Consider the following 144,179-nt stretch of genomic DNA (forward strand, 5'->3'; position numbering starts at 1 on the left):
GGGGCAAGCACAATATCTGTAATTTGGCTTCAAAATAACTCATAATAATTAATTTTACATTTCATTAAAGAAAATAAAGTATTATTTAGCTTCTTTTTTATTCAGATACTGACCCTTTCTTTCATTGTTAAAAACTTGCAAATATATTTGTAAAAAAAAATTTAAAAAAAAATGTTGTTCTTATTTTCTTTTACTGACTATCAATATATCGCTAATATTTGAGCCTATTTTTTATGAGACTCTTGAGATTTAATTGCATTGAGATATAATTTTAGAAAAAAATATGATTATATTTTATTCTAGGTTGTAGTATATAGATAGAAACCTAAATTGCGCCAGAATGGTGTGTCATTCTAAATGAACAAATGCATGTTCTTATCGTGGAATCTATATTAAATGAATGTTGAAAGAAAAACTTTTATAAAAGAATTTCTTTTAGAAATCTAGAATAATAAATAAAAAATATTCGATGTTTTCTCCAAAAATAGATTTTTTAGCGTAGTTCCCTACCTAAAATATTTGTTAAGTAAGGATTGCAACAACGAGCAAAGGGGTTTTGAATTCGGGAAGAATAAGTGCGCGTGCTCAACAAAAATTTACTATAGATCGGGCACGAAAAATATAGAGTGCTGAAAAGATACAATGTTGTTGTTTCTTAAGAAGGCTGGAGAAAATATTTTCTAAATTGATGTATAAACCTACTATTTTATGTAAGATATGAAAAAATATTCTTATGAAAAATGGACTGCTTAAATATTAGATCCCCATGTATTTATTTTTCAATATATATTTAGGCTTAAAAACCAATGCATTTTATTAAAAAACAATTAGATCTTGAATATGAATATATAAACGATACATTCCCGATTACATAGTTATAATATTGAATGAACATTCTGAAGATAAGTTGTAATTTATTTATTTAACAAATTGCATACTTGGGTAAACTCTTTTATTGTAGCTAAAAAGCTATCAAACCACAAATATTTATTTATTTTTGTCATCAACTGCAGTCAGCAATATTTATTTAGTGTAATAATTGTAGCCTGATGAATTAGATTGCAAAAGAAAACAGATATTTTACTGTTAATAATAATGTTACTGTTAAATAAATTTAATTTACAATTATACAATTTACTTACTTGAGCGATTTATAATGAATTCGCATAATGTGGCTACAGTAAAATAACTCTTTTTAGTATGTATATTCACAAGAGTGTCAAAAGAAAAGAGTGTTTTATTGAATTTAGTTTAACTATTAACTAGATTTTAGTCAGACTATTCTCATAGTGAAATGAATAAAATAAATTTATCAGTTCGTTACTGAGGAAGTAATAATTATATAAATAAGATGACGATAACTTTTAGAACTTGAATTTGAATGATGAATTATGGAAAACAACTCCATCGTCTTATTCATGAATAATATAGGAGCATCAATTTCTCTAATAATTCCACTGGAGGTAATCGAAGCGATGAAACCTATTTTTTTCCATAATCTATGATAAAGATTAGTCAGGAAAAATGTGACATCTTATTCATTGAACATCTTATTGATTATTCTACTAAATTTAGTATACACTAAATGCTGAATGAACATTATGACATTTAAACAAAATTATTGAGAATTTGGACTCGTCGACAACCATTCACATTGAATTCTTAGTCGACCGATCAAAATTTTTTGACAAAATAGGACATAGCTTATGTTTTATTCACATGTCGTTTTGTCTGTTATATTGCCAAAAGTAGTGCAAATTAAAAGCTTGGTGAACAACATTTGAATCAAATGTCTGAAAATCAGTGGATAGAGCCTTCGACATTCATCACATTCAGTTCATAGTCGGTCGCCTAAAAGTTGCCGGCAGAATGCGATATCTTATTCACTATATATTATCTAGTGTAAATTGTAATTGCAATTGTGTAAATTGTAATTGCAATTGTGTAAATTGTAAATAGTGTATATATGTATCTTATATAATATCTAGTGTAAATTATAAGCTAAATGAGCGACATTTCAATCAAATGTCTGAAAATCTGCAGATTTAATGTCTTTGGGATTCACCGCTTTGAGTTCATAGTTGGCCGACCAAACATTGCCAGCAAAATGAGAATATCACCTTGTCGATATCTTATTTACTTGTTACCTTGTCGGTTATATTACCAAAAGTAGTACAAATTATAAGCTTAATGGACGACATTTGAATCTGAAAATCTGCGAACTTAACATCTTCGACATCAATTGCATTCAATTCGGTCTATCAAAATTTATCTTCGAAATACGGTATATCATTGGCCTACCGCTCTATTGATTATTTTGCCGAATATAGTCAAATTACTTTAACCGTTACTTGGGAGACTTCGGCTGTTTCCAATATATTAACTAAGGTGGATTTTAAATAATCATATTCGATAATGCGCTACTCTCTACAACCGTCCTAAAATGGTGAACACTTTTACCGACGAAACTCTCAACTTCTCGCCGACGGGGGGGGGGGCAAGAGGCTGCCGACAGGGGGGCAATTGCCCCCCTGCTACCGCCGCCTCTGTGTGAGACACTCAGAAGACTACGCAGGTCCATCAAGAACAAAAGACCGGGGCTACTCACGGAGAGTATGGTTCTGCTCCATGATAACGCGCGTCCACGCGTCTCCAGGGTCACACATGCCGAAATGGCCAAGATCCAGTGGGAGCAGCTCGACTATCCGCTCTACAGTTCGGACATGTCGCCCTGCGATTTTCATGTGTTTAGTCCCCTGAAAAAACATCTGAAAGAGAAGCGCTTCAACTCGGACGGCGAGCTTAAGGACGCTGTGGAGGACTAGGTCTCGTCACATTCACAGGAATTCTGGGAACAAGGAATCCTTCGGCTCGTTAATCAATGGGATCGTTGTGCTCAGGCCTATAGTGTATACTTTGAATAAATTCTTCCTTTATACCACAGTGTCGTTTTGTACCTTTTCATTTGATCACCCCTTGCATGTAGAATTGTGCTGATACAGAACTTGCTTCATAAATTATGCGAAATCTGCCACTACCTGCGCTGTTGTAGAATATTCCATCAATAGCATTATGTTTCCATATAAGCATCTGATGCAGATACGAAACTTACATCATAATAAAATCACATCTACACTATTTTTATTTTTTATCATATTTTTATACTGTTAACATTTCCAGATCGCCTCCCTTTGTTTCTCTTCATTAAAAGAAACTATTTTATCGTGCTCTCTTTTTAAAAATTGTACAATAATTATTTTAATTTTACTTTTGTGGACTCATATAAATATGTCCACCAAAATTAACTGCTAATAAGTTATATATGTATAGTATGTCTGCCCATATGTCTGTGAACACGATAGTAAAAAATCTCCTTGAATTATACAGATGAAATTTGTGTATAGTCTCTATTACAAATAGTAGATTTCTATCAAATTTTGAACTAAATCCATTGACATGAAGTCTGTCTCGTTGTCAGAATACAATTTGTGGACACAATAATTACAAAATGTAAATAGCTATAGGAATAAAATTTGGTAAAATCCTAGATGGGCCCACCTCTTTACTACTTATTTGAAATCTCGCCAAGTTGACTACTAATTGAATATTTGTTATTATTATTATTTTTCAATTAAAAAACGATACTTGAATGCCAGAAATAATAATAAATATAATAAAAAATAAATATAATAAATAAATAAAAATAAAATAAATATAATAAAAAATAAATATAATAAATAAATAAAAATAAAATAAATATAATAAAAAATAAATATAATAAATAAAGAAAAATAAAATAAAAATAATAAAAAATAAATATAATAAATAAAGAAAAATAAAATAAATATAATAAAAAATAAAAAAAATCGGTCTAGGTTGCCACATTGGCGACGTTATTGCCACTCGTTTGGCGAGAATTCAAAAAGACACCAAGAGGTGGGCTATGCTGGGATCCACCCTAAAATTTGGTGCACAGATTTAACTTCTAAAGTGAAGATAAGGAAATTTGAATCCGTGAAAGTGTTGACCACTTCTTGTTCTGTACTTATGCACACATGTAAAAACGATAACTTAAAAAACGCAACGGCTTAGAAAAACGCAATTTATAATTTCATCTTAAAATTAAAACTATAGTCCTGCGTCAAATTTTAATTTCAATCTTTTGAAAAAAAGAAGTATTCACAATGTTTATTTAGCTTTCTTCATTATACTACAGGGGCCCCAGTGGCCTGGTGATAAAGTCTCGGCTTGGGAGCCGTAGGGTTTCAGGTTCGAGACCCGATTCCACCGAAGAACCGTCGGGTAAGAGGGTCTGTTGTACGCTAAATCCGTCATGCCAAACGTCCTCCCGCTGGTGTGGTGTGGCGTAGAGAGGGGGGTGCCAGCTCAGGTGTCGTCCTCGTCATCTGGCCGCGGTTCAAAATGACGAAGTCCGTCCCAAAATAGCCCTAGTGTTGCTTTACAACGGGACGTTAATATAAATAAACTTCATTATACTGCGCACCACAAAATTCTCATACTGTATGTCTTAAAATAAAAATCTGAGCACATATGGTGTTCACGATCTTGTCATAGATCTATGTTCAATTCAGTTCAGTTATAATAACGTCAGTTTTAAAGCAACACTAGGGCTAATTTGAGACGGACTTCATAATTTTGAACCGCGCCAAATGATGAGAACGACACTCAGTTCCGAAGATTTATCGTGCACCAGACACGCTTACACGACGGTTCTTCGGTTTAATCGGGTCTCGGACATGAAACTCTGCCGAAGAAGAGACCGTACCACCAGACCTAAGCGGCCATCCAAGACCCAAGATTATGTGGGAGAATGACACCTTTATCAGAAAGTATAGTAATAAGCTTCGGGAAAACTACTCCATTTGGTTAAATTAAAGTTTCTTTACTTTTTTTTTTAATTAAAGAAAGAAAAACAAAAATTATATATTTATTAAAAATGTTTTTAAAAAATTTTGTTCCTTTCTATTATAAGCTATTGTTTAAACATTGTCAGGTTATCCAATTCCGGACATAAAGATCGAAAGAAATCAAGGAATCATTGAAAAAATATTTTTTTTTTATTTAAAGTTTACAGTAAAAAATAAAAATGAAGGGAAACAAAGTACTGTATCTTTGTTTTTATCTTTTCGATTATTTATGAATGTATTCCAAGATATATACGTAAACAAGAAACCTAATCAATCCATAGCGAATATATAGATTTTTAAATATATATATTTATATATAAGTTCTAATTAACCCTTTCCAAGGCCATGGGAAGTATGCTTCCCACCAAATTAATCAATCTTTGCATGAAGTTATGTAGGTTGGTATTAGTTCTGACAAATTTTTCAATAGGACAGAAACTTAGATGCTTCAGTTCCTTATGTCACACAAAATGACGTGCTTTGATTTGTTACTTAATTATTAAACAAATTAACCAATTAATCAAATTAAATTTATTTAATAAGTTAAATGAATCACTTTTCTTAAGCTAATCTCAATCCTAGAAATATTTTAATATATTGTGACTAGAAAAAAAAATGGCATTTTAAAGTGTTAAACAATGTTCTAAAAATAATTCTCCTATTTTGTATTGCACTGATTTCACTGTATCCTTAAGTTCCGAGTTGCATAGGCTCCTATTTTTCACACGGAATCAAATTTCTGCATCGAGAATTTCTTTTCTATAGCTCTCTAAGTTCAGAATACTTTCTCACTGTCTCTATTTCCTACTTTCTGCCCTCTAATTTGTAAGGTATAACATGCTCAATTTTCATTCAAAGAATAAGCGACAATAAAAGATGCACCAGGCTACATCGCAATACAAGAGCAAAAAAAAAAAAAAAAAAAAAAACTGCAATTTTTCAATTTAGTGATTTTATTATGAGATTTTGATAGGGATTTATTTGACACATGTCAACTCAGGAAAGGGAATCTTAGGTATCTTTAAAACAATGTTGTAAGCATTAGGGATTTTTATCCCATTACTCAAAGAAAGAGAAAAGGCCGACATCATCAGTTTTCTGGAACACATGTAGAATTAAATAAAAAAGTTGTGAATTGGAGCAGGAAATAGAATGAAGTTAATATGGACTAAAAACTAAGAAATTAGTAATTTAAAAAAATAAAATATTGATTAAGAGATAAAATCATCATTACAGAGACACACACACACACATATATATAAATTAAATGCATCAAATAACCTGTAGAAATTTCCTTTTAATTATATAAGGATATTGGACGATACAGTTGAAAACTCAAATAAGTTTAATTTACGTTACTTTCTTGTAATCAATAGTTTACTAAGAAGGGGCCTCAAAATATTTCACTACCTGCTGCCTCATACTGTCAAAATCAGCCACTGAGCAAGATAATTCAGAAGTATTACAAGCAACACTGATAAAATTTGTCAAATACTATATATATATAATTTTATCAAATTTTCAATCAAATGCATTAACGGGAAGTCTGTTCCTGTAAATTTAAAGAATAGATAGATAAAATCCAGCATGTTTATATCATCAAAATCCTACATCTACATATGTAAGTTTGAATCAAATTCATCTACCAGTTGATTATCAGCTGATCAATCTATTTTGGAACATATGAACATGGAATATCAGAAATACAATAAAATAAGAAAATGAATTCTGAATTGTGGCATTAAAATATGAGTTCTGCATCAAATTTTGATCCTAATCAGACAAGGGAGACATCAGAGCTGGTGTGAAATATATCACATTGGGAAAGTATATTAGAAAGTTGAAAGAAAGGGAGGTACATCTATTCATTAAAATTGATATTTTGCATGAAATGTGATGGTTTAACAGTGCATGTAACAGTCTTCTAATAAAAAGAACAAATAAAACTATAAAAATGGTAAGTTATAAAAATATTTTTATTTCCAGTATAAACATATAATTAAACTATATAAACAGTTCATAGTACAACATATTATAAACATTTTAAAGGATTCAAATACATATATTCCATTCTAGTTTTCACCTTTATTAGGCATAACAAGGAAGAAAATACATAACCATGCAAACATAGGTAGAAAAATACAAATAATATATGGGAATATTAAATACATAATTGCAGGTATTACAATTCATACTACTTTGAATAGGCAAACTTTTACATATTTTATCTTTAATGAACAATGTAAAAATAATGAGCAATTCATTAAAAATTTAAAAATAAAAATTCCTATTAAAAGATGAATTAAAAATCTAAGCATGTAATTATTTCAAGTAAAATACATAAATTTCAAACTCAGATGAAAAGAATTCCCATTCCAAACATGTGCATTTTACGAGCCATTTACTCATTGGAATTATACTATTTTTCATTAAAAAAAAAACAAATGCCTTTTTTTTTCTTAAACATGCTAGAACATGCATTATTTAACAAAATGAGCACATAAATGCACATGTTTATTAAAAGAAGCATGATATGTTTTTAAAAGAATATCTCAAAATATTAGAAAGACCACAATAAAAACTACATAAATTGAATAAATAGCTTGAGTGGTTTCATAACATTAAAATAGTAAGACTACAGTTTAATATATATACACAATAAATACTTTTACATCTGAAGTCTAATTCAATAAAATGATTTAATATAAGTTCAAACAATAGGAGTATTTTTTTTCTTTCTTTTTGCTTTTATCAAATGAAAACTAAAAAGTATACAAAAGTATATTAAAACTAATTTTAACTGCATGCATAAATTTGCAGTAACTCATCAAAGAAAGAATGTCCTTTTTTTTGTTTTTTTCCATTTCCATTTGATTATCATTATGACACAAACTATCAATAGAATTTATTTGACAATTTCATTATTTTGAGCCATTGTTAAATTGATTATGGTGATATCAGAGACTTTCCAAGTTTACAAAGCATCATATGGAAAAATTAGCACATACATTTAGCAAAAACATTATAAAATAATGTCAGTAGCAAATTTTAAAACAAACTTCACAATATATGTGGAAAAACATTTTAAAAATCTTTTTTATATCAACAATATTTTTTCTAATATTAAAAACATTTTAAAAATTTGTCCTAGTTAGATGCTGAAAAGTATCTACTGCATTACGACATACATAATTTATAGTTTTTATAACAATCATTTTAACATTTCTTTTCAATATTATTATATATTCTAGAAGTGAAATTATTCTCAAAACAGAAAACAAATTTTAAATTAATTTAACAACTTCCAGAATGTATTTAATTAAGATGTTAATTACTAATGATTTTCACTCATAATGGAAAATAATTCCAAAACCATTCAAACCCTTAAAAAGAGTATTAATAAATTTCAATTATATGTTAAGACTTTATGCCAGTGCTTGGTACTAAAGGCAAAAAAATGGAAATTCTGCCTTCATAAATATAAACATACAGTTCTCATAAGAGAACTGTTGATGGGGGAACTTAAGCTTAAAACATAACAGAATTTCAATAATTCCTAAACATTTAGCAACATCAAATAATTTATTTCTTATATCAAAGCAAATTGAAACTGATATATATCTTTCAAATTAAATTAACTGCAATTCATAATTTTAGTACAAATTCTAAAATCAATAGACTTAAAAACAATACACATAATTGGCTAGCTTTAAGTTCCCACCATACACATATATCATTTGAAAACGAATCAATTCGTTTTTCAAATGCTTGCATTAATGCAAAAATTATATATTAAACAATGGTGTTTAATATACTTGTTAAGACAGTCGGTGTTTGGAAAAAACCTGAACAATCATCAGTAGGGTCTAAAAACGCCATCTGGTGATCAATGACAAACTTAGTTTCTCTGTCAGCTTTCAATCCTTCAGTTTCTTTAAATGAAGCATCTTCATACATAATTTTGATCTCACCTAAAATTACAAAAGAGTGAAAAAAGTAAGCCATAACTTTATAAAGCAAGTCTAACACTGAAAAAAAAATAAAAATAATATAAAACACTTTTTATAATACTATGTGGAGGGAGATTGAAAGATAATAAAATCTGAATTGAAAATTCAAATATTTATTACATACTGATACACTGCATATACATAGTACAAACACAGAAATGAAGTTCAACATTAAAGGATTTCTATAGTTAAATAAAGATTTAATTTATATGCATTGATTTCACAGCAATTAAGTTCCCAAAAAGAAATAATATGGAATGCACAATCCTGTATATAATGATCACAATTTATGATCAAATATTATGTATTTTATAGTGATTAATTATTTGACTTTTCTACCAAAAGAATTACCATTCACCTTAATAAAGTTTTATCTCATTTCATTTTTGATAATTTTGATCAAAATTATTATTAAAAAATCATACTCATTGGAATGTGTGTGCGTGTGTATGTGTGTGTTTTAAACTTTTGTAAAATACAAAAAAAAAAAAAAAAAAAAAATCTTGAAATGCAAATTTAATTATTATCTGTATTTTATATTAAATTAACTCTAAACATAACTAAGCAGAATAATAATCATAATTTTGGTTAGATTTATGAAAAAAAAATTTTTCAGCACAAAAAAAAATCATTAACCTTTGTTTACCAATAAATATTAAGATATAAATAGATTAATGCAAATAAACGAATTATAATTAAAGCACTTATTTCCATTGGTCAGAATGACCTAATGTCTGACCTTAAGGTTTTCTTTTCATAGTGTTATAAGCAAGACTGCTTTATTCAAACATAGCATTGTTTTCTTATAATTTCCTTTGCAAATTAAAGAATTCAAAAATTCAACATCTTCACAATTTTACTCATAATATCATCCTTCAAAAAATATTATGCATTGTATTTGTATGACAAGCAAAAATTCCTGACTAAGAGAATTTAAAAATTTTAAAAAATAATACATAAACTTCTTTACTAAATTTTAAATCAGCAATAAATTTTTGCAGCAGTGATCCTTGAATATGAACAAATGTAAAAATTTAGGGAAAGCTTTACATTTTCATACATATCTTAAAAGAACATGATTCATATATAATAATAACTTTCAAGTTTGAATATTTTAGAATAGTGTGAAATAGCAATGCAAATGAAATAAAAACAAAAGATTAAAATTAAAAAGGAAAATTTTCTACATACTTTGTGATGAAGAAATCTGCTCGGGAATATTTTCTTCATAAGCCATAGAAAGATGAGGATTAACAGCTGAAATATTTTCCACTTGTTTGTTGTTCAACTCTTCATTTAAGATATCTTGACATTCCATAGGCAGTTCACCTATACTTTGCATTTTTGAAGCGTGAATGTGAAGGTTATTCTTATTTGCAGTTGAAACATTGGGATTTAAAGCTGCAATACCTTTTATGAATAAATCATTTAAATCTTCATCGGATATGTTTGTTACTTGTAAAAAATTCCATCTTTTTATTGAATCATTTTCAGACAGATAATCCTCTTTTAAAGTTGGACTGCTTAACTCAGGATTCTCAGAACAGAAATCCATTAAATTCATAATATCAGATAAGATGTTTTCCTCTAAGGATTGTGATAACTCATTGCCACATGAATTGCCACCATTATTTAATGGATCTGTAGAATTATCTTTTAATGGTGAATCTCCGCCTCTGCCGTTACTGGATTCTACTGATGATAAGGTACCCTTCAATTCAACAGTATAGCTTGCTTCCAAAGAATTAAAAGCTTGAGATAATTTATTATCCCTTGAAATAATCAAATTATCATTCAGTGGCTCCATAGAATTACCACTTGATGGTGAATCTACTCCACTGCCATATCCTGATTCTACTGATGGTACAGAGTTATCAATATGAGGAACTTCTTTTTTAACTTCATTTTGTTTCTTAAGTTCCTTCATCAGTCCTTTTCTCTCTGTAACAAAATACAATAAGCATATTATCTGTAAGATTAAACACCAATTTAAAACATAATATTTTAATTTTAAAAATCTTAATCTTGTATTATATCAATTTTTGAAAAAATATTTTATTGTCAAACTTCTCAATTCTAAGAAGAATTAGTCTTCTGCAAAGAAGATTGAATTGCTATGGCTACATATCTTCCATGTGTCAAACAGGCATTTTTGCATGTTTAATTTCAAAGTGAATTTTTTTAAAATGTTGTATAATATTCCAAATTATATAAGTGCAGTATTTTTTCCCTCAATTTTGTAGCTTTGAATAAAATTTAAGAAGTACCCTTTATATTCTTCAATAGTTCATTTCTAAGAATTAAAATTCATTAACAGAAAATAATTTACTGCTTAAAATGTTGTAAAAATAAATAATGTAAATAAACTTGAAACTATAATTCTTCCAAATAAATTTTTACTTTTATCAGATATCTCTTTAAAAATATTGTTTTATTGTTAAGTCTCTTAAGATAAAATGTAAGAATTATAATAATCAATAAAATAATAACACTAAAAAATGATAAATTCAATGATTGCCCGAAAACAACGGTAAAAAAAATATTTAAAAAGAATTTAAAAGAAATCACTAATCAATATATAAACACTTGACGTGAGTGATTTTTAAAACTTAGAAATTTACCAGTGTTACATTTATAAATTGCAATTACAAATTAAACCTTTCAACGCCTGCTCACAAGTCATAGTAAGATATCTAACCAAGTCAGATAATATGATCTGACTAGATATAATATCTAATCAGATAAAAAGAAAAAATAGAGTCAATAAATATAAATATTAAGTTAGAAATTAATCTCTGAATTTTATGTTGATAAGCACGGGATTGACAGAATTCTTTGCAATATATGTATACATAACAATAAACAACAAAAATATCTTAGACAAAGAACAAACATACTTTTTTTTAAAAATTAAAAACAAATATAATTAATTCAATACAAACAATTATAATAAAATATTAGAAATATTACCTTTGGTTTCAGTATTACTTAAGATTCTGTAAGTTATCTTTCCACGACTGCTGGCAACTTTTTCAAAATAATCAGATTTTTTCAAAGAAGCTATAAGAGCTTGTTTTGCAATTGTATAATCTTTAGATCCAAAAACATACTCATCATCTTTCAATTCATACCAATCCTGAAATAAATAAATACTTAAATTTTCTAAATACAAAAATATAACATATGGGAAAAATTGAGCAATTGTTGTTAACTTGGGCAAGTTTAAATTTTTAAAAAATTAAACATTGTTTTGTGACACTGGTCAAAAACATCTTTAATTTAAATATATCACTTCTTTAAAAGAATTATTATAGTATGAAAAGTCATATGTCACAAATTTCATTCATTTGAAATCCATCTTCTTCATATTGAATGTCAAGCCATCATGGCGAGACAGGAAAATGTTATTGATGATTTACATCTGTTAATGATATGAAAGAGTACCGATTAGTAGATTTCACCAAAATAAAATTTTAATATATAATCTTTTGCATAGTGTGAAACCTGTAAATGCAAATTTATATCCTGAATTCAGTGAGACGAGCGTATTTTTCCATTTAGTTACTTGTTTTCACTGAAGAGTAAATTTTACTGTAAAGTATCATTCTTTGTATTCATATGAGCCACTAAATGCCTGCTACCATAACAAGTACAGAAAATTTATATTCGAAAATTTGGGAAAAAAAAGTTTATGTTCAAAGAAGTAACATGATATTAAATGCATTTTTTGTTCACGGCCAACCTAACATAAAAGCGCTGATATAAGTTACTAGTTTAACATGACCAAATAATAGTTGTCTCAGAACAAGTAAAATGCAGAGGAGTATTGGTTCATTAGGAAGGTTGATTATGTTATATTTCAGAAATTTTGTTTAGATGTAATTTCCATGATCCTATCAAACTGCCTGATAATTGAGCTATATTATTTTAATTGTCATAGTAAAGTTTTGTTTATTAACATTAAGTATTCATTAAGTTACTGTACATTAAGTATTCATTATTATAAATATCTTAGACTCGTGAAATTAATTTTTCTTCCAATTTCCAACAGATGGAAATATTTATAATTTGTTACTGAAAATTTAATTAATTATTTAATTTAATGGTAATTATATTCCAAAAATATTAGTGAATTTTCCTCAATATTTCGAAAGAGTAAAAAATTTAAAAACTCTCACAGAATGAAAAATGGATTACAAAATTCCACACAAACATGAAACAAATGATAAAAATATACATATGAAAGATTTGCTTACTTTAAAAAGCTGCTCATCCTCCTTATTTAACTTTCTAGTTTTGTGAGGCAAATTTATGCTGAATATGAACTTCGATTCATCCACAAAAAACAAATTTTGGTACTTCTTCTTAATCAAACCATCTTGCAAGAAATGCAATAATCGAGAACCCTTGCGTCCCATCTGCAATAATAAGTTTATAAGACAATGCTAAATAATATACTTCATTTCAAATATTCATCAAATTTTAATTAATCTAGAACAATATATATTTGAAATTAATTTCTCTCCTTCCAAGTAGATTAAAATTAGAATGATTAAATAAATTCATATGTCAAATTAATGTGTTTCAATTAATCATGGAATAGCAAGGAATATTTATGCTTATATTCTGCATTCATATGCCATATAATCTTAATTAAAAAACATATTAAATTACTTAAAACTTGAAGGACAAATATCAGATGAAATTGCATGAAATAAAAATTAGTAATAATTTTTTCTTACTGTATCATATAAAATTAATGTTTTAACTATTTAAATGCTTTCTTAAAATAGTTGATTATCTATAATATCAACAATTAATTATAAAACAATAAAAAATCATACCTTCTAGCAGAATCAATGATATGCAAGTGTTCGCAGTAGCAGTTTCAACTACTTATTCAGAGCAATCTTTTGGTAATTATAATTTTAAATTTTTTGCTGTAATAGAAAAATGACAGATACATTAAATGCAGTAAGTAAATTTTGTATTTATTAACCTAAGTATCAAAAATAATAAACAGTAACACTTTTGAGCTTTCCAGGAATATTTAAAATTTGTAATCAGTATACTTTTTCTGTATCGGTAGTATAAGCTTTTCTTTATCATGGCAGTGAGGCTTAATTGGCTAATGTCTTAAGATGACATTTGCTTTGTTACATTAAATAAAAATTTACCTACAAATTTTTTGGAATGGTGTGGAATAGTTCTTTTTACCATAAAACCAAAAAAAACTTGTTTGGCTAATCTGTCTGTACTACAATGACTTAAAATAATCAATAAATTAATTGATAGATTCAAATTTTTAGTTGCACAAAAAATGTACTATTAAAAATATGCATTTTATGATAAAGTACCAAATTTCAGTATTTAGTAAATAATTAACTTTAAATTCAAGGTTAAACTATCAGCTGGTCATTGATTTAAAGAAATAATTTGAAATTCTCCATGTAAATAATATACATGATCAATTAGGGATGAAATCAAATATGAATGGTAAAATGCAAACATTATTTTTTTTTTTTTCATTCAAGATAAAAAATTTCACATTTCAAAAGAATTTGAATATATATATATAACAAATAATTAGTATATTTGATTAGCTAATTTTTTTTATTTCAATAATAATATATTCTAAGAGTAATTATGCTAGCATGACCCCAAATAAATACTTGGAAACTCTTAATGATAACTTATTGTATATTAGCACCATTATTGAACTTTTTAGAACTCATTGTGTAAACAAAGTAGTGTCCAATATTTCAGCTAGTTAATGAGATCCATTAAAAGAATAATCCATAATATCCATTTACTTGAAATGTGTAACTTACCAATACAACTGACACATGTTTCTGATTTTGTAAAATGTTAAGAAATAAACATGTTATACAAACATGGATATTTCTTAAATATATAGTCACTTCAAGCCAAACTCAGACACCAAAGAAAAGATACTAATACAAGCAGAATTTTTAAATCAAAAATGATAAGAAACATAGTTAAATAAATTTCCAATAGTATATTTATTGCAATTATAAAAACAAATAAAAAAATTATAAATCAATTCATTTTAACCAGAAATTATGATCAAAACAAAACAAAGCAAAAAATAATGCAGAATTCAAACTCGGGTAAATGAAAACAATTTTGGAAACTAGTTAATATTTCCAATAAATTAATATTTTGTATGCAAGCCCTTGTTTTTTTATAACCATTTTAAGACATTCAGGCATATATTGCATCAATTTTTCACAAAAATTACGTTCAATATTTTGCCATTCCAGCAATACTCTTTTCAATTCATCTTTATTGGAAATGACGTGCTCTCTGACTTTTTTCTCAAGGTATTTCCATGACTTTTCAATGGGATTTATATCAAGGCTTTGGGATGGTGTGTCCATAGCGTGAGGACAATTATATAAGAGCCAGGAGCGCATCCAATAAGCTTTATGTTTCAGATCATTATCCTAATAAAATCACCAGTCATTGCCAAGAGAAAGTTTCTGCACACATGGGGCAAATTTTTTCTTTAAAATGTCGAAGTATACATTCTGATCCATTCTCCTATCTATAAAATACAGGGTTCCTGGGCCAGTAGTTGAAAGTGATGCCCCAGATCATTACTGATCCGCCGCCATCTTTCATAGTTACTTTCAAATTTTTTGTGTGCAATTCCTTGTTTGATTTTCTCCCGATATAAGGCTTGTCAATGGATTCAAAAATGTCAAATTTGCTCTCATCAGTAAATAAGACAAGGCCTTGTTTTCTCACTCCTTTCAAATTTAAATCCCTGTTTTGGCAAATTTAAGTCTTGGATCTGATTTCACCTATTTATGAGACTTTTGTCTTCTTTTCTCCCCGCCTTATAGAGCACATTTATTATCACTGATAGGCTGACTTTCTTTTACTAATTCCTTTTCAACAATAATAGCTAGCTTTTCTATATTAAGAAAACCATTATTTACTTTCCTTTTTCTTATTAAAGATTGCAGATCCGCTTCAGTGAAAGTCTTATTTTGGACTGTCTTAGGCTTATTTACCATATGATTATTGGTTTTGAAGCGTTTTATGATGTCATGAACCACTGAATTACTTTTGTCTACAAACTCTGATATTTTTGGTGCAGACTTTCCATCTTCAGCATACTTAACAACCAATTTTCTTACCTCAAGGCTCATTTGGCCCCTTTGCCTTGACATTTTAATTAAATTAATGTTTACTTTAATGAATTACTTTAATAAATGAAAAAAAAAACACTATTGGGAAATCCCTTTGAACAACTAGAATGGTAACCATATTATTAGCAGTAATTTTTACCTAGAGTGAGTTGCAATTATTTTGTACTGAATTGTGAGATATCCGAGTTTCGTTTACAGGTTCTTTTTCACAAATTTTACTTTTATTTCTAAAATGTTAATTACAATTTATGAATTGGTGCTATTTGGTTCTGTTTTCAGCTGTACAATAAATTCACTGCTAAAAAATCATTTAGCATTTTTCTAATTCATTTTAATTAAAATATTTTGGCAGAACAAGTTTTTTCCTAAGTTTCTGAGTTTGGTTTGTAGTGACTGTATGCATATTTTATTCTAGCCAATGTATTTGTTAGATTGGATAAAATGTATATGATAATAATTACCAAATATAACTAGCTAATCAGAATGCTTTATTATTCTTGTGCAAGAATAATTAAAATAATACTTTTATTTTCAATTACTTTTACTGTTATAATCAAATTTTTATCATTCTTCTATTGTGATGAGATGCAGTAAATGAAAGATGATTGACATGTCTAAGTTAATCATATTAAATTAACCACTTTCAGCATAATACATATACATTAATGTTATTATGTCAGTTATGTTAACCATTTTTGATAAAATACATTTTACAATAACAATAATAATTGCATAATAAACCATTCAGATTGGTTAGCTATGCTTACAACCAGATGAAATTAACTGGCAAAACTACTCCAGTTGTTTAGAATGGGAATTTTGCCATATTTTTTAATTTGCAATATCTCCTGAAAATGGAAGCAGAAGGGCAGACGGCCCTTGATAACATATCTAAAGGTCACGAGCTGTCGTATAAAATACGTAAAATCAATACAGTAAATATTTTATTTATTAGTAGTGAGGAGATACCTGCTGAGGGTTGCTTTCACAGAGATTAGAGTTAAATAGTATTTTTGAAATTTTCTGGAAAGCAGTTTGTGTTTGTAGTATTATTGGTATACTTAAGTGTAGTATTATTGGCAGCAGAGCATTATTGGTGTGCTTAATGTAATTAAATTTTGCATTAAATAAAAATTTGCAAAATTTATATAATGGTTATGGGATAGGTTCTTTGCTTTTGCTAATTATTTTAAATTTAATGATTTATTTTATAAATCACCTTAATATACATAGTGGGTAAATTTTTAAAGGGCACAAATAATAGATAAAAAAATATGTCATATTACAAATAATATCTGGGAGGCCAAACTTCACTCAGCAGTTTTTTTTTTTTTGGCAAAATTGTGTGTGTAAGGGGGGGGGGTCAAGAAAATATTTAGATATGAATCATATACAGATTATGTATATTATAAATACAAATGAATATTTTTCAATCTTTTCTCATTTCACATCAATCAGCGCCATCTCACAAAATTTTGTGGTACCAGTAGGTTATAATCCTAAGGCAACAATGCATGTACTACAAAAATTTATGGGATGGTACTATATGAAATTGTTAAAATGAGAGCAAGCAGAAAAAGGCTCTAATTCTTATTGTAAAAAATTGTTTTTATTTTTTTATTTTTGTAAAATCATGTTTTTTCAGGAAAGACACCTATGTAGATAAACTTAAAAAGCAAAATCTTATCTAAATATAAAAGTTGATCCAAAGCATTAGAGCCGTTTCCGAGATACACAAAATTAATTTATATAAACACAAGAATTGCTTGTTTAAAGATATAAGATAAGCAAAATCTAATTGAATTGCAAATGTGAGATCAAACACGAGAAAAATACATGGGAGTCCAAAGCCCTAACCACTACTTTATCTCTGATACGCTTATGCAGGTCATGTATAGCCAGCCGCATGTCAATATTTATTTATTAAAAAAAATGTTGTTTGTTTGTGTGTGTGTTTGCGATCAAGTGTGTTTTTTCAGGAAAGACACCTATATAGATAAACTTAAAAGCAAAACCTTAACTGAATATGCAATTTGATCCAAATCGTTACAGTTGTTTCTAAAATATACAATATATATATATACAAGAATTGTTTGGTTAAAGTTATAAGATACTAGCATTCATTATTAAAAAAGTTTAGTGAGTTTAAAAATTGCAATTATATGAATTAAATGCAATAAAATACAAGCTAAAATAGGTAAAAAAATTAAACATTTAAATAGTAAGCAAATTTAGAATAAATAAATATTTGCATTACCTATAATAATTTATTTTCTACAAACATCTTGGTACTTGGTTATAATAAACTAAGAAAAATATATTTATTCTAAAAACTATACAGTTTTAAAACCTTATGGCATCAGTTTTAAAAACTTGATATAATTAAGAAATAGAATAGAAAACTAAATGATTGTAATTAAAATTTAAATTCCTTTTGAAATTGCAAGTCTATTACAAGCTTAAATTTGAATTCAAAAGATTTGTCTATTCTTTTAAATTTGACAAAGTAAAAACTTAAGCAGCAAATAAATTTTTACTTTAATCAACAAGAAAATTTATAAAGAAATATGAAAATGATAAATCCAGATAAGTGATAAGAAGATTTTTTTGGAAAAAAATTATATATATTATGTAATTTTCAGGATGAAACTAATTATTCAAAAACTAGAAAACAAAGAAATGTTGCACATAAGTATTAAAAATTTGCTACAAAGACACAAAAAAATATTTCTTTGTCACCCCATCAGAATGGTTTGGATGTAATAAAACAGAACGACATTCTATTCTTCAAAATGCAACATAAAATTTAATAGCTCTAATTTCGTACGTTATTTTACATTAAGAAAATTTGTTTTTGCTTATGATTACAATTTTTTGACAAATTATTTAATTAAAACTTTTATTGATGTTGTCTTAAATATATCCTATTTAAATTAACATTCATGATATCACAAATTTTTTCATCAAAATTGAGCATGTAAAAAGTTTTTTGTATAACCTTACATAAAACGTAGATTTCGGATGATGAACGATAGTCGAATAGTTTGGATGAAGCAAATATTTGAATATCTTAAAAATATTTAAGAATCATTTAAGGCAGGATCAAAGCAATTATTCTATTAAAATGAAGTAATATTTTTAAGTATAAATTATGAACAAATAACACCGAGAGCAAAAACTTACCCGGCTCAAAGTACGCATCAAACTCCAAAAGAAATTTCAAATAAACGGGACTTTCCGGGTCCACATGATATATATATATGCTGCGGTTTCGGTTCATATAGATTGTAGCCCAAGTTGAAATTGAAGTATATTTTTACTAACTTTTGGTATAATTTAGGTGTTGCCAGTATTCTTTGATTTAAATAGTTAAATATCACGGTTACTTCGTTTACGTTTGAAAATAACTTAGGCAGTCCATTAACGATTAAACACATGGTTTCTAAATACATAAGAGAGCGTGGTTGATTAACTTTCTGAAGTTTGTGCTCACCTATAAATCTTTTATTTCCATTTGTTCACAATTTTTTTATTTTTCAAAATACTTTTTGGAAAGAACTATTTTTATGTTTTTTTTTAAAGGAAAAACTTGAAAGAGCACTAGGTTGCAGGTAAGTAGGAGAGTTGTAAGCCGAACGCATTTTTTCACTTTCGTTAGTAAGAGAGATACACTGAAACCAAATTATCAAAAGACTCAAATTAAATAAATACGTATATCACTTTTTCTTTCGACGCGAGATATACCGACACCTCTGTTGCTATTAGCGATAAGCGAGGACCGAACTCGCAACCTCTGGGTTAGTAGCCGAGTAACATGACCACAAGACAAAAGAAATTTCTCATGTCTCGTAGCTGTTATCTGACTTATAAAGCGTCACCACGCCTCCAATAGATCACAGGTTATTAATATACGAAAAAAAAATCGTGGCAAGCTGAAAGGCAAAGGTAGATTCTTTTTAATCTAAGTTATTCTCTTCAAATTCCACCTTCTTTAAACTAACAACGGAAATGGACTTCCTGAAACATTCTCGCATACCTTCCAATTAATTTTCTTTGCTTTTCAAAGTAATGGACCTTGGGTAAGACACTGACAGGACGATCACTATCGCGGTGCACGGTAGTTACAAAGCATAGATCTTTTGCATGAATCTACCATTTTTTACAGAATCTATTTTGAAAATAAATGTTGTGGGCTCCTCCGATAGATAGGATCTTATCTATCAGAAGTGCCGATTGTAGTCACGAGACAATATACCGAATTTTATTGATTTAAGTCATTGTGCTTATGAATAATCGCATTTACATGCGTCATAGAATACGGACCGACAGATGGGCAACAGCTTGACAGATTTGGTTCAAACTTGTGCAAAATTTGATAAGAATCTATATTTTAGATGGGGATAACAGCCATTGTAGCTATAAATCCCAATAACCTACGTCTTTCAAGTTTCTATATTTTAGATTCCATACCTATGTACTAATTTTATTTACACAGCTGTTTGCGTTCAGTAAGTACTCACCTTATTTGTACTGAAGCAGCAGGAGAGATTGTCTTTCTTAGAAAGGATTTTACTCAAAATTTGATTGACATCTATAAATTTGATGAAAAGACCGTGCATGAAATTCCATTTGTCTACCTCAAATCATTTTTGAATTATCTTTGTCACAGACAAACTGACTGATTGATAGACAGTCAATATGCCAAAAATATGTTTTTAGATCCGAAACGAAGAAATTCCCCACAATCACGAATTTAAACTATTTGACGATTACAAATTGTTATTTACAATACCTTCTCGATACTCCTAATATGATAAATTAACCGTCGGGAGTGACCAAAGCTTCTTCCCATATTCTCATTAATAAAGGTGTCATCCCAAAGATTGCCTTGGTATACAAAGAAACCTATGGCTTAAATTTAGATTTTTACTGACTCTGTTGGGTGATTTTTTTTCTTCTTTTGGCCATTAATTCCTCACAACTTTTAATAGTATCCGAAAATCTACACTACAGATTTTTATTCTGTGCATCGAATTTCATCTATCTAGCTCTCTTCGTTTTGAAGTTATACTGTTAAATTTTATTTGAATAGCTGGATTGACAAACTTCCACAGAAATTTTGCCCAAAATTGGATTTAAAAAAAATCTACAAATTTGGGGTAAAGGCCATATGCCAAATTTAATTCTGTTAGCTCAAAACGTTTTTGAGTTATGCTTCTCACAGACAGAAATTTTCCAAAAATGTATTTTTTGAACATAGGGAAATCTAAAACATTTTCTTCTTTCTTTGGAGATTCTTCAAACTCTCGTGATTATTAACAATACCTTCTCTGTAGCTTCGTATACAAAAAGTAAAAAGGAAATATTACATAATGAAACAACCATGGGTAATGTTTTTATTGCTAACGAACAATTAAGTATTTATTGCAAAATAAAGTCAAATATTATATAAATTATGTACAAATCTGAGATTGTTGCAAAGTTTATATTATTGAAAATATTTGAAGATTTTAGCAAATGCCAATTATTTGTATTAGTCGGCAAGAACTGAAATTTTATCTCTGCTTTATAAACCTATTTGAAGAAATTAAGTATTGTTTGCAAATATTCTACTTTCCATTAAATGCAAACATAAGCATTTTATGATGGAAAGTAAGAATTTATCGTTTGACTTTTCATTTATATTGGAGGAAAAAATCGTCTCCTTAGTTAATATTGGAACTAAAATCTTATCTGTTGAGCATTTGAATATTTCATTTACAATTATTAATTGGTATAAAGGAAAGCTACCCCCAGTTTTTAAAATATAATTTGTATTCTTCGGCATTTGTGTAGGCAAACTTTAGGCTTAGCAGCTTGTACTTAAATTTAAAATTTCACCTCTTTCCACCTAGTGTAGAAGATTAGAGGAAAATTCAAATCAAGCAAATGCATTGAAGATAGTTTATTATTATTATTATTGAAATTGGACGAACTATTGTTCCATTTTTATGAACTTCTGCACTGGAAGCTTTTCAACAGCTGCAAATGCTTAGAAGTTACGAGATAAAAATTTATTTTCAATTCCTAACTCCAATTATCTCTTAAATCTGTGCATGACATAGTTCAAAAATCTTCACCCTCCCTTAAGAAACCTTCTGTCACCCTTTAAGAAATTAGAAGATATAAAGGAAGGGTTGTAAACAATAAGATTCCTTACAACACTAACAAAAGATTTAACTTTGACTTCAAGCTTGCCAACAGGAATTTCTTTACAAGCGGTATAAGCTCTAACATACACTGTATGTACTATGAGTAGATACAAATTAGTGTTCTTTTTCAATAAGCCAAAGATCTGAAGTAAAAAAACTAGAATTGTTTCTTCTAAAATAAGGTAAACTTTACCAGTAAATAAAAATCTACAGAACAATACTTCACTTATAATTAATATAGAAAAAAACAAAACAAGTACATTTTTTGAATATGGAATTTATTCAAATTTTTCAGTTTAAAACAGCACATACACAAAATATGTATTGTCAACAGACACAGACACTTAAATATGTAGTTACAAGTATGTAGCAGACAAATATAACTAATCATTCTCATCATTTTATAGACAACATAGAAATTCAAACACTTACACAATCTTTTTTTTTACACATTTAACACATTACCCTGTTGTTTAGCTCATTGGGACATTAAGTAAACTACTTTGAAAATAAAAATTGTTCAAGCTCAAACAGCACCAGTTAACATATAATTATTAATGCACTAACACTAATTACTATTTTAATAATTTTTTTATTCGTATTTATTAATTAAAAATTTTTTATTGATGCATATGATCATCATCAAATTCAAAATTATTTAAAGAAAATAGAACTTAATGTAAACTTGACTAACAATTGGAATTTTTTTTTTTCTCTTACGGCATTTAGATTATAAATTGTTAAATTTTATAATTACAGAAGCAATACAGTTTAAAACAGCAGATATGGAAAATATGTAGCGTCAATAGATTAAATATGTATAATAGTAACAAAATGTGTATAACAACTTCAATTTGTATAACAGTTATAAGTAGGTAGCAGACAAATATTAACTAATGATTCTCATCACTTTATAGACAAAAACATTAAAAATTTAAAACAATTTTTAAACATTTAACACATTACACAGTTGTTTAGTTCTTTACAACATTAAGAAGTCTACATGAAACTTACTTTCCTAATACAAATTGTTCAAGCTCACATTGTACAACATTAAGCAGTCTACATGGAACTTATTTTTCTAATACAAATAATACAAATTGTTCAAGCTCGAACAATATTAGTTAACATATAACTATTAATGAGCTAACACTAATTACTACTTTAATAAAACCATTTATTTGCATTCTTTAATTACAATTTTTTTTATTGATGCAAATTATCACGATCAAATTCCAAAATATTTAAAGAGATCACAAATGTAAAATCTCTTAAAAGAGAACTCTGTTAAGAATTGCAATATATATTTTTTCTGTTATGGTAATAGAATATAAATTGTATTCAATTTTATACTTACACAAGAAGTACATTTTTTGAATATGGAATTATTCAAATTTTTGAGTTTAAAGCAGCATATACAGAAAATATGTACTGTCAACAAATACAGACACTTAAACATGTATAAAAGTTCTAAGTAGGTAGTAGACAAATATAACTAATCATTCTCATCACTGTATAGACAACAAAGAAACTCAAACATTAACCAAAATACAAAACAATTTTTAAACATTTAACATATTGCACAGTCGTTTAGTACTTAGCAACATTAAGTAGTCTACATGAAAATAACTTCCCGAATAACAACAATAAAATACAAATTGTTCAAGCACGAATTATATTAGTTAACATATAACTATTAAGGAGCTGATACTAATTACAATTTTTTTTTATTGATGTTAATTATCATGATTATAGAATATAAATATCATATTTAAAGAAAATTACAAATGTAAAAGCACTTAAATGAGAGCTCGGCTGGCAATTGCAATTTTTTTCCCCTTTTGCAACAATAGAATACAAATTGTGTTGAATTTTATAGTCTTAAATGCCTATAAATAAACAGCAGATCAAAGGTCAGACCCATCTCTATTAAAGTAAGAATATATAAGAGTAAAAATTCCTTTGCAATACGAAATAGTTCAATACATTTACAATAAATTATGAAATTTCATCACGCAAAATTTTTAAGTACTTGCATTATAAGCAAGTTTTACATCACATATGAAATTTCTATTTAGAAACAATGTTAGGAACCTTTTTCAAGTTTCTCATAAAAATAAACATATTTTTATAACACATTTAATACTATATCAACAGACAATCATGAAGAAAATAATTCAAAAATCAATATTATAAATGACACAAGGTGAAAACTGTTTTTTCTTCTTCCAACTCGAAAGCTATATAAATGTCAAATTTCTTGAAAATTCAAATTTAAATAAAACAATAGATTGCCAATAAGAATACTATAGAAGTGATTATATCTATTTTAAAAGAAAATAATTTAGTATCTACACTAATATAAAAGCAAGAGACACATGGAAAAAAAATGAAATGGAGAGAATAATAATAAAATTGTAAATGGTAGAATGAAAAAAATGTAAAAATTGTTAAAATGAGAAAATAAAAACACACAGTACATGAAAATGAAATTTGACAATTACTCAAATATTAAATAAAGTTTTTCTCCTAAAACAAAACAATGACTTTTGATAATTAATTCCATATTTGTTTGGCATAATTATGATTTGATACTATAGCAAGTATTTGTTCACAAAAATATATAACTTTTTTAATCTGAAATATTTTAATTTTTCACTGTATTTAAATTGTTAAGTAACAGTTCAGAAAAAAAAAAAAGAAGAAAAAAAAGTATATTTCTTTCATGTTTCAAAACATTTCAAATGCTCAGATAATTTAGAGTATCACAAGCATTATCTTTGGAGCTTCAACGACATATAAATTGAACTTTTGCCATTATTATAAATTATTTCTTTATTTAAATTTCAGCTCAACACAGAATTTTAGAATTACTATTTGACAAATTACAAAAAATGTGTTACAGTTAATTTATCATTAAACCGTTTTTAAAATAGGAGATAAGTATAAACTATTAGCTTCTAAGAACAAAAGTTGAGCTAATACCTATTTTCAATTTAAAAAAAATCTCACTCATTTTATTTGGTAATTTTCGGACTAGAATAATAATAGGATATATATATATACCTGCCAACTGATTTTTTTGATTGACAGTTAAGCTACTAAATGAAAACAAAGATTTAGACTTTAAAAAAATTATAAAGAAAGCACTTTCATATGACTAGGCGAAAAAAAAGCTTTCAAGAATAAAAGAAAACAGATCTTTATTCCATAGATGAGGAAACAGATTCTCATTTATTTAAATAAGATATTAAAATAAAAGGGAGGTGATACTCATTAGAAGCAATTATTGCTATTAAGAAACATGTTTATTCATTGAATTAAGAAAATGAAAGAATTTCATTTCAGTAATCATATTCAATATCAATAGTAATTCACTTTAAAAAATTGCTATTATCATGTTGAAAAAGAAATTTACTAGTTTCATTAACAGACTTAATAAACAGGCAAGCAGGGACATATCTATGCACAAATATTGACAATAATAACTATATAACATTGCTAACATTTTAAATAAATAATAATAATAATAAAAAAAGTCAATATGTCTAAACATGTTCTTAACTAGTAAATATATATTTTAAACCTTGTACTATTTATATAGTACAAAACAATTTTAACATTTAGCAGCACATAAATTTAATAAACATTGTCTAACTTCATTTAAATTTTGATTTACAGCCTTTTGCAACACCTATTAAGAACAAAATTTTCTTAATACTTCAATGACAATGAAACTATGACTATTATTATGTTAAAGTAAAAAATAGTACATTGAAACATGAGTAAAATAAAAAAAAAAATGAGTAAATATTCAAATTGCACATTTTTTGGCACAACTTTTAAATTTAATTTTCTTATTATTTTTTTTCATTGTTAAGTAGAAAGTTAAAATTTCAGCTTTAAATACAAATTACCAAAAAGCTATGTACTAGAAGGGTAAGACGGTTAACTGAAACATCTAATAAAATATATAAATACAGTTTCATTATGCATTTTAATTCAAAATCAATGTATTTAATGTGAAAATTCAGTACTTAATTTTCAATTGAATTTCCTCATACTTATCTGGATCTTTCAATATATTTACCAATTATTCAGTAACAGTTAATTTTTTTAAAAATCTGCATCCAAAACACAGATTTCTGACATTGAATGCTTTGATAAAATCAATCATTAAAGCTCATTTACTTCATTATCACTCATAATAACATTATAAATGAAATGTAGAGTATGTGCGCTTGATAATCGACACAGCATAACAACTTACTTTTCAAAAAACTCTCGACCATTTTTTACGAATAACATGAAAAATGTATATAATAGATACAAAGGTAAAATCACAGCTAACAGAACATCAGAAGTATCTTTGGTCTAAAATTTTGCAATAAAATAAAATAAACACTGATTGCGATTTCTTAGGATTTTCAAGAAAAGTCTGGAATTTTAAAAATTAAAATATAGAGAAACATAACATTTAATAATACACAAACAGTAACAAGAAATCACAGCTTTAAATATAATTATACAACAAAAAAGTTCACTTGCTCAGTGCGATATGCTTCAGGATTTTCTCACAAGATCTATTTGGCCCATGAAGAAATGGGTTTATTAGAAATCACAGCATCAAAAAACTCATCCATGACAACAATGTCTTTTAATCTTTCAATGGAATACCTAGTTCCTTGTACAGTCAATCTCATGAAGTTATTCCCTTCACTCCCAGCAACAATACGGAAATCAATATTTTTCAATTTTGTTTGCTGCTTCAAGTATTCTTTGACACCATCTATTTGCTGTACCACCTTCTTGCTGAACTTTAAATTGGTTACATTACCTTTTTCAAACAGGGGAAGCTGAAGAGTGTCAATTATATTGTCTTGACTTTTATAGAAGACTGTATTGGCATATTCACCTTCTACATTTGCCACTCCAAGGTACTGAGGGTTGTAAGTGCATGCTAATTTGATAAGTGTCACCCAAGCCAGCAAACCCAATTCTTGTCTAATATCAGACAGCTGGTTCTCAGGATTTTGAATACCAATGCTGGCTACATGCAAAATTGTCTCAATTACATTGTGAGCAGGAGAAATCGCTCGTTTAATTTTCATGATACGTTTCAGTGTCTCTATGTATGTGGAATCTCTAGTTGCAATATCCATTGTTATGGCAGAAAATTCTTTATCAATGCATTTCTCAATTTTTTTAATATCAGGGTCTGAAAAATATTCCCTCTGAGACTTGATCCATTTAGCAAGTATTGTACAGGCAACATCAAGAACGGATAGACGATTTTCATGTATTACCTCTGTATCAGCATCAGCATCAAGCATTGTAAAGTGTTTTGAGACTGCTTTATCTATAGTTTCTTCCAAGAGGGATTTGGAGGCTATATTTGATGACTGATTTAGGAGCTCATTTCTTTTTTTTAATTCCACCAAGACATCTGAAACAGCCCAAGGCATTCCAAAGAAATGAGAACCTGTCTTTTCAGTTTTGCTGTAAGTCACCATGTACCATGCACTAGCCTTCTGCAGCATTTCATCGGTATATATCCCATCATGTGGCTTTCCACCAAATTCTTCAAAAAACTTCTTCTGTAAATCTCGAAAAATCCACTGTGATTCAAACTCAATAAGTGCCATGATGTTACCAAGGTCATGCCTATTTTCATAATACTTTGGTGGATTGATTAGGGCTCCAGCTAAAAACTGGCCTTCATTTTCAAAGTTATACGTTTTCAGAAAAAAATCTATTTTATCACAGTACCTTTTATAAATTCTTATAGCTGACTTCTTATACTTTTTATCCCATTTTTCATGTATTAGGGCATTGTCCAACTTATAATCTATTTCATTTCGCTCAGTGTCCAAACCTAATTCTAATCTCTTGCAACTGCGAAAGAGGATACCAAGGGCATTAGGTGATAAATATGTCTTCTTTTCATCAAGTTTTTGCATAAAGTCAGGATACCTGTACGGCCGGTCTTTAGGGTTTCTTGCAACTGCTTTTCCCGACTTAGCAAAATCTAATGCAAGGGAGTATTGTTTGGCAAGGCGAATACATAAATCACTGAAAATACCTTGCTTAATTTGATCTGCCCACACTAAATGTGCAGTTGCAATGAGACCAACTTTATCATTGAATATGTAATTACACAGGTGGTCCAATTCATCTGCTATCTAAAAATATATAAAAAAATTATTGTTTAAGATTTATTAATTTAAAATAAAAGTATATATTTTTATTTTTGCTTAAAATGAAGATGAATGCATATTTGGGTGCATGTGTGTGTTGGCTTTCTACAGGTTAAATTGTCAGAGCTAGAGATACCAAACTTGGCACAGATATATTTTGGAGGGTGGACACTTGTATTTGGAGTAATTTTTTTTTTAATTAAAAATTTTGGCAAATTTCCAAGACAACTTCTTAAAATGATACAAGTACAAAAAATAATTTTTACCCAATTTTAAAATTTAAAAAATTGTTTCAATTACCTGATTTTTTGCTATAAAATTTTCTCTATATTTAATCAATTTTTTTATATATTTTTCAACAAACATTTAAGAATTTTGAATTAATATTAAATGTATATAGAACAATTATTATCAATATTAATATAAAAAAATGCTGAAATGTGCAAAATAGTGAAATTGCCCTTTTGTTCATAGTACAAATCATTATCGGCAAATCAGATTTCAGGAAAGTAATTGACATATTTATATAATTCTAAAAAAATCTATAAAAGATTTAAATTTATTTTTAAGACATCATCAACATGAAGAAGAATGCTAAATTTTACAATATTTTAGGTAGAATCAAGCTATATTATTGAAAAGGTAGAAAAAAACATTTAAAAATAAAATCCATTTCTTACGAATTTTTAAGGGAACTAACAGAAAATAACGCATAATTAATATTAAAAAATGGCAGGAATTAAAGTGAATGTTAAATGCATTTTGCAAAAGAAGCTTTTAACAGAACAGTAAACTAGCAAATCCAAAGGTAGTTAGTAAGAAAATAAATTTGGATATAGTTTTAAAACAACGTCTTTCAAACAATTCATTATTTTTAGAAATTTACAATTATCGCATATTTATGTGCAACCTTATTAAGAAACATACCAATCATGAGGAAACCAATAAGCATTTTATATGCATTCTTATATACAGGATGTCTACAATGCTCAAATAACTCATTTTTAAAGTGTTAGCTTAGCTATATGCTTTTACTTGCAAAATTTGTTCTAAATGGCATAGAGAACTATAATTCATGTTTTTTGTGTCAACAGATACATTGCTGAAAAAATTACAAATAAATTTTCATTCATCTTCTAGTCTATTACATCATATTTAATAAAATATTCTTGGCACAATAACAAAGAAAATTCCACTGCTTTGTGAATAATCTCAGTATGAAGCTCTGAATATCAATATTTAGAACATTTCAATGGCCACCCCGAGAAGGATCTAGCAATGAGCAATTTTTTTACAAAGTGGTCATTGTTGGCCTAAAATAAAACCAAACAGTGATATTTTCAGATGTTACAACAACTACATTATTGGTATGAAAAACATGCAAAAATGCACTTATAAAAATTTTCAAAATTCCTTTTCATTTGACTTTGCAAAATAAAATAAATAAAGAGGTCAATGGGGGGGGGGGGTTACAATTTTTATTAGTAGCACAAACATAACTTAGGAATTCAAAAGTAGATTTCTATTGCAAAAAGTAGATTTTTATTGTCCCATTAACCAGCAAAAATAAAAGTTTTTAATTATTTAAATTTCACTGCATCTTTTCAACAAAGTGAAGAGCATCGATCTGAATTCTAAATAAATAATAGAAAAAAAGATATTAAAATAATTTAAAACACTTTAAAAATACACTTTCATCACCGCAATAAAAAAAAAGACAACAATTTTTTTTATTTTAATTATTTTCTAATCTTTATTCTTTTATTTTCAATTCATTATTATAAATATTACAAACTCATAAATTCAAAATTTTTAAAATTCAATACTAGAAGATGCTACTGATACAAAATAAAATTTTAGTTAACTTATTAATTAATAATTAGATTCTGGAAATATCATTAGAATGAATTTTCATACAGAATATACAATTTCAAAATCTATAAAGGAGTGAAAAGCTGATTACAATTTTCTATCATTCTGAACATTACACTTACCATGACAGGCCTGTCAAGTTCTTTAGCTTTGTCCTTGACAGCATAGTGCATAGGAGGATAGTTCTCACCATCAAAAATCAATTCTTTAATCCACATTACATGATACTCATCACCATCCAAATCAGAACCTATTTTATTCGAAAGAATAAATAAAATTAATTTTTGTGAAATTCTATTTTACAGATATTTAAATTACCATTTCTATGCAAGGAGAATGCTCCAAATACTTTTAGATAATAGAGAGTTGAAAAAAAAATTATTTTATAATTAAATAAGGATTAACTTGTAAGAGGAAAGTTACTCCTGTAAAGTAGAAAGACAGAAACTTAATAATAACAAAAAAAAAGATAAAATTTTAATAAATAATGGAATTTTTTTTAAAAAAAACTGAACAAAAAATATTTGATTGAAAAATGAGAATCAACTGAACAACTTCATCACAGTAATTATAAATATAGCTTATACACCTAAAAACAATAAAAGTTACAAATTTGAAGTGAATTAAGTTACACAACAAGATTCTCACATTTTGCTATAACACAGCAATGTAAATTTCTGTGAAACAAGAATTAACTACGTATCTTCCTTACTTTAAAAAAAAAAAAAAAATACAGAAATACCAAATATATAAGATATCCATTTTAATTGTGGTCTAATTTCTAAAATGAAAGAGTTAAACAAATATTTACAAGCTATAAAATGCTTTAAATAATTTTAAAAAATTATATTTTATATTTGTTCCACAAAAATTTACAGCTGAAAAATTATGAAGCCTACAATTTTATACATATTATTTCAATCATATTTGTTGTTTTTAGTAAAATATCGTTGACAAGCAAACATTTAAATAAAGGAGGGGAGGAGCACTTTTTTTCAATGGCTAACTGCATTATGACACTTTGAATATTCATTTAGATGATTTCAATGTCACTTGAAAGAAGATTGTCCAACAAGCAGATGCCTTGAGGAAGTCGTAGCTATTTATAGGTTTAAAAATAATGAAATCTTAAGTATCATAACTAAATGAAATTTGGATGCAAAACAATGAAATTTTTTGTTAAACTATTTTGTTTATTTACTCACTAGTTGCCTTTGGCAACCAGCTGGCCATCAAATTGTTATATATCAAAACCATTTTTTTTTATATATATATTTCCTATTCATTGCAAACATAAACATTCCTAATGAAGACCAGTTTCATGACATCATAGTACTATTAAAAATGTAATAGTACTATAAAATATTTTCTTCTTTCTTGGAATTGCAAATTCATCTTGTAACCTACATAGATATTAAACAGAATTTATCTTTCTCAGCTTTCATCAATGAAAAAAAAATTTAAGAAAAAATTCCAGTAAATAAATATTTGATTAAACAACAAAAACAGTTTAAATTCTAAGTCAACAATTTAGTGCATTGTTACATTAAAAATTGCCAAAAACAACAACAAATTTGCAGAAGTATTAAACTGATAAAATTAAAAATACAATTCTTTGAATTTTAAGACATTTGTGAAAACCATTTTTGTATATTAGTATTTTCAGAAATTAATGCAGAAAAACCTCAAAATTCAACTTCATTTCAAATTAAATAAAAAAATTGTTCTGATATGCTCATTTTCAACTCCCAAGTTATAAATTGTGCCAATTTTAATAGCTATAGGATAAATAGTCAGACGTGTAGAGAGCTAATGCATATACATTCCTCTTTATTACTAGAATAGATTAGATGCAAAATTTACTTCATAAATATTTTGAAAACAAATAATAGCACAAAAATAAATTTAGCTCTTCTACAACCAAAGTTGATCAACATAAAAAGTCAAGAATGCTTTATTAAATATGACTAATAAGACCAAGGAACTCGCATTTTCATTTCATATATAAAAATTTAGTACCAGTCAGTTTTAATGTTGACCAAAAAGTGTAAATAAAACATTTCTCCAAAAATATACTCAAATGCATATATCTATAATAAATATGTGCACAAATATAGACCAAATCACGTACAACTAGGGATTGCAATACCAGTATACCGGGATACCGAATACCGGTATTTTGAGCCATTTGCACAATTTTGTAATACCGGTATTCACAAGTTTAAATACCGGTTTTTCGGTATTTACTAGAAATTTTTAAAATTGTCCACTATATATGTTCAGGGATCGCCAACATAGCAATCGTTTTTGTTTTTATGTCTCCCTAACGGGCGAAATTCATTAGCTAATTCATGGCTTAATTAATTGCTTAAATCTAAATGAGCGAAACATGGATTATCCCTGAAAGAAAATATTGTATCCATAACGACTGATGGAGCAACAATTATGAAAAGAGTTGGAAAGTTGATTGGTGAAAATCAGCAGTTGTGCTATGCACATGGTATTCAATTAGGAGTAATAGATATATTATACCAATAAATAAAGAACAGAAGAATCCAAATACTGCGGATATATAAAATGCGGATTCGAACTTTGAAGAGAATAAGAGTGAGAGTGATATTGACAATGAAGATAATGGCAATGTAATTGTTGAAGAAGTTATTGCTAATGAGGATGAAATATTTACCTATCAAGAATTGCTTACTATAATTTATAAAGTTCGAAAAATTGTTAAGTTATTTAAACGTTCCCCTATTAAAAAAAGGATATATTACTAAAATATATACTAACTGAAAATAAAACAGAATATATGTTAATATTAGATTCTAAAACACGTTGGAACAGTTTACTCCTAATGATGGAACGATTTTTGAAACTGAGAAATCCAATCCAAAAAGCAATCATCGACTTAAACCTGTAAATTAATTTTTCAGATAGTGAATTCGACTTAATATCCAGAACTATATCAGTTTTACTTCCATTAAAACTGACTATTGAAGCATTATGTCGGAGAGATTCTAATTTATTAACAGCTAATGCAACAATAAATTTCATGTTGCAGTTACTAAAAGAACAGCACACATCACTATCTAAAGAATTATATATTACATTGAAAAATCGCACAGAAGAAAGGCATACCGAAACAGAAAATGTCTTATGGTATTTAAATAATTATAATGACTTTAAAAATGAAAATGAAAAAGAAAAGAAAATAGCCAATTCAAATCTGATTAAGTTTAGAGTAAATTTTCTTAAAACTTTTTACCCACAAACCTATCCACATTCAGAATTCGGTTCAATTATCGAAGATTATGATGTCACTACCGTCGATAGTGAAAAGGAATTGTCTTTTGAAAAAAAATTACAATTAGCGATAAATAAAAAAAAAAATTCAACGAACCAAAATACAATACAGAAATCAGCTATATCCAAAACCATCCGACGAGAAATCGATTTATTTGAAGAGGAGGGATTTAGAGGTAAATACTTGAAAAAAATATATCGTGTATTAACAGTACCACCAGCTAGCGGAGATGCCGAAAGAGCGTTTTCGACAGCTAGTAATTTTTACACAAAATTACTTTTCAGGCTTAATGACAGTACAATGGATGCATTATGTTTTTTAAGATCACATTTCAAAAATTTGTAATAGTACTACAGATTGAATAATGATATTTACACTTTTTTTTGCGATTTAAATAAATAAGACGTTCTTTTACTTTTTTGTGATTATATACTGTTATAATTTATAAGTTACAAATTATTTTTTGTAATATTTACACTCTCTAACAAAACTGGCAAATAAAACAAAGAAACACCTGTGTTTTCTTTCTTTTTCTAAAATTTCTAATACCGGTATTAAAACCGGTATCCCGGTATTAAGATTTGAAAAATACCGAATACCGGTATTGAAATTTTGGTCCGGTATTGCAATCCCTACGTACAACATCACTAAATCGGCAAACTGGCAAAATTTTTTCTTGCCGCTTTTTGGTCACCATTACAACCAACAAGTAACAAAAATTTAAATTTCTTAATTCCTTTAATTAATTTATTGACTAAAATTATTATTTACAGTGTTTGAAATATTTTTTCATTTGGAAGTTAGTGTCTATTTACAGTGTTTGAAATATTTTTTCATTTGGAAGTTAGTGTCTATCTTGTATGGTTTTAAAGTTGGCTACTAAACTACAAATTAGAATAGGTACTATTTAGATTAATGTACAGCATTCTGAATAAAGATTTTGTGGACTCTCACATGGCAAGAAATATTATAAAATACTAATCCAAGGAAAAAAAAAAAAAGTAAATTTTTATTGGGAAACGCCTTGGTATGAACAAAGAATGTGTGAAAGAAAAAAAATTTCCAGTCTCAGTAGAATACTGAATATGCTTATATTTTATTACAATACTCAAGTTAAAAGGACGGGTTTTGTTAAGAGTATTTCTGATATCCAGAATTTGTCCCCATTTATTTTCCAGAAATATGATATAATTTTCTTTTAGTTACCTGCCATCTCATCTGGATGTGGCCGTGGCCCTTTAGCAGGAAAAACAATGCAATCTTTAATGTGCAGCAAACTTTTTACATACACAGCTTCAAATTTTCGAACATCGCCAGGATGCATGCATGGGTTCTTTGTCACAACTACTGTTCCTAAAATTTAAAAACAAATAAATAAATTATATCCAATTCAGAAATTTTAATAAGATTCCAAAATAAAAAATATGCTTTTCATGCAAATAAAACATTAAAAAAATCAATTACAGCATTAAGTATGCAAATTGTTCTTTTAAATATTAGTTATATATCTTTTAAATTATAGAAAAAAAAAGAAAAAAAAAAAGAATTTTATAAAGTCATAGAAAAACTGCAAAAAATTATATCTTAAGATATTTAAATCTTATATTTTAAAATGGTCCATATGCAAAAACTTCAATAAAAGAAAATAGAATGAAATGCGTATTAAAGATGATGTACAAATCTCCAACATTTTAAAAGAAAAAAAAAATCCCATAGACATAAAAAGAGATGACAAAAATTGATTAGAGTTGTTAATACTACAGCTTCTTTATAACTGAAATTCATCAGAAGACATATATCAAGAGAAACAATGTAAAGAAATAATTAAACTGCAAGAATGGAATGTTGGTAAAAAGAATATTTTAATAAAGAAATCAAATATTATTCAGAATACTTTTCATCATAATTATTACAAAGGTGTCCTGCTTCAATAACAATTCAATACAATCAATGAAATAAAGCTAATTATTTATGCATTGTTAAAATTGGTATAAAAATTGTATGTTGCACTATTTAATTGCAGATTTGTTTTCATTTAATTTGCAACAATCCTGTAAAATTGTTCTGATTTTTTTTGGACTTACAATTCTGAGAAGTTTGTAAATAAAACTGTAAAATTATAAAACAATCTTTAAAATATTACATTTTCAGAAAACATATCAGTAAATATTTTTTTTTTTGCTCAAAATAATCATATATTAATTAGTTCCTCAACATTTGAGAATAACATAACTTGGTGGTCTTTTTATACCATGCAGAAATGTTTTTAATCACTTGGTATAGCACAGGAAACATTTCTCAAACAAAGAAATTTTTGTGTACGAGAACACTATATATAGAGAGAGAAAGATAAAATGGTATACACTCGAAGAAGAAAAAAATAATATAGCAACAATACATATGTAATGATGTCTCTTAATTTAATTTTCCTACAGGGTGCATAGTGTAAAACTGCTGCAAAAATTAAGTATTTTTAAGCACCTTAGCCAAAAAAAATTAAGCACCTTTGCATAGGTACTCATATATAAACCGCATATTTTTTAAGGATAAGATTTTTTTCTACTTTATAATAATACATTACATAGTTTTCAATGAAAATTGATTTAAAAAATTAATTTGAAATGCTTATTATTCACATTTTAATATCTATTTTCGTAATTGCACAACACCTTTCATTGTAAAATTATGCCTTTTTAATTTTGACAAAAACATAAAAATGAAAAAAACTATCAATAACAAAAAAATTGATTCAACTTTTATAAGATTAATAATAAAGATCTGTGATCTTTTTCAATATTTATTAAAATTAATAAGTTACCAATTCTTTCAGATAGATAAAATATTTCTGAAAATGCCGGTATCGATGTAGAAGTATAGCATGATTCAAAATTTTGTATTTGATTTTTATGTAGGCAACAACAAATAAGATTCAACATGACTGGGTTGGAAACAGCAAATTTCTTCCTGCTCTAACTCATTCTGTTTAATAATTTTCTTTGTGATCTTATAAAATTAAGAACTAAAATATTCCTATGGCTATCAACGTACAATTGGCAAAACAGTCATGAAATTGATAATAGAACAATGCCATGTTCTAAATGAGTTTTTTTTTAGATAATTTTTTTAATAAATAATAACAGCAACATTCCCAAATGATCCGACTAAACAGAAATTGTCAAACTGCCTCTTACTTCTAAAGTTTAATAAAAACCTTCCTTGAACCTTTAACGTTCCCAACATTTAATGAAAACACCTGCATTTTAACCTATAAAGAAAAATTCTTACTTAAAAAAAAGTTCTGCAGTTAGAAACAGAACGAAAATAAATCATAGGGAATGTCTACTAAACACTTTCTCACATAATGCCAGACAATGTCTTGCATGTGATTTTGTACAAAAGTTACAAAATATTAACCTAAGGCATGAATAAAACATTTAAACCGATTTTGTGATGTGATCCTTGGCAAGTGTTTTGGTGATTAATCCCTGACATGCGGTGGAAAGTACCCGAAAAGCAAATTTGGTTTTAGACGCATTCTTTTTAATTGATTAAAACAAAAATTTAACTCAAAAGTACACTTTCAGTCACAAAATTACATATCAAACTTAATATTTAAGGCAATGCATTTTTGAGTTATCGCGTTTACATGTTTCTGAAAGTACAGACCGACAGACGATGAACCTCTTAATGATTTGGCTCAAACTTTGACAGATGTCTGTATTATAGATGTTAAATATGTATACCGAATTTTATCTATCTAGCTCTCTTCGTTTTGTAGTTATCATTCGAACAGCCAGACAGATAAACAGTCATCCTTTAAATGGATGCTCAAAATTTAATAAGAATCTGCAAATTAGGTGTAAAGGTCGTATACTAAATTTCATCATTCTAACTGAAAGTGTTTTTGTGTTATCTTTCTCACAGAGAGAGAGACATTTCCAAAAAGGCGTTCTTCGAATTCAAGGAGGTTTGAAACATGGAAGATTTGTCAAAATCTCGAATATTTCTTTATATTTCGTATACGACTAAGTAAAAATGCAAGTAGAGCATTTAATATATAAATAAATATATATATTTAAGGCGGCATGAGACAACATATTGCACAGCTTCAAAATTTAACAAAACTCATAAATAAAGAATTTTATTCAATGAATTTCCTTAAAATTTTCCAAGTTTAAATAAAAGCAAAGAAAGTGTTTTTCTTTCTTTTATCTCAATTTTAACACCCACAGAATAAAGTGATTCAACAAAGCAATGATATTATTTTGTTTTTCATTATAATAAGCAACAGGAATGATCTTCTCAAAACTTTCTCACAAACTCTCTAATAAACTTGTCATGCTAGAGAACGCCTTACATGGCTTTCCCATACAATAGTTACGAAATATTAACTTTTGGCATGAATTTAACTTTATCACTGAATCTATTGTGCCATGAGCTAATGGTATCCAAATATCGAATTTCTATTTTGGATACATTTTTCTCATGTTTGGAACAAAGACTTAACACAAAATTGCATTTGTAGTCACAAAATCTCATCTGCATCATCTCATAGAAATCTTGATGAAAGACTGCATATCAAATTTCAGTTGTCTAGCTCAAAGATTATTTTTTTTTTTTTTTAAAGATATTTTTGTTACAGGCATACATTTTCCAAAAATGTGTATTTCGAGCTCGGGGAGGTCTAAAACGTGGAAATTTGTCAAAATCTCGAGTTATTTTTTTTTTTTTTTTTTTTTTTTTTTTTGCGATTACTATAATTTCTATAAATTATATATATGTATAAACTGTGTCCCAAACTAATTTCTCAAAAATTGTTAAAACTAAAGAAAAAAATTCATTCATTCAAATAAAGCTTTTATAACTGAAATGCTATTTTTGTAACTTTTAAAACGGCGTTAAAATAATTTTTGTGAGATAATGTGCTTTCATGCTATGATGAAAATACGTCAAAACACTATATTAACTTCAAAACACTAAATTAAACTTCGAATTAAAAGATTGAGAAATCCCTTCTTAGTGTGCCTATACTGCCAGCAAAATAACTTCCTGAATTTAATGCTCCTAACTTCAATGCTGTGCGTTTCTGAGGACAAACCTTTATATATTAAAAGAGGCGTCATTAATAAAAATCCTATAAGAATTATAAAAAGAAAGAAAAAATCGTTATAAAATGATAGAATTTAAGCCCTAAAAAATAATAATATCTCGAAGAATTTTTTTTAATTTAAAATTTTTAAGTACCAGATCCAGCTTCCCCCCCCCCTGTTCAAAACTAAAATTTGACAAGATTGGCCCAACAAATAAAATTTTTCAAATGGATGGGGATATTAAAAAAACACCATGAAAGATATCAGGATCACTGAAAATTTATGATTTCAAGTTAAAATTTTATACTAGATTTTACACGATTGACTATCGTAATTACATATCACAATTAATTACAATTCAATGTAGTGCAATTGAATACCTGTAACATGTCATTCAAGTGATTGCTCCAAAACAACATATTAATGAGAATGATGATAGAATATATAAGCGTTTTTAGAGCAGCTTCTCTCATGTTCAATATATATTTTTAATGCACCAAATTTATCTCTCAGTGTTCTTATTTTACATTAATCGGAGCAACTTGCATTTTCTTCTTTAACAAAACATTAAAGTTTAAATACTTACTTACCAGGCTTAGCTTTAAAAAAGTTCATCAACATCTAAAACATGAAAAATTGAAGTTCGTATGTTTTTCAAATCGCATAAAATATGACACAGTACGTATCTCTTACTGTCCTTTCCGGATAACTATTCTAGTATTTTAATAAATGGCAATGTAAATTGTTGAAAAAAAAGGAAGCAAAAAAAAAAAAAAAAAAAAAGAAAGAAAAAGAAAAGAAAAGGAATCATTGAGCGTTATCTTAATATTTACTGGATCTCCTGGATTCCTTCTGCGAATTCGTCCCTTCTGTTTTCTTTTATGGTACATCCGGTAAACAAGCCTTTAAGATCATGATTTCGAATTACATAATCAACTTATGAGGGAAAATGACAAAATGAAAAACTTTGTTTTTCATGAGAAAATTAAGCACTTTTTAAGGATCTTTTCTCAAAATTAAGCACTTTTAAGGTGCTTAAAAATGGTTTTGAAATTTAAGCACTTTTCATGACGCTATGCACCCTGTTCCTAATTTTATCTTAAATTATTAGCCCATGTTACTTTATTCTAGAATTTTCTCTTATTTCCTGATTGAAATCCCAATTATTTCCAACAGGCACTCTAAAAAAAACTGCTGATGTTTTTTTTTTTTCTCATGCCATGAGCGAAAGGATAAAAATCGTTAACACCTTATCCTTTCAAAGATATCCAAGATTCCCTTTCCTAAGTTAACAAGTGACACTAAGTTCCTTATCAGAGTCACTTAGTAAAAATCACCAAACGAAAAATTTTCTCTTACTGCTCTTGTATTGTGATGTAGAAGAATACATCACCTTATTGCTTCCCTTGTATAGAAAATCATGCCCGCTATGATAAAAATAAATTGAAGTTTATTTCAAAAGTGTCATTTATTTGGCCACATAACTGTTAAAATTATGCTATGTATATATAACAATGTAAATAACATATAAAGTTTAAACTGTAGGTAAACCAGAGTAAAGAAGAAAAGTGCTTAAAGTATGTATGAAAGAAGGGTTTAGAAAAAAATTTAAGACAAACACACACACTAATTTTGTTTAATTATTTGCAATTTTGAACCCATTTTAAACAACAACATCCAATCTGTATAAATATGCACTTACCAACATTTATATACTCTGTTTCACCCTAACTTGGCAGTATTGTAAAAGGTAGAAAATGTGATGCTCCGCGTTGGGAAAGAGTTCCCCATCAATTCCGACTTTAAAATAGTTAAAATGCGCGGAAATTTATCAAATAATATCATAAATTACAGAAATCCTTTTTTGATCAATATGTATTTAAAATTATTCTCAAGTTACAAGTGATTATCTGTTAAGTATTTTGTAAATAAAGCGAACGAATAAAACTAAAAGATTGACATAATGAATTCCACTTTGGCTAGAACCGGTCTTCAAGGTCAAATATTTGGCGCGCTTTTTTACGTTTCCGCCAACTTTGCTTCATTCGCTTCGCAACCATTATTATCATTACTCGTACTATTCTATTCTCGCTTTTTTACCAGCTGATATATTTGATACTGTTAATCACATTAGTAGTTATTAGTTTTGATTATTGAATATTTATTCAATTCGTCATTTCTATTCACTTCTAAAATATCTGAAAAATAGAAAGTGTTATTACCGACTAAGCTGTGCACACCTTCAAGACGAGTGAAACCAACAAAAAGTGAAGCATTTATTCTCGACTCCGAGAAAACCCTCAAGATTCTATCAATCAAATCGTCGATAAAGTTTCACACCTTACAGTTGTTTCGCAATGAACAGTTTTCTTTTTGAAAAAAATAAAATAAAGGCATCCAGTCCTTTAAGTACCCCTGGAAAGAAGCGACCTGGCTCAGTAGGTAAACATTCAGGTCTTGTAAAATATGATGATTTTACATTATCCTATATTTGACGAAAAATACATGCATTTTTTTCGTAGAAATGAGATCCCAACATTAGATAAAGTTTTAAAAGATGTGAACGATGATACAGATATCTTTTCGAAAAACATTAGCCGAACTACGCTTTACAGAATATTGAAAGATTAGGATTTTCTTTTGAGAAACGATGAAACGAAATGAAATAACATTAATGATTTATTAAAATAATGTATCAATAATATTGAAAAAATAATGAAAATAAGGAAACAATTAATTCTCCGAAAAAGTGATAATATAATAAAGTAAATAGATATTTACTATTTGGCGAAAAATTTGCGAGATAAAGTTTCGCCAGCGATCTGCATTTCTAGTAACTTTATACTTTAAAGTAACCCAGTTCCCCTGACAACGACTGCGATTCGGCTAGCCTAGAATATACACTACTGCCAAGTTAGGGTGAAACAGAGTAGTATGTACACTCTATATAGCTGTACACTCAGCATTATTTCTCAATTGTATTACTTAACCCTATTGGTACAACTAGATAATACGAAATGCAAATTTCTCATTGAAAATGATGTACGAGAATAAGTCAAAAAGTATAGAGACTTTTGTAATTTTCTTCCCAAGGCTTGGTAACACTGCTGGTATTCAGTGCCGAATTGGTGTAGTTGGCAACACTTCTATGTAACATGTCATTCTTATTCCCATGTTAGTTGTTCGTGTGTAATAGACCATTAAATATGGCAGCTCCATTGTCGATCTGCACCAAGGAAGAAATGTGGGCAGTGATTCGCATTTTGATTGCAGAAGGTGTTAACCCTGGGGAAATTTTTCATAAAATGCAAGCACAGTATGGTGACAGCTGTTTATCACGAAGCCAGATCTACAAGTAGATAGCACTTCAAACAGGGAAGAACTTCTTTATGTGATAACGAAAGATCGGACAAGCCACCAACGTCAACCATTCTGGACAATTTGAAAGTCGTTGAAGGTATTGTGATAAAAACAGATGAACCAAAGTAGACGAAATTGTCAATACTTTACATATCAGTAGTCAGTATATTCCACAAAATAACACTAGCCCATATTCTGCTCAACAGACAGGCCAAAACAATAAAGGAATTGAGATTCCAAATGCTGGAACACCCACCATACAGTCCAGATTTGGCTTCAAGTGATTTTCATATGTTTGGATCACTAAAGGAAGCGCTAAGAGGAAGAATATTTGCAACCGATGTAGAAGTCATTGATGTAGTGCAAAATTGGTTACAGATACAACAGAAAAACTTTTTTTTCCTCAATGAAATAAAAAAAAAAACTTATAAAACATTGAAGTCTAGGGTGGTTATGTAGAAAAAAAAGGCATGTTTCAGTTTTCTATCATTAAAATAAATGCACTTTTTCTCAAAAGTCCCTTTACTTTTTGACTCTCCCTCGTACCTACAAATAGATGTAGGATATATGAAGAAGCAGATTTAGACATTTCAGATAGTGTATATCAAAAATTCTTCTTTTAATAATTAGCTAGCCTATTTAGTTTCAAAATTCAACACATTTTTAATTTAATCAATAGGCAAACATGTTTTAATACTTTTATTTTTTTTATTTTTACTAACTTTCTAAAATACATGTGTTTTGATTTATTTAAATTTCTAATATATATTTAACTGGAAAAAAGTATTAAAATAATAAAATTCTTCAAAAATTAACCATAATTATTAAAGATAGAGCATTTTTTTCTAAAATGTTAAAAATATTTCATTAAATATGACTAATAGAAGTGGTGAGCAATTAAAAATTTAAATTATGAAAATTTTTTCAAATATCTCAAACAACATAAAATATCATTTATCATTCTTTATTTCATCATTTAAAGCATTTCTTAAAAAACTGGATTTGTACATATCTCTAATGGTTAGATCGGAATTAAACTAGACAGTCCATACATTTCTCAAACAAGTTGGGAAAAAAAACAACAAAAAAAACTTTATAACTGTAGATTTTATGCACGGATTTATAAAGGAATTTCCAGCTCACCTTCAATGATAATAGGTTTATTTGTTTCTGAGTCAAAAACTTCATAATTGCATATTCTATGTCTGAATTTGAAACGGAAATTCCTACTTACCTTCAATAACAATAAGTTCATCTGTTTCCCAGCCAAAAAAATTTATAATTGTAGACTTAATATCTGAATTTGTCAAAGGAACTTTCAACTTACCTTCAACAACAACAGACTGATCTATTTCCCAGCCCAAAACCTTACAATTGTAAATTCAATGTTTGAATTTGTTAAAGAACCTTTCGACTTACCTTCAACAACAATAGGTTGATTTGTTTCCCAGTCACTGTATTGCACAAATACCTGCCCATATTCCAAAGTAAATGTGTCATCAACTACACCAAACATATTTCGACCTTTGTCGACAGGAATTTCAATATTAGCCTTATTTTTAAGCAGTTCTGAAAAAAAGAAAAGAGAAATTTAATATCAAAGCAAAAGAGTACAACAAAAATAACAAATTTTATAGTAAATAATTAAAGAAGAAATGAAACATTCTTATTGCAGTTGGCATTAATTTGGAGATGGTTTATTCTATGAATGGAATGTCTCCAGAAATACAGTAAAGAGGATAAAACTATTTTTCGAAAATATATTTTTTTGCTTTTCTTCCCATACAAAATTTAAGAATTTAGTTAATTTTATATTTAAATTTTAAAAATATGTAGTATAAATAATAGCAATTATCTGACAATTTTATTTAAAATTAACTTTAAAATGTTTGCATTTTATTTTGATATTTTAAACGACTTTATTTTATAATTTAAGGTATAAATTTTCTAAGAAATTTAATCACTGCATTATTAAAGATTAAAAATATAGAGAACAGAAGAAAATTTATTACATAAAAGAATAATACTAAAACCATAATTTAAGTAAAAAGAAAACAGTATTTATTAGCATTCCTACTTATAACTGCCAATAAGAAGAGTCTTACTGGTTCTCTTAATAATAAAATTCAGTTAATGTCATGATTGTTAATATTTCCAATTCACACACCGAAGTTCATCAAATGATTTCTATCTCTTAAATTCAATATGAAAATAACAGAGTATAAGCAAAACAAAATGAGGGAAAATAAACAATAAAATAAAATTACAATAGTAATAAAAAGAGATAGTTCATATATAAACATAACAAAATTATAGCACTCCTATCATTTTTAGTTTATTAGCTTGCTTCCTAATAACTTAATCTTTGATGCAGTAGGTAATTTCAACACTAATCTAAAGCATTATGTGAGTTTTCAGTAAAAGAAAAAAATTTATGAGAGTAAGAATTTCTTCAAAGCCTGCATTTTAGCCCAATCACTATTTAATTCCATTCGGCATGTACAATAATAAGGAGCAGCTTTCTTGTCAATAATAATAAAATCTTAGAAATGATGCTTCAATTATTTTTCAGTGTAATACATTTTTTTTCTAAGTCCAACATTACAAAAAATTATAATAAATAATTCCAGTAAACAAAATCAATAAAAAATCTTGCATTATAAAATTTTTCTTTTAAACAAAATATAAAAATAATTACTTACATTTGTATTTATATCTTAATAAATTATTATTAATATCATATACCCTGATTTTTTAAATTTTTTAATCATATTTAAATCACTGGAAAAATAGCAGAGAAAAAGTTAGTTTGAGCATAGATTTTTAATTAAAAATCAGTAACTTCTCAGTTATAAGTTCCTTGCTAAAAACTCATTTATAACTAATCAAAAATGTAATAAAATTTTTTATTAAATAATTATTATGAAAATTCATGCAGAAATGCAACGCAATGTAAAATCTTAACTTAAATGAACCCAAAAGCCACAATGCATGATCAATCAATGATAACAATATATAGGGGTTAGTTATAGTCTAGTACCTAATTTCTAAACCTTTAGAGAGAACCTACTTCCAACAATATACAGTACACTCCCGATTATCCGCGGAATTGGGTGGCGTGGCCACCGCGGATAACAAAAATCGCGGATAATCCGAAAAAAGCTAAAAACGGGTATAGAAAAAGAGAAAACAGTCATTCCAACTTTGAAAAATCGTTTTATGTACAATAAAACGTAAAATAAACAGCAGGAAATGTTTCACTAAGGATTAATATTTTAGTATATCACTCAAAAGTAACCTAAAATGCATTTTGTTAATGAAAACAGAAAAGTGCTTTGTACTAACGAGAGGCGTCAAGGATACACAGAAAAATTAATACATATGTACTGTTTTAATACTGTAATGTATTATGTAATTACAAAAGCATAACTGTAAAACTACACCATTTGGAAAAAATCAGTCATTTGTGTTTGCTTCTTGCTTTGGAAGCATTTTCTCTTTGCTTGGAAGCAAAAAAAAAAAAAAAACTTAGTGCGACAGGCGCGGATAATCGGGAGTCTACTGTATATAAATGATGCTATGAATTATATTTTAAGTTGTTTAAGTCAACAATGTGCAATATATTGCTGAAAAAATTGATGGAACCTAAATTTTTATAAAAATTCTAGGTTATATTTATTTTTAGAGAAAAATTAAATTTAAATGAAAAATTTGAATATCATTATTTTAGATTATTTCAATGACTGCCATAAGGAAGACCATCCAATCACTAATTCTAAAAGGTTACCACTGATTGGTTTAAAATAAAGACATTTGCATCATAAATAAAGACATTTGCATCATCAGTTTTATTCACAGAGGAGTAGAGCTTGCGAGTTTAAAATGTTAACCAAAGATATTTCCTTGAATATAAGTAGCAAAACTTTTCTTTTTTTTTTCATTACAGTATACCAATAATGCATAAAAATTTAGATCTTCTAATTTTGTCAGCAGTATATTGATTGAATCAAATGACATAAACATGATTTGGATCACATGAAGCTTTTATTATCCAAATAACTTTTTTCATCCACATTTATAAGTCTATTTCTAACCATTTAGAATTTAAGTATTAGGACATAAATAAAACCAATCCCTATATATTTTCTTATAAACAACTGAAAAATTTTAAACGCCAGGAGATTGTCAAATGAAATTTTACTAAGAATGCAAGGAAAAAAAACCTGATAATAGCAAAGCAATTTAAAAGAAATTTTCCAACAAGAAAAAATTTAATATATCTGTTTTTACAATGAAATCATGGAAAATTTCTTTAAAGATTATGAGACAATAATAATTTGCAGTGTAATTTCACAGAAATCAAATTATATATTCACGTATATTTTTATAAGGCTTCATTTTCTATTCATTATATATTTTCTTTTTTTTTGCTACAAATATTCTTTACTTAAAAGGAATAATAATGTATAAGCATATAAATCTGTGCAAAAAGTGAACACAATTATATAGAGTCTTATATTTTCAAGATCAAGTTTTATTAGATCTGGATATTAATGATTCTGGAACTGATTATAACTATTGTTTATCACAGTAGATTGCTTTCCAGAGTATTAAGATTTGAAAAGTTAACTTCTTATCACTTTAAAATATTAACTTATATGAGTATATTTAGTCTTCCTTTAAATTTAAATTAAATCTGTTGCTTAAAAACTCAGGAAAGTAAATTCCTTTTTATCTCAATAAACTATAATTAATAAGAAGGGGGAAGAAACAATCAAATAAAAAAGTAAATCATATTATTTTTCAAAATTAATTTCTCAAGAAGTTAAAAAAGATGAGAGGAACTAAGGATTTTCTAAAGATAACAGTTTGATACACTTATGTAATATTAAACCCGATTAATCATTTTAAACAATTAAATCCTACAAAAATTAGAAAATAAATATTATTTAATATTTACAAAAATGTTTTCTAATTGACTATTTTAATATATGGGATACCATTTCCATATAATTACTGCAAATTCTAGATTTATATTATATCAACTGCTAAGAATTCAGTGGATTTTGAATATACTTTAGATCAAATATAAATGAAAAAAAAAACATCTCATTAGTACTGAAAGATAAAACTTAGCTATACTTGAGTAACAATTTTTGAAAATAAATATTTTGCATTTCCATTTAGGGCGAATCAAAATGAATGACCTAATTTCAAAATTTTACTACGCTAAACACCTTTCAGGAAGTAATATATTCAAATCTTCAGATAGCAAACATAAAAAATATTCAATATGTAATCCTCTTGTTATATTGCAGATATGAAATATGCAATACATAATAGATATTTAGAATTAATCTACAAATTTCTATAAAAAGAAACTATACAAAATACAATTTAGGGTGATGAGGTAATAATTCTTTATCCGTGAGCTAAGCAACCAAAACACCAATGTTAATTAGATAATGCCTCCATGACCATTATAGAATTAAAAATTCATTTACTGCTGATATTAATAGTATTGATAGAGACATTCTTCAGAGAGACTGACTAAAATATTAAAGATTTGATGTTACAATAAGGATACATATTAATAATAATGCTGTAGTTTACATTTAAAATTTGAACACACAGCATTTTGAAGAACATATCTTTCAAATAATCATGGGATTTCAAAACTCCATTACTGAAATATGAAACAAAAGTAGGTAAAAAAGTCCTACTACTTCTAACGAATAAGGAGAATAGCTTTACTGTGCATGAATTATCACGAAACATACATTCTTGAGTTTACTGGTAATGGTATCCTGTGACACAATATACTTTATGAATCTACATAGCTAAAAACTGTCGTGTAACAAGCATCATTCCTATGATGCCAGAAATACTGCACAGATTCTGGAAATGCATTATTCTTTACTATGAAAGTGATGGCATATAGATGGATCATTATGGAATATATGTCAGAATGTATGTTACATGGTAAATGCAATCATATAGAGAAGGGCAGTTTATTTCTTTTTTGTAAGTGTGGTTATGAAGGTTAATAGGATTTCATGGACAACTATTGACTGTGAATTAATGCATTGAAATCAGGCTATTCATTTTGATTCACTCAATACACACATTCAAAAAAAGTAAAACGGATTACATACCTATCTGCTTTTGGAACAAAGAGTAAATCATGGAACGAAAAAGTGGATCTTCAGTGAAATGAATTCCAGCCCTGCGCATGCTCAAAAAGTCAAAACGAAGTAAAGAGTGACAATTGAGAAATTCATACGCTTCAAATTCATGGAACATACTGCAGATATGTTTCTGGATCATCTCTTTCTGAAGTTTAAGAAATACTTCTTTGCTTATACCTAACTGTTCTAAAATGGTAATGAAGGGACGATTCAGGAAACAAGATCCTGTAAATAAAAGAGAGAAAAAAAATTTATGCAATTTTTTAGTAACCTTATTAAGTTTCTGCAAAACCTAAATAAGGAAGACAGAAATTTATTTTATTTCAACCTGTACGGCAGTCATAACCACCTAAGAATAAATATACCACTGACTAGGTCATAATCATTTTGGATAGTTGAAAACTCAAGTAATAGACAAAATTTCAAATCTTTTCTTTCGGCAGGGTCTCCAAAACTGTTTATTGAAATTATAATATTACACATATACACATTTTAATAAATTCTTATTAATTTTGAAATTTATTACATACATTTTCTTAATATTTTCATGAGAGAAATAGTAAAAATTACTCATTTTTGCTGCTCTTTTACATCTCCAACAATGATTATTAAAGGGTCTACTCAAAAAAATATTTTCCTCTGTTCAATAAGGTGAGATATTTTACCATACTTACAGTGGAATTTCCTCACACTCGTAAGCAACTGCATAAGAATGGCACTATGTTTGTGTGTGTGTATATTTTTATTTCCTTTGCAAACTTGCACTTTATATTTTATATTAACAAACATGACATTTATTTGGGTGGCTGGCCCGGGAAAAATTTTTCAAGCCTTCATTATGTGAAAATCAAAAGTAAAGCTAACTGCGATACCTTTTCATTAAAAATTCAATTATTTCATTACAAATGCAGTTTGATTTTCTTGTACTAACTTGATTATCAAAGACTATAATTTACAGAAACCCAAGTAAATAAGGTTCTAATGTAAAATTAAAAATTACATATTATATAATACTTAAAAAAAATATTGGATGGATAACAGTTTTTAAAATGCCTTTACAAGTATGAGAGGTTCCTCCTATTAACCACTTAATAGTTTATTTTTATATGACATAATTAGAAGAATTTTTGTATTACATAATATTTGAAGCATACTGTGTTTTTGATTCAACTAAAATTCCACAAAACATTTATCAAGCTAATGGATGTCAATCAATTCTTATATCAAATTATAGCATATTTAGATATTTAAATTTCATTAACAAGTTTCAAAATACAATAGTTTGATGAACATATGATGTACAGGCAAATCAGCTATGTTGTTAAATTGGAATTTCTTTTTTAAAAAACTACCTTTTAATATCGAATATTACATTCTATTTTTTAACAAAAGATTTTCAAATTATTTTCAGATTGCACTGCAAATCAACATTAGTGGATAAAAATATATGAAACATGCATTGAAAATGAACTTGGCACTAATTTTATAATTCTAATAAAACAATACTTTTAACATCCATCCAATTCCAAAATTTTTAATAATTTGACTTGACAAATATATCTTTGTCAAGTGAAAGAGTTAAATTTTTATAAATGTAAAAAAAAAAGATAAAAGTAAAACAAAATGAGAATAATTACCTTTCAAAGAAAACCTATTATGAATATACAATACTGAATTGCATTAAAAAATTCCTTCTAAAGTCATGCATCTTTTTGTGATCAAGCAAGAGTAAAGAAAAATTACATAATATATTTTTGAAAAAAACCTACATAGTTCCCTAAAATGATTTTTCATAACTTAGAAATTTCAAATTGGGCATTTGTGAATCACTTACTATAAAATGATAAGCAATTCAAAATCAACATTATTCCAATAATTCCACAACAAATGAAATGAAAACTTTGACTAGGCATTTTCACTTCTCAGGTAAAAAAGCATCGACATTTTATTTCACTATTAATTAGTTTAACCTATTACTGCACAATATTCTATTTATAAGACAGTCGCATTTCACTTTTATGATTAAACAGAAAGCATTACATTCCATCTATTTTTTTTATATATTTACTTTCTCTTATTTATTCCCAAACTTCTGAATATTTTTTTTTTTACCTGCCTTATAATAACTATAAGGCAAATTTGCAAATCAAAGTGTCATCATTCTAATTTTTTTTGTATTATTTATTTTTGAGATAATATTGCAAGGAATTGCCAAGTTTAAATATATTTTGATATATATCTATTAAAAAAATAAAATGTTTTAATACCTTTACACCATTTTTTGAAGAGCTTTCTAAAAAAAGAAATATAGTACATTCCTGAGCATCTGGTCTAATGTGGCGGAAGGGTAGGCTTGATAACAAACCAGCCGGATAGGTCAGAGTTCTTTGAACTCATTCTTTGACCACCAATAGACAAAGCTTTGAATACCAGAAGACAAAGTTTTTATGATAGATCACATTGTTATAATACATATTTTCTCGCTCACGCAGAATATGAATTTATGAATACTGTGCAGTTATAATCAGAAGTAGTGACTGCAACTGAGGTCTGCTACACAATGAACAATAAGCAAAATGTTGCTCTTTTCCTTCGCAACTCGTGTTTGCGCACGACACACATGAAAATCGCATCAGACACCTGCCTCTAATGCCTTGGCGATGTTGCCAATGCAAACGCCTTGCCTCGCTCTTTTAATTATGATGAAAGAAAATTAGGTTGGATAGTACAAAAGCTGGATAGTTCCGAATCTCTGGAGTGTAAAGCTCTCTCAGCTTATACAAAAATTGACTTATTTTGAAATATATGATTAAAATATGAGGGGAAAGTTAATTTTACGTCACAATTATTTTAATGTTGATATTTTAAAGAAATTTACTGAAATCTACACTTCAAATGAAAAATATTAAAGGGTTAAAGTAGTTTCTTTTCTAATTAGGCACTATATTTTAATATTTCTATAACAGTAATTGACAATGCAAATAAATTAAAGAGAATAACTTGATAGGTATCAATTATAAAGAAAAGCCACAGGAAAAAAAAAGAAAAAGAATGAAATTACGCATACTTACGTTTCTCACTAAATTTCAGAATTTCCAAAGAGTCATTATCCGAATCAAATTTCTTCATACTTTTGCGAAATTTAATAACTTTCCCTTCAAGTGTAGGATCAACAACCAGCATACCTTTGCAGCCTGCATACCGGATTTGCATAGCTGATGGTCTTTGATCAAGTACATCTAACTCTTTGTACACCTGAAAGAAGTAATTGAAAACTTTGATTTTTTTTTTTAAATATATACTATATGCTATTCTTAGCTAATTCAAAAATAAAAAAAAATTAATTTTTTTTTAAAACTAATAAATAACTGGTTATTCTGTAACTATTAGTCTAATAATAATCTAATAATAATCTGTTAGCTTTATTTGTGAACCAATTCAGACTAAATTCAAAGTTTAATCTTGACACAATAAAGGAGTCCACTTTGCAGGTTTTCATTTCCTAAAATAAATAATGGAAGAGATTCTGCCTCAACAAGCAGAAAATTAAAAATTCATGAATAACTGAATGAAATTATTTTTTAAAAAATTTATAATAGAATATTTTAAATCATAAATAAATTCTGGTAAAAAGGTGGCTTGGTATGAAGGATACCATTTAATAAATTTGGAACCCAAGCATGTTGGTTTGGACAGACTAAACTACTAAATATTTCAGGTAATTTTGTCTTTACCTTTAGATGGATATCATATCCAGCAGTCATTCCCTCATAAATTATAGCTCCAGCACAACAAAGGCCCATGTATTTTCAGCCATGATGCTTGTCAACTCACATGCTATATGGACAGTGGTGTATTAGGTGATGTAAACACAAATATAAAAGTTAAAGGATCAACAAAATTTGGCTTGCATGATCAAAGAACCTATCCTGCCTTGAAAATTTTTTCTAAAAGAGCATTCATAGATCCTATAAATCAAAACCATTCCCCAAATGATAATGTTGCATTTATCAGTAGTAGTCATAGTTAACATGTCAGGAATCTTTTAAAATCGAATCATGCCTTGATGCCATTTACCAATGACAATCAAGGATCTGGTATAGTCATGCAAATTCATACATTATGCAAAAATTATTAAAAAATTTTTCTTTACTTTTTCTAAAAACTCTTCATACATTTTTGGCACATTATTATATCTAAAATCTAGTATTGCTGTATAATGCAAAATCATATTTGAAACCCACAGTTTAACCTCTTAAACACTTAACTGAAAAATCTAAAACAGGAACAAAATATTGTATAAGGTCCTGTATAATTGTAATGGAAAAAAGAAAAAAAAATGTAATGCAGTTATTGTAATTTTTCTTTATATATAGGATTGAAATTGAATAGCTTAAGCAGCTCTTTGATTTTACAGTTAAATAAATAAAATATTTTCCACATAATTAAATTACTTAATGAAAAATTATTCCATTAAGATGTTATGTTTTCATAAAAAATTATGAAAGTATTCTTATTTATAGAAAATTTAAATATTCAATCATTTACCTCATCAGCAAGCTCAGGTGATATTCTACCAATGCCATCAGAAAAATTATAGCGGTCAACGTTCTCAGTTGGATTTTCCTCAACTTTGTCCTCTACTTCAACATCTTCATTATCTGGCTCTACTTGGAGAAACTTTTTCTGTTTTTGTTCATAAATTGTAAGAAATTCAGTGATGACACCTCCTTCAATGTCATCATCCGGATTTTTTACATTAGTCCAATCTTGTGGGACTCGAATATGTCCCATAGACTGGGAGAATGTTTGTCCCATACGAGCCATATACTTTGGCACCAGGCGGATTTTCTCTAATGACCCAAACTGTTTTCTTAAGTCCTCAGATGTCCTGCCTTTACTATCTTGAGCATAAAACCACAAACCATGACCTTTCAACTGACTAGTTGAACTCCCAACATATTTGTATTTGCGTTTACCTATACTGAATCCTTTAAGCAAAGTACTTCTGTAATAAGTATCGAAAAAATTACGCTGACGTTCCATGGAATCAGTACCAAAAGCTTTGACAGAAAAATGAATGAGGTCTATATTCACATCCTTAATTGATAGTCTCAAAGAGTAATCAAATTCACAATCTCGTAAAGCTCGACTTTTTAAAGTTGGTTGAGGTGGTAACAGAACAACATGAGTTGGTGTAAGAATAGCTCGTTTAATTAAAAGCAAATGGCTTTGATTCCTAGAAAAAAAATCATCAATAACTGTTTTAGGTTCTTCTTTTTTAAAACAATCATACAAATATTTCAGAGATTCCATAAACATTACTACATTTCTTTTAATAATAGAATCATAAATCTGATAAAGTGCACGACTTAATGCAGTAGGATTTTCTTTACTTTTTTCTTGCACAAATAATTTGGCAAGGTCACTTTCTTTCCTAAAGACAAGTTGATCATTTATTTCAAAACTGTGAGTCAGGATGCACTGTAAAGCATAAAAACACTCAAACTCTTCTTTTTTCCTCTTTTCTTCTGCTTCTTTATCTTCTTTTTTCTGCTTCTTTTCATTTGCATTAGATTTTGAATTTGGGAAAAATGTTAATGTTACAGGAGGAATTGAGCTCTTAATAACAGAGACTGGAGCAAAAAAGAGTTGAATGCTTTTGCAGTAGGCTATTATTTGAAATAAAAAATCATAATCTTCTCTCTTAAGATCAAGTTTTAGAACAGTATTCATAGAGAATTCTTTTTTCAGATGAGGACAACCATCATAGAGATCAACAGCTCTGAACCAAGAAGTGGTATAGTCAATTTCATAGAAAGGTATACAATCTTTCTCTTCACTATCATGGATCATAGAATACATTAATGGTGGCAGCAACAATCGGAAATATAACGTTAAATCCTCACTTTTCGAAATTATAATGGAATAAATAGATGAATATTGCAGTTCAAATTTATACCAATTATGTGTGGTTTTATTACGTCTTTTAATGGGACAATCTTTGCCCACTAAAAAATACAAAATGAGTTTCTTATAATCATGTAATAATAAAAGCTTAACTTGAGTTATTTTATATTTATCTTTTTCGACAGAAACCTTACTGTCAAAACGTTCACAAAACTTATTTAGTCCAACAAAATTACCAAGTGAAAATTTTACAGCATCAATAGTATTAGCTTCAGTTAAAAGATTATCTTCAATAGTAAAAGGAACAGAAGTAGATCTCAAGTATACTTCCGACTCAAGATGGCCATATTTGGTAGAATAAAACAGGCTTACAAATCGTCTAAAATCAACTTCTGGATTCTTTTCCAAGTCAATTGAACATAAGACATGAAAAAGACATTCTAGATGAAACAATGAATATTCATTTTTACTTTTTTTCTCATTTTCTTGATTGTTAGATTCAGCAAATTCAACCCTTTTCTTACAATCTTTTATAAAAATTGGAAATCCGCAATATTCAGATAGATCTCTTTTTAATTTTAACAAAGGTCCAGAAGGTTTCAGAGAATTTTCCCCTGATCTAGCATCAACAATCGTATTCACTTCTAAAGAATCTTCTCTATTGAGTAGCCATAGGAATTCCAAGTTCAAGATCTGGTTAGCCATCATCTACAAAAATAAAGATATGAGTGTGCTTTATCATGCATGAAGTAAGAAAAAAAATCAGTAGGTCTCTAAAAAATATAAAAATGTTACATAAGGAAAAAATACATATGCATAAATTTTATATAAGGAGAAAAAAAAATAGATTTAAAAACTCAAACAGCTATAAATATTACAGTAATATTTACACCATACTAATTATTAATGTTTAAACATAAATACTGCTAGCAAAAAACATGACAACTTGTTATCTGATATGATAAACTGCTTCTTCAGTGTAAGGAATGTAATGAAACAATCTGTTGCATTTTTTTAACCTTATGTTCATTTGTCATATTAGCAAAAATTAGTCTTGAGCTTTTTAAATTTTATATCATGCAAATAAGAATCAAAAAATCTACTGTCATCATAAAAGGATTTTTTGATTTAAAAATTCAAATAATCTGAAATGGACAGTGTCAAAGGAATGGAAAGTCAAAGAAGAAAATATTAGTATCATATAACTGTAAATAAAACATTTACTATATAAAAATATTGTATATATATTACATATTGTCAAAAAATAATATGCCATATTTACAAATATTATTAATGAAAAATAATGTTCTTGATTTTCAATGCAACCAGTTCCAATATGTCAGGCTTTTTCTACATAAGTTAGTTTTAAGTGTAATTGGGTCTTATTTTTATTTTAATTAACAGCATTGTTAAAAGTCCAGTTGTGCAAAGACAGGGAAGCATTATATATATTTCCTTTTACTTTATCAGAAATATATTTATATTCATCTCTTCCTTTAACCAATAATTGCAAGCAACATACATACAAATACACACGGAGAAAAAAGTTTAAAACAAAATGTTAAGGCAAACATTCATTGAAAATCATATAAATGTTTGTTATAAAAATAGAATATAATGTTCCATTAAATTAACATAGATCATACCTTGAAATAGGAAATAAAGTACATTTTATTTAGAACTGAATAAAACATCTCTTACTTATATTATTCTAAAAATGTAAAGAATTATATCAGCTATATTTAAAGGAAATTCTTCACATTTTAAGAAGTAAAAAATTGGTATGAAAAATTACTCATATGAATGAAGTAACAATATAAACTATGATTACAGTAATATGTACAACATGCTGTATAACTCAATTAATATTAATAGCTTTTTACTTCTACTGAATTCTGTATTTTTAACTGAAAAGAACAGTTTATTTGAAATAGCTAGATGATAGTATATAAGAAACTTTTCTCAGTTCTTTCATCTTTTTTTAGACTAAACGTATTTCTGTTTTTATTAATAACTTTCATGAAATAATAATGCTAAAATAATAGTTTTATGGAATTCATACAGGAACTAGAAAAATATAGAAACTGATTATGTTATCTATTATTTTATTTAAAACTTTTATGGAATTTATACAGGAACTAGAAAAATATAGTTATTGATTATGTTATCTATTATTTTATTTAAAAGTTTCATAAAAATCTAAAAAAAATTCCTCATACTTTTTTCCAATATCTCTGATATCAAATATGATACAACTAATATAGAGAATCATTGAGCAGATGAAACCAGAGAAAATATTAATTAGTTATACATGATGACAAAATTTATTTTCAATTTTTGCATTTATAATTTCAATAAGTATATATGGAAAAAATGATAGATTACAAATAGAATAAATATTAAGAGAAAAAGGAATACTTGAAAACTTTGTGTTTTAATTTTTAAAAAATCTAACATTCTGTTAATGATTAATTCTCTAATTTTTTTACATAATAAACACCTAGCATAGTTTAATAAATATCCAATTTTTTTAACATAAGTACCTAACTAATATAGAATGACTGCCAAAATACATAGGCACCTTAAAATTTTATTGAAATAATACACAATTACTAAAATTTTGCATTTTTACAATAATTTTTTTTTTCATAATATATTTATTCTACTTTTAAAAAATTTCAGATTATTTTCATTGGATAGTAAAACTTTCATCAGAAAATCCATTATTAAAAACAATCAAAATAAAATTCACATCAATATTTAAATGAAATTGCTACAAATCAGTATATATTGTAAAGTTTTTGTAATTTAAAACTTTATAAAATATTATTGAACATCTTCAGGCATATTGAATTGTACAGACATAGGATTCACTAATTTCTCTACAATCTCAGATTCTGCTGTCCCACATTATGTACCATTTTAATTTATTTTCCTACAATGTTTTTATACTCTAACCTCAGATTTTTTTCTAAACGTGTACATAGTTATGATATTTGGATTCGTTATTTTGGAACTTTAGAAAGTTATAGATATTACACGTAAATGATAATTATTCAGTAAACATTGTTACAATGGGGAGAAAAAAAAGAAATTATAAATTATTTTTAGTTGGCTTTTAAAATGCTTAAATGAATAAAATGATGTATTATTCTATAAATAAACAAAAAATGATGGCAATTTGTTGTCAAAAAATGATGCTGTATAAAGATGCTCCCATTTTTATATCTTGCAGTTTTTAGTTCTCATGATTAAAGCTTTCGCTTTTCTTCAGCATACCATTCCACACTTGCTCAATGGAACTAAAAACATTAAATTTATGTCTATATTGATTTCAATAAAATGCTGGTTTATTAATCAAATAGGATGATTTTAGCAATTTATTAATATTTTGATTTGCCACTTGTTTTGGTGAAAAGCAAGCAAATTTTTAAAGCCATCACTACAGACAAGCAAATATAAAGAGTTACAAAAATGTACATCTTGTAAAGATTTAGAAAGTAAAATATTGATGCTAATTTCAATAATGAATTTAATGAAAAGAATTTAGGCATCCAAAAGATTGTGTATAGTTTATTTATCATTTTGTATAGTTATTTGCCTTCCACTTCTTATTAAAAAATTATATCAATCAAAATCAAATGCTAATCATAGGAAAAATACTTTGAGCAAATTTAATAAAAACAATTAAAAAATTTTTTAATTTAATCATCAAAAAATTAAAAAAAAATTTCTTCTATTTCATGAATTTTTTTTCTATTTTCTGAATTCTTTAAATTTATTGTCATAAAATTTATGGAATTTTGAAAACAATGTTCCCTCGCATTCCTCATTAGGGAATAGCCACAAGCAAGGCATTAAAATAATAAAACAATGTATTGTCAGTGAAGACAGGCAAGTGCATTAAATATCATAACACTCACATATAGAGCAGAATTATGAAATAGGTAATTGCAGCAGGGTCACATAATTTTGGAGATTCACGGTTCAAATTCTATGCAGATTTTTGAAAATTATTAAATTTTGTGCTTTCATTTAATTATAAAAAGACATTTTATCAAGTTTATTAAAATTAAATTCAAATATTGTTTTGTGTTTTAATTTTTGAATATTATTCTAGTAGCATTTTTAAATAATTATCATTTGCAAGTTTTATGTTGTGTTATTTTATAATTCGAAAAAAAAATGTAGCACTTTATAATTTTATAAAATGTCTGATTCTAATACTAAATATTATTTAGATTATGTTAAAAAAATATTGGCTATTTCTTTAAAACTATTTTGTTTAAATTTTAACAGTATAATTTTTTAACATACAATATACTGAAATCCAACTTTTTAAAAAGTGATTAACAGTAAAGCATCTTATAATTTCGGTCTGCCAAAATTTGCTACTTAAAACATAAAGCTTAAAATAAAATTATTGAAAAATATTTGATTTTGTAAGATTGGAGGACAAAAGGCCTAAGAGCCCCAAGAAGACTCAATCCAATTCTGCTCACACACCAGAAAAAAAATAAAAATGTATCTTAACAAACAAGATTAATAATGAGCTTTCACTTTAACCTCAAGTGCAAAGATTTTTCTGTAAATTTTTAAAGTGTCTGTATACTTTTAGCAGTCACTTAAATGTTCTGCATTCTATGGAACTTTGAAAGTAGAAACTATTGCATATAATCTTAAATCAATAATAATTTTATAATGCAGAATATTACAACAAAAGTTACCAACAATGGATTCACGAGAAATGCAATTTATATTTAAAATAAATATTATTATATTCATTTGAAAATTATATTTATCTATTACTAACATAAAACAGAAAATTATTCTACCCACCATGAGAGGAATATAGTCCCTTTTTACTCAAAGCAAGAAAAAGTAAATTTTATTTAAAAATTTAGTCACTCGTCTAGGGATTTAAGAAATAAAGTTTAAATTTCTAAAAGATCATTTTTTTTTTTTTTTACCTGCTAATGAGATAAAGGATTCCTCACTAAGTATAGAAAACACAAATTTTTTTTACCTGCTAATGAGATAACGGATTTCTCAATAAAATAACGGATTCCTCAACTAAGTATAGAAAACACAGAAGCGATGCAATCCATTGGTTAGCAAAGAATTCGGGAATTTCCCCATATTAGCTCATACAATATGCAATTATCAAAGTATGATAACGGAGGTCTATTTTTGTTATCGTTTTTGTCGGCATAATTTTAAACCCTTTAATTAAAATGTCATGATAACTAAATACCACATTTCATGGGGAAGAGAAGACATACTTCTTATATTTAGCAGAACAGAAGAGACTACACTGCAAACGCATGGCAAGAAAACAGAAACTCTTCCACAGCGCAGCGCATGGCACTTTCATGATTACGAACTGAAACCTTTAGCAATGTTTATAAAATGCCATTTTGGAGCTATGAAATAATTTTGTCAAAAATATTTCATAGCTGTAGAGTAGCACAAGCAGTAGAATAGTTTCGTTTTCTTCCTTCGTCGATTTTCTTTTTGATAGCAATATCAATCGTATGGAAATCCAATCCAAAAGCACTGATTATATAGATCATGTAAATCAGGTGGCACGGAGAACATTTAAAGAGAAGGGTGCCAGTTCAAATATCTTTACTCATCATTCTACTATATAAAATTAAGAGATTCCTCCCAAAATATACCTCTGTTACCTTAAAATAAGAGGCTGGATGAATGATTGAGTTTTTAGATACCTTTCAAAAATGTTAACTTCTGATTTTAAAAAAAAAATGCCATTTTGAATGTCTTTGAATCCTTTTTGAGAAATTGAAAAGAAAAATTATTCCAATTTGATTTCCTTAAATTAGTATTTTCCTTGAATTAGTAAAAAAGCTGAATATTCTGACTAATATTTTCTTTTTATTGTAAAATGTTTATCAATTCTGGAAACAGTAAAATTTATCATTTTAATCGTAATCTGATTTGAATTCTCTTAGTTAATTCCCGCCAAATTCGTTGTCTGTTGTTTTGTTGCAAAGCTTCATTGGTTTATGCTTTGAAATTTTAGAGCGAAATTATTGTTTATATTTTAGAAATTTTTTTGTAATTTTGTTTTCTCTTACGTTTGAAGATGCCAGCAAGGAACTATACAGAAGATAGAAGTATGTCATTTTTTTTTTTATCATACTAGATTTTACTTTAGTCTTTTTACTCTGTTTATTAAAACTAAAAATGATGCTCTGGCTTTTTTTTTTAAACAACAGATATTTCTTATAAAAAGTTTAGTGCTATAATTGTGAATAAAAATTTTAATTGCTGGTGGATTTTTTCTTGTTTATCATTTTAGGAATTTCTATTAAAATTATTTTAGGATTTTGCAATTACCTTCGAATTGAAATGTTATTAATCTACCTTGTCTTATTTTTATTTTAAAGATAGAATTGACTTAATAGTATTTTTACTATTTGCCTTTGGAAAATCAAAGAAATTTAAAAGATAAAAGGTATTTTGAAATTAAAAGTTCGATTTATAAAATGTAGGGAACTTGGGTAATTTAATTACTCTCCATGTTTAAAACATGAATAAAATTTTATACGTGATCGCAAAGAATGAAAATGTGAATATGAAATGACAATAACAGTGTCAACATATTTTGCTTTAGAAATTAAATCAAACGTTATAAATTGTTATAAATGGTAGTTTCTTATATAATATATTACATAATATATTTGACGTTAAGTTATAATTAATGTGCATTTGTATTATTTATGATTCCTTAAAATATTCATAATACTGAAGGTACAGTGCCATAATTCACATTTTAAATGCTTGTGTATTACTTCAGAAAAATTGTGAATAAAGGACAATAGATTAATAAAGAAAAAAAAAATTATTTTGTGATGATACAAATGAATAGAATTAAAAATTAAACTATCATAAAATAAAATAACCTATTATATAAATTAAAAGTTAATCTAAAATGCATATGTATACTTAAAAAGTCTTATATTTATTTAAATTCAGGTTTGTTCAGTCTTACATAACTTTTTGAAAATAATTAAATCCACTTCTGCTTAAAAACATCTAATTCTTATTTACATTATAAAATATTTTGAATTGCGTCTTTTTATCTATAATTATCTTGTAATATATAAAAATGATGAAGAAATTATAGTTTGAATGGAAGATTGATAAACATTTTTTTTACTCATATATATAGTTCCTTCTTAGTAGTTCCTTTTTATTCCTTTTCAATTAAATATGTTTTTACATTCATGTTATCCGAAATTGGAGGGCATGATAATGATAAAATTAGTTTATGTTAAATAAAAGTAATCTTTACTAATTGATTTATTGAAATAAAGTGTTGTAAAAGTTTTTGTAATTTTTTGTTTTTAAAGTCTAGCCATAGATGAAATGAAATAATATATTTATTAGATTCACCTCTATAAAGCACAGATAAATAAGCAATTAATCTATCTCTTGAGATCTAAGGCTGGTATAATTTCAAATTTTGCCTTAAAATATTTTTTTCATTGTTTACATTTTTTTTTTTTTTTTAACTCTCAAATATCCTGGTTGCAAATATAGACATAACATAATTCTCTGTTACTTATATAATAATTATTATTTTGTTAATTTTCAAATCTATATTAGGATATTAATTATGGTAGTAATCCATTGTTTTATTATTTCAGATCAAATTTCCAGAAAACTGTTAGTTTTGGAATGCTACTCCTATTTTCGATTGTAAATAAACATCTAAAATTTATTGATATGAACTTTTTATTTTTCAGCCAAAATTATGGACTTTCTGTCCGGATTTATAACGAAAGATCCATCTGGTGGGAAACTTCTCAAATATGGCACCCAGTTAGTGAGTATAGTTTTCTTTTATTTCATGGGATCAGTTTGAGTGGATTCTTTTATCTTAATTTTATATATAAATTTATTTTAAAATTTTATGAGTTTAATGCAAATGTTAAGCTCACCTGAGAGATTTTAAAACATTAAATCAAGTATTAGACCTGTGAATGTAAACACTGAATCAAACTTGGAATTTTTCAAGCTTTAACTTGCCACATTTTGGCATTAGATTTAGTAGTTGGTTGAACTGTTGTGAACTTGATGAAGAGTCAGAAAATGACTGTCTTCTCACATCTAATAAGTTCAACTTTTGTTAATTACAATAAAATTGCATAAATCTCACATTATGAATTCAATTGAATATCAGTAATCAAAACTAGATTCTAGAGCATAATGTTTTAATTATATACTATTCACATGACTTTTTTTTTTTAAGAATTTTTTTTAGATGTTATGATGACTACATTCTACATATAATATTGCTTTAATGTTAAAGAGTGTATTGATTTCAAAACTGAAATCATATTTTGAAAACTAATTTGTGTTAGAAATACTTATTTTGTTTATGAAGTATGATCTCCCCCCCCCCTCACTTTCTATTCATGTTTTAAAGGATTTAGTACATTAATGGTTGTTAAATATATGATTTTGCATGTTTTTAAAATTCCTGTAATATATATATATATTATGGATAAATCATCCTTAAACATAATTTTTTATTTTTTAGACAAAATTGGCTCAGCGTGAGCAAGTTATGATGACAGTCGATCTTGATGATGTTGCTGTAATGTTTGAGGATTTGTGTGAAGCCATTCTTCAAAATGCTCGTCGGTATTCTGCACTATTTGCCGATGTTATTCAAGAAATGTTGCCTAACTATAAAATACGTGATGTAAGTTAATGAACTTAATTGCATCAATTTAAGGAGTAAAGAATTTTTTCCCTTCTGACATTTTCTTTCGTAGAATAACATTTTACTAAAAGGTAATCTGTACTTAGTTGGGTTGGTTTAATGAGATTATAAATTAAATTATTTTAAAATTTATGTTTGGACTTCTATAATTAATAATGAGAGCTGTTTTTTAATTTTCCGAAACTGGAAACAAAAATTGATCATCAACTTTAACAAACATCAATTGATGATTTTAAAAAAATTGCATTGTAATTTAATTGTATTGAAATAATAATAATAAATTCATTATAATGTCAAATTAGTTTTTTTTTAATTTAGAAATTTTATACTATTAACAATTTTTTTAGTTTTATACTATTAACAATTCTTTTACAATGCTCTTTCATTATGCTTGATGATGCATAAATTTATACATTAGGGAATTACGTTAAAATAACTGCCATTTTGAAAGTTATTGTAAAGTTCTCATATATCATGCATGTAATCATTTTCATTTAAGAGAAACCATTAAGTTGTATTTCTGAAATATTCAAATCATTTCATTAAATTTTTATTCATTTAGATTAATATACCATTTTAAAACTACTGGTGTTTAGTTTAAAGACAGACCTTTTAATTGAAAAACATAATTCAATAATTAAAATGACTTTTTGAGCTGCCTACCTACTTTCCGAACTAGTAGGATAACATTTTATTTGCGATAGATGTCTTGCATCAAGTCACTGTTTACTTCATATCTGGTGAGGCACAGTGTCAGAACTGTGGTTCACCTTTGTTGGAGATAAGATTGGTGTAAAGTTGCCTCTGTTTTTATATGATTAACTAATTTTACATGGATGTTTTTTATCTCATATAGGTTGCAGCTAAAGATGTTCTTGATGTATATATTCAACATCGCCTGAAAATGGATGCTATGTCTCATACAGATGGTGAATATAGAGATCCTAAAAATAAATACCCAGCAGAATTGTTGCGTCGTTTGTAAGTATTTTGCCAGATTAATTTGAATTTACAAATTCAAAATTTTATTATTATCATTTCTCCTCCCCCTCCTCTTTGAAATTTGAAGCTATTTATTTTTCTTTCTTTTCCACCAGTGAAATATATTTCAAAAACAAATCTGATGCAGATCAGCTGTCTGTTAGAGAAGTGAAAGCTGAACATATAGGAAAACTCATAACTGTAAAAGGGATTGTAACCCGATGTACAGAAGTAAAGCCAATGCTTGTGGTTTCAACTTACACTTGTGATCAGTGTGGAGCAGAAACATTCAAAGCTGTAAGTATTACTGTTAATGATCAAAATAAAAATTGCTATAATTAGTATTTTCTTAAACATCTGATCTGTGCTTATTCTGCAGAATTTCTTCCATTGTGTTTGGTATATCTCATTTAGAACTCAATCTACTTGTATTTAGAAATTTTAATATTATATTGATTTCTGCATTTTTTTTTTTTTATTATTGTTGTTCTTTTTTAAAAAATGGAATTTTATTTTTTATATTAATCTCACTGTTTTAAATGTAGTTTTTAAAAAGTACAATGTTAAATATGCATGCATCATGAGTAATTCTTCCAGTTTTCCAATAGGGGGGGGATCAATTTTTCCAACAGTTGGTGAATTCTGTGAATATTTTGGTTGGGCATTAAGTGAAATTTGCATATACACATAAACAGAACCATGATTATCACTTTTGTTCTGTGCAGTTCTCTCTCTGTCCAAAATTTTGAATTAAATATTTCTAATTATCCAACTTTTATACTTGTTAAGACATTTCAGTGATAATGATTAATTTCCTACACATCTATGGATAACTTCAAGAAACGTGGAGAGAATAAATTTTATATGTGGAGAGATAATTTTTTATGATGAGAAATTTTTTGCTCGCTATTTTGAAAATATTTTATTACCTGCATGTATCAAATGGAATAATTACTCTTTTTCATTAAAATGTTAAGTTTAAAATCTGATAAATGAATATCAGAAACATATGTAAAAATTCAATTTGCAAATAAATCAATTTGGATCTAATGGGATTCAAACTTTTGATATTTAAATTGTTTCCTTAAGATATAAAACAAAGTCTTGCTCTAGGTTAGTTCTAATAAAAAGTCATTAGACAAATTATGAAGTATAAATTTTCTATTTTTTAATTGAAATTTATTTTTAAAAAAAATTAAGTAAGTATTTTCATTTCAGATCAATTCTTTATCTTTCATGCCTCTTATAAATTGTGAAAGTGAAACATGCCGACTGGAGAAATCAGGTGGTAGACTTTATTTGCAAACACGTGGATCTAAATTCGTCAAATTTCAAGAAATTAAAATCCAAGAATTAGTAAGTAAATGCGTCCATCACATTTTGGTTTTTAAGCAAGTATTAGCATATTCATTTCATCTTTATTATCAAGGTTCTTGTTCAAAGCTGTTTTTATTTAGTGTTTAATAGCTATGTTTTTATTTATTTTCATTTCAAACTCGGATAATTTGCTTTGAAATAATATTGAGAGGGAGATACTAGAAAGGTGCATTTATTTTTTTATTTTAATGAAGGTATTCTTCAATGATTTGTCTCTAAAATTTAATCATAGTTTATTTTTAATAAAAATGGCATAGAGCATAATGTGCATAAATAAATCGCAGAGCAAATTTTTGTACCAAATACTTTTGGCCTTATTGCTCATTATTTTTCTTATATCAAAATCCAATAAAAAATTTTTTTCATATTACTGATAAATGTTGCTTTGTTTGTTAAACTTTGTAATGTTTGAATAGTACATTTAATATTTATAGTACATTTGATGGTATGTTTGTAATCTGAAAGTTTAGGCTGCAATTTCTGGAGTGACCTGCTGTAAAAAATCCATTATTTTAGGCAAGACATGCTAAAAGTTATGGTTTGCATCCATAATTGGATGAATTTAATCCATTTCTGTCAGTCGATAATAACTACTACAAGTTGTAATTATTCACTTCAGAATTCAGATTTTATTTGAACTTGATGCTCTTATGTGGATATATCTAACAACAAAGAATGTTAACTGTCTGTATGGATAACTTAATGACTTTATATTCAAAATGTCCTCAACATTGTAATAAGGTCAAAGGGAATCTGCCTAAATATTTGGATTGCAATTTCACACTTAAAATTTTTTGAAGGATTTCAATTTTATGCAAGTCGTTCTTATTTTGTTAGAAAAACAAGAAAAATCTTTTTTTGTCAAAGCAGTATTTTGAATTTTTTTAAATTTTAGAGTGACCAAGTTCCGGAAGGTAACATTCCTCGAACCATGACTGTTCATGCTAAAGGTGAACTCACAAGACTTTTGCTGCCTGGTGACCATTGCAGTATCACTGGAGTGTATCTCCCTATTGTTCGAACTGGATTTAGGCAAATAGCACAAGGATTGTTGGCAGATACTTTTCTCGAAGCCCATGTAAGCATGCCTAAAAATTATTAATTCTTTTCCATTATCAAATTACAGCTGGCTTTAATTTGGATGCTCTTATTAATAATAATAATTAATAAGAGCAACCAACTCTTATTACTCTTAACGGTTTTATAAAAAAAAAACGATAAAACTTCTTAAGAAGAAGATTTTTTGAAAAAAGATAAAACATGCAAGTAAATTCATTGAAATAATTAAATTTACATATACTTGAATTTAATAAAATTATATGCTAACAAAATGTGGTCCTTTTTCTATGTATTGTAGTTACAAGTGTACAAATTTTTGTAATACTTGAATTTTCTTTGGGTGGGGGAGTACAAAATATCTTTTTATTAGATTTCCAAGGGGGAAAAATATATATATTATGCTTGTTATTTAAAAAAAAAAAAAAAAAAAAAAAAAAACTAAAGAAAGAAATGTAACTGTCTATTTTATTTTTGTATATTTATTTATTTTCATAAATCATGTTCAACAACTTTATAGCACTCAAAATAATTTTTTTATTGAATAGTTTGAATTATCCTTAATCTGTAGTAAAATCTGCAGTAGTTAAATGAAAGTAACCAAAAGAAAATATGAAAATGTAATAGTAATATTATTAATTTTTTATTTTCAAAAATGTAGCATTGATATGTTTTAATTTTATTATTTGAAAATTGACTTTCAAATAATAAAATATATCCAACTTTTACTTATTTGTTGTTATGATATACTCTATTTCTAAATAAAAAAAAATATTATTTTTTAGAGAATTGTAAAAATGAATAAAACAGAAGATGATGAATCAAATGAACAGGAAATGTCACAAGCTGAAGCAGAAGAGATTCGAAGTAAGGAAATAATCTATATAATTTATTTGCTTACTTAAGTCTCTGCCATTTTATTTTTTCATAACTTCTATTCAAATGAGAAAAATTTTATAAGCATTTTATTTAACATATTAACTGCCATTTTTGAGACATTTCGTAGGAAACTGTTTTAAATTTCAATGGTAGTGAATGGGTTAACAGAAAATTTTAACTTGCAGTTTTATAAGCATTTATCGAATTAAAAAGAGAAGAATTTTAGTAAAAAGAAATTGGTATAAATTGCATATTCCTTTGTTATATAATTATCAATACCATATATTTTCACTGATAAAAGGAAGTGTATTGAACTGATCTTTAATAAAAGTTACTTTGAAACCAAATTGTTGCAATATTAATTGTTAATATTAAAATATGTTTCAGTGTCTTTTTCCTACTCTGTGAAATCAAACATTGTCAGAACTACAAGAAATAAAATTGTATTTTTATTGAAAGTAAAGATAGTAATACTAACTAAGATTTTTAAGGTGTAGCCTTTTTTCAGTGAAATACATGTCAATTAATAGTGGTATCTTTCTGCAACAATTTATTGCAAAATTTTTTTTGCATCAGACTTAGAATAATTAAGGATAGTAAAAAAATATTAAATACGTGATGCTTATTATAATAATTTTTTTTCTTTTTTCTATGATGATATGTGATGCTTTTACAATATTTTTGAAGCTTGTAACTTATTTTATGAAATAGTTGTTTGCTGTTAAAATTACAAAAAGCTTTCAAAGCACTATATTTTTGCACTGTTATAATATTGCTTGAAAAAATATTTGATTTGAGTAATATGTATGTGATCAAAGCATTTTCTGTATGAAGCACAGAGTTCTTTAAATATATATTTTATAAGTTCATTATTAAAACCATGACAATGGGTGACACAGATTTTGAACTTTTAAAATTTCAGTAGGAATTTTGTTAAAATCACATTTTAAGTTCAGCTGTTACAAATTAAATCTAAGAAATGTGGGAAAATAAGAGCTATTATAGCTCAAGTTATAATATGATTTGAGTGATTAAAAAATAATTCCTTTTAGAATGCAAATGACTTCGAATTATTATATATATATATATATATATATATATATATATATATACAAAAGTATTAGAATCAAGTTAATAGGAAAAACAAAAATCAAATAAAAATTAAACCAAAAAAATTATTAAAAAATATTAAAAAAGAATCCGGCCTGAAGACTTTTTCAAGGGTCACCCTCAGGCAGGGATTCAAATAAAGGGATTTTTTCTGTGAGGACATACAGACATTAAGTCTAATAATGATTCCTCGTGACCCGAAAATCCCCCGAAATTATGCTCAAGAGATATACCATTTTAACAGAAAGGAAATACAAAATAACAAATTAGAAAAAACCACAAAGTAAAAATACAATAAAAACAATAACAATAAAAACAAAAACAGAATTAAAATTAAAAACGAAAAGGCCAGAACATACCATCCAACAGTGAATGAAACTTTAAACAATCGATTGTGATTTCCTGTTTTTGAAAGTTAACGGTAAATTATGTAAACAGAGGTAGGCACCCAGCGCCATCTATTGAGTGATCCGATATGCAAGTAAATTTCTATTTTTATTTAAGCCAAAAGATTAATCCCAAACCATACCTTGTTTAATTAAAAAATTGACATTACAGTAATTTCTAGAAAATTCATTTTTAATTAAATTTTTAAGGAGGTTGTTTGATGCTTCAATATAAGAATTTTTATTATTGCAAACCCTTTTGATCCTGTTAACTTGTGAGAAAATTAGATTTTTGAAAATTTTAGAGTTTAGATTGGAATGGTAGTTACATAGTTTTGTTATTTTAAAGTTGAAATCATCCCTTTTATCGTATATACCAACTATTGTTTTATCATTAGCAATTTCAATTTTTAAATCCAGAAAGGTAGCCTCAAGTTGATTTATATTTGTATCTTTTAGAATTAAATCTTTTGGATAGCAATTAGTAATAATATTAGTATTGTCGAAGTTAATCAAAAGTAGGTCATCAATATATCTCCACCCGTTTATTAAATTATATTTAATTATTTTTTTCTCATAGTAATGCAGGAAAATATTAGCTAAAGCACTTGAGAAAGCTGTCCCCATTGGAATGCCCTTGACTTGTTTATAAAAATTAATACCATTAAACACGTAATTTTCAGTAATATTAAAATTACATAACTCAAGCCAGTTATTTTTAGGAATGATATTTTCATTTAAATATTCGTCATATATAAAAGTGCAGACCTTTATTAATTTTTCATGAGGTAGATTAGTGTATAAATTTTCGAAATCAAAAGTATTAAGTTTATTAATGTGGTTATCTTTAAGAAAATCCAATACTTCTTTGTTACTAGAAATAATAAAGTTGTCTTCATTTTTTATTTTGTCCAGGATAATTTTTAAGTATTTAAAGAAATGTTTACCCGTATAGTAATTATAACTACCAGTGCTACAGGTTACGAATCTGAATTTTAATGGATTTTTATGAAATTTAACTGTTGGGAATAAATAAGGATAGTTAAGAGAGCAAGTCTTAGTTTTGGTTTTTTTTGCGAAAGCTAGCATTCTTTTATCTAATTCCTTTTTCCCGGTGTTCTTTAACATATAAGTTGCATTAGAGTTATATTCATTAATTAAAAGTTCTTTATAATAATATTTACAAATTAAACAGAAATTATTTGCTGATTTATCTATTACTGTAATAACAAATTTTTCTTTTAAATTTTTTATTTTATTTTTTAATGTTTTACTAAAATAAATCCCATACTATGAAGTTCCTTTTTGGTTTTAGTTTAATTTGTATCAATTCATCTGTGTTTTAGAAGTAGCTGCAATTGCGCTCTCTAAATACTATGAAGTTCCTTTTTGGTTTTAGTTTAAATAGTTTATAAATTTTAGTTGCGATTTCGAAACTGTTTTGTTTCGTTTTCATTTTAGTTTCGTTTTCAAACTTTTTCTTACTTTAGATTGGTTACTTATATATATATATATATATATAAATTTCTTTGTCTTAACCAGATACTTATAACTATGATATGATGGCCACTAGTATTGCACCAGAAATTTTCGGTCATCATGATGTTAAGAAGGCTCTACTTTTGTTGCTAGTTGGTGGTGTGGACCGAAATCCTAATGGGATGAAAATTAGAGGTAAGTTATTTCTCTTGATGATATTGCAAACATGTTTTGATAGATTTTTCTTTCTTTCATGTTATCATATCCCTTATGAAATTTATCTTTCAAAGGTAACATCAACATATGTTTAATGGGTGACCCTGGAGTTGCTAAGTCTCAGCTTTTATCTTACATTGATCGCTTAGCACCAAGAAGTGAGTACTGCAAGCTTGTTGATTGAATTGTGAGATATTTTATTTGTAAATGTTTTCATTTATTAATTTATAAATATGGTGACTTTAGAAAATTTTTATTAATAGAATTGCATGGGGGGTCATCTTCTTAATTTCTACTTTGTATTAATTAGTTATAAATCCACATAAATATAGTTATTTGGCTGTATTTTGAATCATTATATTTTAACATGGCATAAAAATTAGCCTCCTAAATCACACACATAAAGAAAAATTAAATTGTTTTGCCTTCCTTGAGTTACATATTGTTCTTAATAATGCTATAAAATGGCTGTGGAACTGGTATTCTGTTTACAATATCTGATTGACACAAATTAATTAAGGGAAATTGTAGTAGAAAATGTAATGCACATTCGCATTGTGCTTAAGAAATAAACATATAATATATTTAGAAGTTCTTTTCTTTGGAATAGAATCTTATCTATTTATGAATCAAATCAAAATTAATCACTGACATCAGATAATAATAAATTGTGATTCATTTACATATGTGTGGGGTGGGGGGACTATGCCAACCAATACAAAAAATAATTAAAAATAACTGCAAGCCTGAATCTTTAGTTTGTGAATGGAGAATATAATGAATCAGCATATATATAAATTAATAAAAACTGCATTCATGTATTGCTTCCTGTTTAGTTTATTTGCTTAGTGCTAAATCAATCAATTTAAACATTAAAATGCAGGTGCTAGCCATTAAAAAATAAAAATGCATCTGATGTGATGCTGAACAAAAGGGTGAGGATATTTTTAAGTGTGTCCTTTGTTAGGTAGGCGATTATTTATGCTGATAAGTTCTGTTGTAATAAAGTAATGGTAAATAACAGTTGTAACTACAATTCATATTAGATTTTCCAAAAGGGAGCTTTCAGGCACCTACAGAACTATTAATGGGAAAAAAAAATGACCTTTTCTGCATTCATTTCAAAACGAAGAGAACAGATAAAGAAATATCGAATTAAATAAAAATCTCAATGTATATTAGATTAAAAAATACAGATATCTGTTTTTCAACCTGCTCTAAATTAATTGAAGAATTTAGTTTCTAATTTGAAATGTTTGTTTGATATTAAATTTCATGTCAATGCAAAATGATTAGCTAACTATTTGACATGTTCTAAAAATTATACTTTCTAGCTATATTACTATACTTTATAATTTTATGAACACATTTTGAAAAATTTACTAATCTTGAATCTGTGTAATATTAAAATTATTGATATAGCTGGAAATAATCCATATTTTCAATACTTAAAAATATTTTAAGTATATTCTATAAGAGAAATTTTGAGATATACATATACATACGTGATATACATATAGATATGAGATATACCATACAATATTAGTAAAATGTTTTATAATTGATTGTTTGCCATGTGCAATTTGTTGTTGTTGCTTATGGCACTTGTCATAGACAAACCATAGACTTGTATGAAGTCTGTCCCATGAAAGGGGCTGTGACACATGAGTAGCTACGATGTACTCATGGCGCTACTGAAAAAAGAGACGCTAAAACTTGGCTTAAAATTGCTGACTTTGGCAATGGACTAGTCTATGACAAGTGCCATAAGCAATAACAGCATGTGCAATTTAAATCATACAATTAATTACAGCATAATAACAAGACTTCTACATATTTCAAAGGAACACTGCTTTAAATTGTAAATTAATGTCCAATTTAAAAAACTTTAAATTTTATTTTTTAATTTAATTTCATAGGTCAATATACAACTGGTCGAGGTTCTTCAGGAGTAGGTTTAACTGCTTCAGTTATGAAAGACCCAGTTACTGGTGAGATGACTTTAGAAGGAGGTGCTCTTGTTCTTGCTGACAAGGGAATCTGTTGCATTGATGAGTTTGATAAAATGTTGGATTTTGACCGAACTGCTATTCATGAAGTAATGGAACAGCAAACAATTTCCATTGCTAAGGTTAGTTTATATAACTGCAGTGCAATCATCTGTTCTTCAGTTATTTTATTTCAGTGCCTTTTACAAAACGTAATGTGTTTTTAATGGTATATTGTAAGCAAACCAAAACTTATCCGTAAGAGTTATTAATTTTTACTTAGATATGTTTTGTTGTTTCACATTACATCACAAGGGCAGAGCTGATGCAATTTATTTCACCCCTTGGTTTCAACTTGCATCATAAGAATAACATTTTAAATGTTTGTAATTTAATGGAAAATAAATTTACAGTGGCCTTTCTGTTATCTGATCATTTACCTTTTCAATAAGTAGTCCTATGTTTTCAGAAGAGAAATATTGAAGTGAAAACAAATCACATACCACTGTCAGTGACCTTGAAATAATGGAGCCACTGGTTGCTAATCGTTTTTAATTATATTTTGTTATATTTGTCATGAATTTTCTGTTATTCTGTATATTTTGTGCAGTAAACATAGATTTTTGCTATTAAATGTGATTTTATTAATAAGATATCATTGATTTCACAGCCCTCTATTCAGATATCTTTCAATGTTTTAAATGCTTTTTTTTTTGTTTATTATGTTTTAATTCAATTATTTACAGCTATATAGTTTTGTTTGAGACATAAAGACTTAACCTGGTTTTAGTGCCACAAAATCTGAACAAACCAATTTGTTTCCTTTTTGAATTAACAACTAGTATGTTTTTAGTACGGATTTGATTATACATTAAAGGGGCAGAAATATGTATTTTTCTATTTCATTTTTAATGTTTTCTTGAAGCAATTTTGAACTCATCCAGACAAAGCCACCCTTGGTGCACAGTACAGTAAAATTATATTTGAAATTACTGGATCGTAATTTTAATATTCTATTTTGTTGGATTCCTGGACGTGTTGTTATCCCTGGGAACGATCACATCGATGTTGTCGCAAAAAAAAAAACTAGCTCAAATGAAGAAACATTTGTTCCATTTCAAGACTTAGATCAAATTTTAAAGCAATGTTCACTTTGTATAGGGCAACATACCTGGGACTTGCAACTTGATAATAAATTGCATTCTATCCAACCATTTATTTCTGTTTTTAAGGCTGACTCTTTCAGCCGTTGATTGTCATCTTAACAAAGCTTCGCATAGGTCATACTTATTTTACTCAAAGCATTTACTTCATTCGGGTAGAGCTCCAATTAGTGCAAGATGTAGTATTTTAATTTCTGTTCGCCATATCATATGTGAATGCCCTAAATGCCGCTTTCTAAGGATAAAATATTTTGGAAGATACAGTACACAGTATTTGGCCTGCGATTTTGTGTCTGCAAGTGTACAGTACACTCCCGATTATCCCCGGAATTGGGTGGCGCGGCCGCCGCGGATAACAAAAATCACGGATAATCCGAAAAAAGCTAAAAACGGGTATAGCAAAAAAGAAAACAGTCATTCCAACTTTAAAAAATCGTTTTATGTACAATAAAACGTAAAATAAACAGCAGGAAATGTTTAACTAACTCTTAATATTTTAGTACATCACTCAAAACTAACCTAAAATGCATTTTGTTAATGAAAACAGAAAAGTGCTTAGTATTTACGAGAGGCGTCAAGGATACACCGGAAAAATTAATACATATGTACTGTTTTAATACTGTAATATATTATGTAATTACAAAAGCATAACTGTAAAACTGCACCTTTTTGAAAAAATCAGTCAAAAAAAAAAAAAACTTTGTGCGGCAGGTGCGGATAACCCGCCCGCGGATAATCGGGAGTCTACTGTATTATCCAAAATTGAAAGATATAATTGGAGAACCTTACCATGTTAATGTATTTTCATTTTTACTTGATATCAATTTCATGCATAATATTTAATTTCTATTTTCACTTTGTTTGTTTTTTTAACTGTGCATCTCCTTAATGTTTTTGATGTGTAATTTTTTTGTATTTTAAGTTAACACGAGTTTGGCCAGTATTGGTCCTTCCGCCATAAAAAATCAATCAATCTTGAATACATTTCAGTTTGCATAATTTATGTTTTAGGCTGGTATTTTAACTACCTTAAATGCAAGAGTTTCCATATTAGCTGCTGCTAATCCTGCTTATGGACGTTACAATCCTAAACGAACAATAGAACAGAATGTACAACTACCTGCTGCTTTATTGTCCCGTTTTGATTTATTATGGCTCATTCAAGATAAACCGGATAAGGAAAATGATAAAAGGTATTGAATACTTCTTTATATCTTATTTCGTGATAATGCTTATAAATACTTGCATAAAATGTATACGGTACATTAGTGATTTTCTTAATTCAGAGATTGCAGCTTAAGTCTATAGAAATTATCTTTAAGATCTTCTGTTGATGCTTTGAAATTGAAATGCCAATGCAATAAAAATTTCAGTGTTTCATCAGTTTTAATATATTTTTACATTATAAAAAAATAAAACATGACTTCTTGTGAGCAGAATAATACAAATGAAAAATTCTGCATGTGACATAATTAAGTTGGACAGCTACTGTTTTATATTCATTCAAATGTTTGGAACTGATGAAAAACTAATGCCTGGAACTAAAAAAACAGAATTGTAAAAACTATAATTTGGCTATTATTCCTAATATTAAAATCTACATTCATTAAAGTGATTCATAAAAAAACAAATTAAAAGGGGATTTTTCTTTTCACCTATTTCCATTCAAATAAGAATTTAAAAAAAAAAAAATGGTATTGCATTTATGAAAGCATTTTGTTCTCTATCCCTTTGAATGTTCATTGCATTGTGTGTGTTTGTTGGATGATTTTTAAAATTCAATTTAAATTGTAATTAATTTTCCAATTTTTATCTTTTAACCATGTAAACCTCCTTCTGAAATGATCTCTTATTTCCTGATCCAATTCACAATTTTTATTTAAAAATGTTACTTGCATTATAAAACTGCGCACATCAGCAGGTTCTCGCAGTCCGAACAAAGGGATAAAATTCTGTAATGTTTACAACTTTTTTTTTTTAAAAGATACCTAACTTTCCCTTTACTAAGTCTACATGTGTCAAAGAAATCCGTATCATCTTATAGTAAAACCATTATAGGGAAAAACTTTGGTATTTTCTGCACTTGTATTATGATATAAATGGATGTCAGCTTTTCATCCCTTCTTGTACATAGGATGCTTCCTACAGTGAAATAAATTGAAGTTTTAAAATTTCTTTTATTCAGCCATGCAATTACTAAAATATGTTTATATATATATATTGAAAAAAAAATTCTCTCCTTTCCCTTATTATTAAAGTTGGTAATTATTTAAATTGTGTTTGTCATTAATACCTCTTCTGTTGTATCTATATTAGATTTATTTATTAACATGAATGATCTTATTTATTTTCTTTTTGCTTTCACAGATTGGCTGACCACATCACTCAAGTCCACATGCATTGTCGTGAGCCTCAGGCTAACTTTGATCCTATGCCAATGAACTTAATGCGACGCTATGTATCTTATTGTCGCACCATACAACCTGTCGTTCCTGAAGATCTCACTGATTACATAGTCAGTGCATATGTAGAAATACGAAAAGAGGCTCGCAATAGTCGTGACATGACCTTCACTTCTGCCAGAAATCTGCTTGGAATTCTTAGGTTGTCTACAGCATTGGTGAGTGAAAGCTTATTTTTGAATGTCTGAAACTTATGTAAAAGGTTATGATCTTTCCTGATATGGTCTCTAATTTATTTTATCACAGAAGAATATAAAAATAGAAGTCATTTCTGTTAAATTGATTGAAAGTTCTTATTTTTGATTAAGCATTTAATAACATTACATTCGCGTTTATCTGCTACGATCCTCTTACATGCAGAATACAAGTTTGTCAGGAAAAGAGCAGCAATCTGTTCATTGTTTCCCCAATTGTTGCTGCAGTTCCTGATTATATCTGAATGGTTTATACAGTATTTGTAAATTGTTTTTGGGATGTGCTTTAAGTTTTTTTTATGTATATCAGTAATGGTTGAAGAATTTGTTAAAATGTGAAAGGTTTATATCCTTTAATTACTTTTTCTCTAATAAGTTCTTGTAGTGCGCTATATAAACCAGCCTTCTATTTTAACTTGACACATAACCAGTAACTACTTCTATGGTTGTCTGTAGCTTCATTCATGTTCCACTTGGCTTGAGATAAATGGTAGACTTAATACTAATTGAGAAAATACATTTTATAGCCAGTTTTTGGTATAAAAACTTTATCTTCTGGTATTGATGGGCAAAGAAATGAGTTCATTGAACTCAGGCTTGTCCGGCTTTTTTGTTATCCGCCTTCCCTTCCGCTACATTATGCTGGATACTTGGAAGTGTATTGTATAATCATAATTTTCTTTATGATTTTGAAGAGATATATTAATTAGAAAATTCCCTATTGATTTAGTGGTCACTTCTTATGCAATATGATTGTACTAATTTTAATATTATATAAATTTTATATTATCTTTGTGATTAAATTTTATATGGGAGTTTTAAATAACATTCATCTGTTTATTTTTGACATTTGCATGTTATTTTTTTTTTTAAACTTTTATTTTTGACTTAAATATTTTGAAAATTAACTACTTTCTTGCTTCATTGTTGAAATTAACTTCAGATGTGACATCTTTCAACATTTTTGATTTTTACCAATCTTGAGATTAATTCAATTTTTTAACATAATAATTCTGCATTACTTTTTAGTACCTTGGGCTTTCATTTTTCCATAAATATATTCATTTTATTGTTTGTCCATTTTATTGTATTAAAATCATACTTATTTAATTTCTCAGTATTCACATTTTTTACAATTTATTATTTTATGATCAGTTTTGTTCCTAGCCTGTGCCATGTCTGTAATATGTAAGAAATGCAATCCAAGGTATTAAATTATAGGTATATTGCAATTTCTAATGATTGCAATATACCTATCATTTAAATTAATTGAGAAAATTTGGTAATTAGCTCATTGTTTGATCTTACTTATCTTGTTTTTAAGTCTTTTTTCAACATTCATAGGCCCGTTTGAATTTGAGGGATACAGTTGTAAAACAAGATGTTGATGAAGCTATTCGATTGTTGGATATGTCAAAGGCCTCTCTCAATCAATCACAACAATTCACTGGACGGTGAGTCTGAAATTCTTTAACTTTTATTTTTATTTAAATATTTGAAATCCAAACTCCAATAAAATGAAAATTCCAAATTCTTATGAATTGTTGTTTTGTAAAGCCTAAATTGTAATTTTTTAATATTTAGATGACTGTTTAAAGTTTATTATTGAATGGAAACAAAGTTGGTTAAATATTATTTCTGTGCATGTTCTGTAAATATAAAAAAGAATCAAGATTTAAAGGGCAATAAAATGTGAATTTAAATGTCATCTTTTGCAATGTAAACTTCAGTATTACAGTTTACATTGTCTGTATCCTGTTCTATTGCTGTTTGCTTATTGCCATCTACTAATGTCAACTGATGCCTCCAATTTGTATTTATGAGTTTATGTAGATATTTCATATTTATTTATTCATTTCAAAACACAATTTCATATTTATTTCAAACACAAAAACATCTTTTAAAACTAGAGGTAAAATTTTGCTGAAGAAACATGCCCATTCATCCAAAACAAAAATAGTTGTAAAAGATGTTATGTAATAAATTTATTTCTTTATCATTATGAATAAATACATATTGGTGAAGAAATATTAAATGTGCAATATATATGTATACAGGTTATCTAAAAAAATGCTTACATTTATTGGATAACTATTATATGGTGAAGTAGTAATGCACTGTAAAGTTCTATAAAATAATTGATACAAATGTTTGTCATTATTGTTGCCTATAGAGTACTGATAGCATTAGCTATCATAACTGGAAATGTTAAGTATCTTGGTTTGTATTTAAACATATTCTATTGCTACTCATGGACTACTGATAGTATTAGCTAAACTACTATTAGATAGTATTAAGTATCTTGGTTTATATTCAAATACATTCTATTGCAATGATTATTCACTGTTCATCAATTGTAGCTACATTTTGCACTAAATATTGTGCTTCCACATATGACAACAAAATTAATTCCATATCAAATAAGGTCTAATGAGTGAGTTCAGACCCCTTCCCCACTTTATCCTTTTTTTTTTCCCCCTAATTCCATCAAGATGGGTCTTCAATTACAATTCAAATAAATTAAAGCATGGATTCCAATGATAATGTTAAGTTATTAATGAATGTTATGAAATTTTATTTCCACATCTGATGACCAACAGGCTTGCTGGTAATATTGATTATATTTAGTTCAATAAAATAGTTTAGATGTGATGTCCATTAATCTGTTAAATTATCAAATATTAAAGCTGTTTAAACAATATTGCATATGCTATATCTATAGTGTACATGAATTTCCCTAGAGATCAGTGCCATGACATCATCATACTATTAAAAATATTTTTGAGCTCATTTATCTGCTAATTCATGCGATGTTTTAATTTCACCTCCCATCTTGCAAATTATATAGATATTAAACAAAATCCTTATTTTTTATCTTTCAACATTGAATGAATAAAAAATACCTGGTTAAATATTTAATGAAAACAATTTGAATTTCAGGCCAAAATGTAATCTTTTATTAGAAATAAGGCAATAATGATAATAATTTTTAAAAAATTGATAAAATTAGAAAATTTTATATGGCTATTTAATTAGTATCATTAAAGTGACATTTAAAAAAAAAATTGAAGCGCTGTTAAAATAATTTTTATTCAATTATATTTTCTGAAATTATTGAAAAGGCATATATATATATAATTTTATTTTTAATTAATTAAAATTTTAAAATAATCCTTCAGGTGCACATTTCCATTCTCCTAAGTATGTATATGCCATATTTGGTAACTATTGGTCTAATGTTTTGATACAAAGCATTAACACATACATTCATTCGTCTTTACTTTAGAGATATAATGGTTTCCACATATATTTCAAGGGATTCTACATATTTATATATATTAAGTTTATTAATATAATATATGTATGTATTATGTTGTGCATCTCCTATGCAACAGAGTCATATTTAATCAAATTTTGCACATTTAGCATTTAAGAGGAAGAGTACTGTCCACTTTTCAGAGTATAAAAATTAATTAAAAGTTTGCCTTTTTCCCACAATAATTTCAGATGATGTTATCTCAGGAAAAAAAATTTTATACCATTTTTTAAAATTTGAAATTATTTATTTATTTGATTCTACCAAATTTATTTCTGCGGAATTTTTTTTCAAATGTTATTATTTTTAAAAAGTTTAATTGCACACAATTTGGAAATAAAGTAATATATAGATATTTCTTTGTAGATAGTGGTAAGATTTTGAAAGACTGTTTTTAAATTTCTTTCTTTCTTTTTTAAATACAAGTCTCTACCATCATTTTTATTTTTCAAAAGTAATGATTTAAGGATATTTGAACATAAGAATAAATAAATTGCTATAACTCAAACAGAGGCATATATATATTTGGTAGCAGTTCCAAGTTTTAGAGAAATTATCCAAAATTTTGCCTCTTTTCTGCAATAAGAGTGTATTTATCCTTTGGTGATAAATTTACCCCATTTTAAAATTCGAAATTTTGACTTTTGTATGATGTAAGCTAAATTTCTGTAGAATTTTTATTTCATTTGTTATTAATTAAAAAATTAACATATGTTTTAAAATAAGGAAATTAATACGTATTCTTCTGCTTATCTGTATTAAGATTTTGAACTATTCTACCATTATTTTTTGCAATTCCTTTTTTGTATTTTAATATGCATTTTTTAATAATGGATTTTATTGGTTTTAAACAATGTCTAAATGCAAGCACAAGTCCATCACTGAAATTCAGGAGAAAGCAAGAGAAATAAAGCTTCTGAAAGTAGACGACTTTTTTTTTATTGCAGAAGAATAAGAATACACACGAAGAACGCTACCAGAACACATTAGCAGAATTCTAAATGAAGATTAAAAGCAGAACAATTACTTTTTTCTTTTTTTTTTTGCCTCAACTTTTATATTAATCAAAAATTAACTGTCTAATTTATAACCTCAAAATATTCTTTACCTTTTCCTATACTTCAGCATTTGTGAACAAAATTTGCAGTACCAATATAACAAATATTAATAAATTAACCTAAAGTCAGTTTTTTAAAACTGTATGCTTCAATTTAATATTTTAATTTTGAAAAAGGATTTTGTGTGTTAACTTATGTATGAAATAACATTTTAAGCAAAAATAATTTTTACTTTAAGAATATTATACGTAAAAAGTATTTTATTTCTGAGTAGCACTAAACATATTAACTTGTCTAATATATAAAAATGAATTTTTGTTTGTTCATATTTTATGCGCTGAGTACCATTCATCTGATTGCAATAAAACTTTGCCAACTTATTGCTGGCACTTGCATGAAGGTTATAAGCATAATACAATTATTATATCTGAAAATGAATGTTTGTTTGAATTTTATGCTCATCTGATGACAATAAAACTGTGCTATCTTATTGCTTTGAGCCTAGAAAATCCATGTTTTTAACATAGCCAGTTGCATGGATGCTCACAATGAAATTTATTTGTTTTACTGAAGACAGAAAAACAAAACATTTTGTTCGCCCTAAATTATATTTGAATAATAAAGTTTAAAAAAATGGAATAAATATTATTTATACTTCTCCTTTATATATCATTCAGTTTTAATGAATGTATTCAATGATGACAATAAAATAAATATAATTCCTAGATAAACAAGATAGCAATTCCAAATTATATTTCCAAAATTATTTCTTCTGCGGCAGCAATGCCGGGTACCAGCTGTATGTAATAAATAATAATTTAATGGTCCCACCCTAAAAAAAAATTATTGACAAATAATTCACATAAAGAAAAGGATTTTTTAACTCATTGTTGATAAGATAGAGTTTATAATTTTTGTTATTCAAATATTTTTTAAAAAATTAATTTGTATCTTGACAATTCATATGTGGGAATTCAGTCTTTATGTATTTTTATAATGAATGATTATCACTGTTCAAATTTTTGTGTGATATTGTTTATCTTGCTTCTTATACTGCAAAATGTTATAAACATTTCTTAGTTAATTCTTATTCCTTTATGTTATATTGTCAAGATATTATTCCTTTAAGCTAAATATACTTTAAATTTAAATTAACTGTATTATAACTAATTTTAAGCGATTTTCATGTTTGTACTTTGAATTACCTAAAGCATCTTGTTAACTCTATTTTTTAAAATTATTTTTTCCATTTTCTAGAGCACAAACGGCGACTGACCAAATTTTCAATCTCATCCGAGACATCATGGCTGAAACGGGTAGTAGAACTGTTAAAATGGCCGATGCCCTTGAGAGGTGCTTGGCCAAAGGTTTCAATCCAGCTCAGTTTGAAGAAGCTATTGAAGAGTATGAAGAATTGGATATCTGGCAAATTAACCAATCTAGAACAAAGATTACTTTTATATAAACTTTTTTCAAATTTTGCTTTCATTATATTTCATTTTTTATTTGTGTATTTAATAAACTTTTTATACTCTTTGAATTATAATATTTTATTGGAAGTCATGATTGAAAACCGTCATCAAAATTCACTAACTTTATTCAATGAAATGTTGCACATTTAACTCCAATTTTAATGCTAATAGGATCTATATTAAAGTTATATAATAGAGTTTTTTAAATTATGATTCATATACTAAGTATTTTTATAAGAATACTTCTCCAGATTCTCCTGTACTGAAGCATTTCATTTCAATGCTCTTGTTTTGTTTACTTTATGTCATTCTTTTCTTCAAATTTTCATACTTTTAGGGATGGAATTTTGTTTTTGCTTTATGTTCTAGTTTGGAGGTGTTTCAATGCTTGTTCTCACTGACAATAAGTACAATACACTGCCAAGTATCCGACCTAATATGGCAGAAGTACAGGCTGGATAACATAAATAACAGATAAACCAGAGTTCTAAGAACTCATTTCTTTACCCACCAATACCAGAAGACAAAGTTTTTATACTAAAACTCAATATGTATTTTTTTTTACTTCTTATTGAGTACTAAGCCCTCCATTTATCTCAAGCTACGCAGGATATGAACACAGCTCGGTGAAACATAGAAGCAGTTGCCTGTAATGTGTCGAGTTAAAATAGAAGACTCTATACTGGTAGTTTATGTATGTTTATATACTGCATTGCAAGAATTTATTAGAAAAAGAGTAAGTTAAGGATATAAACTGTTCACATCTTAACAGGAATTCTGTACACTTCACTATAGTATACTTAAAAAAACATTAAGCATACTCCAAGAACAATTTACGATTCCTGTATGTACTGTGCAGTTATAATCCGGAACAGCGACAATGATTAAAGTCCATTACACACTGACAAAACAATGAACAGAACGCTTCTCTTTTCCTGTCACAACTTGTATTTACCCATGACACATAGGAGGATCATAGCAGATGCCCGCTTCCAGTTCAATGCCCTGCCTTCCTCAATTAATGACGATAAAGAAAACTAGGCTATATACTCGGGAGTTTACTATAAATATTTTCTGAACTTTTTATTACCAACTTATTGAATGATTTAATTTTCTAAAACTTAATCCATTTGTTAATGAAAATGAGAAAGAAATGATTTCATTATTCTGTATTATGCATAGTAATAAGTTATAAACAGGGACTAAAAATTTGGGAAATAATTAAAACTTGTACTAATTGTTGGTGCATTAAAAATTTACATTTTAACATTGAATTATAAACTAAAAGCAAAATACTTTGAATAAATTTTTCTTAGAACATTAATAAATTATGTATTTTTAAAACCCATTTTTATTAAATACTTGTTTTATTTTTCTTGGAGTCATGAAAAATTTGGGCTTAATGTGGAGTCAGAATTTTTATAGCGGAAATGGAATTAAAAGTAGAAAATTTTTTTAAACCCTTTGTATACTATATACTAAACAACACTTTTCTATTGAAATCTGGATTTCAGTGTTTACATAATCGAATTTTATCATTTAATTGATCAATTCATTTAATCATCTTAGTTTACTTCTCAATGATTATGTTTAGCACTGAGAAGTTTATTTTTGTTCATGTCATGTCAACATAAAACTAAGATAAAAAGAAATTCCATATTTTAAGAAAACGAAATGTATTCTTTCTTTTGTATTGGATTTAAGAATATTTGCAATTTTTGTCTCCTCTATTCATATGCTTGGAAAGAAATCTAGTTTTTTAATAACATGTGAGCTGTTTTTTAACTTGCCTTCATTATGCTCGTTATTAGATTATAAGTTATCTTTGTTTTGAATGTTTGAAGCAGTGATATCTTTTCTCTTCATTTAAGATATTGTTGATTCTGATTAATTCAATTTCTTATCGGCCAAAGGTTTTTTTTTTAATTAATTTTCTTTTATTTTTCTGAACTTGAATATTTTGTTTCCATTAAAAGAGAAAGGAATAAAAATAATTTTACTAATTTCAGTGATGAATATAATGAATGCAGTGTATTTATCAATAAATTTCAGTTTGATTTTCCTCTGTAATAAAAGAATATTGAATGCTCCATACAGTAAATTATCATTCATACACTTGTTGGGAGACTGGTTTAAAGCAAATATAAATAAAAACATGTATAATCAAAATTCTAACTAACAACTTTGATTATTAAAAAATTAATAATGCTATTGAAAATTCTTTTTTGAGTCATAATTTTAAAGTGTTTTAAGGTAATAGTAGTATTTTATTACGTAGTCGTGAAAGGATTAATTGAATTTAAAAAATAAATGGTTATCATAAAAGTGAGAAAATTTATTCTTTTATTGTGCATTTTGAATATTGATAATATATTTCTTATTTTATATGATTTTTTTTTGTGTGTGTATTAGTAAACATTGAGTTTAAAAATAATTAGTCATCTGACATGCTAATTGAATGAACATTAATACAATATTATGAATCAAACAAAATTCATTAAATATTTATTAAACATGATTTTGTCAAACAAAATGAGATCAAAATTTTTCAGTGTGTAAAAGGGAAATGGAATAACTAATTCATTAATTGTGAACAATTTCAAAGTCATTATATTAGCATCACAGTTTATATATTCCATATAAGTGATCCCACCATGGAAAGTCAAAAGAATTACATGGAACTACTATGTGGATGTCATGGCTAAAGGGATTAGTATATATACAGATGGATCAAAAATGGGGGGGGGGGTGCGCCCGTATGGTACGAAAATTAACAAGAAAAAGAATCTTGAAAATTTAGATTGAATGACAATGCAACTGTCTTTATGGCAGAAGTGGTGGCAATCGGAAATGCTCTGGAGTTTGTCGCTCAACGCAATATAAAAGAGGCAAAGATAATTTCTGATTCAAGATCAGCTTGAATGGTCATAGATACTGATGGTGAAGCAAAAAAAAAAAAAAAAAAAATTGTTGAATATAAAAGAAGAAAAAATGAAAAAGAAGATATACACTAGCCAAGGAAGCTTTAAACTTAGAAACCCTAAAAATACCTTTCCGTGAATCCAGAATCCAACTCAGAAATGAGACTAAAAAAACTAATAACTAGGGATTGGCAGGATAATTCCATCAAGGGGCGAACAACCTATCAACATTTTAAAAACGTTTCGGTTAACCGAATTCGTGATTTTTATATTAATCAAGTATACTCTGGACATGGTGTATTTTCTGTGCATTAAAGTCGGTTCTTTGATGAAAGTTCGACTTGTCATTGTGGCAACGAAGGAGGATGGATCTATTAATCACATGATCAAAGCCTTGCAGTATGGCGAGAACACAGACTCATATGGCCAAGAAATTGGATGTCTCTTGATGTCGAAGAACTCATGAAATTTCTAGTCATTAAATATATTAGAGACATTTTGTCTTTAGCTGTCTCCTAATGTAAAAAGTTCACGCACATTTAATGCATTTTTAATGTTTTACAACTTAATATGTAATTTTTTTTTTTTTTTTTTCTTTCTATTCTTTTTCCTAGACCAATATGCGTTTCCTCTAGAGGGCCCTTTGTTGTTTGCGAGTGTCCAACATCATGTGTCATTTGTTTCTTCGTGCTAGATGGGGTTGCTCTTCGGCGGCCCCATCAAGTTGACCTCTGGCTAGATCAGGGTATCGCACAGTACATTCGTATTCCACATGTGTTCTTTGCCCCCAGAAAATTCGAAAATTGAGGATTTTAGGAGAATTCCAATTTGCTGCATTATATAAAATATTTATCATTACAATAAATCAGAATGTGGTGAAACAATACATAGTTTTTTACTATAGTTGAAGCAGTATCCATAATATTTTGATGATAAAGAATAAACTGTTAAAAGAGAGACTGTAAGAGATCCAGCAAAATGTAAAGAAAATTTGGATTCCATTATAACAGGATTTTGATATAAACCTTTCTGATAGAAAACTTTCAAATAAGTTGTTTATTGATTTCCCAGTACTTGAAATACCCATAGGACCTCATGTTTAACAGCTACATATTTTTTTTTTCCCCTGATTTGTAAAATTCTATAATTTGCTTAAAATTATTAACAATCCTGGATTTTAAATCCAGAGAAAAACTATACAATTTCAAAATTATGTAGATTTGTGATTTGAATTTTCTATTCCAAACCTGATAGCTTTATAACTTTGGATAATTTATTTCACTTTTTTTAGATTATTTAAAAACTGATATTATGATGCTTAATCTTCAAATAATATAGTGTCCGAGAATTCTTAGACACATTACAAAATTGTTCAAAAAAAATCTTTAATGCTACACATTATTAACCTGGTTCATAAAGTTTTATTTCACAATTTTGTTATCTCACAAAATCCGATAGATGACACTATATATTGCTTGATGATGATTTAATGAGAACATTTCACTTAGTAGCCATATCATTCGATTTTCGAAAAGAATTGATTCTTTGAATTTTTTTTTTTTTTTTTCGTGTGAGATTATCGAAAGATTATTTGTATCAGAATCTTGCAGTAATTCACAGGATTTAAAGCACTATATCATAGCTGCTATTGAATGCATATGTTTGCAAATGCATAGTATAAAAGTGATCACTTGGATGTACTTTTCGCGATCAAACGATCTACATTGAGATCAATTAACTTGAGAAGTTTTAGTATAAGTAATTAAAAGCATTTTGATTCTATGCCTTTTAGTTTTTATTTTACCATCTATCCAATATTTCTCTAACCTCCTGCATAATGAATATTACCCTTTTTAATTTCATTCTCTGACTTAAATATGTTACAAGATTTTTTTTAAACAATGCTTTTTGTTTTTGATTATAAATTAACTGAATAGAATATTTATTAGCACACAAGACTTAATTCTCATGCTAAAACTGGTATAAGACTTATTAGTTACTTTTTAATTAATTTTAAAACTCATCAAAAGATTTTAATCAGTTTTGCTTGAAATGAAGGAAATATTGATATGATTTTGCTTGATATGAATTTCTTTTATTTTTGTGAGATAAAATATAGCACAATTTTGTTGTCTTGGATTTTTACTATAAGAATAAATTAACTAGTTATTTCTAATTTTAAAATGCTATTGTAAATGGGAATCCCTTTGTAAATTAATTCCCTGCAAATTCAAATTATCGTTTTTACTTTTTCATATGGGAAATATACAGGATGAAATAAAACAACTTTTGCTGTTTGGCGGCATATGCCACTACAACGAATGAACGAAATGAAACCATATTTCATATACAGACTGTGGAAGACATGGGAAGATGAATTCCACTGAAAAAAAAATAGTACCAAAAGTTGCCGATAAGGAAAATACTGGCTCTGTGAGAGTACAGTTATGAAAAAATTCATGAAATTCACAGAAAATAATCTTTTGTCAACATTAGGGCCCCTTGGACGCCAAGCAACGACACGATATTCACAAATTCGTGAGAAAAAAAAAATGAACAAAAAAGTATCTAATAGGGCGAAAATCAAGGTCAAAGAATGCTCGAAATGTGGCTCATCCTTCCTCGTCTCACCCCTTAATGAGGTAGAATCGTCGAAAAAGTATTCGTTTCAGAATACTGAAACGAACAGTACATACCTTGGAGGGTGGAAATGTGTGCCTCAAGGTGATAAAAAAAATTATTTAGAATTTTATTTAAAAATTAAGTAATATTTGGGCGTTTTTCCGCGATAACTTCCAAAAATAATGAAGTACAAATATGATTTTTACATCTTAAAATTCAAATTCATCATCTTAAAACTCAAAAAATTATTTTTCAGCGAAACTAATTTTTATGGTGTATAAATTTTTCTCGGCGTTTAATCAATTTTTAGAAAAAAATTTATGTATTTCAAATAAAAATTCAAAGATACTTATTAATTTTGTACAAATATCGAACTTAAGACGAATGGTAAGGCAAAAACATGAGAATTCTGGAAGAACGGCAAAGTTATTAATATAATGAGTTTTTATGGACATTTTATCAACTTTTAGAAAATATTTTATTCATATCTTCTAACAACAATTCAAAGATACATATTAACTTTGTATAAATAATGAACTTATCATGAACAATAATACAAAAACAAGAATTCTGGAAGAACACCAAAATTATTAATAAAAGTCACCATTAAAGTTTGACATTTTTTCGTTTTTGTTTTTACAGTCAGAATTATTGTTCTGTCCTTCACACAATAATTTTTTTGCAAAGCAGATAAAAAAAAAAGCGATATATTCTTAATTCTGGAATAAATCTGTAAAAGATTTAAATTTAACTTTGAAATACGACTGGCTGATGCACCCAACTATGTTCCAGGTTAAAATAATTTCAGATATAATATTATTAGCGCCAAAATTACTTTTATATGAAACATTATAATACACAAAAACCTTTTATCGTCTGATATATTTATTAAATAAAACTAGAGCATAAATTGAAGTAAACGATTTTTAAAAACTGCCAATAACTAATTTTCCACATAAGTTATTAAAATTTCCTATATTAATTCTTCAACTTTTTTCTGAAAATACTGAAGTATAAAAATGGTTTTAAAAACATTTTTAATTTGCTAATAAAATATTAAATAATTAATATTTTATTAGCAAAATTCGTGAAAATAAACTAAATCAATAGTTGTTCTTGATTACTATTGATCGTTTGCTTTTAGAATTTTATTAATATGTTCCGGCAACAGCTCTTGTAAAAAAAAAAGAGGATGAAATTAGAAAGTTTGTTACAAACGATGCTTTTGAAATCATGTAAAGATAATTTTGATGACATTCAGGGTTACAATTTTCATTTGTCTCTTTGCTAAGATAGGATAGGCACGTAAAAAGTTCTGTGAAAAAATATTTGAACTCATCCAAAACACAATAAATTAAAAATCGATAAAACAAATATTTCGACTTTTCTTGTTTTGAATTGGAGCAAATTGTTTCATTTTCATATTTTTTTTTAAATGGAAAAACCAAGCGAAGTTAGAATATAAAATGAAAGAATTTTAGTTTTCATTCCTAAAACTATTTAGGAGAACTGACCAGTTTTTAAAAATTCCTTCAATTCAGTGAATTAAGTTAAACGTTCATTTTAATGTATATATGATGTTGCAAACATTTTTTTCTCCTGGTTTATCAAACACCATAGTATGGGTAAATATATATGAAAATCATCTAAAAAAACTCAGATAAAAATTTGTTTATATGCATATATTTCAAATAAGCCGGAAAACCAAAAATACAAATTCCCCAGTTTCAGCTATTGTCCGTTTTCACCAATTTTCATTCATATGAAAACTCACGATCTTTTAATATGTCATTTGCATCTTCTACTGTTCTTTATTTTCTAAGAAATTTCATTAAAAAAAAAACTTCTTTGTGCATTTTATAAAAGCTTTCGACCCTAAATACGAAATAAATGAAAACCTGCCTGTCTAAAAGTTTCGAGAATTATCATAAACTATAATTTTGTCATTACCTTCAAAATTAACAATTGGGCCAATTTTGCAAATTTTTACAGACATTCTGCAATCAGAATGTTCTATATTCATTATTCAAGTTTAATATAAAATAGTACTTTCTTTTGTTGTGATAAGATGCAGTCCCTCAAAGTTGGTTGCAATATAATCTATAAACAAGGTTGGTGTACAATTCGTCGCCCAAGGAAGTTAGTTAAAATGTATAATTCACGCTTCGAGTTGCATTGACTTACTATTACCACTTATGAGTGCCAAATTCCACAACTGTAAACTCGAAAGATTCCTCTAGACACCACAAACATACAAACACTTACTTTCATAAATATAATGTGAAATGTTAAAAATCACACTCAGGAAATCAATTGAAATATTTAAATATCACCTGGAAACAATAGCTATTTCTGATATTTTTTGACAATAGCAATCAATTGCATATAACATACAACAGAAAAGGAGCAGGCATAGCTAATTTGCACCATGTTTTGTATAGGGTAAAATGTTTTGACAAATTTGACGCGCGACATTTTGACACAACATTGACTATGTTTAAGTTGAGTACATAAGTTTGAGAGGAAAATAATAATAATAATAAAAATACTAAAATCTATTGTAGTAATTTTAAAAACTAAAATCTTATTTCCGCATTTTAAATATATTTGAAGAAATTAACTATCCTTCGCAAATATATTTCTTTCAATCAAATGCAAAAAATAATGTTTTTTGGTAGAAAGTACGAGTTTATCGTTTAATTTTTTATTTATATTGAAGGAAAAAAATCGTCTGCTTTTCTTATATATTGGATTTTGTCTCATGCGCATTTAAATGTTTCAATTACAATTATTCACTGGAGTAAAAGGAAATTTAGAAACAGTTTTTTTTAAAAAATATTAAAATCCTTCTACAAAAAAACACTAAATCTGGCTGCTCATATCTTTGAGAATACGATAATTCAAAAATACAGCGATCTAGATAAGCTAAGTTTTACTTACAGCTTTGTATTTAAATTTATACATCTGGATCAAATTTTTTGGGAAAAAATCAGCCAATGCGCTAATTATTTGGCAATCTGATAATCGTGCCAAAGTGAAAGTAAAAAATTCAATTCAGCAAAAGTGACTTTCTCATATGCTTCTTAGACTTTCCTTATCTTGACTTTTTGACTTTCTCATATCTCTACTTATAATAAAGATGAATGTGTGTGTGTGTGTAAGCATTTTGCTCATTTACTCATGATTCTGTGAAATTTAGAATTCCATTCCGTGCAGAATTTCCAAATTGACTATTGAAGTCGAAAGTGGGTGGGGAACACGAAGTATTTGTTTCGATAGCAGAACTTCATTTCTTAAAAATATCAAGGAATATATACTAATGAGGGAAATAATTAAATTAATTTTTTACAATACTTATGAGGTCTGTAAATAAATGTTTAAATTTTGAATCGCTTTTGATTTTACAAAATGCGGAAAAAAGGAGTAAAAAACTTAGAGAGCAGGATAATTAAAAGAAAGATGAAATAAAGCCTTTAATTACTAGAAAACTATTATTTTTGGAGTGCGTAAAATTCTGGCACTTCCAATTATAAATCTCTATCTCTACTAATAATAAAAATAAAAGTATGTGTGTGAGTGTGTCTATCTATCTGTCTGTGTGTGCATATGTGTGCTGCCACTCTGCAGACCAAATTGTTTGACTTACAGCTACCAAACTTGGCACATGTTTACTTTGGGTGGTTGAAACATGTAACTCTGGAATATTTAAAATTATTTTAATTAATTAAGAACTAAGTGAAATTTTGTAGATTTTCCGTGATAACTTCAGAAAATATCGCAGTATAAAAGTGATTTTTATATCACTTTAAAATTCAAAACCTTATTTTTTCATAGGAATCCATTATTTTACCGTATATATATATATATATATATATATATATATATATATATATATATATATATATATATATATATATATATATTCTAAATTTCTAATCAATTTTGAAAAGGTATTTTAAACACAATTTTTAATAATAGATTTCATAAAAAATATAGTTCCATCTGCACGAGCACATAATGCCCGCATAAAAAAAAAAGAGAAAAAGAAAAGAAAGCTTTTATCAAAGTGTAGATATCTTGCTAACAAAAGCTAAAATAATAATAATTCTTAATGCAAAACTAAATTTAGAAAAGTGTAATTAATAGGATATGTCTGTATGAAACAAAATAAATATGATACATGATACTTTCAAGAAAAATATATCAAAGAAAAAGTTTTCTGTGATTTTAAAAATATCTACCTTAATAATTCAATAGTTTTTGTGTTATTTAAGGCAAGCATGGTTTAATACATACAGGATGTCCACTCTACACGAGGCCTAATCGGGCCTTGATGTCATGGGACTGATTTCATTAGAAAGGTCCATGTACAATATAAACAGAGCTTAACTTAAATAATTAAAAAAAAAAAAACACCGCTGAATGTCAGACATTTTGAAGGAATCATGGATATAAAGTTCTATCTAAATGACTTATCAGAAATTGAATATAACCAATATTCCCGGCGAATCAATGGTCGTCATAGGCGGCTAGTAGTAAATAAAATAGTTATTTCGTTTTTTTTATATATATATAAAACGTTTCTTTTTTCCATTTCATTTGGAGGTCTTTTTAATCATTTGAATGAATTTCGACATTAGGCGTCTGTGATTTTATTCTTTGTTGCTGTTTACATCTTTTGACCTACAATTTAGAGTATTTTTATTCCTAAAAGTAGCTCATAAAATTAATTCAAGAGTAAATGAAATAAGTGTATTCTTCTCATCGGACAAAAGAAATATTTTTAAATAATTAAAGAGGATTCGAACTGTAGATAGATAGGAGATAGTCTGAAACATCGTAGCACGATTATGCTTTAGACTAGATTTATCTGCTTTTATTTTATTTTAAAATTTGCATCTAATCAAATGGTAACGATAATGAGTATCCAGACACAAAAAAGGTATTTAATATCATTGTAAAAGCAATGTTGAAAAAATATACAAAAAAAAAAATTTTTTTTAAGCTATTATAAAATTCCGGAAAAATTCTTAGAAAAATAAAATTAATTTCACGGTAAAGCTTAGTTTTAAATTTCAAATTTAAGCATAAATGGTTTAAAGGCAGAAATATGCCCCTAAATTATTGAAGAAAAACATGAAATTTTTTCCATTAATTTTGAACTAAATATTTATTTAGTTTAGATAAATTTTCTCTGACTTCCAAGACATTATTGTTTGTCGAATTTGATAGCTCTGAGTTTAACTTTCTACCTTGAACAGGGTCTGAAACAATTTTTACTTTCCGTGAACGTAGAACAGATAAAGTGTAGTAATTGTCAAAAAAGTTCGAACTCGTGATTTTGACGAATCTCCACGTTTAAGACCTCCCAGTTCGAAAAACATATTTTTGGAAAATGTCCGTCTATCTGTGACAAAAATAGCTTAAAAATGCTTTGAGCCAGACGAATGAAAGTTGGTACATGGTCTTAATACAAAATTTGTAGATTTATATCCAATTTTGAGTGAAATCTGTTAAGAGGAAGTCCGTCTGTCCGGCTGTTCGAATATAAGTAAACACGGTAACTACAAATGATGAGAGCTAGATGTATAAGATATACTTTCTCGCGAACGTAGTATAGAGAAAATATAGTAATCGTCAAAAATTCCGACTCGGGATTTTGACGAATCTCCATTTTTTTAGACCTGAGTTCGAGAAACACATTTTTGGAAAATGTCCGTCTGTCTGTGACAAAAATAACTCAAAGATGCTTTGAGCCAGACAAATGAAATTTGTTACATGGACTTAATACAAAATTTGTAGATTTATATCAAGTTTTGAGTAAAATCTCTTCAGAGGAAGTTCATTTGTCCAGCTGTTCGTATATAAGTTAACACAGTAACTACAAAATGATGAGAGCTAGATATATAAATTTAACATCAATAGTGTGGGCACTTGTCAAATTTTGAACCAAATCCAACAACGAATTGACTGTCTGTCGGTCTGTACTTTCAGAAACATGTAAACGGATAATTAAAAAACGCAAAGATTTAAATATATCAAATTTGGTATGGAATTTAATTTTGTGTCTACAATTGCAATTTTGTGTCAAACCTTTATTCCAACCAATTGAGAAAAACGTGTCTCAAGCACAAATTCGATTTTCAGATACTATTAACGGAATACCAGGGATTAATCGCCTAAAAATTCGCCAATGATGGTTCGATAGATTCAGTAAAAACTCTTAATTCACGACAAAAGTTAATATTTCATTAACTATTGTACCCCAATGCCAAGCAAGGCATTCTCTGGCATGTTATTTTTATTAGATTGTATGCGAGAAAGTTTTGGAAAGATCACTTTCGTTGATTCAATTCATCGTATATAATTAATAAAAATTATCACATCGAAATTAATGATAATCTTTCCTGCAAAACTACTTCCTGGTAATCAGTAGGAATATAATTCGAATACTGAAATGAAAATCACTATTTTAAGATATAAAGATAGATTGTTAATTATTATTATTATTATTATTATTATTATTATTTGAGATTTCATTCTAACTATAAACAGGTAAAATGCTTTTTTTTCTCTCATTTTTCTTTGAAATAACTGATGGTTCTAACGATTAGTTTAGTCCCCGTTATCATTTGTTTTTTGTTTTTTTTACAATTTCTCCCTATAAAAGATTAAAAATAATTGCTTCAGGCATGAAAAACATGGTTGTCCGTTTTAACTGCACAAAAAAACAGCATTAAAATTCATCTCACGTTTTTGACCCAAAACAAAACAAAAAAAAGCGAATGCATTAGATCATAGAAACCTGCACTTTGTCCGAGTCGATTTTCCTTACGACGAAATTACCCAATCGCAGAGCATTGCATCGTAAGGTAACCACCCCTTCCTTGCGTGTTCATAACCTGTGGGAAGCATTCCACCTGTCCTAGCCGTCTGACCCTCTTTGAATCGATGCTCTTCCCTCCTTCCACCTGATTGGGTACCCGGAAGTCACCGCAGCGAAACGATTGGTTGAATTCCACTATCTTTTGACCAATGGTGTGTGGCGGTAATAATTGTCACGAGTAGAAGTTTGAAATGACTGGGAAAGGAGATTTTTTCCCTAAAATTGGGAAGAATATTTTGAAGTAAGGGAAGAATCTTAGTTGCTTTTCGAGGGATTTTGCTATAAACTAGCAGATTATTATTATATTAAAGATTATAAAATAAGGAATATCGCTATTTATGCTTATTAATATTTATTTAACAATATTAAACACGAAGCTTAACATCGATGATAAAAACAAGAGCTTGTTATTAATTTCATACAAATCAACAATTCGAATTTTTTTCCCCTCAGCAAATATAACAAATTACACTTAGTACATAAATTAGTACATAAATCATTCTTTTGATAAAATTTAATTATATACTTTAAAAAATAATCACGCATATTTTAAATTTACTTTAGAAAAAAATAAAGATTTGAAGCTTTAGTTTCGTAGTTTGTACTCAGAACGCACTTTAGTTTTTTAGTATCGTAGTTTGTACTCAGAACGCACTTTAGTTTTTTAGTATCGTAGTTTGTACTCAAAACACACTTAACATTATCGCAGTCACTAAAACAATAAAAGTAATAATTATACGATATATTTAATAAATATTTTGAAAAATTATTAAAAATCTGAGAAAAAAACTGTGTGGAAATAAGATTGTTATCACTGAAAAAAATAATAATAACTTTTTGAATTTTTGAAGGTGTAATATTGCTTTTTGTTCAATAATATGCTCCGATGGTATTGAGGAAAGAAGTTAACATAAAAATCGATTTAAAAATTAAGAAAATCTCTCTCTTTTGCGGAGGATTACTTATAATCAAGAAATAATTCCTTCCCAGATTTGGGATCAACCCTGTAGAGTATTTTGTACGATTTTGAAATCATCCAAGTTGTAATCTACCAACCTATAAATATTATTATCTTAAAAAAAAGTATCTCCACTTATTTTTAGTATGTGAAAATTCTGTGTTTTCCTTTCTTTTTTATGGGACCATTATGTTATAAAGCCGCAATATTTTTAAAAATCTTTAACTGTCTTTAATAAATATTGATTATTTGTGCTTAGTATTTTACAAACGTATCAATTTTTTAACACAAACGAACGAGATTTTTCAATTATGAATTTTAAGTATTTCTCATATGCGAAGCATGAACAAAAATATTATAATCCTACAAACATTTGACTTCCAAATTTTTAGGAATTTCTACATTTTAAATCTTCTTTGAGTTCGAAAAAAAATTATTATTATTGTACTTAAGATTGTTTGTATATGAACGCGATTACTAACACAAACAAAAACTCTATAAACTAAATGAATACAATTTAGCGTATTACATTTGCACAAAATCTGATTTCTCACAAATTCTGGAAGAAATTCACGAGAAGGCAGTCTTTGCGTCCATGTAGGTGTTGGCCCGATAATTCATTAATACAATGGTAATAATCATTAATATGATAGTTCAGTTTGTTAATGAATTATCGTGCCATTAACTAAAATATTTGCTAAATTTCGAATTTTGCTTTCTTGTACCTGAAGCATTTACAACATATAGGATGAGAAAATGTTATATCCATCGAACATTTGATGAATCTCCGCTTTTCAGACATACCTGCGTCAACTTCAACATATAAGCGTTCTTTTATCTGTTCATTTATATTATTATATATTATATTTATTATTATATTATATTATTCTATTAACTGTTCATTTTACTATACATTTCTGTTACTTTCTGTCAGCTCCACTAAAATAATAGTAAAAAAAATGGATACACTTTGCTATTTTTAAACTTTTAACAATATAATCTAATTTCTCATCTAAAGCAATATAAAAGTTGGCATTCTTCTTCATGTTAATAGTATTTAAATATAAATATAATTTTTTTTTCCGAATTAATTTAATGCATTGCACGCTTTTTTGAAATTTGCTTTGCTAAAAATGATTTGTGTAAAAGACAGGATAGTAATTCGCATTATGAAACAAATTACTAACATTTTTTGTACAAATTTAATAGTAACTTTTATCAATAAATTTGGCATTCATCCAGAATTCTTATGATTTTTATTATCGTTCGTGATTCATTTAATATTTGTTCAGAATTCTTACGATTCTTTCAGACTGTTTAAAATATTTTTTTTAAAAAAATGATTAAATATAGAAATATACTCCACAAATTTACTATCTTTAAAAAGATAATTTTCTGAATATTAAACTGATGTAAAAATAATTTTTGTACTATAATATTTTTAGAAGTTATAGCGGAAAAATCCAAAGCTCAGCAGACATTTGCTTAAATCCCTTTAAGTCACTTCGGTAACGTTGTCCGGCCAAAATTTCACCCACGTGGATATAAAGGTTCTCTACAAACAAGTGCTCAATACAGACTAATATAGATCAGTCTTACATATGACGTCATGGTGTCTCTTCGCCATTATTCTGCGAAACATTGCTCGTTAAGCGAGTTACTTTTTTACATTTAGTTTTGCTCTTTATGCGAATCACTTAAAGAGAGGTGCTCGATAAGTGAGTTACTTTCTTACATTTAGTTTTGCTCTTTATGCGAATCATTTGAAGAGAGGTGCTCGATAAGCGAGGTTTGACTATACTGTAACATAATTTTCATAGCACTACGTATGACCGTTTTGTACTATGCAAGGTAGCGTAGACAATCAACAGTGCTTAGTGGGTACCTTAGTTTCGACCAATTGAAACCAAAATTTGACAAAGAACTACAGTTTTTGTTACAAGATGACCTACCAAATTTCATTTATTTAAGTCTTTGTCTTTTTTGAGCATGCGAAATTACAGACTATCAACCCTTTGAAACAATTGGTTTAAAATTTGATAAGTATCTATAGTTTAAATGCTAAAACCTTGCACTAAATTTTTTCTAGCTGTTTGCGTTCTTTAACAATCATTCATATACTCGCAAATATACAGGTCAATAAATTATCATTCCCTTGACTAATCAAATTTCAAAATTTAATTATTATGCATAATTTTTATGATAAATTTATATGTTAAATTTTATCCACAAAACTCTTTGCATTTTTTAGTAATCTCCTCACATGCATACGGACAGACGAATTACCCACTGACAGACTTCACTCCGATTTTAATACCAGCATATAAATTTAGTGTTAAGAGAGCATACCAAATTTCAATAATATAGCTCAAATGATTTCAGTAATATAGCTCAAATGATTTTTGACTAAAAGAGTTCACAGCCAGGCAAACAGACAGTCCAAATTCCAAAAATGTATTTTTCGTTCTCAGGGAGATCTAAACTGTAGAGATTCTCAAAATCTCGATTTTTCTTAAACAAATAGATTATTGTGATTTTTTATTGTTTTGTTAATTGCAGAGATGAGATAAATTTGATTTCTTTATTGATTACAGTACTCTTTCTTTGCATAGTTCATAAACGTGAAAATAAAAGTGAATTGGTTTATGTAAATATGAGAGGAAATCGAGAATAAAATACTTTCGCTATCTATGAATCTGCACCAAAGAAATCAATTTTTAAAAATATCCCTTTCTTTAAAAAAAAAAAAAAAAAAATACTGAAATTTATGAAAATTTTTTTGGCAATTAGATTAGCAACATTAAATAAGCAGTTTTTTTTTTTTTAAAAAATTCTAAATTGGTGTAAGAATCAATTTCGTGCAATAATAATTTGAAAGAATTATCACTGAAAAAAGCCTAAATCCCACTTAATTTTTAATTAATTAAAATCCTAATAAAAGTTCCAAAAAATCGGTCCAATGTGCACATTTCCACTTTCCAAAGTATATCTGTATATACCAAATTTGATAACAATAGGTCAGCTTATCTGTCCTGTACAGAGCCAAAATATATGCCATCTTTTATAATTTCTAGAGATGATTATAAAATGTAGTTGTTAAAACTAATTAAATCAAATATGAAAATTGTATGCTGCAGTAATTTGAAAACGCTAATAAAAATGTGAGATTAAATGTATGATTAGTCAAAATGTATTAGCAGATATGAAAATTGTTTTTAAAGGGCTTCTAAGAATTTCAACTCAAATGCTCCGCCAAGCTTAATATACCTCTGACCACATGATATCATGAAAATAATAAGAGACCTTAGTTTTTCTTTAAAAGCTAAGTAATTACGTTGAAAAGTCAAAATTTTTGGAAATTAATTTTTTTTAAAATTTGATGTTAATAAGTTTGAGCAGGTTAAATTTAATGTTTGAACTGGTTTCTTTATAAAATTCTTCAGAATTTTGTTTCCAATTTTTAGGAAGTTACACAGATTTTTATATTTGCATTACATACGTTTTAATGCTATTTTACATTTTAATGCTATTAGATACTGTTTTCTCCACTTCTAATCTTTGATAGAATTTTCTTACGAAAAACCTCAGAAAATTAAAATCTAATGCTTAATTTTTTTTTTTTCAAATTTGGTGCAGTAAAGTATCAATATATTTTACAATTCCTGAAGTATAGAATAAGTAATCTATCCGTTTAGAAATTTTTTATAGTTGATTTATTGCATCAAAATGTGAAAAAAATTGAACATTTCTCGTTATTTATCATTTGAACCTCTATATTTAAAGGATGGGTAAAAAATACAACTTTTATTTAGTTCAGGAACTAGGTAATGTAGTTTCTAAGCTAACTGCAAAATTTTAAGTAAATCGTGTGTTAAACCTCTAAACTAGAAGATTTTTGCTGTACATCTCTTTTTAGCCCCCCCCCTTCTCCAAAAAAAAGCCCTTTTTTTCCAATTTTTAAAAAATCTTTTGTCACTTAAATGGAATATTTTTGTTTCATAGACTTTTTTTTTAAATTCAAAAATATAACTATTTTAGAGGTATTATTTCAAAAATTTCATCGTTCTTGTATTCACATACCTTCAATCCTATAATTTGTATATGATCCCCGAAACACCGCAAAAAGTCCACGCTCGATCGGGAAAAGTATTTCCCTACAATCTGAAAACGAAAACTTTTCCATCCCCGTCACGCTTCGCAAGTGGCGCAATAATAAGCGGAGGATATAAATAATAAATTAAGAGGTGATCTTTCGGCCACCCCCCATCACCCCTCCCCCGGGTTGCGCTGGCGTGAGTAACTGGCTCTGTGACCGAACCATGTGACCAAACAAATGGTGACAACTCATTAAACAAGGGTCCGGGGGTCGAGAAGTATTATTACCTGCTCGAAAACCCTGTCGCCCCCCCCCCCTATTCTGTCTTAATGTCTCAGTGGTGGCCTCGTAGAAACAGAATCAAAGTTTTGCTTGTACAGCAAGCGCTATTTCATGCTGTGCTCGTGGAGTGTTATGTGGGCAGTCTTTCTCCTAACAATGTGTTAGATGATATATCTTGCAAGGATTGACTGTTAGGACTAGATGTTTTACATTGTTCTAATCATATTTTACTGAGGCTGTTCAAGTAGATTTTTCTTTTCTATATTTTACAGAAAATAAATGGAAAATGCTCTTAATTTTGTAAAAAATTTTTAAAATGTTATAAGTAGTTTTAAGATTTTATTTATAAAAGGTTGAAAATAATTTGAGATTTTAAACTATTAGAATAACTGTTAGATTTTTTAAAAAAATGCGTTGGAATATAAAAAAAAATATTGCAACTGAGAGCTCATCCTTGCAATTTAATATTAATTGCAATTAACTGAAGAGATTGTAGCTAATGAATATACGTTGAATAAATCAACTGGAACTATAGAATTGATGATGCATTTGTGACTTTGATATTAAGAAGACATCAAAAAGAGTGATGGAAAATTAACCAAGTAACGAAACAATATTTTTAGCTATAGCATTGAAATAGTAGAAGAAAAAAGTAATTAGTATAGTAAAATACGAATGCACCACGCTAAACTATGTCATTTAAGGAAGCTGGTTAGTTATAATTGAAAATATTGTAAAAAATTTTCAAAAATAAAAATAACTATATCTAAAGATAGATAATAGGAATTATAATAAGAAAAAATGTAAAAGATAACTATCAAATCTTTAAGATAAAAAATAAATGTTGATATTTGATTTCTTTTCATTCAAGACTTGAATCAAAGTTAAAGTTTTGCCTTTTCAAAAACTTTTAGCAAAGAAAATGTGAAATGAAATTCATATAATAAAATAGTGCTCATTTCTTATAAAAAAGATAAAAGGAAAGAACTAAGGAAATTTTTTTGAATACTTATGGTAATATCGTTTATAATATTATTAAACCGAATTTTCACTCAGAGAGATCTTTACATTTAAAAATGATATTGAAAATTTAAGAGGAAAAAAATGTCTAAAAGCAAATTTTCTGAATTATTAGTTTTTTTTTTCCCCGTAAAATCTAACGTTGGTGTAATTTGAAACTCAGTCTTATCAAAACTATCAATACAAAAAATCAATGGAACAATTCTTTGACTTACTGTTTGCTCCATTGACTAGACAAGTGTGAACACAATTCATCATGGATTCTCCTACCAGTAAGCCAGAAAGCACCTGCAATCATGTGAATCCCCAAGAAGTCCCATCACGTTATCTACCCTTCCTGGAAGCCGGTTTCTGGCCTGGAGCATCAACTTTGTCCCCCTTCCTCATGGGACGGGACATGCCTCCTTTCTGGCCCATGCCCTGGTTGCCCCACTTGTGGTCAGCAGCCCCACAGAATCTGAAGCAGCAAGACACAGCCGGGCCCTTGCTTTCATCATCTTCAGCGACGAGTCCGAATCCTGACCCGTCCAGACCTGTTCCAGTCGAGTCTCCGGGGAGGCTCGATGCCCTGACACCTGCCTTCAGAACTTCTTCCCTGAGCAGTAGTCCCGTAATCAATGGGGCACCAGGATTGAATAGTCATCGAGGTTTTGTAGATCCCCTTATTGCCTTGACATCAATGGAAGGTAAGTGAAGTTTTCCTTACAACTAGTCACCTTTGGCGGCTGGCTGACTTCCTGGAAATATTAGTTATAAGTTATTTAAATAGGATTTTATATACATGGTTACATCAAATTATGAGACATTATTGTCGTGTTATCTTAATTATCTTTCATATATTCTACTCATTTTATACAAGAGCCCTTCTAATGGAAGCCAGTCCCATGACATCATAGTGCTATTAAAAAAGTAAATGTCCAGTCCATCTTTCTAATTTTCGCTGTATTGTAATTTCACTTTTTTATTCGTTTTGGAAACTGCACATGTACTAAACAGAATATATTGACTTTGGCTTGCAACAAAGGAAAACAAATCAAGCGTTTAAATATTTGATGAAACAATGAAAATGGTGCAAGTTTCCAGACAACAATATAATCTGTTGTTGGAAATCAGGCAAATTGCACAACTATAATTGATATCATTAAAAAGGCAAATTTTAAACAGGAGTAAAATTTATTTTTGTACAATAATATTTACGGAAGTTATCATGGATAAATATCGAAATTCAGTTTAATTTTTAAGTAATTAAAATTTCAAGAAATGTGTTCCGAGGTACCTATTCTCTGTCTCCGAAGTATGGTCACGTTTCATAGTTGTATTTCAAACAATTTGACCTGCATAGCACCAACATATACACGCATTCAGTTTTATTATTAGTAGAGATAGAATCTCGATTATGAGTTGTTTGGGATCATAGTCATCTCGGATAATCAAAACCTCGATAAATAAAGACTAAATTTCACATCATGACGTCATTTAAAAATTTGCCTTCCTTCTAAAATTTCTTATTTTGAAATTAGTCTGAAAGCACAATCGTGCATTAGCTAATATATTGTCGGATCAATTCTTTTTTAGAATTGTGAGATCAAAAGAAGATACACATAGCATATTCGAAAAGCCGTTAAAGAGTCCATTCCTGATAAGGAAGGATAGGATCTTATTGATAAGATGATTGACGAAATGTTTCTGATTTTCTCTGTTTCTTTTGTACTTTTCCAATTATTTCTTAAGGATATTTTCAAGGATTTATATACATATATCCTAAAAATGCATGGAATTTGCTCGCATTACCAGAGCCAGATTATCAAATAACCCAAATAGACAATTGCCTAGGTACCATGAAACTTCAGGGAGCAGCAAAAGCATCCAGATTGTTCTATGGTATTTTTAGGAAAATGTGAAATTGTACTTTCATGTGATTGAAAAGGACTATGCATTCGAATATATTAATCGTCAATTAAAATCAAGTCTTCTTTCACAATATTATTCTCACGATCTTAAATTCTCATGTTTCCAAATTCACTTGCAGAATTAAGTGTTATTTTTCTTACTTTTTCCATTTATTTGACTCAGACAACAACAGCCTTGAGAAACTTTGTGTTTAAATATTAAGAATGGTTGAAATTTTTTAAACCTTTTTCTTTAAAGCATTTATGTTAGTTTAAATCTCTCTCATACACGATATTACTGAAATCAGTTCTTCTGAAAGTAACGTGCAATTAAATATTGTCTTATTTTATTTTTTTTCTTGATATTGGTATCTTAAAAATTACATAATTAAATATTAAATTAAAGTTAATTGAATATATATGGATTTGGAATAGAATCACAAAACCGGCATTGCCTAAAGAACTTTACAGAACTTTATCTGGCTCTGTTCACCTTTATTGAAGTATTTACGAATGGAATTTAATTATTTATTTTATGCGAATTTTATTTATTTATTTTATTTTTTATGTTTTTCCACTTATGCTCTGCTTCTTGAGTTATAAAAGATCGTTAACCAATAATAACTGTTTGCAAGTCTTCGGCTCGGAAAGACAGTAGAGTTCTTCTTCAATGTTTAGTTTGACACTCATTACCTTACTATAAAACTAGATGACATTATCAAAACCAGCAGAAAAGGTCACTCCAAAACTTTCAAACTTTCATCATTAGAATGATTAATTGCTGAAGTGCGGTTAACATACAATCCCTAGACACCGAATATACATTTTGTGCAATTATTTTCCGATCGAATGATACCATAATTTGAAACAAAACTAAATTTGTAGTTTTAAAATTACTCATTTCTTTTAAAAAAACATCCCAAAGCATTTACTTTAACAATATCCAAATTTAATATTCCCATCGGCAGGTTTTTCCAAATTTCAATAATTGTCTACATTGTAAATTTCATAATTATATTGTAGGGACTACCTGTCTAATTATACCCATTTAGAGGGCTGATATCGAGTTTGAATCCGCGCGGATTTTCTTATGAGGAATTTGATAAAAATTTTGATACAGATTTTACTACAAACTAGCCGCCATCCATCTTTATAGTTGCGTTTTGTATTATCTTGCTTATATAAAAACCATGTGACGAGGTCTCCCCGAAATTTTCTATTCAGAAAATATTCAGAAATAAAATTGTCCTGCCATAACGTCTCACATGGCAGTGGCATACAATACTTAAGAAATATTAATTTTTGGCGCAAATTTGGCATTTTTACTGAATTTATCTTATTATCCTTGGAGAGTTATTTGGCGATTAATCCCTGGCATGTGTTAATAGTATTCAAAAAGGGAATTTGTTTTTAGTGACATTTTTTCCCACAGATTGAAACAAAAATTAAACATAAAACTATACCTTTAATCATAAAATTCCATAACAGATTTGATATATTTATGCCATTGCGTTTTTCTGTTCACTCTTTTGCATGTATCTGAAAGTACTAAATTGATAGGCATCCAACCCATTGTTAGATTTGGCTTAAAATTCGACACGTATCTGCACTGTTGATTTTAAATCTGTGAAAAGAAATTTTAACTATCAAGCTCGCATCGTTTTTCCATTATCTTGCTAACTTTTATTTGAACAGCCGGGCAGATGGACTTCTTCGATAGAAATTCGCAAATTTCGTTTTTTAACCAAATTTCAACCTAGTCCAAAGCATTTTAGAGTGATCTTTGTCACATACAGACAGAGAGACAGACGGATATTTACCAAAAATGTGTTTTTCGAACTCAGGGTGGTCTAAAACGTGTAGATTTCTCAAAATCTCGAGTTCGAATTTTTTGACGATTACTAAATTTTCTCTATATTTCGCATACGAAAGGGTAAAAAGCAATAAACTTCTCCCTGACAGAATTTAGCAAATATTTACTACATATCAATAATTTTAGTTTTAAGACAGCATAGCAAATTTCAGTTGTCTATATTTCTCAGATATCATATTAGCACTGGTAATTCAAAAAAAAAAAAAAAAAAAAAAAAAAAAAAAAACCTGTATTTTCAGTAGATTGAAATAGATATAAAATCAGGCGACTTATCAAAATTGTCAGTGGACATAAATAAATATTCGAGATACACAAAAATATTTTTTTAATTTAATATAAAATTAGCAATTTATTTACTTACAAAGTATGAAAAACAACAGAAACCGATGAAAAATATTTTTAACGGATAATGCAGAGTTCCAAACGATTTATTTTTTATACGCACGTGAGTTGAATTGAGAATCAAATCGTTTACAACTATAATATGAAAATTACTCTACGGATTATAAATAGAAAAAAAAAAGTTAAAGCGCGACAATTTATAAATAATACGATTTCTTACCTCCAAACAAAAATTATAGATTATTTTTTTTACAATTAACATAATTTATTCTTTATATAATTTAATTACAAAAAAGTAAAAACTGCGTTTCAGTTGAATTTTTTTTTCAGAATTTAAATTCAAAAAGAATGTGTTAAGCATGAGAATACTTATGCATAATAATGCTCAGTCTTTAAAATAAGCTGGATTCAGAAAATGTTATCTCTAAAATATATTTTACTGCAATTAAAAGTAAATGCAAATTAAGTAAATATAATAAAAATGTTTCTGCTTTCTTTTTGAATACTGTTGAATGGCAATGAATCTTACAACATCTCTCTAAGTAATTCTCTTGTGCAGTTCCGAATAAAAAGTTTTTTTTAGGTGTAAGATTTGGCAACCTCTGCAGTATTTTTTTCCCCCATCGGAATGCAAACGATTATCAAGAATGCGTAAATGTATTCTGATTTGTATAAAGGCATTGAACTATGACCTTTAATTATTAGTTGTAGCATTTATTTTGATATAAAGATAATTACATTACCACGAAAATGATTACATAAAAGCAAAATTAAAGCACAAAAAAAGTTCAAAACTTCTACCGAGAAAGTAATTGGACCTAGAAATAATAAATTTCACGCGTAGTTATCACTTAATAGTAAGTGAAATGTATAGTATTATGAAAGGGTTTTTCAAAATTTTAATCTAATATTAAATTAATCGAATTTTAACATTTTCTGTCAATAATTCTGGTGCATTTTTTCATAAAATAGATGTTACTACACAATTTCAAAATTAAAAAAGCAGCTTTTCAAAGATATCAATTTTAATTCTGTGAAATTATTTCAAATTTTAATAAATGTTCAAAATTTACTATACAACGACTGATACAATATATTCTTACCATGTATTCGCAACTGAATACTCAATAGCGCGTTTAATGGAGTCTTACTTTCAAAATACAAGTTTAAGTTTTTTTAAATGCAACTTCTTGCGGATGTTTGTATTTATAAACAGGTATGAAAACGTATTTAAAAAATATTTAAAATTTTAACTCGAATCACCAGTGTATGATAAAGTGGTAAACTTGATTTTTTTGTCGTTGTTTTATTGTTAAAATTTGACGTAATTGAGAAAAAAATTAATTTCAAACTCAATTTTAAATTAGAAATATAATCAAAATCTTAAAACCTTTTCGTAGTCAGCATCTACTACACCAAAATTAACTGCAAGCCTAAATTTGATAGTTTCCACGATTTGCTTTGTAGGGCGTTTTAAATTATATCTTCGTCCAACATGTCATAGATTACAATTTACAAATAATACATTATATTGCTTTATATTTTTCACTAGTTGCTTTTTTACGATCAGTTGATTCGCCGAGTATACGGTTTATATTTAATTTCACTGAAATCGCTTATACGTAACTTCATATACACGATTCTATCACATTATCAGACATTAAAATCCGTGTTATTTTAATTGTCTTGCATACTCTTCTGTTCATTGTATACATGAACTTTTCTAATGCTGACCAATCCCATGACGTTATTATTTTCTCGTATACGTACTATGGAGAAAGAATTGTAATCGTCGAAAAATTATAACTCTAGATTTTGTTAAGTTTCCATGTTTTAAATCTTTCTGAGTTCGAAAAATAAATTTTTGGAAAATGTCCGTCTGTCTGTCTGTTTATCATAAACTATATTCAAAACCGCTTTGAGCTGGACTTACGGAATTTGTTATATTATGTTTACAAAGAAATTTTGCATTTTTATCAAAATTTGAGCTGTATAAGAGAATACGAAAATTACAAAACGGAGAGAGCTAGGTAAATAAAATTCGGTGCATAGATTTAAAGACTATAGTGTAAACACTTATCAAAGTGTGAGCCAAATACCGAAAAAAATTAACTTGGCAGATTAAAAATATAAACATAAAAACAAATTTTCTATTTAAGAATTCATTACTGAAAATGGAAACAAATGTAAGGAAATATTGCTTGCGTCCCAAGATTTCAAAAACAGCTTCATTTTGCAACAAGCAGTTACATTTTAAAGAAATCTGTTACTTTTTCAGATATAGAAAACGTAATGAGATGATATTGCTATCATTAGAAAATTCGACCAGGATATTTTATGTCTCCTGTATATATGTAAGAGGACAATTAAAAAGTTAATAAGTTGGACAGAATGAGTTATGATGTGCTGATTTAACATTAAAAAATTAATGTGAATTCTTATCAAAGTTGCAACGAAATATTTCTGCATGTCCTTCTGTGTACATGCGAACCAGATGACACAAAAACCACGCAACTAATTAGAAATATAAATATGTATAAAGATTCGAACCAGATTCATCAAAGTGTTTAATGTCTTCGATCTCCATTAATTTAATTACTAAATTAAAAAATATAAATAATTAAGTGAATAATAATAAATAAATATGTATTAATAAATAATACGTATAAATAAATAAATACATATCAAGATTCGGACCAGATTCGTCAGTTTCGTGTCTATCAATCTCCCTGAAATTTAATTACTGAATTAATTAAATTACTCTCGATCTCCATTAATTTAATTACTAACAATCATTTTCGAATAATGATTTCCGAAATATTTGGTAATGGAAAGCATTTCAATGAAAGGCTTTAATGATAAAAATAACATCAAATTGTCAATAAAAATGTAATTTCGTAAACCTTTAAATTGCTTTTATCCGTGTTATTAAAAATATTTGGTTCTATAACGGAAAGATAAAACATTTTTAAACAATTACTATAAGTAACTTTTTTATTTCCATGTGCAAGAAGTATTAAAGAAAACGTATTGTTACTTACACATATAATAAAAAATCTTGATATTTTGTGGAATTTTAACATTTTAGACCATCCCTGGGTCTAGAAACCACGTTTTTGGAATTAATTATATCTGACGATGAACTCAATGACACTTTGAGAAAGACGGATAAAATTTCGCATACGATCTTTTTACAAAATTTGTTGATTTCTATCAAATAGTGAACGAAATCTATGCTAAGGAAGTCTGTCTGTCCGAATATAAGTTAACACGATACCTTCAAAAGGAAGAGAGCTAGGTGGACAAAATTTGTTATACAGATTTAATATATAAAGTATAGATATATATAAAACTTGGAACCAAATCCATCAAAAGATAGACCGTATGTCGGTCTGTCTTTTCAAAAACGCGTAACTACGATAACTCAAAAACACAATGACTTAAGGTTTGGACAATATTGAAAAGTTGATTTTTTTTACGAAAATATGAAATTTATTTTATTTAATATTCTTATTGTTATAAAACATTTAGAATTTAGTTTCTAAATCTATTTCTTAGGAAGTTACACTGATTTTTATATTTACATTCTTTTTTAATGCTATTTTACATCTTTAGATGCTATTTTCTCAAATATAGAATATAATAGAATTTCCTAACGAAATCCTCATAAATTAAATCCTTATAAATCCTCATAATCCTCATAAATATTTTTCATCCAAAATTGGCATAGAAATTTCTCAATAATAAATTCTTGAACAAGAGGAAAAAATATTATATTCATTTAGAAATATTTTATATTTGTTTTAGGGCTTCAAAATGTGAAAAAGAATAATAAAAATTTCTTGTTATTTATCAGTCGAATTCCAATATTTAAAGAACGGATAGAAAAAAATACAGCTTTTTTTTTAGTTCAGGAACTAGATAATGTATTTCTTAAGCTATATTGATAAAACTCTAAACTTGAGGATTTTTGCTTTATACCTCTTTTTAGCCAAAAAAAAAAAAAAAAAAAAAAAAAAAAAATTCAATTTTTTTAAAGAAAACTTTTATTATTTAATTGGTATACTTTAATTTTATAGATGTTTTATTTTTGAATAATTTTTTATGAAAATATTCAAAAATATAACTATTTTAGATAGTTTTTTTCTAAAATATTCATCCAGAACGTAGTCACATATACGAAATATATGAAATTTGGTATGTGATCTTATGATTTTACATGTAGTTCTGTGTCGAATTTCAATTTCAGTCGGCTTGCATAAAAATGTACAAATTACGCATTGGATTTTCTAGTACTGGTGTATTAACTACATGTCAGCGATTAATCGCGAAAAAATAGTGAGAGATCATGCACTTGTAGGCTTCTTAATAACATACATGTACATTTATTACAGATTATGCGAAAAAACATCGAGATCATTTCTTCTTCTTCTTTTTTTTAAAATTACGTCCTCTTTCTTGAAACGCTGTAACTCAAAAATAATTTGAGACAAATAGATGAACTCTGATGACAATCTTCAACCAAATTTATAAATTTTTTATCAAATTTTGTCTGCTATCTATCCAAAGGAAGCTTTTCTGTTTTCTAGAGTAGAATCGAATATATTAACTTAAAAACATAAAGAGCCACATAAATCAAATTTGATACACAGATTTAGTATCTAGATAATAAATTCATATCAAATTCTTAAATATATATTCGCCAAGAGATTGACTATTGCATGCTTATAAATATAAAGTCTTTAAATAAAAGAAATTTGGCATGTAATATTGTTACAAAAATTAAGCGATTTTATAAAATTTCGATATCAGTCGACTGGAAGGAAGGCATTCAAAATGCATACTATTTTGATTATACTACGAAGCATAAAGCGTTCATCCACTCTGCCGCTGTACTCAAAGATTGGAAAGAAGACGGAAAACTCTGTTCGTATAGTTTTTTTTTTGTTTGTTTAGCCGCTGTCTCTGATTCCTTGAATAATAAAAACCTGCGTTCAAAGCATTTACACGATTTTGTCTACTGTTCAGTTTTCATTCAGGGTAGGATTACACTTTTATAAGGGAAAAAGAATTTCGGGAAGGAATAGAACACTATTGATTTTTTTATTATTTTCTTGTACAAAAAAAAAATTACAAAGAAAAATTATTGTGATCAGTAAAAATCTTAGCCTCCAAATTTTCATTCATCTCCCCCCCCCAAAATGGACTGCATCTGTCTATTGATTCGTATATCTGTTTGTGAACATGAAAACATAAAAAATAATGAATTGAATTTTAAAAAATTGGTATGCAGCTTTTATTTAAGAATGTACACATCTCAATCATATCTTTGATAAAATCTGTCTGCTGAAAATATATTTGTCTGCCAACTATATGTATGGAAACTATAACAGTTCAAAAAGTTAGCAATCAAATTTAGAATATGATTCTGTTATCAAAATTGCTGACATATACAAAATCCTACATTTATTTATTATTCTATAGCAAATGATGAAAACTCTAAACTATAATGCACTAGATGAAAAAAACTGGCATGTAGCCTTTATTTAAAAATGTATGCAAATCTATCATATTTTCAATAACCATATGTATGGTAACTATAATAGTTCAAAAAGTTAGCTATCAAATTTAGAAGATGATTCTGTCAGTAGAATTGCTGATATGTATCAAATTTTGGACGAAATCTTACACTTATTTATTGTTCTATAGCATATGATGAAACTCTAAAATACAGTGAATTAGATGAGAGAATTTGACATGTGGCCATTCAAACATCTATACATCTCTTTCATATTTTTGATAAAACTTGTCTGCTGAAAATATATTTGTCTGCCAACTATATATATGGAAACTATATTAATTCAAAAAGTCAGTAATCAAGTTTAGAATACGATTCTGTCAGCAGAAATTGTTGATATGTATCAAATTTTGAACCAAATCCTTCATTTATTTATTGTTCCATAGCAAATGATGAAAACTCTAAACTACAAACTAGATGAAGAAATTTGGAATGCAGCCTTTATTTAAAGATGCATGCATATCTATTATATTTTCAATAACCATATGTATGTAAATTATAATAGTTCAAAAAGTCAGTAATCAAGTTTAGAATATAAGTCTTCCTGTAGAATTGCTGATATGCACCAAATCCTACATTTCTTTATTGTGCTATAGCACATAATGAAAAAAAGTAAAATACAATGAATTAGATAAAGAAATTTGGATTTAATATTTATTTAAAAATGTATGCATCTCCATCATATTTTCAATAACTATATGTATAGAGACTGTAATAGTTCAAAAATGCAGAAATCAAATTTATAATATGATTCTTTCAGCAGAATTGCTGACATGTACCAAATTTTGGACTATATCATACATTTTTTTATTGTTCTACAGTATATTTGCTCATCTATAATATGAAAACAACGCCTTAGAAGTATAACGAACTAGATATATAAAATATGGCATTTATGTTATGTCACTTAAGTTGTAGATATAATAACTGCCAGTAACAAATCTATTGAAAGATTGATTGAAGTTCCCTTCTATGCCATTTAGTACTAGTGCTCCAAAAGGACTGGCATCAGCTTTCCTCCTAGATCTGAACGGTTGCTTTAGTTAAATTCTCCAGCTCAGTCATGATCATTTTGCAGAAATAAATGCAACAAACAATCCTATTCTAGATTAATATATTCTTTACCGAAATTTACATATTTACATGTACGAATTAAATAAATAAATCTTAAAATAAAATCAAGTTCCATTCGTCCGTTACGAACGACGCGATCTTCGATTTCCTTCTCTGTTCCTTATCTGTCCGACCACCTCATCTTAGTCCCTCTTTTGTTTTTTTTTCCTCTCGGATATCACGAGACCTTTCCTCTCCTGGCTGGTTTGCAACCTTCCTCGTTGGGAACAGAGGAGAGGGTCTTACAGACTGTTTACCGATCCGTCTAACCATATGAATAAGAATAAAATGATTCAAAATTTAGAAAATTGAAATTTATAATATTATTTATATAAAATAATGATTTATATAGTCATTATTTATATTATTTTATTTATTTATTATTTATATTATTATATTTATTATATATTATTATCGTTATTTATATAATCACTATATATATTTTTTGTCTATTCGCGCAAAATACATTCAGCAACAAGCCATAATTACGAAAACAGGCACCTTACGGGCATTCAAATGCAGATAGCATTTTGCTTAATGCAACAAAATTCTCAAAGAGTCAAAATGCGTGCATAATTCCACATAATTCATGATGCACAACTTTAAAAACCCAAGAATGAGGACAATCGTCGCGACCTGCCAAGAATACCAATGAAAGAACCTTAAATAATGCCTAATCAGGATTCTGGTCTCGCTCAGGGACTGATGCAAGAGTTTGAAGTTCGTGATGTAAGTTAGTTATACGATATGACAGCGACGGTGGATGAGTGCTCTTGAGGTAATTCGTTTTTATATTTTGTACGTGCGCTTTTTAAGGATGCCATTAAAAAGGGCTCTTGGCACGCGAATTTTCGCTCGGAGAGACGTGCAGAAATTATAACAGTATTCTATAAACGAAGACCGCTTTTTTTTACTCATATAAGATATACGAAAAGAAAATATTATAATTATAAAACAAATTTACCTGCAAGATTATGATGAATTTTTGCATTTTAGAACTGTCTGAACTTGAAAAAACATTTTTGGAATTATGTTTGTTTATGAAAACGATAGTTAAAATAAGGCAAAACAAAGAGAAAAAAATGGATTTTATTAGAAAATATGATATATGGTATTGTCGCCAAAACTACGGATTTGTATCAGTTTTTAGATAAATTCCATTAGAAAAGTCTGTCTATCTGTCTGTGAAGACGATAAATCAAAAGCGCAAAAAAACTAAAAATTAAAAGTGAGTTAATAAATGGATTTTTTTTTCATCAAACTGTGGCCAAATAATATTATGGAAAGTTTATTTTTCCGTGCATGGACATGTGAACATGATAATTCAGAAACGCTAAAAAAATCGCTTGAAAAAAGAAATTTAATAAATACTAATAAAAAAAATCTAGATGTGCTGAATTTTGAACCAAGTCCATTAACGGGTTAATCATCTAGCGGTCTATCTATTCGTTTGTGAGTGAATGAGAAATTTGGCGCAGTTAAATGAAATTTTCTCGGTAGTTTTTTACGATCAAACGTATAAAAATGTAACTTTTGGATCCATTCTGTCTAAAAACGCCGTTTTATGTCAGAATGCGCTATGTACATGCTGCGTTATTTCAGCACAAGGCCCAGTTCTTTGTTTTGGAATTGGCCATCGCCAATACTTTATGATTCAGGAATTCAAACCTTTATTAGGGGAAATGAAAAGAACATGCATTATTGTATTAGCATACAAGAAATGTGAGGTGAACATTTCCACGGGTTATGGAGAAGGAAGACTTATAAGAATTGAATGTTGTTTGCTGTAAATGAAATTGAGATATCTTGTAGAGACACCATATGTTTGGCTCAGTATAGTTAAACATAGTTCTTGCACAAATAAACTCCAGTATCCAATTCAATCCACAGATGGAAATGATTCGCAATATAAGAATTGTACAAATGAAGATTTTCAATGTGTCACACATAATACTACCACATATTTTAATGCATTAATTAACTTTTTTTTTTACTTTCTCGTAAAAATAGTATAAAGAAGTAATTGTAACCGTCAAAAAATTCGAACTCGAGATTTTGACGAATCTTCACATTTAAGAACTTTCTGAGTTCTGAAAACACATTTTTGGAAAAGTCTGCCTGTGATAAAGATAACTTAAAAACGCTTTGAGCTAGACGGATGGAATTTGGTATATGGTCTTTCCACCGAATCTATTAATTTCTTTTAAAAATTGTGCAAAATCCACTCATAGGAAATCTGTCTGTCCAGTTATTCGAATCTAAGTTAAAACGATAATTACAAAACCGAAAGAGTTATATTAATAAAATTCTGTACGCAGATTTAACATTGATAGTGTAGACATCTGTAAAATTTGGATCCAAATCTAACAAGGAGTTGGCCGTACTTTCGGTTGAAGTTGATCTGTACTTTCAAAAACATGCAATAACTCAAAAATGGAATGACTTTAAAACATCAAATTTGGTATGTAATTTTGTCACTTCAGGGGTAGTTTGGGTCAAATTTTTGTTCCCATCAATTGGGAAAAACGTGTATTAAATATCAACTCAATTTTCGAATACTATTAATCACGTGGCAGGATTAATTGCCAAATAACTCGCCAAGTGTGTCACGACAGATTCGGTAAATTGCTAATTCAAGCCAAAGGCTAATATTTCGTGACTATTGTACGCCAATACTTTTTCAAGGCTTTCTCTGAGATAACATCTTTACCAGAGAGTATGCGAGAAAATTTTAGGGAGACCACTGGTTTCACAAAAAAATACAAAATAAATGCTTAGGCTAAGCTTCATTAAATCTCAATTCACTAAATAATTCTATATTTACACATTTTTACAAAAATTTCTGGAAGTTTCCTCGCCATTTACAATTACCTGGAATAACAGTTTCCCACTACCAGTGATAAAGAATGGATATACGGATAAACTTCTCTTTCTATAACATAGAAACGAAATTACGAGAATATTCTTATATTGCTATTTCTGCATCCTTTAGTTTTTTTGCTCTAAAAAGGGCTAAATCCAACGTCTTTGTTGCATTCATTTCATGCTTTTTTATTGTTTATGTTTTCATACGTATTTACAGTTTCATTTTGTTCTCTTTACGAATTTGCAATGCTGCTTCTTTGCGCAGTATGTCTTCTGGTAAAGAAGATCGTTTTACAAATAATTCTAACAAATTCTGAATGGATGAAGAATTTTTTTACGGGTAGCATATTCCCTTTCCCTACTCTATTTCGAGTATGGAAGAAAATCAGGCTATATTATTGGTTCTCTCCGAGGATGACGCCATTGCATGCTTTTGCTTAGTATACGGAAAGCAACTTGGTTTTGATACGTCTCAATAAGTAAATCACTTAAACTGAATGAATTCGACTTATTCCTTTGTAGTATTATGTACCCCATTCTCACACATTTGTTTGCTTCCATATTTTTTAATGAAATTTCTTATTTAATAATGTTTGAAATGTTTTCCGGCGGGCTAATGACCAAAACAGTTTACTGCGTTGCAGATTTACGAAACATTTTACTGAAATAAGTTTGATAAATGCAATGATTTTATAATAAAAAGTCTAATTAGCAAGATATATGTAAAATGAAATATCGTATCGTAAAAATTTGTTAATAATCTTTTTAGTTTTAAAATTTGTATTCTAATTTTTAAAAAAAGAATGAATGGGTGGGTAAGGTAAATTATATCGATTTAAGCTGTATTTAGTTTCACCTTTTTTTCAAGCAAGTGTTTATCAGGCATCTTTAATATCATTTGAGATTAATAAAATCTTAAATAGTAATATTTCAATATATTCTTTTTTGTGTTATATTACTGTTTCCTCAATGTATGCACCTATTCTTCAATTTATAGGCTGCAATAATCATCGTATTGCTTATTGTAGCGGCTACAATTTAATTTTACACAGCAGGCTTTTTCACTTTCTAGTAAACGTAGTATAAAGAGAATATTGGAAAAATAAATTAAAAATTCAACATCGATATTTTGACGAATCTCCAGGCTTTAGACCTCAGTGAGCTTCGAAAAACATAGTTTTAGAAAATATCCATCTGTCTGTCTGTCTGTGACAAAGTAACTACTCATAAACGCTTTGAGCTAGACGGATAAAATTTGGTAAACAGTCTTTACAGCAAATTTGCAGATTTCTATCAAATTTTGAATAAAATCCGCTCAGAGGAAGTCCGTATGTCCAGCTATTTGAATATAAGTTAACACGATAATTACAAAATGAAGGACACTAGATGAATAAAATTTGGTATACAGTTTTAACATCTATAGTATTGACACCTGTCAAATTTAGAACCAAATCCAACAACCTTCTATTAATCTGCACGTGTATGCTGAATAATTCAAAAACCCAATGCCTTAGTGCAGTTTTGTATCACATTTTTGCTTCAATCGGTTGAGAAAATTATGTCTAAAACTCAAATTCAATTTTCGGATATTATTGGCGCATTCCAAGGATTAATCGCCAAATAAAACGCCAAGGATCACACGATAGATTCAGTAAAAAGTTAATGTTTCATAACTATTATACTCCAGCCCATGTAAGGCGTTCTCTGGACTGGAACTTTCATTAGAGAGTATGTGGGAAATTTTTGGGAGAACACTTACGTTACTTTTAATTGTTATTAATGAGATTCTCAAAAAATTCATATGCATGTTTCAATGTAAATGATGCAGGAGTCAACAGAAATATCAACTTCAAAAACATTTTTACAGCAAGCAATTTTAAAAGCACCCAGCGGTTTTGGAGAATTTTTACGTTACATAACATTTACATTATGAAAGGTTAAGTTCTACATCTACACTAACATAATGAAAATGCTTTCTACTTCCTTATTGTTTACGCTTTATACATCTTTACTACTATACTTTGTACTTATTTTGTTTTTTTATGAAGGATTATCATAATCATCTTTAACTCATATCATCTTTATCATCATCTCATCTCATATCATCTTTAACTCATATCATCTTTATCATCATCTCATCTCATATCATCTTTAACTCATATCATCTTTATCATCATCTCATCTCATATCATCTTTAACTCATATCATCTTTATCATCATCTCATCTCATATCATCATCTTTATCATCATCTCATATCATCATCTTTATCATCATCTCATATCATCTTTATCATCATCTCATATCATCATCTTTATCATCATTTCATATCATCTTTATCATCATCTTATATCATTATCATCATCTCATCTCATCATCTTATATCATCTTTATCATCATCTCATCTCATATCATAATCTTATATCATCTTTATCATCATCTCATCTCATATCATCTTTATGAGAATATCCAGTATTCTTTATGACTTATATAAACGTATTTAACGTTAAGTTTCGTTTTATTCTATATTGAAGAGATAAATTTTGCGTCACCATAGTTTTATTGAGAGCATTTCATACCTTTATTTGTTTTATATATCTTTACTTTGTATTATTCCTCCTTATTATTACTAGCCACCTTTGGCAACAAGATTTTTCATCCGGGTTATTGACTTTTAAATGATTTATGGAATTCAATTGTTTAACAAACATTTTACCTTGTTATTTGATTCTCCTTGTTATTTTATACTGAAAAGCAAGAATTTCATTAAATCAGAGATTTTGCATTTATCGTGTTAACTTGCATTCGAGTCGGTGTCCTGGCATAGGGATAGTGCGTTTTCCCTGTGATCTGGACGTCCTGGGTTCGAGTCCCGGTTCGGGCATGGTTGTTCTTCATCTATTCTATCAGTGAGATGTGTGAATATGCCCCCCTGTAAAAAGGGTCTTTTTCAAGTGAATGTGTTGCGTGAGTAGCAAAATCGTACCCTTGGCCCTAGATGGCGCTACTAAAACTAGAGACAAACTCTCTCGGCTTAAAATCGCTGACCTTATTTAAGCGAGCTTGTCCATGGCAAGTGCCATTAGAAACAACAACTTGTATTCGATTAGCCTAGTAGATGAACTTCCTCTGAATAGATTTTACAGAAAATTTCATAGAAATCTGGAGTATGTAGAAAGAAAGATGTTTGCTAATTGCATTTTAATCTGTAGATAGAAATCTAAAGAACTCTATACCAAATTTCATCCATCAAGTTCAAAGCGTTTTTGAATTAACTTTGTCACAGACAGACGTACATTTTCTAAAAAAAGCGTTTTTCGAATTCAGGGAGCAACGTAGCAATTTGTCAGAATCTCGAGTTCGAATTTTTAGTAGATTACTATATTTTCTGTAAAATAAGTATACTAGAAAGTAAAAAATTGCGTTCCAGATAGAATTTATTTCAGTAACGGTCGACAAAAAGGATAAGATTTTTTCCTTGAATACGACAATATTCAGTAGACTTGACTCGCATGAAATAGCTACTCATAAATTAAATTTAAAGTTAATGTTAATACTTCTTATGGTTGCAAAATAATTCGGAACTTTAGATAGAAATATATTTCTGAATAAGAAAGAAGGAAAGTTATTAGAAAGTAAAAAAAAAAGAAACTTCTTTCTGCATTTTTGAAAAAAAATTTCTGATCAGGTTATGAAAGTGAAATGCCCGTTTTACAGATGCAATCATTTCCTGCAAAAGAAGAGTGCGTGCAAAGAAACAGCTTTTTGAAGAATAATAAGGGAAAAAGCTGTAAACATTTCCTATATTTTAATCCTATGATAGTACAAGGGGTGTTCAAATGAAAAGGTGCGAAACGTCATAACAATGTACCCGTTAACTTATTTCCCTATGCCGCTAAGGGAAAACGTAGCGGGACATCTAAGGATACGATTGGAGTCTTCGGCGTAGATCGGAGCACGCCCAAGAGAGTAGAGGTTCTTATAAAGAGCGCCGTCCAATTGCGCTATTTGTTGAATTCCTCTAGCGCAAAAGAACTATTAACTCCGATGTATACTGTGAGACACTCCGAAGACTACGCAGGTCCATCAAGAACAAAAGACCGGGTTACTCACGGAGGGCGTGGTTCTGCTCCTTAACACGCGTCCACACGTCTCTAGGAACACACGGAACTGGCCAAGTTCAAGTGGGAGCAGCTCACCATCCACCCTACAGTCCGGACATGTCTCCCTGCGATTTTCATGTGTTTGGTTCCCTGAAAAAACATCTGAAAGGTAAGCGCTTCAACACGGACGGCGAACTCAAGGACGCTGTGAAGGACTGGATCTCGTCACGGCCATAGGAATCCCACGGCTTGTTAATCAATGGGATCGTTGTGCTCAAGCCTATGATGTATAGTTTGAAAAAGTTTTCATTTATACCCACAGTGTCGTTTCGTATCATTTCATTTGAACACCCTTTGTAGAAATAAAATGGATGTATACTTTTCATGAAACTATTGAATATCCCCAAGAATTGTACAGTATCGTAATAACAAGCAAAACTGCTTGTGGTATTTCGTGTTACCAATGCATAAGTTCCAACACCGTTGATGACAGAATTGTAAGATGTTTTGAATTCTTCGTGGTATGTATCCTAAGTGGATGTATCCCAACAAAGAAAAAAAACCACAACAAATTCTGTTGCTTGCCAACGGATTCTAAAACTTTCTTGCATACTCTTTAATAAAGGTGTTACCTCAGAGGACACTTTGTATTGCATTGGTGTTATGCAACATTAATTACTAAATATTTACTCTTGACATAATTTTAGCATATTTATTAAATCTGTCGGGTGATATTTGGCGAGTATTTTGGTGATTAATCCCTGCTAATAGTATCCAAAAACCAAATTTGTGTCTTTAGACGCGTTTTCCATAACCGATTGAAACAAAGGTTTGATACAAAACTGCACTTCCAGCCACAAAATCCCCTACCTAATTTGATATATTAGAGTCATTGAGTTTTTGAGTTATAAATGTTTCTGTCGTACTCTTGTCCCTAGATGGCGCTACTGTAAAACAAGAGACGCACCCTTGGCTTAAATTCACTGACTTCTAAAGTCAGTGGGCTTGTTTATGACAAGTACAATTAGAAACAACAACAACAACGAAATTTCATTCGTCTTGCTCACAGTGTTTTTGAATTATCTTTGTCACAAACAGATAGTCAATTTTTAAAAATGTGTTTTTGAGACTCAGGTAGATCTGTAATGTTCAGGTTGGTCAAAATCTCGATTTCGAATTTTTTTGAAAATTTCAATTCTTTCTCTGTGTACTACGCATACGAGAAAGCAAAAACGCTCATTATTCGCGCATTCCTCATCACGTAACAACAGCACGTGAGTTCTTAAAAGCAAAAGTGTATCGTTTTTTTTTTTTTTTAAGCGAGTGCCTCCCAACATGTCCCGATGCGAGAGAGGTCCACGTGCCGCATTGTTTACCGTCTAATTCACCTATCATGTCCCTAATTCGCAGACGCTGCAAGAGATCAAACAGCAGTTCGTAATAAAATACAATCAAAAGCGTAACTCACAATGGCGAAACAGGCCCTGGACAGTGATTACAGGCCGAGGGTTGGCGTCACGGGTGATTACAGGTGACACGCGCCCTGCAACGGGTCACGCATTCGCTCAGTCACGCTACTGAGCACCCCCTCCCCTTTCCTACTTGTTTTCTGTAAATAATATTCGTTTGCTTCTATGATCAGGTGGGGTTGTATATGTGTTGTAATAAATTTTAATTTTAGATTTATTGCTTATAGGTTTCAAATTAGAACTTTAATTAAATCTTATGGAAATGGTCCCCCACCCCCAAACGTTCTCTTTTACTCTTTGATAAAAGTATTAGCCCCCTCTTTACCCTCCCCCCTTCCATAAAATTTTGAACCTTGAATAATGTTTCGAATGCCTTGCCCTAATTGTATATAATTGGTCTGCCGAAATAATTGTCTAATTGCGAAATATTGATCTTTGGTGCGAATTTGGCCTGTTTATTGAATTTATCATGTGTTTCTTGATGATTTTTTGGCGATTAATCATAAGAGTCAGGTGGGCTTTATGTGTGTTATGATCCGCTTCAATTTTATATTTACTGTTTATAGGTTTCAGATAAGAGCTTTTATAAAGCCAATGGAAATGGTCCCCCATCCTAAAACTTTCTCTTCCACTCTTTAATAAAAGTATTATAATTAATAAAATCTCCATTTCTGGTCAGTTTTGAAAATTTGATGATGTTTGGTATAGGGTTGTGCTGATATCTTATAAGCCAGTTAACAACTGCACTACCCGAGCAATTGCTTTTGTATCATGGTCATGTTACTGGATTGCGAACCACAAGGTCTCAGGTTCTATCCTTGCACATCACAATCTTCCATATTTGGTGTCAGAAGTGGGATCTTGGGGTTCGCAGCCCAGTAACATGACCCTGATTCAAAAGCAATTGCTCGGGTAGCGCAGTTGTTAACTGGCTTTTCAGCTTTCACCACAGGTTGATATCATACAAAAATTGTGAACATTCATAATCATGAATCTCTTGTTTTCAGCATACAGAATTGCAAAAGGATGGATAAGGATGTGGTTGCCTTCATTTCATTTATAAGGTGTTAATGTTTGCTTTTATAAGACTCATTTTATCGAAATATATTTGAAAGAAAAATGGATATTCTACGCATCGCTTGGCCAACCAGATCTCTGAGTCTTAATTTCACAAAGTAGGTTGTGTATAGGAGAGGGACTGTAATTCGCCTTCCATCTCACAGAACTTCCCAGAATCATAAAACAGTGTTTATTGAAGAAGTGTGAGCGATATATAATAGATAATTCCTTACATGAATTCATGTTATAAAAGTTATATAACTTTTACCAACGGACGAGTCTCCCAAAATCTTTCTCGCATACTCTCTAATAAACTTGTCATGCCAAAGAACACCTTGCACGACATTTGCATACAATATTTACGGAATATTGCCTTTGGCGTGAATATAGCAATTTTACTGAATATATTTTGTTAATCTTGGCGAGTTATTTGGCGATTAATCCCTGGAATGTAGTCAATAGTATCCAAAATTCGAATTTGTATTTTAAGCACGTTTATCTTAATCGATTGAAACAAAAATGTGAGGCAGAACTGCACTTATAGTCGCAAAATTCCATAGCAAATTTGATATATTTAAATCATTGCAATTTTGAGTTATCGCGTTTACATATTTTTGAACGTACAGACGGACAGACAGTCAACACGTAGTTAGATTTGGCCCGAACTTTGACAGGTATCTGCATTATAGATGTTAAATATGTGTGCCGAATGTTATTCATCGAGCTCTCTTCGTTTTGTAGTTATATTGCCAACTTATATTCGATCAGCCGGACAGACGGACTTCCTCGGAACATATATTACGCAAAATTTTATAAGAATTTGTAAATTTGGTACAAAGCCCTTATACCGAATTTCATTCGTCTAGTTCATAGTGTTTTTGAGTTATCCTCGTCACAGAGAGATGAACGGACTTTTTCTTTCTGTGTTTTTCGAATTTAGGGAGATTTAAAACTCGAAGATTCGTCAAAATCTCGAGTTCGAATTTTTTAGTGATCATTGCATTTCTTCTATTCTACGTATACGAGAAAGTAAAAGAAAAAAAGTTTTTTTTTTTTTTTTTTTTTTTTTTTTTTTTTTTTTTTTTTTACTAAGGAGTGTTTTTTAATTAATGGCATATTTCTTTCGCAGGAAATAGTACTTTAAAAAAAATAATAAAAAAATCAATCTGCATTGTTCATTTGTGTATTTTTAAGACTTTATATTCCCGTTAATGTTACTATTTCTGCCCGCAACAATTTGTACTAAAAAATTCTTTACCACTATCGTGTCGATGACAGGACGTACTTCCTTCGGGAAAGATTGTACCGTGGCCGGTGATGGGCCCTTAGGACTAAACCACAGTTCCCACCAGTGTTGTTGTTGCGGCGGTCATTCAGTATTACTTATTCGTATGCCTTCGGGTGGGTCGGAGAGTCAGTGATATGACTTATCACTATCGTAAAAATTCTTCACTAATTGCACATTTTATTATAGAAATAATACAATAATTTATTCTTTTTCATGTTTTTACAAAATAACGTGTTCTGGGAGTACGGTGACTGAAATCTTACAAACTGAATAATAGGTATCTACGATTACTCGACGGATATTAATAATAGAACAATATTTAAAAAAAATGACTACATAGGTAGACAGCAAATCGCTAATTAAACAAACAATAATTTTTCCAACAGTCAATATAGACTTCCGGCTCCAGAAAGTTTTATTCTCTAGATTGATCTCTTCCGATATTTATAGATTCCCAATAGGATATGACGTCACGTGGAATTCTCCAAAAGAATTTCTAGATCTCGGTTCCTTTTAAAAATAGGATCATTACTCTTGCGTTTCCTAGAACTTTCATTTTTATCATGAAAGTCGCCAAATTTTTCGCTACGCCATCAAAATATGAAATCCTTAGCTAAGCATCGGTTAATAATCAATGTAAATCTCTATCTCTGAGATTTTTTCGTTGTAGTTTAATTGTGTTATGCTAATTTTTTTAAGTATTGAATGATGCAATCTCTCGGCTATCCCAATGGCAGAGGTTTTGCTTCTGAGTAACTGGATCGGTTCGATACCCGGTTTGACAGCTAATCTGTCATAGGTGTTTATCAAAGAAGCTTTAAATCTTTACTCTAGGTAAAACAATGTAAACAAATTGATGGAGATAAGTTAATATAGAGTGCTGGTGAGAAAAGATTGTAAAATTTATAGATAAATAAGAAATAGTAAATAGAATTTGATGAATTGCACCGAAGCCACTCATCTGACTTCGGTACAATTGTTTAAAGCTGTTAGATTTTAGAGTTAACACCATGTTGTTCCAAAATGCTATATAAATCTATTAGATTAAATCATTGTGCAGTAATGTTAATGTTGTTAATAAGAAGTAATAATCTTCGACACATATGTAAGCTTATTTAACATCCAAATGAACTTCGTCTACTCCTCTTTGAGCCTCTTTAGGCTAGAAATGGATTAATACGAAGAACTAAATTTTTCTTTTGGAAAAAAAAAATCAGCATTTTATTCATTTTTATATCATTAATTTGGGTGCATCAAAAGAGATTTATTAATAAAAGATCTGTGCTTGCTCAAGGCGACTATTGATTGACGTAATGTAATGGAATTCAAAACTTTATGACTCGTTTCAGTTACAGTTGCAGAAGAGAGCGATTTCATCTTTTATTTAAAATGTCTAAGAATAATTTATCATAAATCAAGATTAATAAGACCAATGTACTGTATGCAGATTTAACCTTCATAATTCTTCCTGAAGCTCATTATTGATTTAAATAACTTAAAATAATTCTTTATATCACGTTATTCATTTTTTATTCGGAAATATATACCTTTAGGAATTAGCTGTTAGATTATAAGTAAAGTGGACAGTTTGTGTAATTAAGAGAAAAATCCTACATAACGAAAGTATAGTAATGATACGTGATACATAATACAAAGCAGCCGGCTTCCTGGCATAGGGGTAGTTCGTCTTCTCCGTGATCAAGGCGTCCCGGGTTCGAGTCTGGTTGTTCTTCTTTTGTGTTCTATCTGTGAGGTGTGTGAATGCCTCCCCCCCCCCTCCTGTAAAAAGGGGTTGTACATACGATTGTGACGCATGAAGTAGTTTAGTCGTACTTTTGGCCCTAGTTGGAGCTACTGAAAAAACAAAAGACGTTCACTCGGCTTAAAACACTGGCAGATGTATCAGCGGGCTTGTAAAGTACCATAAGTAACAAAAACAACATTCCAACAAAATAAGTATAATAATTACAACAAATTAATAGAATACAAAAATCATTTTCATCAATAGAGGGGTAAGTTTGTACCCATTTTGTTCATACTACAGATAAAAAAGCATCCAAGTTTATGAATTGTAAGAAATATTTGTATAATACTCTAGAATCAGTATATATTTAATCGTCCACTGCTGTCTGTAAGACTGGACAGAGTTAAAAATATCTCTGCTTTTTAAATCTACGTTATTATCGGATGCGAAATCCCATCTACTTTCGGTGTCTAATAACTGAGACATGTACTCTTTTACGTTTAAATTGACTGATTTATCAGCGTGTGAATAAAACTAAACATTAATAGATAGCAAAGCTCAGTGAGCTGAGGTCTGCAATTTTTATTATGCTATATTAATGCTGACATGAGCCAAACTGAAGATTATTGCTAATATTTTATATCGGATTTTTTTTTTTTTTTTTTTTTAATTTCGAATTCGACACTGCGTTTTCTTATTTTGTTGTTACTAGAGGATATTTATTTTAGTCCGATTTTAGGGATTAATTTTTATTCGAATGTTTGTGAAGATTAATAGAGAAAAATCAGATTGCAAAGAAACGGAAATTCTAATGTCATGATATATGTACATCTGAAGTGTGCTACGAATATTTTTTTTTTATTTTATTTCTTAAGCACACTGCCAATGTACATGAGATTTCTTACAACATGATTTGTTAGTTCATCTGTGATAATCAGTTTCCTGATATTATTAACAAGATAACAGCCTGTCTAAATGGACACATCTGTTAGTATAAATAATGTTAAAAACTCATTAAACATTATAATAAAATTATAATAAACCATTGGGAGTGGTCTCCTTGAAACGTTCTCTCATATTCTCTAATAAGCGTGTCATACCAGAGAACACCTTGCATGGCATTGGCATACAATAGTTATGAAATATTAATTTTTGGCGTTAATTTAGTATTTTTACTGAATCTATCGTGTCATAATTGGCGAGTTATTTGGCGATTAATCCTTAGCGAGTGTTAACAGAATCCGAAAACCGAATTTATGCTTCAGACACGTTTTCCTCAGCCTATTGGAACAAATATTTGATCCAAAACTGCATTTGTAATCACAAAAATCTCATACCAAATTTGATAAGTTAAAGTCATTTTATTTTTGAATTATCGCGTTTACATGTTTCTGAAAGTACAGACGAACAGACAATCGATCCTTTGTTAGAATTAGCTGAAAATTTGTCAGGTGTCTGCACTGTAGATGTTAAATTTTTGTACCGAATCTTACTTATCTAGCTCCCTTCATTTTGTTGTTATCGTGTTAATTTATATTGTAACAGCCGGACCGACGAACTGCCTTTGAACAGATTTTACTTGAAATTTGATAGAAATCGGTATATTTGATGTAAAGACCGTATACCAAATTTCAACCGTCAAGTTCAAGGCGTTCTCGAGTCTCTGTCACAGAAAATACAAGAAGATTTCCCGAAAATGTGTTTTTCGAACTCAGGGTGGTCCACTAATGTGGAGATTCGTGAATATCTCGATTTCGAATTTTTTGGCGGCCACTTTACTTCCTCTATATTATGCATGCAAAAAAGTAATAACTGGAAATCTGAAGGCTGTTTCCCCAAATAGAGTAGTAAACTAGATTTGCTAACCGAAGTCAAATAAGTCAGCAATTTGTGAGGCGCAATTTGCCTCTGACCCCTTGCATCACACCTGCACCAAATCTGTATGTGAAGTTGCTCGATATTTGTATAAGAGCGCCATAATCCCGGCTCGTTGCGTGACGGACGAATGGTCAAAATCTCCTCCGCGGGTCAGAAAGCGATCCGGCCACCTTTCTTTGTTATGGCGCACGAGTTAAAAGCCATCGCCTGCATGTAATATTTATCGACTGCTTAATGGATAATAATGACTTGTTGTTTTTTGCAACGATAAATCTTGTTTGGTATTCTGAGAGAACGAGAATTTACATAAAACCTAAAAAAAAAAGTTTGAATTGAGTTCAGTTTAACTCGTTGATGCATGATGTTGCCAATTGCAATTTTTTTATCTTTTACTGTAGTAAAGTTCAACCAAAGATTGATTTGTTAACCTTGTTTAATATTTATAAGGCTTCATATAAGAGTAATAATCTCTACGTATAAAAATCAAAATTCATAAATAGTTTGTTAACTGTAAAAATCCAAACTAATGAATAAGTTTTTTAGATATTATTAACAAATATTGTTGAGCCTAATGTAGGTTTCGGTAGAAGTTTCGTGAAAATTTCCTAAATAGTTGATTTTGTTTCATTCAAAAACTATGTTTCGGTACATAAAAGAGATTATTTGATTATTAGTGTTGCCATTCATGTTAAATGAAAATAGTACGGATAATTCATACATAAAAAAGATTATTTCATTATTAGTGTTGCCATTCATGTTAAATGAAAATAGTACGGATAATTCATACATAAAAAAGATTACTTCATTATTAGTGTTGCCATTCATGTTAAATGAAAATAGTACGGATAATTCATATCATTTTATATATTTACTTTCGAACTGCCACTCCAAATTTTCATCATATTTTAAAATTATTTAAAATTTATAAAAAAGAAAAATTTTTGGTATTTCTTAAGAATCGTTAAATGTAGTCTATAATTTTTTCAAGAGGCCACGAGGTTTAAGAATTGTATTGCATTGTTGAAATTGTCCTTTTAATTATTAAATAAAGTTAATTATAAAAATAGAGAGAATGTAAACATATTCAGGACTTATATAATTTCAAACAAGGATTATCCAAATTTTAAAAGAATAAACAATTTCGTTTAGGCGCCTGTAGACCCTAAGAAGTGCAGGGAAGCAGAAACTCGCGCAATTCAGAAGCTAATGTGAAGTTTGAATTCAAGTGCTTAGAAATTGATTAATTTTAAGAATGTTTATTACGTTCACAGCCTTCATTGTTTTCGTCCCTTTATTGCAAAATTAATGCATTAATTCTTTTGATCTACCTTTTATTTATCCTAAATTTGCTGTTCATTTTTTATTTATGTTCACACGCATATACATATTGTTGCTGTGACTTACGGCACTTTACAAGCCAGCTGACAGTTATCTGTCAGCGATTTAAACCAAGTGAGCGTCTCTTGTTTTTTCAGCAGCGCCAACTAAGGTCAAGAGTACGATTTGGCTACTCGCGCGTCACAGCCCTTTTTACGGGGCAGACTTCATTTATGCATTTCATTCACTCAGTCACAGATCGTAATTTAGACATGAATTATAGAACGATCACTTCTGAACCAGTACCCCCAGTGGCATTACTCTCAACCACGACAGCTTTATACGTGCGTCAATCAGCACACACACGGAGAGTTTTCGGCCGGCGGGGTTCGAACTCACAACCTAAGGGGATGCACGTCCAACGCCCTACCAATCATGTTATATATATAAGAAGGCTTTACCAACCAGGCTACACACACACACACACACACACACACACACACACACACACACACACACACACACACACACACACACACACACACACACACACACACACACACACACACACACACACACACACACACACACACACACACACACACACACACACACACACACACACACACACACACACACACACACACACACACACACACACACACACACACACACATGTTTTTATATATTTTCAATAATAATTTTTTAATGGACAAGAAATTAAGGATAAATTATATTTTTGTTGAAGCAACTTCTATCTAAATGTACCTCAGAAAAAAATCAGAGTATATTTTGGCCATTAAATTATATTTCTTGGAAAGTCCTATGTATACCATTCTAGGAACAAGCCAGGAAGATCAGAACTAATTTCAACATTTTTGATAGTGTGTCCCTGAGATTTGCCGATAGTAAACTCATACTAGTCAAAGGATTGGGAATGCTTCGATTATGGCCTTTCCATCCTGCCTACGAAACATATATATATATATATATATATATATATATATATATATATATATATATATATATATATATATATATATATATATATATATATATATATATATATATATATATATATATATATATATATATATATATATATTAATAATAGAATACAGAGTTTGAACTTCGGTATGGTCTGGTTTTGAACAATTGGAGACAAATATTTGCTTAGATTATTGTTTTTTCGATGTCGAAACCTGCATTCGTCTTCAACAGTTTCCATCCAGCGCTGTTTGACAACGGATTGTAAAACCCCCTGCGCTTTTGCGCATGCGTTAGGATGGATTTAATTCGACAAAATAGGGGTGAGAGGGAAGATGAAAGGAGGTGATATTTACACTTAACAATGAAGACACGCGGTTTTATGAGACATAAACATAACAGATAATTAGTAAGGAAAAAGGACTGCACAGGTAATGCAAAGTAAAATATTTCAGAGCAATTTTTATTTAATGTAAGGGGCATTAATATTAAATTATGAAGAATAAATAAAAAATTTCTGTTCTTAAAATTTGTTAATTACTTTTTTTACAAAATAATGATGTTCTTTTTTTATATTAAATTGTTTCTTTTTTTTACATGTTTATTAAATTTTTTCGGCAATATTTTAATTCCCTGTTTTCTGCTTCTTGGTCACAATATTTAATGATATTATGTAAAATTTTCTTCGTACCACACCTGAAAGCTTTTTTACCGCTTGAACTAGCCATATCAATACGAAATTTTAAGTTAAAATAAAATGCGGTCAGAAATAACACAAAACTCACATACACATGGAAAAGAAATTGAACTAAAAAGTATCTAATGAGGGAAATCCAAGGTCAAAGGTGAATATCGGAAATTCGCTCATCGTTCCGCTTCTCACCTCTTAATGAGATGGAATCATCGAAATGTGGTCGATTCAGAATGCATTGACAAACTTTAGATACGAATGCTTGACTCTTCTTCTCAGTGATATTTTGATGACGTTTCATTCAGTAGGGACAACTCGAGAATTTTGTCCTTTCCTGTCATTAGACTCATAGAATCGAAGGTAATTTTTTGTTTATTTTATTTCACCACGGTGGGTAGGTTCTAACGACATCAAAGTTATTCACCAAAAGTCCCGTAAAGTGTTCCTGTAAATAAAAAAGTCTTGTAAAATATTGTAAGAAAAAATGTGCAATATTTTTTACTTTCTCATATGCAAAGAATACAAGTAGGAAGTATGATAGCCATAAAGAAAAATTATATTCCGAAATTTTGATCATTTTTCGTATTCTTTTGTCTGTGAATAGGACATATCATTTTATCAAAATTTGAATTAAATACCCCTAAAGAAAATCTGTCCATTCATATACACTTAAGCACGATAATTAAAAAACTTGGGGGGGGGGGGGGGTTATATAGATGAAACTTTATTCACAGATGTATCTTCAAAGCTATTTATATTGTTATTTTAATTAGTGTATAAAATTTTGTACAAAATTGTCATAGGGGTCGGCAAATTGATCGCTTGTGTATAAAATCGATAACTTAAAAGCGTAATGACTCAAATAAGTAAAATTTGATATGCGTTCCAATAGCTAAAATTGTAACTATGCATCAAATTTTATATCCAATCTGTAGATACAAAATACAAATTCAATTTTTTTTTATATATTATGGAGTGCAAAAGTTACCATATTACGTCGCTATACGCAGAAGGCGAGAAGCTGGGACACTTATTCTTCAGGATTGCTAGCAAAGATTTTACACAGAATACTCCAATTATATGTTTAGGAAACATAGAGGATGATAAAAAGAAAACAGAAAAGAAGGTCTTGATTGTCTAAATTTAAGAGAAAATCGACGGGATAGTATTCTCTCTAGTTTTTATTTCCTTTTACGATGATGTTGACGATCTATTGATTTGGAAATCATTCTCAAAAGGCATGCAAGGTGGTCATAAACTGCTACAAGAAAAATTCTGTATTCTGTTATTTAAATAAAGTGTTAGTGTTACTGAATGTCTTCAACAGTATTTTTGTTTTCCAGCTTCCCCAGTCATCTCGAGAGCTCTGGCATCCACTCTTCCACGACGACCCCGCAGCGAGAAGCGTCCCATCCCAGACGACCAGAAGGACGATAAATATTTCGAACGTCGAAAGCGCAACAACTTGGCTGCCAAAAAGTCACGAGACGCCAGAAAAGCAAGGGAGGACGAAATAGCCCTGAGGGCCTGCTTCCTGGAGAAAGAGAATGCAGTGCTTAGGGCACAGGTCAACACCTTGAGGGAGGAGGCTCACTCCCTGAGGCAGATGCTCATACACAAGCGACATGGAGAATGGACAAAGACGTAGTAACAGTCATTAGTAGAATAATATAGAATCATTTTGTTGGTAGTTCTATGAGAGGACCAAAGGAACGAAATGCTGGGGATCAGAGCACAGATCAAACTTTGAAAAAGGAATCTTCTTCTCAAAGTGTTGACCTAGAATGACTCATAGCTCTGAAGACCTATAGAATGACGACTCACAGCCTTATTGACCTACAGATTGCGCCTGATCTATAGGATGGTTCATAGTCCTGTTACCCTATAGAATAGCCCAGACCTATAGAGTGACTCATAGCCATGTTGACCTTTAGAATGGCTCAATTCTCATGCACAAAAGAGACGAATAAGGAGAAAACACTTAGTATCACTCATTAGGTGGACAATGTAGATAAATTTGTTTGTTAAAAGGACCAAAGGCTTTGAGAAAGCTAAAATTTGCAATGTCTTTTTTATTTCAATAAAAGATGTATATATGAATCTGTCATAATAACGATACAGAGCGATTTTGTCTGTAGAGGAACACATCAGAGTAGGGTCATATTTTGACAGAGATGGAAAAACCATCTGTAACAAAATTATCTATAATTAATATTTAATCCTCTATGCCGAATTTATAGATTGAGATATTGCATTTCTTTTTTATATATGAAGAAGGACTTCTGTTGAATTTCAAAACTGATTGAGCTGAATCAATTGGTACAATCAGAAGATATGAACTATAGTCATAGATACGGATTCATGCATTTGAACTAGACTATGTTTTAATATGATTGATCTATGGATTCCTCTATGATTCTTCTGTAAAAATGATATAAAATACAGAAAAAAAAAATCTGAGAAATTCTTCATAGAATTTTTAATATTTCAGATAGAATATTGGCTTTACAGTTTTCACAATAAGTGCAAACAAAAACATAAAACGCAGACAATTTTTTCGGTGAACTGAAATTCGATTATCTATGTGAAATTTTTTGTTTAACTTAAAATGATTTAGTTTCTTCTGAAGTTCTTTATGCCCAAATTTTATTTATTATAAAGTTTCAAGTTAATTGATGTTTATTTGGAATTATGATGCGGGAATTTTTGTGTTTTATATCTTGTGACGCCATCTTTGATCGATTTTCAATAACAGTTTGCCAGATAATGTCACAGTCACATGGCAATTGCAACTGTCCAAAATTTAATTGTCATCGAATATTCGACATGTATTTCATGAACATATATTGACCCCCTTCCAAAAGTTTTCATCAACAATAAGTGTTGTGTGCCAGTTAATTCATAGTTTTAGAATACAATGGCTCTACAAGAAAAAGATTGATTATTGTAAATGATTCAAATAAATTTTACACATATCAGTATCAAGAGATGTAAAATGAATAATGTTTACGTTTATGAGAATTATTAAAAAAAATTTTGAATAAAAATTTGATAAATAATTTTCAGTTATTCAAAAAAAAAATGGAATTTTTGTACCATGCTGTAGGACCGACTTAAAAATAAATAATTCAATGAAATTAAAAAATTAAATTGTTGGAGGGTGAATTCCCATCAAATGATGTAATTCTGATAATCTTGTGGTAATACAAATTGGCAGGCTTTTGGCGAATTTTGGGATACTTGGCACGATTTTAATGAGCCTTTCAAGTAACCAGATCCTGATGTTATCATTCTGTATTAGATAAACGCAATTTTCAGCCATATAATTTTTTTAAAATCTGAAGAATCCTTTTCTTTTCAATGTTATTTAAATATTTATAAAGGTATCCGTAATATTAATATTTCTTAATATAAAACGTTTCATTTGTTTTTAAATTTAAAATATAAAATTTGTTTGATAATTACATTCTGTTTTAGTTTTAATTCATTACAAAATATAAAAATGTTTGGAAATATGCCATGTATGTAACTTTAACAACTAATATTTAAGCTAATATTTCTTAAGTTATCATAAATTTATTAGTTTCTAATATTATAATTTCGAAAGTTTGTCATTTTTTTTTTTTTGCTGTTTTTGTAAAATTAAACCTTTTTTTTATTTAAAAAATAGATAAAAAAAATAATAACTTTGCAAAAAAAAAAAAAAAAAAAAAATTTGCTTTTTTTTCCATTTAGAGCTTTTGCATTTGCATTTTTTTCCATTTTCGTCGATATTTATCGATATTATGCTAAAATAATGATGTCATAATTCTGCCTGTGTTATGATTTCGCTTTAATAATTTTTTAAATAAAATTTTTTTTAAGCATTTTGTCGATATTTATATTTTGAACATACATTGAACATAGCAGTATACTCATAACATAGTATATATGACATGAATATCGCTTGACAGGATGTTACAAAAATTTAGTTACACACATTAAAGAGGCGAGATTCATAGAAACAAGTCATTTTTACTTCCTCGTATACAAAATATAGAAAAAAGATTGTTACTATCAAAAAATTCGAACTCAAAACTTTGGCCTCTCTTTTAGACCTGTCTGACGAAAAACATAGTTTTGGAATTATGCATGTTTGTCTGGGAATCCAATAATTCTAAAACGTTTTGAGCTGGATGGATGAAATTTGTTGTATGGTCTATACACTAAATTTTAAATGTCTATTCAGAAGAAATCTGACTATCGAATTCAAGTGAATATGATGACTACAAAATATAAAGAGCTGATAAATAAAATTAAGAACACATGTTTTGCATCTAAAATGTAAATACGCACCAAATTTCAACCAAATCTGACAAGTGGTTGACTATCTGTTGGTCTGTCCTTTCACACACATGTAAACAATAACTAAAAAAAAGCAATGACTTGAAAAAAAATCAAATTTTACATACGATCTTGTAGCTACAATTGAAATTCTATGTCAAAATCCAACAAAACAAGTAATATATATATATAAAAAAAATAATAAGTCAATTTCTACTTAGGTCAAAAAATTTTTTTCATTTTAGTTACTTTTTATTCAATAATTACAATTAATATAAATATGTATATACATATGACAGAATTACAATATTAAGTGGTAAAATAGAGTTTGGCGACATGGCGACGGATTTGGTGACTTTGGCGACCAAATAGAAATTACTGGACAAATTTAATTAATTAATTAATATTTGAAAAAACTGTATTAACATCAAATGTCATTCACTACAAATTAAAAAAAAATTTTGAACTTGAGTGGATGAATAAAACGTATTTTATTAACGATTGAAAATTTGAACAAGATATACATAGAGAGAGTATGAGCTAATAGTAGGAATTGAAAGAAAAAAAATGTCCAAAATGTATATTCGGTTTTTTGCTAATTGTGCACTAACCGCATATCGGCGATTGACCGTCAAAGATTGCCAGCAGCCTTCAGAAAAATGTTAGATGCCAAAAAGTGTCAAATTCGATTTTTCGTAACTATTGCTAATCAATACCCAGCAACTAATTCACTAATACCGTTTTCTTTATTATGCTACGGAACCCATAATCCTTATCTGTGGAAATTTGTAATTAAAATCTGAGCATTCGTAGTATAGTGTTCATCTCTTTGCCCAAGGTCTGCAATTTTATGCATTGGAAAAAGGATAAAATCTTTATTAGAGTGATAAAACCTTTAATATGTGAGAAAGTTTTAGAGACACCACACCCGCTGGTTTATTTATTTAGTTTTTGACTGTCTGTTTTTATCAGTAATTTATACAGGTTTTATAGTAATTTAGCTGTTAAAAACATGAATCAATATTTAATGCTTGAAATATCTTTAATTTGCATTTATCAGCCCTACTTCGCTTTAAAGTTTATATATTTTGCTTTCTCACACTGATGGGTTCGGATAATTCGTGTAAATTTTTAGTAAAAACAATGTACTGCAATCAGCAACAGCAATAAAAAAATTGTTTATAAATTAAAAATATGGTGATTCCTCAAAATAGGCACATCTTTATTTATTTATTTATTTTACTTCCGGTGTGATTTCTGACTTGTATTAGTTCGAAAAAAATCGTTCATCGTAGTATGTTTTTCTCTTCATAAATAGATGATATTAAAAAAAAAAAAATAGTTTTATCCTTAAAATATTCCAAGATTTATTCCAAATGTTATAATAAAATCGGTCAACGGACTCCATTTTGTCTGTTTATGTATATTTGACAATTTGAAAGTGAAATAAGCATTAACAAAGTTATTCGCCCTTCTCCATTTTTAAGAGAAATCTCAAAAACACTATTTCATTGAACATCCTCCAAAGTACACAAAAACGAAAGAGTCTCCAGTCATTGAAGCTATTTCAGCAACAACTATTTCATTTGAAAGCTCATTATACCTCCTAAATGTGCCATCAATGCACGACCGTCCCCCCACAACCTTCCGTTTTCGAGAGACATGTCACAGAACAAATCTTCATCTTCAACCGCAGGACCGTTTCGCTATTTAGATTGTAGCGGATTGAATTGCGCGAGGATAGAACCTGGGACCTTGTGATTCGTAGCCCAGTAACATGACCACGATACAAAAGCAATTGCTCGGGTAGCGTACTTCTTAACTGGCTTGTAAGCTATTCACCACAGACTCTCCCTCCAGTGAGTCGGAGGTGAGACGAACGATATGGCAGTTGATTGGTGATGTATTAGCTGTTGATTTTAATGCGCCTGTACCTACTTGAGTAGCGTCAAGCGTTATGGCGAGCGTGTGTGGTGAGTGATTGATTGCTGTTGCGCCAAGTGAGTCTGACGACTTTTGTGTTGCTTCGTCAAGTGAATCTAACAACTTTGGCTTGCTGTGAGTAGATGGCGCCACAACAACTGTGCAAAGGTTGAAGGTTCATCGTCCGAGTCACCAATGTGACGAATTGGTAGGAGTGAGAATAGAACCTTGGACCTTGCGGTTCGTAGCCCAATAACTTGACCACGATACAAAAGCAATTGCTCGGGTAGTGTAGTTGTTTACTGGCTTATAAGCTATTCACCACAAGATCATCAAACAAACAAAACTGCTCTATGTTTATCATACAAGCACAAATTAAAATAATTATTTTTGTTGCTGTGATTTGATGTAGTTCATCAAAGTTGATTGCTAAATTGATGCTATTATGATGGTATAAACTCGAACATTTCCAGATTATTTTAAAAGGCAGATATTGTTAAATTTATAGCAATACAGAGGATTAAATAAGTAGGAAACTTAATAGGATTGGATGACAATCGAGCCATTATAAGATCTTTTTGGCTAAACCGTTTGATATCCAAGAAAGAGAGAAACCAAAATTTAGGTGGATTGACTGTCTGAAAAAAGGCCTGAAAACTATTAGTGTGACAAACTGGGAAACCTTAGTCAAGAATAGGACGCCATGGAAAGGAATTCTGTGCATGGGCAGGACCCATTCCGGGCTTTTGCGCCTCTGAAGAAGATAATTGTATTAAACATCTGGCAATAACCAGTGGGAGTAGTCTCCCAAAAACTTTCTCGCATACTCTCTAATATAGATGTTATACTAAAGGAAGTCTTGCGTGGCATTAGCGTACAATAGTCACGAAATATTAACCTTTGACGTGAATTTAGCATTTTTACTGAATTTATCCTGTCATTTTTCGCCTGTTATTTGGCGACTAAACCCTAGCATGTGGTTAATAACATCTGATTCTGGGTTTTAAATGTATTTTTCCCAATCGATTGAAACAAAAGTGTGTTGAAAAGCTACACGTGTAGTGGCAAAATCCCATACCAAATTTAATAACTGCGTTTTTGAGTTATAGCGTTTACATATTTATAAAAGTACAGATAGACAGACGGTCAACCCTTAATTGAATTTAGCTCAAACTTTGATAGATGTCTATACTACAGATGTTAAATATGTGTTCCGAATTTTAACATTCTAGCTCTCATCGTTTTGTAGTTGTCAAGTTAACTTATATTCGAACATCCGGCCTTCCTCTGAACAGATTTTGCTTAAAATTTAATGAAAAGATACAATTTTGATGTAAAGACCTTATACCAAATTTCATCCATCCAGCTATGGAGATTCGTTAAAATATCGAATGCGAATTTTTTTGATAATTACTATCCTTTCTCTACACTACATATACTAGAAAGTAAAAATCTGTATCCCTTGGCCTGCCGTTTAACAGCCTTCAACATACGTTATTTGCTCATAATGGTTTCTGTATTACCGAAACCGCTTATTTCCTCTTTTCATTTTCCATAGTCTTACTATTAACATTCCATTGGTTTTGCGTAGCTTCACCAGAACCATCGAGTTCCTGCAAAAACATATTTAAGAGCATGAAGCACGCATCTTCAATAACCAACCATTCAAAGAGTAACATTCAAAACAAACAGCTACGATGAGTGCTAATGCACGATGACTATTAACTGCAACTGGGCAAATGCAAATGCCGCTCTTTTCTTGGGTCCGTAATCCGGGCCGGTTTTTGTGCAATCGTCAGAATCACGGAAAGTCGCGTGGCCGGCAGCTGACTGTAAACAACTCAGAGGCTGCCATTACGAACGAGAACACTTTTTGAGTGGGGTTATTTTCGGCAGGTCGCGTTGCGAAAAAACTTATGACTAATGGGAAAAGTAGATTGACCGCACGCACGGATCATAAGTAATCTCGTTTCGATTAAGATTTTAATCGTGCCTTCCGTGAATGGAGGTGTTGGTTACACGATCGGAATTTGGGGTGAATGGTCAAGATTGTTTTTAAGATCAATAGGAATGTTTTAATTAATTTGGAAATAGCTATATGTATCCCAAACTGCATTTGTAACTAATGCAAAATATATAGAAAACCAAACTTCGCAAGTCATTTTTTTTTTTTTTTTTTTTGTAAAATTATGGGTTTCTTTTTCAGAGAAAACATTTAGATACGAATCACACACTAATTACATATGCATATTTTTCAATCTTACCTACATATGACATGGTCATTCAACTTTAAAAAAAATATGGATTCACTTAGTTTAACACGTTATATTCGAAACAATCTGTTATATTACAGTATTCATTTTACAGTTTATCAATTATCATTACTTATATTTTTGAACTTACACTCAGATTTACCATGGTGAAATCGTGTCCGAAGAGGCGCTATATGATATTGTTGGCATGAGAGCAGATTAGTAAAGGTTCCAATATTTAGTTAAAAAATTGTGGGTTCTTTTTTTGTCAAATTGGGTTTTTTTCAGGAAAGACACCCATATAGATAAACTTAAAAAGCAAAAATATTAAATATAAATACATAAATAAAAAAAAAGTAAAGCCAAAAAGCGCATGTCGATCCTATAACCTGCTACGCGTCATTCATGTTATTCTGACCATTATACTACCCTGCCCACGCTGCGATGCGGTAGTTGAATATACTTATTCTAATTGTTATATATATATATATATATATATATATATATATATATATATATATATATATAAATGTAATGATATTCTAATAATAATGTAATGATGTAATGATAATGATAATGTAATGATATTCTAATTTAATTAATTTCCAAGATTTTATCTTATTTTAGCCCATAGTAACTTCATTCTAAAATATTCTCTTATTTTGGGATCCAATTCCACTTTCGGCTTAATTAATCCCTTTGTAAAAATAATGCGCCATCAATAACTACGTGTCACATGAGAGTGATACTTCGGTACCCTTGAACAGGTGTCAAAGGTCATTCCCTCGGCACGTGGCTGGAAATCCTATGTTATATAAGGCAAGTCATCATCTGTTCGTCCCTTTTTTCCCTTTTCTTACTTCTCTGTGTACCGTTCTGCGTTTTCTTGAATATAATAATGCCTGCCACTCGGAATAGAATAAAACGAAATTAAAAATACTAAATCTCTTCACTGTTTCGAACCTGCATTCTACTTCAATCAAAATATGTTACATATTATTTAGTCGACAGGATTCGAAAAGGATTATATATTATTTAGTAGACAGGATTCGAACATGTGCGGGGAAACCCCAATGGATTTCGAATCCATAAATAATATGTAACATATTTTGATTGAAGTAGAATGCAGGTTCGAAACAGTGAAGAGATTTGGTATTTTTAATTTCGTTTTATTCTATTCCGAGTGGCAGGCATTATTATATTCAAGAAAACGCAGAACGGCACACAGAGAAGTAAGAAAAGGGAAAAAAGGGACGAACAGATGATGACTTGCCTTATATAACATAGGATTTCCAGCCACGTGCCGAGGGAATGACCTTTGACACCTGTTCAAGGGTACCGAAGTATCACTCTCATGTGACACGTAGTTATTGATGGCGCATTATTTACAAAGGGATTAATTAAATCGAAAGTGGAATTATATCAAATATTTTAGAATGAAGTTACGATGGGCTAAATTAAGATAAAGTTTTGGAAATTAATCTGCATTAAATTAAGAGTTTAAAACATGATTACATATATATATATATATATATATATAAAATATTGTGCAAAATCGGGATTTTTCGGAAAAGATCCTATATAGACAAATTTAAAAGGCAAAACCTTATCTGCATATATAAAATTTGATCCAAATCGTTAAATTCGTTTCCGAGATACGTGAAATACATAAATTTATACAAGAATTTCTGGATTAAAGTTAGCAGATAATTCTACAAAGTACAAAAAAAAAAAAAAAAAAAAAACCATGAAATATAGATATTTAAACTTCAATTTTTTTTTAAAAAAAGATCTTAATATTGCTTAATTTTGAATGGAATTCTTTTATATGGAGCTTGCAATCACTAATTAATCACTTTTTTTCAAACCATTACGATCTTAAATCTATTTTAAATACTTTTATTTAATTTTATTTGTTTCGTGTTTATAAAGCTGAAATTTTATAATCAATTTTCACTCACTTCCATTGGTCCAGGAATTTTAAAATTATATTCATCAGTTAATTTGCCTGAACTCGCAAATGTTTGTAAGAGGTATGTCTTAATTCCTATGAGAGGCCAATAGTATAGGTCTTACTTCCTATAGAAGGAGCAGACTTACGGAGGAATGATGTTCTCAGTTAGTAACTAACCTTAATAGATTAATTGCCTCTTGGGACCAGGATGTCTCATAAGTCATGTATTCATTTGGGCAGTATGAATCACCCATGTTTCACATGGGATCTTTTGATTTACATTATGTTTACGACTTGCTTTTTCCTTTCTTTTCTTCTTTTCTTTTTTAAAATTTTATTAATAGCTTATCGCTGCCGACGTCCTGGCCTCGGGGTAGTGCGTTTTCCCCGTGATCTAGGCGTCCTGGTTCAGGCATGGTTGTTCTCTTCCTTGTGTTCTCTCTGTGAGGTGCGTGAATGAGCCCCCTTGTAAAAAGGGGTTGTGCAAGCGAGTGTGTGTGTGCTATCTCCATTTGAGCTAGAAGTCAGACTTCTGCCCTCGGGTGCTCAGGGGTCTTTACCTCAGAAGCTACTGCGCAAAATTTGGCTTAAATAGCCACACAACAACAACAACAACAACAAAAAAAAAAGCTTATCGCTATTTGCTGAATTATTTGATGACGAATTCTAGATCTACGACTCGTGATCATTCTTGGAACATTAGAATTTTTCGTCTTCTCCATTGGATAGTAAATCATTCATTAATTTCTGGACAGGTTGCATTCCTTATTTTATTGCCTTGCTAACGACTTATCGGTGTTTTCTGAATTACTTAATGACGAATTCCTGAACTAGGGCTCACATTCTATCGTGGAACACTAGAATTTATCATCTTCTCCATTGGATAACATATCATTCATTAATTTCTAGACACCTAGCTTTTCTTTCTTGTAAGTACTCACATTTCTTTTAAAATTTTAAGTCATGTGCTGTCTAAAATTAATTCTGTGCCATATTAATTTGTTCTTTATTGTGTTGTTAGCAGAATGCTAATCTGAATAAACAATAAGAACACATACGTTTGTGTTTTGAATCACATACACTTCACATAATCTGCTCAACTTTTTTTTACTGAAGAGGCTGCGTGAGACATGGTTGCTTCACAATCAAAGACATTACTTTTGACAGCTCTGCCAAAAAAATAATTTTGTCAATAATTGTAATATAATAACAATATTTGACAAACGTTACGTTTCGGCCCAGAAGATCAAAACCAATGTTTGTTTGTTTTCTATTTAAAGAGTTATTTCTATTATTTTCTATTAATGATTTAATATCCTTGTTGTTATTGTGATGGTCGGTCTTTCAAATGCCCTAGATAATTTATAGCAAGGATGGAATGATCTTATTTCAGTATTTCCCACTTAATAATGGGTCTAATTTTACATAGATTTATCATAAGAAGTCTACCAATTACATGTATTTTCTTGACAGATATTCGGGATTTGAATCAGGGGGAGATATGAAATAGGGATGGTAAAAATTTGTCAGATTTCTTAGTTGATCAGCTCAAAGAAGGTGGATATGGAAGACGTAAATATAAGAATTTTCCCCCATAGCTCTTTTAGAATTAAAGATAAATAAAATTACACGAATTATTGCCTTATCATAAAAAACAACTGTTGTGTTAAATTTTTTTTGCAGTTACCATTCATAAGAAAGATTCTTTCTCTTAACATCTCAATATTCTTTTAGATTTCGTTGTTTTTATATCATCCAAATCCTAGCAATATTTAATTACTTTTGTATAGGGATACCAAGAAGGAAAAAAAAAATGCATTTATGAAAAACTTTCAAATTTTTAAAATATTTTTTTTGGATACTGAATGATACCTGACTTGAATAGATTTGATTTTTTTAAATATAACTATTTGTTTATTCACTTTGACTTTCTTAAATTTCATAAAATATAAAGATGATATTTTGGAAAAAAAGATAATTAATAACTACTGAATACTTTATTTCTATCCCATGTATTGTGTTTCCATCATTTCAGTGACAAGCGCATAATAATTACCATTTCTTGCACTTTATTGAAACATTTTCATTGGAAAAACAACTTTTGTTTTGTCTTACACATAAAAAAAAAAAAAAATTGATTTTACTCTACATTAGTCTGTTATTATTTGAATAAACCTTCATAAATGTTATTTTATTTACCTCAGAAAGAAAAAAAAAAATCCCATTTCAGGTATAAGAAAAGAAATTGATCAAACTTTTATATTAAACCTTAAGTAAAAAACATCAATACAAAAAAGGCGTCTGAGCCTTTTCGAATCATTTCATCATGTATGCTTCAGAATAAAGATATGGGGGGGGGGCACTTTCCCAACACCTTTGCGACATCCATTACAGAGCGCGCTGCAACCTGTTATTTCTGGATGTAACTCTTTCCGGGAGGCACCGTATGATTGACAGCCCATTACAGGCTATAAACATAACAATCACATAAAAAAAAGGCACGCCGACCGTCACTTTTTAATAATAAAAACATGCAACGAGGCGATAATGTCAAACTCCCGCTTTTAACCTTGACCTGACCTCATCGATTCGCTTCACTTCCCATGAACTGGGTGCCAAACGATAGTCGATATATGACATCAAATTATTATTTATAATTCTTTTCCCGCCAACTTTTCATTCGAAATTCGAACAAAAGAACGGAGTGCGTGCCGTTCTCCATATGTATATAATTACGAGACAGAACTTTGTGAGTGAGTGGACTATTTTTTTTTTTTTTTCTGTGTCGTGAGAAACTGTCAGACGGCCCGTAGTGAGATAACGCTATCTTGTCAATAATGCAAGAAGTCGTCATAGAGGTCGGAGGTATGATCTTATTGGTCGATATCCCAGCTGGGACCCCGCCTCCTGCGGCGCATAGTTGTGGTTTGTCTCTGTGGCAACGGCTGTGAATCGTCGTTTGAGGCGGAATATTATTTACCTAATAATTTTTATTGTCATTTGTCTCACACAGAACGTACAAGAATTCGGCGAAAATTTAAAGGCGCATAAATATTACATCTCTTTCTTTCCTCACCAAATATAAATTAAGATATAATCAATCTCATCTTTTTTCCAGTTGCCTGGAGCTACAATCTAAAAAAGAAAAGAAAAGAAGTAGATTAAGTAAGGAAAAGGCTTCATATTAGACGCCAATTGTTACAGTAAACTATTAAAAAATATCTCGTTTTTGAAGTAGAAAATAATTGTTATAGCTTTGTTTAGTTTCATTGTTATAAAAAACATTGAAACGATATCGTTTGAGGTTCAAAAAGGACAATACTAAGGAATCATAAACATGAAAAAAGACTGTCTTTTTCCAAATTAGGAGATCATAAACATAGGGAACAAAAGGGAATCATGAACATTGAAAAACTGTCTTTTTCCCAATTCTTCGATACATCTTTGACCAAAAATCTTCGAATAAATCCATCTTGATATAAAATACTTCAATATATTTAGTTAATAAATATTTTTAAATAATTTTTGTTTGTTGAACACCAATGAAGACATCGTATCCCCCATCCCCATTTTGAACATCATGAAAAAAAGTTTTGGGATTGACAACTGGTAAGGAAAATCTATTCTTTCCAAAAAGCAAATGCAAGTGAAAAAAATTCTTCTCGGCAAACTTGAGGGCAAAGGTAGATTCCTTTTCATCTAAGTTACTATTTCCAAATTCCTTTCAGTTCTTAAATACAGGAATGGTCTATTCCTGTATATTTTCACATACCCTGCAATTAATTTTCACTTCTCTCCCCCCCCATATAAAATTGTGGAACTAGATATTGCCATGAATTCCTTGCATTGCATTGGTTCAAGTACAGATTTGGTGAAAATTTCTTTCTTCGTTACAGATCTTTGTTATGAATCCAGCAGAACCCCCGGGGAGGGCCACCTCGAAATGAGGATGAGATGCTTCCGGTATGGCGGTTGGATCTCACCACTCTGGAGGGTACACAAAAAGGTGGGGGATCTGGCTCCCCCCATCGACGACAGGACGTATTTCCTTCGGGAAGTGTTGTACCGTAACGGGTGATTGCCCTTAGGTTTCAACCACAGTTTCGGACAAAGATGCTGTTGCGGCGGTCCGGTCATTCAGTATTCTTTATCCGTGTGGCTTCGGGTAGGTCGGAGAGTCAGTGATATGATTTATGAATCTAACAGTTTCACTGAATCTGTTTTGCGAATACATGTTTTGCATGCCATTTTGCAGACCTATTAATACCAAAATTTGGCAAGGAATTGCAGTTACAGTCACAAGATAATATGAGTCTTTTCTTGTACATTATCATATTTACATGCATGAGAATGTAAGGACCAATAGACAGTCGACCATTCGACAGATTTGGTTCGAAACTTGATAAGAATCTATATTTTAAATGCCAAAACCCGTGTGCCAAATTAAATCGTTCTTCACGTTTTGTAATTATTGAGTTCATTTGAAGACAAACAGCTGGTCAGACAGACTTCCTCTAAATGGAGTTTGCACGAAATTTGATAGAATATAAATTTAAAGAAAAGATGGTATACGAAATATTTACCTAACATATAAACATATAAACGGTCATGATTCAGAAAAGCAATGA

General features: G+C 28.7%; 4 protein-coding genes across 6 annotated transcripts; 2 read left to right on the top strand and 2 right to left on the bottom strand.

The window, feature by feature from the left end:
- Nucleotides 1–8,014: 8,014 nt before the first annotated feature.
- On the bottom strand, nucleotides 8,015–19,372 carry LOC129957423 (uncharacterized). Its single transcript, XM_056069734.1, has 6 exons — nucleotides 19,300–19,372; nucleotides 13,783–13,878; nucleotides 13,195–13,356; nucleotides 11,909–12,074; nucleotides 10,130–10,879; nucleotides 8,015–8,899 (listed from the first exon to the last, which is right to left on the bottom strand). Exons 3-6 carry the CDS (start codon nucleotides 13,354–13,356, stop codon nucleotides 8,721–8,723), a joined length of 1,257 nt encoding a protein of 418 aa, XP_055925709.1. The 5' UTR covers nucleotides 13,783–13,878; nucleotides 19,300–19,372; the 3' UTR covers nucleotides 8,015–8,720.
- A 6,835-nt stretch (nucleotides 19,373–26,207) lies between these two features.
- LOC129957358 (uncharacterized) lies at nucleotides 26,208–59,601 on the bottom strand. 3 transcript variants are annotated; one of them, XM_056069643.1, is made up of 8 exons: nucleotides 59,511–59,601; nucleotides 52,867–54,936; nucleotides 51,390–51,573; nucleotides 48,286–48,543; nucleotides 43,550–43,699; nucleotides 34,887–35,033; nucleotides 30,499–30,626; nucleotides 26,208–28,489 (listed from the first exon to the last, which is right to left on the bottom strand). In XM_056069643.1, exons 2-8 carry the CDS (start codon nucleotides 54,934–54,936, stop codon nucleotides 26,891–26,893), a joined length of 4,536 nt encoding a protein of 1,511 aa, XP_055925618.1. In that variant the 5' UTR covers nucleotides 59,511–59,601; the 3' UTR covers nucleotides 26,208–26,890. The 3 variants fall into 3 exon arrangements, with proteins under 3 accessions (XP_055925618.1, XP_055925617.1, XP_055925619.1); XM_056069642.1 differs by having other exon boundaries at nucleotides 59,255–59,570; XM_056069644.1 differs by lacking the exon at nucleotides 59,511–59,601 and adding an exon at nucleotides 52,053–52,155 and having other exon boundaries at nucleotides 26,212–28,489; nucleotides 52,867–52,994.
- Nucleotides 59,602–60,215: 614 nt separating this feature from the next.
- LOC129957486 (DNA replication licensing factor mcm7-B-like) lies at nucleotides 60,216–82,173 on the top strand. Its single transcript, XM_056069812.1, has 15 exons — nucleotides 60,216–60,365; nucleotides 62,001–62,080; nucleotides 62,798–62,962; nucleotides 63,840–63,964; nucleotides 64,081–64,261; nucleotides 65,183–65,320; nucleotides 66,237–66,419; nucleotides 67,183–67,264; nucleotides 70,315–70,446; nucleotides 70,542–70,625; nucleotides 72,387–72,598; nucleotides 74,630–74,811; nucleotides 75,986–76,238; nucleotides 77,619–77,728; nucleotides 81,906–82,173. The coding sequence occupies exons 1-15, from the start codon at nucleotides 60,335–60,337 to the stop codon at nucleotides 82,111–82,113; spliced, it is 2,166 nt and encodes a 721-aa protein (XP_055925787.1). The 5' UTR covers nucleotides 60,216–60,334; the 3' UTR covers nucleotides 82,114–82,173.
- An 18,903-nt stretch (nucleotides 82,174–101,076) lies between these two features.
- LOC129956521 (hepatic leukemia factor-like) lies at nucleotides 101,077–130,747 on the top strand. The gene is made up of 2 exons (XM_056068443.1): nucleotides 101,077–101,591; nucleotides 130,443–130,747. Exons 1-2 carry the CDS (start codon nucleotides 101,162–101,164, stop codon nucleotides 130,745–130,747), a joined length of 735 nt encoding a protein of 244 aa, XP_055924418.1. The 5' UTR covers nucleotides 101,077–101,161.
- Nucleotides 130,748–144,179: the final 13,432 nt, after the last annotated feature.

The sequence above is a fragment of the Argiope bruennichi genome, chromosome 11 (genome assembly GCF_947563725.1).
Source record: "Argiope bruennichi chromosome 11, qqArgBrue1.1, whole genome shotgun sequence".
Classification (NCBI taxonomy): Eukaryota; Metazoa; Arthropoda; class Arachnida; order Araneae; family Araneidae; genus Argiope; species Argiope bruennichi.

Coding starts and splice junctions, on each gene's coding strand:
- LOC129957423 (XM_056069734.1), bottom strand. CDS start 13,356: ATGGGACGCAAGGGTTCTCGATTATTGCATTTCTTGCAAGATGGTTTG. Junction 12,075..13,194: donor AGGATGAGCAGCTTTTTAAA/GTAAGCAAATCT, acceptor TATTTATTTCAG/GATTGGTATGAATTGAAAGA. Junction 8,900..10,129: donor GCAGATTTCTTCATCACAAA/GTATGTAGAAAA, acceptor TTGTAATTTTAG/GTGAGATCAAAATTATGTAT.
- LOC129957358 (XM_056069643.1), bottom strand. CDS start 54,936: ATGATGGCTAACCAGATCTTGAACTTGGAATTCCTATGGCTACTCAAT. Junction 35,034..43,549: donor TCAACCTATTGTTGTTGAAG/GTAAGTCGAAAG, acceptor TTTAAATTTTAG/GAACAGTAGTTGTGACAAAG. Junction 28,490..30,498: donor AACTTGACAGGCCTGTCATG/GTAAGTGTAATG, acceptor ATATATTTTTAG/ATAGCAGATGAATTGGACCA.
- LOC129957486 (XM_056069812.1), top strand. CDS start 60,335: ATGCCAGCAAGGAACTATACAGAAGATAGAA. Junction 65,321..66,236: donor AAATTAAAATCCAAGAATTA/GTAAGTAAATGC, acceptor TTTAAATTTTAG/AGTGACCAAGTTCCGGAAGG. Junction 66,420..67,182: donor ATACTTTTCTCGAAGCCCAT/GTAAGCATGCCT, acceptor ATTATTTTTTAG/AGAATTGTAAAAATGAATAA.
- LOC129956521 (XM_056068443.1), top strand. CDS start 101,162: ATGGATTCTCCTACCAGTAAGCCAGAAAGCACCTGCAATCATGTGAAT. Junction 101,592..130,442: donor TGCCTTGACATCAATGGAAG/GTAAGTGAAGTT, acceptor TTTGTTTTCCAG/CTTCCCCAGTCATCTCGAGA.